General features: G+C 36.0%; 1 protein-coding gene across 7 annotated transcripts; it reads left to right on the top strand.

Moving 5' to 3' along the window:
- The first annotated feature begins 59,942 nt into the window (after window positions 1-59,942).
- LOC105100373 (platelet glycoprotein 4) lies at window positions 59,943-133,341 on the top strand. Of its 7 annotated transcripts, none has more exons than XM_031454775.2 (16): window positions 59,943-60,130; window positions 102,911-103,069; window positions 104,498-104,591; window positions 105,074-105,285; window positions 113,730-113,890; window positions 117,875-118,022; window positions 118,459-118,638; window positions 120,199-120,290; window positions 122,261-122,307; window positions 124,073-124,142; window positions 125,240-125,427; window positions 126,360-126,478; window positions 127,427-127,500; window positions 128,039-128,093; window positions 128,925-129,089; window positions 132,404-133,341. In XM_031454775.2, the coding sequence occupies exons 4-15, from the start codon at window positions 105,166-105,168 to the stop codon at window positions 129,087-129,089; spliced, it is 1,419 nt and encodes a 472-aa protein (XP_031310635.1). In that variant the 5' UTR covers window positions 59,943-60,130; window positions 102,911-103,069; window positions 104,498-104,591; window positions 105,074-105,165; the 3' UTR covers window positions 132,404-133,341. The 7 variants fall into 7 exon arrangements, with proteins under 7 accessions (XP_031310635.1, XP_064343707.1, XP_064343709.1 ...); XM_064487637.1 differs by lacking the exon at window positions 59,943-60,130 and adding an exon at window positions 74,636-74,755; XM_064487639.1 differs by lacking the exon at window positions 59,943-60,130 and adding an exon at window positions 83,215-83,421 and having other exon boundaries at window positions 105,162-105,285.
- Window positions 133,342-144,179: the final 10,838 nt, after the last annotated feature.

Genomic DNA, 144,179 nt, shown 5'->3' with positions numbered 1-144,179 from the left:
CTGGCTCTAGGTTTGTCATATATAGCTTTTATTATGTTAAGATCGGTCCCCTCTATACCCACTTTGGTGAGAGTTTTTATCATAAATGGGTGTTGAATTTTATCAGAAGCTTTTTTGCATCTATTGAGATGATCATGTGGTTTTTGTCCTTTCTCTTGTAGATGTGATGTATTGCATTGATTGATTTGCGTATGTTGAACCATCCTTGTGTCCCTGGGATGAACCCCACTTGATCATGATGTATAATCTTTTTTATGTGCTGTTGGATTCTATTTGGTAGTATTTTGGTAAGAATTTCTGCATCTATATTCATCAGTGATATTGGTCTGTAATTCTCTTTTTTTGGTGGTGTCTTTGCCTGGTTTTGGTATCAGGGTGATGGTGGCTTCATAGAATGAGTTTGGGAGTATTCCCTGTTTTACAATCTTCTGGAAGAGTTTGAGAAGGACTGGTATGAATTCTTCTTTGTATGTTTGGTAGAATTCCCCAGTGAAGCCATCCGGTCCTGGACTTTTATTTGTAGGGAGATTTTTTTATTGCTAATTCTATTTCATTTCTAGTAATCGGTTTGTTCAAGTGGTCAGTTTCTTCTTGATTCAGTCTTGGTGGACTGTATGTTTCCAGAAACTTGCCCATCTCCTCTAGGTTATCCATTTTGGTTCCATACAGTTTTTCATAATATTCTCATATGATATTCTATATTTCTATGTTATTTGTTGTAATTTCTCCATTTTCCTTTCTTATTTTGCTTATTTGTGCTCTCTCTTTTTTCTTCTTGTGAGTTTGGCCAGAGGTTTGTCGATTTTATTTACTTTTTCAAAAAACCATCTTTTGGTTTCATTGATTTTTTTCTATTTTTTTTAAATCTCTATTTGATATATTTCCTCCCTGATCTTTATTATTTCCTTCCTTCTTCTGCCTTTTGGGGATTTTTGTTCTGTTTCTAGTTCATTCAGCTGGTGGGTTAAATTGTTTGAGATTGTTCTTCTATTTTGAGGAAGGCCTTTATCGCTATAAACTTCCCTGTTAGGATTGCCTTTGCTGCATCCCGTAAGTTTTGTGTGGTTGTGTTTTCATGTTCATTTGTCTCGAGATATTTTTTAATTTCAACTTTGATTTCATCATTGACCCATTGGTTTTTTTAATAGCATGTTGTTTAATCTCCATGCTTTCCTTTTTTTCTCCTTTGTTTCTCTGTAGTTGATTTCTAGTTTCATCGCATTGTGGTCAGTAAAGATGCTTGAAATAATTTGTCTTCTTAAAATTGTTGAGACTTCTTTTCTGCCCAAGTACATGATCAATCCTAGAAAATGTTCCATGTGCATTTGAAAAGAATGTATATCCTATGTTTTTCGACTGTAATGCTCTGAAAATATCCACCAAATCTAATTTTTCTATTGTATCATTTAATTTCTCTGTTGCCTTATTTATTTTCTGTCTGGAACATCTGTCTAGTGATGTTAATGTGGTGTTAAAATCTCCCACAATGATTGTATTCCCATCAATTTCCCCCTTTATCTTTGTTAGTAGTTGTTTTATGTAATTAGGTGCTCCTATGTTGGGTACATATATATTAATGATTGTAATATCCTCATCTTGTATTACTCCTTTAATCATTATAAAATGTCCTTATTTATCTTTCTTTATGGCCCTTGATTTAAAGTCTATTTTGTCTGAAATCAGTACTGCTACACCTGCTTTTTTGGCTTTTCCATTTGTATGAAATATTCTTTTCCATCCTTTCACTCTCAATCTATATGTGTCCTTCTCCCTAAAGTGGGTCTCTTGTATGCAGCATATTGAAGGTTCTTACTTTATTATCCAGTCTGCCACTCTACGTCTTTTGACTGGAGCATTTAGTCCATTAACATTTACAGTAGTTAATGATAGATGAGTGTTTATTGCCATTTTGAACTCATTTTTGCAGTTGATTTGGTATTTCCTCTTTGTTCCTTTCTTCTTCCTTTTGTGGTTTGGTAATTTTCTTTGTATTATCTTGTATTTTATTTAGTTTTTGTGACTCACTTGTAAATTTTTGGCTTGTGGGTCTATTAACCTATTAGTATAACTGTTTGTACTAAACAAATAATAATATAATTTCAAACCCATCCTACTGAGAACAAAAATTTTTTTTAAAAAAGAAGAAAGAAAAAAATACTTTGTATTTTCTTGCTTCCCTCTCCCCCTCTTAATGATTTAGATGTCCTCTTTTACAATTTCGTGTTTATTCTATTTGTAATTCATGGTAGTTATCACCTTTCCAGTTATGAGTTTCTCATTTCTATAGCATCCTGCTTCTTTTCTATTTAGAGTAGACCTTTCAATATTTCTTTTAGCATGGCTTTAATGTTGCTAAACTCTTTTAGTTTTTGCTTGTCTGTGAAATTCTTTATGTCTCCTTCTATCCTAAAGGATAGCCTTGCTGGATAAAGTATCCTAGGCTATATCTTTTTTTCATTCAGGACTTATGATATATCTTGCCACTCCCTTCTGGCCTGTAGTGTTTGTGTAGAGAAATCAACTGAGAGCCTTATCGGGGTTCCCTTGTAACTCACTCTTTGTTTTTCTCTTGCTGCCTTTAGGATCATTTCTTTATCCTTGACTTCGGCCATCTTGATTATGATATGTCTTGGTGTTGGGTCTGTTTGGGTTCTTCCTGTTTGGGACCCTCTGAGCCTCCTGTATTTGGATATCTGATTCCTTCTTTAGGTTTGGGAAGTTTTCAGTCATGATTTCTTCCAATACCTTTTCAATCCCCTTTGTTCTTTCTTCCCCTTCTGGAACCTCTATTATGCATAGATTGGCACACTTTATATTATCCCAATGGTCCCTTATATTGTTTTCATTGCTTTTTTATTTGTTTTTCTGTCAGCTGTTCTGATTGGGTGCTTTCTGTTGTCCTGTCTTCTAGGTCACTTATTCGTTCCTCTGCATTATGTAGCCTGCTTTGTACAGCCTTTAGATCAGTTCTCATTTCAGCCAATGAGTTTACGAATTCTACTTGGCTCTTCTTTATAGCTTCATTTTTGACATATTTTATGTCTCTAAACACTATCTCTTTTAGTTCCTTCAGTACTTTGGTCACTCCTTTTTTGAAATCTTGATCTAGTAGGTCATCAATGTCTATTTTATTGATCGTGCTTTCAGATGATTTCTCTTGCTCTTTTAATTGGGAATGTTTTCTCTGCTTCTTCATATTGCTCATATCTCTCTGGCACTATGGCCTAAGGAGTATCAGTTATCTATTGTGGTCCATAAGGAGTTTATTTATCTATCTATCTAAAGCCTATGCAGGAATAAAACTTAAAAAAAAGAGAGAGAGAATTTTAAAAGAATGGAGAAGAAAAAGGTTTGAAAACTGTATAATCAATAATAGAAGAGCAAGTTAAAGCAGAATAGCAATTGAGTTGAGACGTCTTTTAAAAACCTTAATAAAAAGGAGAAAAAAATCAAAAACAATATTTGAAACCTGTGAATAATGAATAACAGGAGATCAAAACTAAGAGAATTAAAAATGAAATGAGGTGGATTTTTAAAAAAATAATGTTTTAAAAGAAAAATTTTAAATGGATTAAAACTGTAAACACATACAACTGTTTAAAAAGTATAAAGATTAAAAAGGTAATAGAAAATAAAACATATAAAAAATTAAAAAAAAAAAAAAAAGATGTGTTCTCCTGGAGACTGTGCGCTCTTAATGATTTTATTGAGAAGTCTTTCTGTGTTCGCCCTGTTTCGTGAACTCAGCTTGCTGTTTCCAGAGGCCCTCCTTTGGCGCCCTCGTCTGTGCTGCTCCCAGTGCCTGTCTGCAAGAAGATGGCGCCCCCTCCCAACACTGGGTCAGGTGCTGTTCTCCTTCGCGGTGGTTGGGCAGGTCATTCTCCCTCTGCGCTGGGGGCTGGTGGGGAGGCAGGTGGGTGGATCACGTCCCCTCCCAGCACCGCAGTCAGGTGCTGCATTCTTGCCAGGAAGGCAGGTTGCCGCCCGTCCTCTCCCAGCATGAGTCGCTCCGCTGTTCTGTGCTGCTGCCCGCTCTGCCTTGGGTAGGTGCTCCTTGCCGGGCTCGGGGAAGACCACGGAACAGCCCCGCCCCTGCTCCATTCCAAAACTCAGCTCCTTGTCTGTCTTACCTGCGCGAGTTCTCTGAGGTACCAGGGCAGAAAGATCCTATATGCCTCAGGCTGTAAACAAGTCTCAGTCCTCCCTAGGAGGTTGCGGAGCCCTCAGGTGCGTAGTCAGGGCTCAGCCCCGCCCCCACCTGAGTGCTGGACACAAGAGGTAATGGCGGCTGTGGCTGTGCCCCGCTGCTCTTCTGGCGAGAAGCACCAGTAATGGCGCTGTGGGTCTGAGGAGACAAAGACTAGGCACCCCTTCCCCTAAGGGCACACCAGCAGTGTTGCTTTGCTTTTTTTCCATAATTTATGGGGGGCCCAGGTTGTTCTGCTCCATATCCCCTCCCAGCCACGGTGCACAGCACCCTGCAGTCCCCCGGGGCTGCCGCAGTGTAGCTTCCCCAGTCCTCTGTCCAGCTCGGGCAGCTTGTCCTGGCCCCCAGCTGCTGGCTGGGTGTCACAGGGACCCTTTGTGCCCATTTAACTTGGTTCTGATGGTCAAGGGGTGCTCTGGGCAGATCTGAGCCTCGCGGGCTCTCCCTCTGTCCCTTTGGCCTCTCCGTTGGAAGGGGAGAACCCAGTGAACGAGTGCTATTCCTCCTTTGCCACTCCCTCCCTGCAGGACCGGTCCCGCACTGTTTTGCTTTTTCTTCTTTCTTTTTTCCTTTTCTCCTACCAGATTTTTGGCGTCTTTGTCTTTCAAAGAGGGCAATGTTCTGTTGGAGTTCAGCAGATTGCCTGAGTGGGTCCATAGATGTGAGTTTTGCTGTATTTATGGGAGAGGGTGAGCTAGGAGTATCCTTCTACTCTGCCATCTTGCTTCTCTGGGACCACTTTTATAATACTAATTGAATTTATTGCAATTTATTTCAATTCTTTATATATCTAGTTTATTACTCATACTAATTGATACACTATAGGTTTTGGAAGAGAAACCTGAAAGAATACTGCATGTTACTTACAGTTCACTCAGAACTCTTCTACAATGAATGGAAATTTTCTGTGTCTGCACTGCCCAAAACAGCATCCACTAGCATCTTGTGACTGTTGAGCACTTGAAGTGTGGCTAGTACAACTAAAGAACTAAATTTTAAATTTTATTTAATTTTTATTATTTTGATTGAGATTTATATAGCTACAAATAACATTTAGATTGTACATGTTTGGCCTGCATATGGACACTGAGCTTTCCTGAGTCACCTTCCTCTGCAAAATCCATTGATCTCTCCAAATGCAGACCCTTGCTCTGAATGCAGCTTTGAGATTCAGACCTCCCCCAACTGTTGCAGAACTTCACTCTATGTGTCAGCTTTGGCACCCTGTCTATGACTCATGCTACGTGAACCCTAGTCTGGCTAGTTCCCTTTCTCCCCATAACCACCAGAACACGTCAGATCCTGAAGGCAGTCATGAAGCCATTACTCTCCTAATGCTAACGCACATTCCTGTAATTTTACTCTTGTTGGTTGTCATTTCTATTTTCTACCCACATATGGATTAAAGAGATATGACTGGCTGCTTGATGGATGCAGGAAGAGAAAGCAGTCTGTTTCAGTGACTCTGTATATTTGGGAACAATGGGAGATACATTTAGAAAAATAGATTGAAACAAAATTGTGGAGGGCATGTTATTCCAAGGTAGGGAGTTTAATATACAGGGTTGGAAGGAGCCAGTAAATATTTTGATTAGAAGTGACATTTTAAGAATAGAAACCTATCAGTACCACGTCAGCTGGCTTGGAAGAAAGGGAAATAGAAATAAAGAATCAAGTCAGGAGTCTGTTACAGAAACTGAAACACTAGAAAATAAGGATGAGATTTAGAGTATTAAATATGGAAAAGTAATTTTAGAATAATATACAAATGCAAGAACTAATAATAGAAAAAGGTAATAGATGCTTGATGAAAAAAGGAACAAAATGAAAAAATGGTGTGGTGAAAGAAACCCCTTTTTTGGAGTCAGAGAGTCAGGCTCAAAAATCCTGCCTTCACTCTTTTTGAGTCTAATCGTATCCCCAAATCTCCCTGAGACTCAGTTAGCTCATCTGTAAAATAAAAATAATGATTCCAATGCATTTGCTGTGCGGTTATAATATGATTAAATATTAACGCATTTAAAAATCTGAATAGAGATAATTATGGAATAAATAAAGAGGATTTGGGGAAAAAACAACATATCTGAAATAGAGAATAATAAGACTAACATTTTATTTGTCTATTTTGACATAAGAGCAGGATCTCCTTCAGGCACCATATAATAGACTTTTCAAAATTCATGACTAGTACTCAAGATGGAGACTTAATATATTTTGAAAATGGAGGTTACAGGATATTTTAGAAGTACAGGAAAGGAATCTAGGCCTGGTATGACACCATCTTGTGAGGTTCCTGAATATACAGCCCTCCATCCTTGGGTTCAGACCATGATGAAATCTTATTTAGTCCATGGTAACAGGTTTCCTAGTCAGCTGCTGTCACCTCTCCCATTCAGTTTCCATAATACGGCCAAATATATTCTCCTAAGCCCTGTTTGAAAATCTCCACTGATTTGGTGAGCCTTGACTTTTTCACCTCTCTGCTCTATGACTCCAATGGACCCATTTAATTTCATATCCCACTACTTTCCTAAAGTTATTTTGCTGTTAAATGTCAAATCTCCCAGAACTTTTCAGTGTTCCTCAGAACAAACACTTTGCTTTATCTCTCTGTGCCCTGAAGTTATTTCTAGGTGAAATATTACCATGAAGCCCATACACATCCAGGATACCAGGGTTACATTCATTCCAAAACTGAAAATATGTTCTATGTAAATTAGAAAGTTTCTTTTAGGTAAGCATAAGTCTATCAGTAAGAGTATTAGATTTAATGCTGTTATGTGTTGATGCAAACAATTTGGGTCAGATGCAAAATAAGCAAGAATCAGGTTGTCCTTCCTCTTTCTTAGCTTTAAAAAAATACTGCAAACCCAAACATTTGCATTAAGGACAGTAATGAACCATTGGCAGAATGTATAAAAGGCTTTATTATCCACCATGATTTTTTCCTAGAATGGGGCAGCTAACACTACTGAATTATCATTGAGTTATTTTTATTTGACCTGAGATGAATCATTTTAAAGAGAGTTATCCTAATTTAAAGTGAGTGAAATAATTATTTGTACCATCCTGTTTCCCTTCTCATACCTCTTGGTAGATTCTTCCTTAAAAGCTCAGAGTCCTCTCAGAACTTCCCATTTTCCAAATGTCACACTTCCCCCAAAGCCTCCCACTAAACAGAATGTTGTGATTCAGACCTTTCTGCCCTCTGAAGATGAAGTTATCAAAACTGTCTTCGTAAGCAGTATCAGGAAACAGAGAGTCAAGTGAATCTCAGTCAGCTTGTCTTCTTATCTAAAAATGAAGATACTAAAATACGTTGCCGTAAGTAAATGAACTAACACATGAGAGAATATCAGAACAGTGCCTTGTATATGGCAGTTTAAAAAAGTGATATTCTTCCTGGTCCTGTGCCAAAAAGAGATGTTCTAATAGCATTCCCCTAGGTAATGAGTAACGATACTCCAGCACGGTTCTTTATCCTGAGGGTGGCCTAATGGACATCTTGTTGTACTAGCCACCCTCACCCTCCTTCGGAGCTGAAGGGCTTACTCCTCTACTTGCTAGAATGTTGCTGCCTGATAGCTGAGAGCTGTCAGTTCTCTCCAGAAATTTCCCTAAGCTGAAAATGTCTACCTCACCTAAGATCACACACTTCAAAGGGGGCCTAGTCTATATGCAATGACTGGGGCCTCAAAACAGGACAACTCTGAAGGGCATTCCCAGTGTCAGAGATCCTGGTGGGTTGTCTGAGGCTTTATTATTACTGCACTGCAGCCCAGCTTCTCCCTCTGCTAATTTCACTTTCCCTACAGATGTTGATCTTGGGAACATTCCCTAATAAGCTTCCTTTACAATAATCTGTTTCAGAGTTGGCTTCCCAGGAAACCATGCAAAGTAACATTCCCCAAGCCAACACAGACTTATCACCACACCAACTTCGAGGTGCACACTGCGTTTGAGTGCTAAACAGCACCATTTTGACTCATCCTTGTCACTCATTCTCACCCTATTCCTGCACTCAAGGAAACACTGTCTATTCACTTTTTACTAGACTTTACTGTTTAAAATAGTTTCAGGTTTACAGCAAAATTATCAGAAGGTACAGAGACTTTCCCCATATCTTCATCTCCACACATGCATAGCCTCCCCTGCTATCAACCGGCCCCACCAGAGTGGTACGTTTGTTAGAACTGATGAATCTACGTTGACGCATCACTGTTACTCAAAGTCCATAGTTTACGTGGGGTTCATTGTTGGTGGTGTACATTCTATAGGTTTGGACAAATGTATGATGACATGTATCCATCATTATAGTATCAGAGTCGTTTTACTCCCCTGAAACTCCTCTGTGTTCTACCTGTACATCCCTCCCTCCCTGGCAACCCTTGGCAACCCCTGAATTTTTTATTGTCTGCGTAGTTTTGCCTTTTCTAAAATGTCATATAGTTGAAATCATTATAATATGTAGCCTTTTCAGATTGGCTTCTTTTACCTAGCAGTATATATTTAAACTTCTTCCATGCCTTTTTATGGCTTGACAGTGCATTGCTTTTTAGCATGGAATAATATTCCATTCTGTGGATATACCATAGTTTATTTTTCCATCACCCACTAAAGGACATCTTGGTTGCTTCCTAATTTTGACAATTTTAACAATAAAGCTGCAATAAATATCTGTGTGTAGGTTTTTCTGTGGACATGTATTTTGAACTCCGTTGGATAAATACCAAGGAGCATAATTATCTCATTTTATTGCTAGGTAAATACACCTCAAAGATTGCTATGTCTTCTTGGAGAGTTGAGCCTTTTATCATTATGTAATGTTCCTCTTTATTATTATTTCTCCTTCAATTTTGAAGGATAATTTCAAAATGCGGAATTCTAGGTTGGCGTGTTTTATTCCCGCAACAGTTTGAACATTTCACTCTATTCTCTTCTTGCTTGCATGGTTTCTGAGGAGAAGTCAGATGTAATTCTTATCCCTGCTCCCCAGTAAGTAAGGTGTTTTGTCCCTGTGGCTTTTTTCAGGATCTATCCTTTATCTCTGATTTTTTTAGTTTGAATATAATATGCTTAGGTTTGGTTTGGTTTGGTTTAATTTTTTATTTACATTTATCCTGCCTGGTATTCTCTGAGCTTTCTGGATCTGTGGTTTGGTGTCAGACATTAATTTGAGGAAACTCTGAGTCATTATTGTTTCAAATATTTCTTCTGTTCCTTTCTTCTCCTTTTGATATTTCCATTACACATATGTTAACGCCTTTTATACTTGTCCCACAGTTCTTGAATATTCTGTTCTGTTTTTTTTTCCTCCATTTTTTTCTCTTTGCTTTTCAGTTTTTGGAACTTTCTATTTAGATATCCTCAAACTTAGAAAATTTTCCTCAGCTGTGTCTCATTTACTAAGTCCATCAAAGACACTCTTCATTTCTGTTACAGTGTTTTTGATCTCTGGCATTTCTTTTTGGTTCTTAAAATTTGTAGTTCTCTTCTTATGTTGCCCATCTGTTATTGCATGCTTTCTACCTTATTCATTAGGTCCCTTAGTATTGTAATCATAGTTATTTTAAATTCCATTGTGGTAATTTTAGCATTCCTGTCATATTTGAATCTGGTTCTGATGCTTGCTCTATCGCTTTGAACTGTGCTTTTTGCCTCTTAATATGCCTTGAAATTGTACTAGGTAAAAAGAACTTCTTGTAAATAGGCTTTTAGTAATGTGTTGGTAAGGTGTGGTGGGGGAAGAGAAGCAGTCTACTGTCCTACGGTCAGGTCTCAGTTAAGTGAGTCTCTGCCTCTGGACTGTGAACTTCACAAGTGCTTTCAGTCTTGCTCACCCACCAGCATGCGACAGTATGTCTAAAGTGAGCTGGAGTTGGATGTTTTCCTTCACCCAGTTCCAGTTAGGCTCTGATAGATTCCCAGCAGGTTAGACTCTGGTTAAATGGCTTCTGCTGAGGACAAACCTTATAAAGAATAGAGTGCTCTGACATGTTTCAAAATGGTTCCCTTTTCCCCTCCCTCTGCTGAAATTTTTTTGTTGATACTCACAGTGAGAACCTGGTCGAGCTCTACGAGGTAAAACTCATCTGAGTATGAGAGCTTTCCTAGGATTGGGCGCACTTGGAATCTCAGACTTGTCCACAGTGAGCCTCCAGCAATTTGTCAATTTCAGTTCAGGTTTTCCCACCCTGGCCCTGATTCCCACAGGGGTTTCTGCTCTGGTAAGTTGTGATTCTCTGAATGTATTTGCCTTTATGTCTCTACAATTGGTGGGGAGGGGAGCAATTTTCCGTGTGATTTGACTTCTCTTAGGGATCTGAAGAGTTGTTGATTTTTCACTTTGTTCAGCTTTTTACTTGTTGTTAGGATGCAGTGGTGACTTCCAAGCTCCTTACATGCGAACCAGAAATTGCAAGTTGAGTCTGCATTTTTAACCCTGAAATCCCTCTCAAACCTATGACTCTTTTCCATTCATATTTCCACTCCTTTTGTTCACTCATTTCTTCTCTGATTTGTTGTAATTGCATACTAATTGGTGCCATGTTTTTCTCATGGGTCCTCTTCAATACATTTTAAATGTATTTGTATAGATTCATGTACGGATTTTTAAATATTCAGTGATTTCCTTAGGTCCCACAAGAGCACACTTGTGATTTATAGTAATTTTGAAGACAGAAGATTCTTAGATGGTTTGTTCAAAGAATCACTACTTCCTCTTCAAAAAACACAGTTTATATCCAGAAACATAAAAATGCTGAGTAACTTTAAGGTAGATTTTTTGAAGGAATATTGTTGTTACCATAAACCAAAGTTAAGTTGTTATTTTTCTCTGCTTTGCAGTGAATGAACAGACAGCTGCTTCCTCAAACTAGATCTTGCTAGGAATTAAGGTAGAAGGTCATGAGGACTTAGAAGTGTGGTAAGGGTGTGGAAAGGATAACACGAAATGGGAGAAATTGGACAGAATAAATGAACTAGAGGCACAAATGGCAACAGTAAATTTCCAGTTTACTTAGGAGTTGACTTCCTGTAGCTCAGGAGCAAAATTTGTTCCTGAACATCATTGACCTTATTAATATTATCACTGTTATCTTCCTTCACCTGTAACACTACGTGTTCTCTGAGAATAGTACACACATAGTTTTGCCTGGGGTAACACTTATTCCAAGAAAATCACTAGTGGGAAGTAAATTAACTGCACATGTTCAATATATATTACTTCTGGGGAAGAAGAACACACCCATTCTTCTAAAAGAGTGATTTTTGAGTTTTTAAAAATTTTTCAATAGTATTCTAGAATAAACACACATGAAATGTTGTCGTCTTTTTAGATACATGAACTAGCAAGAATTAAAACCTTTCTCACAAAAGACTTTAATGACAATTTGTAAATTGTTTCCATATTAATATGTTTTTTCAGGTTTTATGTTTTAGATTAGTTCTAACCAAATTCCAAGACTTAATTATTTTTATGGTTTCTTTGAAATATTTGGTTATTAGCAGTGACTCCAGTTCTTTGGGGAATTGTTTTCCTAGCTGATGCACTAGCATTCTCTAGCTTACTTCCCACAAGTGGAGAGAATGACTTACTTTAAGAATTTTATATTTTAATGTCTTCAGTTACTGACAGTACAGATTATGGCACTTTGTTAGGTGATAATATATATCACCTCCTACTATTGCCCACTTTCTTCTAGCTTACTGCCTCCTTCTGTAGGCTATAGTCACAAGAAAGAACCAACTCTACCCATGAGTAGAATAGGTAGCTTGATAGATGTATGGTGTAAATTGAGTGGTTTCAAATCCCTCACCAACCAGTTCCAGCGTTTTACAGTCCCACACTGGCCAGGCTTTGTGAGAGTAGCTATTTTGGCACATTATAATGTTAACTGAAACAAAAGTGTTAACTCGTCTTTTCTTTACTGTTCCCTGTTTTCATGTTTTATTTCTCAGAGTCCTAAAGAGCAACCTTAAGTTAGTGAGTTCCTTTAGAAATGTAAATTAAAAAGGGGAGAGGTAAGAAAGGCTTCATCCACAGGGTTTGGAAGGTATTAGCATAGCTCAAATCAGTCACTTCCTTTCTTGTCCCATAAGAATTAATCAAGGGAAGATCAGAAAGAGTCAAGGAAAACTATATTTCTTCCATGACTTGGAATACATTATTTCTTCTGTGAAGTAGGTGATATGTGTGTGTGTGTGTGTGTGTGTGTGTGTGTGTATGTATATGTGTATGTGTTTCTTAATCCTCATTTCATTGACTTATTTCAAAATCTTCCAATAATTTCTCTAAGTTGAAAGATAAGTGGTAGGAAGCCACCCAATTCCTTTATCATTATTCTCATCCAGTTTTGCTTAGGTAAGATTACATGTCTCCAGAACTGGCCTGAGGACTTCCTGGGTAGAGTGATTCCATTTTTTCTCACGATTTCAATAGTACCGGAGACATCAAGACCTTTAATAAATCTTATTAGAGTAATGAATGAATAAATGAATTGATGGATATACTTTAAAACATTATTCATTTATTAAAGAGGTTTCTGGAATAAAATCTATTCTTGTGAATAGTTTTAAAACAGATTTAAAATTTACTTTCCAATAAGCAGATGATTCAGTATACTCAGGTGAATTCACAAGATTGATATGAGCAATTAATAATGGTAGGTCAATTATCCTTCCATGAGAAACACAACGTGCTCAGCAAATAAGTTACCTTAAAACAAAAAAGTGTATTTCCCAAGGTGCTTTTAAGAAGTAAGCCATGATGTACCAACCACAAAGAACATATAATCTGCTAACCAATTTTATCAAGGAAACCATATCCATATGAGTCCAAGTAGGCAATGATTGTGGCATCCAATATCTCATTGGGGAGATTAATTGCACTATTTATGGAAATTTCTTTGGTATTAAAGTTAATTTGGGGCTTCTTTTTTGAGAAGGATCTTAGCCTCAGAATCCCATGACCTCTCCACTGAATGCACATGGGATCTCTATGTTACTTAATTTGTGTCTACGCCTCTATTTAATTTCTTCTTCAGCATAACTGTGTAGTATTAATTGTACTGGATTTATCAACATCAACAAAATTATCTTTGTAAGCAAATACAAAGAATATTTATAAGTATGCTTTTCAGCTTTTTTTTAAACAAAGAAAAAAAAAATCCTTTTTATGCCAACAAGTGTGAAAACTAAAAATTCCTTACTGTGCAGACCAGTATCAGGCCTATGTGAGAGAAACACAAAGGAATCGCATGAAAGAGAATGTTAAATAATCAGTCCAGAATTCAGATACAGGAAATCAAAACAATTCAAAGCCTTACACTGTTTTATCATCAAAATCGGTCATTCTCTCATGACTACACAAGTTGTCATGGTCAGGTGAGAATTAAAATGTTTCCATTTTTGCTATCATTTGTGTGTTATGCTAGTCTCTAATAATACAAGTAGTTCTGAAAGTTTGGCAAGGAAATTCTAAGTTGTTCATTTATATCCTTTAGAAAATTCCATGAAATGAGTTTTACTTTCTTAGAGGCAGTGAAGTGCAGAAGAGGATACTGGGTGTCATTGGACTGATAAGAATCTCTAAAAGATTTATTTTTTCCTTGACTACATCTGTAATTTGCCTATAGCCTGATTTTAAGGCTTTCTACCTATTGACTCATCTTGACAACCAGCCAAAAGGAATTCCAAGCAGACATAAAGTGAAAAGGCTTATTCAGTTTTTTCTGCACTTCTGGGAAAGCATTTCTGTGCACAAAGTTATTCTTGTTTTCTTTTAGTTAAAAGTTCCATCTAGAAAAAGATATGGAGTGGAAAATTTGGGGAATGTTTGGGGATTTTGAATTTTTGGAAACATTAAGTTGTCCTGAGGCTTTAATTCTTATTAGAACCTCTCCCTGCCCCTCTTCCTCCTCTCTCCTCACAGACCCCACAAGTTTACTGCTTCCCCTGGAGAACGAACTATGGAAGTCGAGAACTTAACTGAAGATATTTATGAGCAGGGAATATATTTTATCTTTTTTATTTTTGTCTCCCTTAGAGTCCCTAAGGCATAAAAGACCCTTAAGCATATTAATTGATTTCTGACTGCCTTAAAGATTAAATATGTCAACTGAAATAAAATCACACAATGTGAGAGTTGTGGGTTAAGTTTTACTGGGGGCAAAATGAGGACTATAGCCCAGGAGATAGCATCTCAGGTAGCTCTGAGGAACTACTCCAAAGATGCGGGGAGAAACTCAGTATTATACATGATTTTAGTGAAGGGGATACATGCAATCAAGCACACATTTAGGCAGAGGCTTGCTACTAGTCACGAGGAGCAGACGTCACCATTTTAGTGTAATCATTTTAGTGCTTTCCTAGGTATGAGGAGATGTAAGAATTTGAGCACATAAAATCTCCTGAAAATATCTAACTATCTGAAGGCCTGTTCAGCCAGTTTTCCCATAGCACAGTGTGCCTCATTTCTGACCTCCACCCTGAACTCCTTTCAGGGAATGTTGGAGGTCATTGGCTGCAGTGGCTCATGATTTAATCCAATGAGAGGTAGATGGCAAGTGCCAATTTTTAGTTGGCAAATATCTATGGAAATGAGAGATTAAGTGATGAATAATCATACTGATTATTACAGATACTCTCCTACCTTACTCCTCCTCTGTTATTTCCAGTTATTGTAAGAGGATAGGCATTATAATTAGCTTATCTTCATTATATTTTGAATTTTAAAAAATAATTCTTAACATTATTTTGGTTTATAGCCTACTAAACTTGTTCTTTTAAATGCCTTAAATTTAAGATTAAAATAAACATGTAAAACTAGTGTGCCCTTATAAATATTTGAAACCCACATTGTTTTCTTTTTCTTGTTTTCTCTCCTTTTCTTTTTTTTGGGAAACATTAAGCCCAAAGAAAGCTCAATTTGTTCAGGTCAAGGAGGTATTTCTCAGAGGGGATACAGTCTGCTTTCTTGTGGTCTTTATCTTTTCCTATAAAGCTTTCAGGAAGTAATGTTCAGAATCTGTTACCCTTAGGACAATTGGGAAAATGCTTTATTTTGCCTGCTGTCTCCTACCACTTCTATGTCTCTGTGGGTAATAGGAAATTTAAAAAGTGGAAGTATACCTGTCAGAGGTACCAAAAAAAAAAAAAGAAAGTGGTAAGGAAGCAATAAACAAAGTGGAACTCTTACTATAAACAAAGTGAGCAAAATGCAAATAAAGAATATTGTAAAGTAAGATATTAATAAAGTATCGACATGAATATCTGAGAAAAGCATGGGAGCTTATGAAATCTGGGAGAAATCAGAAATTTGGAATTTTATGGCTAAGTGACATGTTGTGATTATATAATAAAAGTTTTTAGGTCATGAATTAGAGACCTGGATATTTTTCTCAAGGTAATTCAGCCAGTTCAGGGCCAAGACAAAATTAGAAGCCACGTTTTTCTACTTGAAGCCTTTAAAAAAATTATTCATGTTATTAATATAAGCTTTCTGAGAACAAAGACTTTTGCCTTCTTCACTGTGGTGTCCCCAGGGTCTGAAACAATGCTGACCATATTAGGCACTCAACTAGTATTTGCAAACTATATGAATTTGCACTGATAAATCGATTCATTGAGAACCTTTTGAAAGGTTTGTGACAAAGCTTCCATGTTAATAATAAAGTCCAAGATATAAAAGCCCTGAAGTATTGGATCTTATTTTCTTTAAATACTCACAGATTTTTAGTAAATAAGTTGAATTATGTAAGTAATTATGTAAGTATGAAGTATGTAAGTACTGATATTTGAACGTTTTTGACCTGTAAAAATGGCAGTTTCACATTTCAGTTGAAAAATCACTGACAGAAATTCAATGATGTGTAATTCTAAGAATATGAAAAAATAATAGTGCTATACAGTGTTGGAGAAATAATTTATCAGCTATGTTAATGATCTCTGATAATGGCAAAAAGGTTATTTTATCTGATTAAGCTGGATGATTTAGCAAGAATCGTCCTGGAAGCTGGTTAAAATGTTCATTTTTGTATTCCTACCAGTAGAGACTCTGGACTAGACAATCAAGTGTAAATTTCTCGGTCTGGCTTTCAAGGCCCTTTGTAGCAGCTCATAGTTTCAGTGGGGTGTCCGTCACTGTCTCTTCACTGGCACCATTCTACCCTCTTCACTGTTAGTTACACATCTTTGCTGTATTCATCTGAAATGCTGCACCAGTTTGTCAAATTAATACATTTCTCAGTCATTTCTTCTCAGATTCACTTAAGTGTTGATTTATTGTCTGTCTCACGTCGTAGTTTATAAAATCCCAGGTGGCAGGACCATTCACTTGCATTTACCAGAACCCTGGTACATTTTTCTGGTAAATTGAATGTGATCACTAAATATTTGTGATATCTGTAACTGAATGGCATGTGTCCACTTTCCTATAGTATAAAGCATAATGACATAAATATGAAATAGAAATGCATATTCCATGCAATGGGACTGTAGGACTGGGTTTATTAGTTCTCCGGGGGTTGAAGGGTAGTGCTAGGAAAGTCTTCATCAAATTGATGGCAAGTGAGGGTTGAGTTTATGACTGAAGGCTAGGGGTTTTCTCCATAGGCAGGGACTGACTAGGAGTCTTAGTTTTAGTTCTCTGTCACTCTCTAGCTCTCTTATTCTTTCTCTGTCTCAAACTGGCACATGGCATAAATAATTTCTCGCCTGTTTATTACTATCTACTCCTTATCATAGTTTGAGAGCTCAGCTTTATCTTAATTAGTGATTGTGCCTTTTGTTGGCTTAATATAACTAGTTTATTTTTATACTATGACTGTTTTTCTCTTTCATAGTGAATTCCTATTACTTCTCTATAATTCTCTTGGTATTTGTGCTCAGTGTAAGAGGGAGTTGGCTTTTGGGAGCATTCCAGAAACTTTGACCTATGATTTACAACATTTAGTTAATGATGCAAAAGAAAACAAAGAGAAGAACATTTTTGAACGTCCCCAGAGACTTTCCCCATTAACATCTAATTTTAGATGGCTTCAGTTCCTGCTATTGGAGGTCTTAGGAACTGACAGTTCACACAGTGCTTTCAAATTTACATAAGAAGGCAATAAGAACATATGGGAACAAAATTCTGTTTTTGACAGTCTCCATTTTAACCTTTCCCTTTAAAATTAAGTCAACGTGAGAGGAAATAAACACTTTTTGTCTCCATTGTACAATGAGTGATATCCTCCTCCATTTCCCTGATGATAATCAGGTTCCAGAACGCTGCCTTAAACTGCAAATTTTAAATCAGGTTGACTCCAAAGAGCAATTTGGCAAGTATTTTTTACCAAGTGGAGGCCAACTGTTTCTAAAGTGGAGCTAAAGGTCCAAATACTAATCCAAAACTATTGGTAGGACTTACAACTCAAACTTGGAGTAAGATAGCTTGTGTTAAACAATTACTTGACATTTCACCTGAGATGTAACCCAGAAGGGAAAATAATTATGAGCAGACGACTTAGATTCATGGAGCACTATGCAGTTGTCAAAAAACTGGGAGTTGTAGTACATAATATTTTCTGAACAATTATCAAAGTGTAAAATTTAAAAGATAAATAAACAGAATTATTAAAAACCCACTGTTTTAATCTGAGCTATTTCTTCAGGAAAAGGAAAGAAAGAAATACTTCTGAAAACCCATATATCTTAAGACTTCTACCCATTTTTGTTTTTATAAAAGGAAAACCAAAAAGCATTAAATACCAGTTTCTCCATCCTGGTCATCTGTGAAATGGAATTCCCTACGTAGATATTTACTCCCTGTAGCGTTCACACTTAATGATTCTGCATTTTATTGACACCAGAATTAAAAACCCAAATTCTCTCTCTTAAACCTTAGAGGAGAAAAATATTCTAAATCTAAAAGAAGAAAATTTTACCTTTCAATGATTATACCATTTTGATGAAAAATTGAGTCTCTGTCTCTGTCTCTCTGTCTCTCTCTTTTAAGGAAGACTTGACAAATTTATATCAACTCCTAGTTCAAGAACTGGCCTGTGAACCCCAATAGACAAATTGAGACTCAGAGGCAGAATTTTGGGAGAATTAGAAAAGAACAGCTCTATTGTTTTGACAGGCAAAGAAAGGCACAGCAGGCTAGTGCCTTAGAGACTGTGAATCTGTCTTGGGGTTGGTGTCCTGAGGTTTTATAGAAAAACTGGACAGAATAGAAAGGTGACAACAGTTAGGGTGTTCTCTGGGGTACTGTATTCTTCTTCATCTTGATGAATCCACCTGGTGTCAAGGAGAAACTCGGGGAGGGTCTGTTCATTCTTCTGAGGCTATCAGCCTGTGACCACCTTTCTGGAATGCAGCTTCTGGGTTAAAGGATAAGCTATTCTGGGTAAAAAAAATGCACAGGGAGTGGAGAGTGTAATGGAAAGGTTAGGGACTGTTTAGCACAAAAGCAGTTGAGCAAGTGAAGTCAGAGAAAAAAGAAAAACAAGTTGCAAGAATTTTAAGTCAGAATGAATCAGCAAGCAGCTTTAGCATCAGGAAAGCCATTTTGTTAGTTTCCTACTCTATCATAACCAAATATTTTTGTTACTGGCTACAGTCTCTAGATAGTTTCACCAATTAGATGACTTCATCATTTAAGAAACTATTTTTTCCCCACAATGTAAAATAAATGGGTGATATTTTAAGTAGCAGTAATTTTTGTTAATTGAGCTCCACTTGTGCACAAGGGATTGTGGCAAGAAGTTTGTACATGTCATCTCTAACTTATCAGAGTTTTTTCATGTATAAAGGGGGATAATAATGCTATTTTCCTCTTTGTGCTGTTGTATGGAATAAAGAGTTGGGAAATGAAAGCACTTAGAACACTGCTGGCCACATGGTAATCTCTATGTGTTAAGTATCATTTAATATAATACTTATAAAATATATGTATATTACAATATACATATAAATGTTTATACTTATATATAATATAAATGTTTATATTTATATATTGCTTAATAGAATTGTCCCATAAGGTTAATATTTGAATGCTGAGAAAATTGAAACTTAGAGAAGTTTAAGTAAGTGGCCTAATTTTATGAGGTAAGTAGAGAAGCCAAAATCTTGAACTCCAAAGCCCAAGTTTGTAAGCTGCCTCTCCTGAAACTGCTCCAGCATTCCCCACCCTATGTATGATACCATATATACTGGATGTATATATAATATAAACGTGACGGAGGACTGAGCCTTAGCACATGTGTGCAGCTATGAACCTGCCTGTTTTGCTTACAGGAGAAGCACTTGTCTGAATTATGCTCTACATATAGGCTCTTTCATTCCATTTAATATTTGCTGGACGCTACTCCTTTTTTCAAGTCCTATTTTTGTCTTAGGTTGGTTGCTTTCTGGATCTCCTACCCATTCTTCCTCTGATTCTGTCTTTACTTTCCATGCAGAGGTGGAGGAAGGTGACTCTAGAGTAAAGCTGTCCAGTCTTTCCTAGTGAAAAGCAGAAGGTTTTCCCCTACAGCGTCTCAGTGATCAGTAGGCACAGCACAACCCTCGCCTCAATTAATCTCTAAAGACTTTACATTTAGTTTGCAATTTGTAAGCATGGTTAAGAATACTTGAAATGACTCTTCAAAGATTAAGGTAGGCTCTCTGAAGTGACTTTGTGAATTTGTGTTGAAGAAATGAAACACCAGTGCATTTTTTTTATTTTTTATTTTTTATTTTTTTGGTGAATATGATGCTCAGAACCAAACAACATGATTGCTGTAAGAAGGAAAGGTTTATCCCTCCATAAAAAAGGCTGACAGAAAAGTGTTTCATTTCACAACTTGGTGCGTCACATGATCTTTGTAAAAGTAAAACCAGACAGAAAAAAAAAAAGATGTTTTAGGCAAGAATCCACAAATCAGGAAGATTTGTGGGAAATTTGGGGGGAAATAACTTTGAGATTTTATTTCATCTTTGATATTATAGATAAACCTGTTTGTCTAGGTCAAGAGACCCTCCTGTCTCTTTAATTAACAACTTAAAAACATGTAGTTACTGGGATGAAAATCAAGAGGAAAAGTCACCCTGCTACTTCCTGCCTCTCAGTATAAGCAGACCTTCCGTTACTGTTTCTGTTTCTCAGTGTTAACCTTCGGTCTAATGACCTAGAGGTAACCTTTCCTGATAATAAGTTTTTCCAGCACAAATAAATCAATTATAATTTCTCCTGTAGAGTTGCTATGGAAATTGGGGCTACTTATACTGAAATTTCTTAAGATACTACTCTAAAATGGTTACTTTGAATAGTTTCATGCTTTAAACCTGCTTAAGTAATTTGTCAGGACATAGAACTTACATCTGTAATTTGTAAGACATTGAAAAATTCACACTGCTCCATTATATAGTAGTTTCTCTTTTTCTGACTTTTACTATCTCTGGGCCACAAATCCTTTAATGAATTGATCAGGTAGCCGATACAGCATTTCTAACTTGGGAGCAAGTGAAGGAGTCAAAATTACTAGTTGAGAATGACTAAATACTTAGTCTGAAGTAAGATATTTGTGGAACTAACTTAGGAGTACTTTCCACACATGCGGAAAAACTATCTGGAAAGTTGCAACTCAACTTCCAGGTGCTCATCTCTCAGTGATAACTTATTTATGAGACCAAATATATTCTTATACATGTAGTAATCCATTCCTTTTTTATGAATCAATATCTCTTCTGTTTAGCTAATTTCCACATCTCTAATAAACATTTTTAAATGTTGCTCAATTTACCAAACGTTATTTCCTTTAATTCTCCTCTTATGACTCAGAATCCTATGACATGCAAACGTTTAAACATGTACTGTGCGGTGTGGCTCTGCAGTCTGGGGATAAACAAGTGATGATTTCACTTGGCTGAAACTTGGATTCAAGTCTTAATAGATACTTTTGGGATGGAAAAAATGATCTGGTATGGAATGATCCTAATCATCAGAATTTTTTCAGTCATCTAGAAAATTGTTAATAATTTATAGGGAATTTTAATTTTCTTTTCCAAATTTTTCGTTAGTTTCTCATGTTGAAAATATTTCTTTATAGTGTTTTATTGTTGTCTTTGCTGTTGTCTATTTTATTTTTTCTTCAGTAATTCTTTATGAAGCCGATTCTACTCACAGAATATGTGTACTAGATAGGTATGTCTCTTTTTTATTCAGCTAAGTATGCAAGATACTAGGTGCTATGGACTGAATGTGTTCTCCTAAAATTGGTATGTTGAAGCATTAATCCCCAAAGTGAAGTTACTTAGAGATGGGACCTTGGGGAAACAATTAGGCTTAGTTGAGGTCATGAAGGCAGGGCCCCCTGATGGGATTAATACAGTTCTAAGAAGATGGAGAGCCCAGAGCTTGCTTTCTCTCTAAGAAGGAAGCTGTCTCTATGCCAGGAGGAGGGGCATCACCAAGAACAAGACCATGCTGGCACCCTGGTATTGACTTTCAGACTCTAAACTGTGAGAAATAACTGATGTTTAAACCACCCAGTCTGTGGTTATTTTTTTGTAGCATTCTGAACTGGCTAAGATGTTAGGGTTGTCTACTGAAAAGAATGCACAAGTGAGAGTTGTGAGTTAAGTTTTACTTGGGGCAAAATGAGACAGCCTCTCAGGTCTAAGGAACTGCTTCGAAGAAATAGGGGGTAAAGTCAGTACATATGTGATTTTGGTGAAGAGGGGATATGGGCAGTCCGGCACACAATTTGGCATGAGGTTGCTGCTAGTCACGAGGGACAGATGTCTCCATTAATGATTTTAGTGCTTTCAGGGTGTGTTGAAGGACAGTGACTGCAGTGGCTAGTGACCTAATCCTTATAGAGGCAGATGGTGACTGGCAATTTTTGGTTGGCAGCATTTATGTCCTTTTTTTGAGCTGTTCATATTGTGTGCACAGATAAGTGAGGCATGCATAAGCCCACATGGAGCTTACAATCTAGAGCCAAAATCAGTATATATACACCAACTGGCTACAATAACAAGCTGAAAATTGAGAGGTAGTATGAGACCCAGATTCTACTTGCCACGTAAAAAAGAAAAGAAAAAGAAAGAATATGTCCAGTTTAGAGAGTTTTTTTTTACCCTTGAGGAACAAGTTGGATATCTTTAAAAAATATTTTAAATATTTATTATCAAAATTTCAAAAATATGGAAATCTGAAAGAACAGTATAGTGAAACCCACACACCCAATCCCTTAGATTCAACTAGTGTTAACATTTTGTCATATTTATTTCAAAAAATTAGATTTTGATGGTTGAAAAGCCAGAGTAGACATTTTAGCTAAAAGAAACTATAAAGAAAGGCACTGAAGCAAAGTGTTTCAGGGATTGCTTAGGAACAAGACATTTAAGAGGGTAAGGGACAAACGGGAAAGCAAGGTTATCATATAACTGGTATCTGGAGCTTATGAACATCAAGCTCAAGGACGTGTACGTAAAGGGGTGGTGGGGACAGAAGGGGACTGACTTCTTTTGTGTAAAGCACCATGCTGCGTGTTCTCCTCTATGTTATTTTGTATAAGATGTTCCGAACTGTCTATTGATAACAGATTTTCTTCTTAGAGTTGCTATTTGGAAAGAATTTCTAGCATGTTGGGTTGCATGGCTTTCAGGGTTGGAAGCATGAAAGCATGGTGGTGAGTTTCGGGGGCTGGATGTGAGAGCTATTTGAGTGCTGATGAAATGAAGCTGAGCACAGGGCGTGGCAAAGGACAATGGGTACATTTACGAGTACATTCTTAGGTCAGCTTTCAAGTATGTGGCAACTAACTTGTGTGGATCATGAAGGGAAGGAAGAGGCACCAACGAAAAAGGAATAATAAAAAGTTAGTATTCGATGAACAATTACTTTGTGTCAAGCACGATGCTAAATATTTAACTTGAATTATTTTATATATTATCTGTGAACTTCCAAGTCAAATGCCGTTGGTTTTTCTATTTTTAAAACGAAGAAATGGAGGCAGAAATAAGTGAGAGCACTTTTACCCATAAAAAGAACTTGGAAGTTGAGGACTATATTCCAAGTCTAGTCCTGTAGTTTGATTCTGCAGCCGCTCATTTTTCTTCATTACTTCCCTAAAATGCATTCAAAAGGGGAGTTTGAGTCTCACTGAAGGAAAAAGGGATGAGGCTATGGATTTAATGATGAAAGGAAAACGAGCCATAGAGAATGATAATGAGTCTGGTTTGGATACTGAAGCAGAAACTGCCTGCCATGCCTATCTTCCTCTTCTTCCAGAATCAGTTTCCTTCTAATTTTTAATAGCTACCTAGCTGGCTGGCTGGAATAAAGGGTACATTTTCCAGCTTCTCTTGCAAACAGGCTTTGACATGTGACAAAATTCGGGTCCATAGGAAGTAGGTGAGATGCTGTGTCCAGGGAATGTCATTAAGGAACAAAGTTATATTCCTCTTCCAACCTTTACCCTGATAAACGGAAGGCGGGGGTCATGGCTGAAGCTTCAGCAGGAATTCTGAGAGATTTATTGTTTGGATCGTGAGACCGGACGCTACAACCAAACAATAATAAGATAGAAGTAGCCTGGATCTGTGCCACTGTGAAATGAGAGGGAGGATAAACTTGTTTCAATTATGATTAATCTAGAATTTTTCCCATAAGAAAAGCATGATCTTGTCCTACCAGATACAAACATAGTGATTCTGATTTCTCTTGTAAATTTCTCTTTTACTTATTGTAAAAGTAATAAGTACCTTCAGTGTATAAATGCCTGTACTTTTATTTACATGTTATTCTTATTCATCATCTTGGACTCACTGAATTACTATTTTAGCAAGATGGTTATTGTTAACATTCCTTTCTTTGGTTAAAGCATTTTGCGTAGCTGGAATGAACTTAGAAGTCAGATATAATTTAGGACTAAATCTCACCTATGTCATATGTTAACTATCTATCCATGGAAAATTCCTCAATCTCCCTGAAAATTATTTTTCTCATCTATAAAATAAAGGTAGGAATATCTGCCTCAAAATTTGCTACGTAGATTAAATGAGCTAATACATAGAAAATGTTAAATAAAACTTTTTTTTGAGGTTCTTTTTGTTTTTCAGTGGAGGTGTTGGGGATTGAACCCAGGACCTTCTGCATATTAAGCATGCACTCTACTATAATGAAAAAGAATATGAAAATGAATATATGTATGTACATGTATGAGTGAAACATTATGCTGTACACCAGAAATTGACACAACATTGTATGTAAACTAGCTATACTTCAATTAAAAAAAAAAAACTTAGTTATCCTCTAGTTCCTGATTAGTGCTTGGCACACAATAGGTGATATCTGTTGAGTGAATTCCAGTTTTACAGAGGATAACCCCAAAATAAATGTAGTTTAGGTATTGAACTCGACCATATTATAAAAACTCTGGTCAAGAAAGGCTAAGTGGCTATTACAATTTTTTTTCCCCTAAGAGTTGACTATAACTTAATGTTTTACGTATTTTTTTATTTAAATTTTTATGAAAGAAAAGACTTCACAGAGAAGTAAGCCCCTGGTTGAAGAAGGAATGTAGATTAAATTTAAATTGTTAAATTTGCATGTAAATTTCTCAAAATTTACTGAGTACTGAGGTAATACAAAAGTAATGCAAACATTTGATTTTCATAATATATAGTATCCCTTAATTCTGATTCTTAGTTGAACTCTGGTAGACTAATTGTATAAATTTATGATAGTGGATCACATTTAAAAGGCCATAGACATTTTGAGCTAAATAAAGATGCTAATATTAGGATTGTTTATATAATTATCATCATCATCATCAAATAAATACTACTACTAACTGCATGAATAAGATAATAGTTGGAAAACCTTCAATGAAGAAGAAAAGCTTCTGAAATCACTAATGAGTTTTATATGCAGTACCTTCTTTGGTTATCAAAATGACCATGTTTGACTTCCAAGAAAATTGTGGGAACTTTAAAAACATACCTGTCTCTTCAGAATGAACTGTTAAGCATCTGTCTAGTCCTTACGGGGCTACATCTTGTTCCAAGTTACTTCCCTCAACAATTAATGAATGTATAATACACAATCAATAATACAAGAAGTGTCTATATGGTCTGGAATTTGGGGAGAATTTTCATATGTGTTCCTCTTGGTGGACTTGGAGGTAGCACTTTGCCTGTTATTTACGTTACATAGTGGTTGTAACATGAAAAGGTTTTTGATTTTTATTTCCTAATAAGGGCTGTTCTAACTATATATAAAGAGATAACAGAGATACTGAGACTAGTGGACTCTTCGGCTCAGATATACATGAGAAACAGCGTGGAGCCGTCGTTCCAGGTGACACACACTGCTGGTGTAGCAGATGCAGGAACTCCGGAGCTAAGCAGAAAGTAATGATTGAATTCTTAATAACTAACCTCACACTAGGGCATCTATGTTTTGTATGCATTTCTAGTATCCTTTGGAAGAGGAAAACTAAAAGTATTTATAATAAGAGATGAAATCATGAGGATGCTCATAGGTATAGATATTGTTCTTCCTTATTCTGAAATAGAAAGCAGGCTCCTTTAGATGGAGACCAGGTCTGGTTTATTCCTAGCCTTAGGACAGAACTTAGAATACACTCAACAATTATTTATTAAGTGGCGAATTTCAATGCCCATCCCACCTCATGCTAAAAGAATATCTCCTTTGTGTGTGTGTGTGTGTGTGTGTGTGTGTGTGTGTGTGTGTGTGTGTACAGAGAGAGACTATGAGTGAGAGTTCGTACATAAATGTATACATTTCATATATACATGAATATAAGATCATACATAAAATATGTGTATTTATGTGTATATATAGGCAATATAATGAGATAAGTAATAGTAATAACTGTAGTTAACATATATTAAATTGTTTTTATGTTCTAGATACAGTGCTTGGCACTACATTTTTCTGTTTAAATAGTAACATAATTCCATAAACTATAAAATTCCTACAAACATTGTACTATTAGGAAATGAATTTTAATCAAATATCACTTAGTGGTAGTACAGAATTTGAACCCATGTATATTTGATTTCAGAGACCATGCTCTTAACCAGTGTGTATACATTTATGAAGATGGCTAAAAGATCAAATGGACAACTATGATTTTACTCGTTTTTCATGAACTAAAGTGTAACTCACTTCTAACAAAATGTATATAAATGTTTTCACTTGTGTACAGAGTCATATACACATGCACAGAGTAAAGAAAATGGGATCCTAGTTACATCATTCTCTTATTTTTAGTATGATAGTCTAAAGGTGCCAGAGTGCCCCAGTGAAGCTAACTATGAGTGTGTTCAGGGTTTTAAACTGTATTATTACTTGCTCTTTTTGACTTAAGCAGGAATCTGATTCCTAGTGCTATTCATTATGTACATCTAACAGAATAATACACAGAAGACAAATGTCTTATTCTACAAATTATGAAATCAGAATTATTTTTATCTCTATTCTTTCTATTGTTTTGGAGTCATAGATTTGACTTCTGGATAAGTCTCTAGTCTGTGAAACTCTTGGCATGTTTCTCAGCTCTTAGTCTGGACATCCTCCAGAGTTCTCTCACGTTCTGGGCTCTCCTCAACACTGGCAGCTTTTGAGTCACCTGCTATATTAGTTGAAGTGGTATTTCTTACATGTCATATATGCTGCTTCCAAAATCCAAATAGACTAACCAAACTGTGTACTTTTTCCTTGGAGGTAGCAAATACAAGGTATAATAACCTGCTCTTTGCCTTAAGGGGCTACCCTAAAAATCAACCTACCACTGGGTTCCTGAGACCCTCTCTGATGAGCTGGCCCATGAATCTTGGTACATTTGTCTTCTACTCTCTAGTTTAAAAGCATCATCCAGAGTACTTGTGCTTTATACTCAACAGTTCTAATTTGCTTATCGTATTCTCTCTCTCTATGGAGCTAGAGTGCCATTCTGCAGAAAACGAAGGTGAACAAGTATCCTGTGCACCATATTATGACAGAGGACAAGCAGTTTCACAAAGCCTTGGACCATGGCTGTAAATGTGTATTGCTGCCATTCCCATGTAAACACAGACAGATTTTTAAAATTCTCTTTATTGACAGAGAAGAAAAAAGTATTTTCCAGATCAATAGGTGCATACTAAGTGCTCTATGTTGGGTTGATGTGTTTGAGTAAAAATAACACATCCACATAGCAGCTATAAATCGAGCCACTAGGTTAACTCTATGGTATTCCATTGTCATCCATATAGTTTTTGCAAGAACCATTCAAAATAATTAAATGGGAATATCATTGAAACCACCACACTTATACCATTAAATCTTTGGGGGTGATACTAATCACTGCAATTCTACCCAGAATATATGGTGGTGTTTCTGAAGTTTCAGTGGTGAGAAATTTCCAGGGGCTTTCACTTGGTTATTATGCTATCATAGTGGCTTTTACTCCACAGATCAAAGAACCAAGAAGATTTTTTCCAGCGGTGAAATGTATCCACCCCAGTTAGGCACATGGGGATCAAGGAAGCAACCACAGAGTGGGTCTTTGATTTGGACCCTAGACTCTTTCTATTACTTGGTCTACTTTAATCCACAGTCTAACTGGCGAGCCATGCTTTTATGTTCCTAAAAGCAATGTTAGATTATGTCTTGAGGCACTGAGAAGGTCTGAATATTCCCATTTCTCTTTGTGGAAGTATTCTGGTAAATGGCTTGATGTCCTCTTGGGGAAAGATTGATGGAGTATTTTATTCTATATGTTGCCTGAGGTGTTACAGTGTTCTCCCAGACACACAGTCACCTCTGCAAACATCACTTAAGTCCAGCCCCCGCACCCGAAGGAAAGGAATTAAGATCTACCTCTATAAGGAAGGAGCGGCAAATAATTTGTGGATAGATTTTAATACTGCTATAATGTCTGAGAGCAGAAAGACCATGTTAAATACAGATTTTTGTTTTGTTTCAGGAAAGATCCCAAAGATACTCTTTAATGTATTCCACTCCTCTTTGGTGCTTTGTTTCTCTTAGAATTGATGAAACAACAAAAAGAAGTGACTTCCTGGCCCTGGTTGTCCTTAACTTTTTTTTTGGCTGGATAATAAACTTTTTCTATGTTTAGGATAAATTATTTCCAGCTGAATCATAAGATTATTTCAAGTGGAAATAATGTATCCAAAATATACAACAGATACTCTTAACTAGTGCAGAGCTTTTAAAATCTGGCTGTGGGCATGTTTTTTGTTTTTCCTAGTATCTCTGCTGCACTTTTACCCGAGTAAACAGAATTTCCAAGCACTGGCTCCAGCCATCTGAACTTTTAACAAACTCTACAGCTGATTCTTGGTCTATTGGGTTGAAAACTGCTAGAGTTGGTTAAGTTTCTCTTTGTCTTAAATCATCACTTTCAAAGTTCTGTTTGGATTATATTTTCCTGTTTCACTAATGAGATAACATTGAAATGATGGCCTAGAGCCTAAGAAAATAATATACATCTCAATTAACCTATTATTATATTATTAAATTGTACTATATATTATATATATTATATCAAATTATATTATGATTATAGTCTCTCTTTCTAGGACTTTGTAGACTTCACACAGATTCCTGGTGTTGGTTATCTTATGTAATGGACTTATTTCTGAATTTTATTCTTAGATCCTAAGTTCACATAGGAAAAGAGAAAAATCTTATTGAGGGTGTGAATTTTGTCAACCTTGTGATTTTAAAGTTATGGCTCTTTAGGCTTTATGTACACTTTTAAATATTACAGAGAGTGGTCATAGAACTAATTGAAGGTTGAAAATGTGAGTTTCTTAATAAGTGAAGTTTTTTGGTTCTTGTTCACCTTTATGATCCTGGCATGGAAACTGAAAAAGAAAACTCTGGGCTCTGCGTTCGGCGGATATGAATATATTCACATTACTCATTACTCAATATTTTTAGCACCCTTGGTTTCACTTCTTTTAGTAAATTTTGTTTATTTAATTTTAAGTAATATTTCCAAATGTTTATAAAATATGGAACCTCTAAAAAGGAAAAGGCTAATCTGTATCCCATTTCTGCCTGTCTGTAGTCCCATCTCTCTGAAATAAGCACTTAACGATTTCTAGTTTCAGTTCTTGCTGTAGTTCCTCTGCAGTTGTATGCACAGTTAGCACAGTCTGGTGGCTAAAAGTGTGGAGTTTGAGTTCAAAGCCTGCCTTCACCACGTATTAACTGGGTGACCTTGGTCTCACTAACTTGCGTCTCTGTTTTCTCATCTGTAAGATAGAGATGAAGTATCAACTTTATAAGTCGTAATACATCAAAGTATTTTAGAATGATGTTTGGCATGTAGAATATTAGCTATTCTTAAAACCTCCAAATGTCCAAATACTATAGTTATATCACTGTTTTTTGAATCATCAATTTAAAATATTTTCTGTTAATGAGATGAAGATCTAACTGACACAAACCAGGTTGTCTATATGCCCCACGGTAACCATTTCTGTGTGTGTTTTAGACCATGACTTTCTTGTTTTTACTTCACCTTTCAGTAATTTTTTTTTATCCCTTTAGCTTTTTCCAGAAATGTGTTGAAATCTCCTCTACACTGAAGGTTCTCCTCTCATTCATTTTAAGAGGTTTATACATTTACTATGTGTTTACTATTATTTGAGTGGAGTTTTGGAGGAAAGGAGGTAAACAATATGACTTTAGTGTCATATTGTAAGGTTTGACAGCTTCTTGAGTTTAAAAACCGTATGTATTTTCTTATAAAATTAAGAGGGAGATAGAAGAAGGATAAAAGAAATGGACTTTCATGTGAATAGGGAAGAAAGAGAAATTTTTGCAAAGTTACTTTAAGAGTGACCTAATATTTCTGATACTTAATTTCCCATCTGGAAAATAAAGTGGTTAAATAAGATGAGTTGTAAGTTTCTTCCACCATGAACATTTTATCCTTATATTAGGTTTATTTTCCCTACAAATCTCTACCTTCCTTTTCACTGAGCTATGCTGGCCTAATCAGTTTCAATAAAACAGTCTGTACATACTGCTTTTTTCTTTCATCCTCCCTGTGTTCATGACTGCACATGAAATTTGAAAGATAGCGTAGAAGTATTCTGCCACCCTTCATTAATGATTACCTTCTTTAAAGGTTAGCAATTAAAGGCAAAGAATTTATAAACTTTTTGATCTTAATTATTATTGAAGACTAGGCTCAGAAATAGCCATTTTTGTTAATGTAGTTGGGGAATACTTAGTTATGTATTTGGGAAATATATGTATATTTTGACCTAATAAAGCTGGCAACATATTGCTCTTTTCAGGAACATGTACTTGTTCCCCAAGGCTGAGTTTGACAGCCCTTCAAAGGCAGATATCTAGGATTCATCATGATTTTTCCTGTGACTCCATATTCAACATCCAATCAACTCATCAGCGACTATGTCTTTACTTCTAATATATATTCATCCAGCCTTTTTTTTTTTAACAGCTACACCAATACTACCCTTTGTTGGGTCACCCCTGTGCCTCTCTGGCCTCCTGCGCTAGTCTCCCAGCTGGTCCTCTTGTTTCCACTCTTTGTCCTACATTCCCTATTTTGAAATGGTTTCCCAACACACATAGATTCAAATCAAACTCCTACCATGACCTACAGACCTTTCCTAATCTGACACCACCTCCTCCCACCTATCTTCTCTTAATCTCTTTTCCTCTCCTTTACTCCAATGCCACAGCACCGGCTCTGGTATTTCTCTAATGTGCCAAACCCTTTCCATTTTTTGCCTTTGTGATTGTAGTATCCTCTGCCTAGAATAGTCTCCCTGATGTTTCTATGGCTGATCTATTTTCCATTTACTTCTTGGCTCCAATACATCCCCTCAGAGAGGACTTTCAAAAGAGCCGTGCTTGTCATTCAGCTCCAGACACTCTGTTCCCTTTGCCCTAGTTTATTTTCTTCAGAGCACTTTTTGTTTTTGAGGCTTCACATGAATTATTTATAGTATGTATTTATTTGTATTTTACTTCTCTTTGTCTCCATCCCTCTGTCTCTCCATCTCTCTCTCTCTTCCTCTTCTTCCCTTCCATAGAAGGGTAGGGCAGAAGTTTTGCCTGCCTCCTTCACTGATGTTCTGCTTTTTCTAGCACCTAGGACAGTGTCTGAAAAATAATAGGAACTTAAAAATATTTTTATGTTGAGAGGGCCAGGGTCAAGATGGCAGACTAGGAAGACCCTGAGCTCACCTCCCCCTATGAACATATCAAAACTACAACTACATATAGAACAGCTCACACTAAGAATGATCTGAAGTAGCAGAATCACTCTTCTGTGAACAAGACTATGAAGAAAGAATCAAATGGAGTTGGGTAGGAGGTGACAAGATATATAGTAAATATATAGCAATATATGTAGCAAATATATAGTAAAGGCAGTAGATCACTTAAATAAGCTACTATGAATGGTAACAAAAACTGTAAAATCAACTATAAGTACTATAAACAGTTAAGGGACAGACATGAAAATGTAAAATATGGCATCAAACACACAAAACATGGAGGATAGGTGAGTAAAAAATGTTCATCTTTTAGAATGTGTAATGTGTTTAAACTTAAATGACTATCCGTTAAAAAGGTATAGTTATAGGTAAACATACATGAACTTAATGGTAACCACAAATCAAAAACCTACAAGAGATACACAAAAATTAAAAAGAAAGGAGTCCAAACATAACACTAAAGAAAATCATCAAACCACAATGGAAGAGAGTAAAAAAAAAGAGTTAAAAAAAAAAAAAAAAAGAAACAGAACTATAAAAAGACCCAGAAAAAATTTAACAAAATGGCAATAAGTACATAACCTTCAATAATCACTTTAAATGTCAGTGGACTAAATGCACTAATCAAAAAACATAGGGTGGCTGATTGGGTAAGAAAATAAGACTAATCTACATACTATTCACAAAAGACTCACTTCAGAGCTAAAGACATAGACTGAAGGTGAGGATGGAAGAAGATACTCCATGGAGGTGAAAACTAAAAGAAATCTGCCATATGTTAGACAAAGCAGAATTTGAAACAAAGTCTATAATAAAAGACAAAGGAAGTCATTATTTAATAATAAAGGGGTCAGTCCAAGAAGAGGATATAACATTGATAAGCACATATATGCCTAATATAAGAGCACCTAAATACATAAAGCAAGTACTAACAGACATAAAGGGAGAAATTGATGGTAATACTGTAAGAGTAGGGGATTTTAACACTCCCCTTAACATCAATGGATAGATCATCCAGACAGAAAATCCATAAGGAAAATGTGGCCTTAACAATGACACGTTAAACCAGATGGGGTTAGTTAAACATCTAGAGGACATTCCATCCAAAATACGGCAGAATACACATTCTTTTCAAGTGCATATGAAATATTCTCCAGGACAGATCTTATGTTAGGCCACAAAACAAGTTTCAGTAAATTTAAGAAGATTAAAATTGTATCAGGCATCTTTTATGACCACAACAGTATAGAACTCAAAACCAATTACAGGAAGAAAATTGGAAAAGTCACGAACATGTGGAGACTAAACATTTGCTACTAAAATACCAATGGGTAAATGAAAAAATCAAAGAGCAGATGAGAAAATACCTTGAGACAAATGAAAATAAAATCACAACCTTCCAAAATCTATGGGATGCAGCAAAAGCAGTTATAATGGGGAAGTTTATAGTGATACAGGCCTACCTCAAAAGACAAGAGAAACCTCAAATAAAAAACGTAACTTTACATGTAAAGGAATTAGGAAAAGAACAAAGTAAAAGTAAGAAAAAGTCAGCAAAAGGAAGAAAATAATGATCAGAGCAGAAATAAATAAGAGGCCAAAAATAGAAACAATGAAACTGAGCTGGTTTTTTTGAAAAGATAAAATTGATAAGCCTTTAGCAAAACTCATTAGGAAAAAGAGACATTATAACCAATATCACAGAAATACAAATATTCATAAGACTACTAAGACATTTACATGCCAACAAATTAAGACAACCTGAAAGAAACGGATAAATTCCTAGAAACATACTATCTTCCAAGACTGAATCAGGAGGAAACAGATAACCCAAACAGATGAATTACTACTATTGAAACTGAATCAGTAATCAAAAAGCTCCTAACAAACAAAAGTCCAGGACTGGATGGCTTCACAGGGGAATTCTACCAGACATATAAAGAAGAACTAACACCTGTCCTTCTCAAACTACTCCAAAAAATTGAAGAGTTGGGATCATTTCTAAACTCATTAACCAGGCCAGCATCACCATGATACCAAAACCAGGCAAAGACATTATGAAAAAAGAAAATGACCAGCTAATATCACTGATGAACATAGATACAAAAATCATCAACAAAATATTAGCAAACCAAGCTCAACAAGCGTAAAAAGGAACTCAGATGATCAAGTGGGATTTATCTCAGCGACGCAAGGATGTTCAGTATACACAAATCAGTCAATATGATACGCTACATTAACAAAACAAAGGATTAAAATCACATCATCATCATCTCAATAGATGCAGAAAAAGTATTGACAGATTTCAACATCTACTTAAGTTAAAAACTCTCAACAAAGCTGGTAAAGAAGATACATACCTCAACATAATAAAGACCACTTGTGACAAAACCACAGCTGAGATCATGATCAACAGTGAAAAGCTGAAAGCTTTTCTTCTAAGATCAGGAAAAAGACAAGGATGCCCATTCACCATTTTTTTACATAGTTTTGGAATTCCTAGCCACAGCAGTTAAACAAGAGAAAGAAAAGGGATCCAAATTGGAAAGTAAGAAATAAAACTGTCACTAATTGTAGATGACATGATATTATATATAAAAACTAATATTGTAAGTCAACTATACTTCACTTAAAGAGGTTTCTTTTTTAATTGACATACAATATTATTATTAATTTCAGGTATACAACGTAATAATTTGATGTTTGTATATACTGCAAAATGATCAATACAATAAGTCTGGTCTAGTAAGATCTAGTTACTTAGCAACTTTCAAATATGCAATACAGTATAATAAAGGAGAGGCATCATGTTACACATCACATCTAATTATTTATTTTATAACTAGAGATTTGTACCTTTTGAACCCTTCACCCATTTTGACCACGCCTGCCCCTTACCTCTGGCAACCATCAATCTGTTCTCTGTATCTAAGAGATTGTTTTCTTTTTTTCGAATTCCGCATGTAAGTGAAATCATATAGTATTTGTCTTCCTCTGTCTGACTTAGTTCAGTTAGCATAATGACCTCAGGATCCATCCAGGTTGTCACAAATATTAAAATTTCTTCTTTATGGCTGAATAATATTCCATTGTATGTATATGCCATATTTTCTTTAGCAGTGCATCCATTCATGGGTGGGTTGTTTGAGTTGTTTCCATATCTCAGCTATTTTAAATAATGCTACAGTGAACATAGGGGTACAGATAGCTTTTTGAGTTAATGTTGTCATTTTCTTCAAAAAATTCCCAGCAGTGGAATCGTTGTATCATATGATAGTTCTATTTTTAATTTTTTGAAGTACCTCCACTGTTTTCCATAGTGGCTGCACCAATTTGCATTCTCACCAACAGTGTACAAGGGTTCCATTTTGTCCACATCCTTGCCAATACTTGTTATTTCTTGATTTTTTGGAAATAAACATTCTAACAGACATAAGGTGATAGCTCATTGTTTTAATATGATTTGCCCTGATAATTAGTGATGTAGAGCATCTTTTTGGTACTTGTTGGCCATCTGCATGTGTCTTCTTTGGAAAAATGTGTATTTAGATCCTCTGCCCATTTTATATACATAAATAAATATATATAAGTATATATGCATTTATTGAAGTATAGTCAGTTTACAGTGTTAATGTCAGTTTCTGGTATACAGCACAATGCTTCAGTCATATATGAATACATATATATTCATTTTCATATTCTTTTTCACTATAAGTTACTGCAAGATATTGCATATAGTTCCCTGTGCTATGCAGTATAAATAAACTTGTTCTTTATTTTACATACAGTGGTTAGTATCTGCAAATCTTGAACTCCCAATTTATCCTTTCCCACCCCCTTCCCCCTGCTGGTAACCATATGTTTGTTTTCTATGACTGTGAGTCTGTTTCTGTTTTGTAAATAAGTTCGTTTGTATCTTTTTTGAGGTTCCACATATGAGTGATATCATACGGTTTTTTTTTTTCTCTTTCTGGCTTACTTCACTTACAATGACAATCTCCAGGTGCATCCATGTTGCTGCAAATAGCATTATTTTATTATTTTTAATAGCAGAGTATTTATTCCATTGTATAAACATACCACAACTTCTTTATCCAGTCATCTTGTCGATGGACATTTAGGTTGTTTCCATGTCTTGGCTCTTGTAAATAGTGCTGCTATGAATATTGGGGTGCATGTATATTTATGAATTAAGATTCCCTCTGGATATATGCCCAGGAGTGGGATTGCTGGATCAAATGGTAAGTCTATTTTTAGTATTTTGAGGAATGTCTATACTGTTTTCCATAATGAGTGCACCAAACTACACTGTTATTAACAATGTAGGAGGGTTCCCTATTCTCCACAGCCTCTCCAGCATTTATCGTTTGTGGACTTTTGAATGATGGCCATTCTGACTAGTGTAAGGTGATACCTCATTGTAGTTTTGATTTACATTTGTCTGATAATGAGCGGTATTGAGCATTTTTTCATGTGCCTGTTGGTCATTTGTATGTCTTCATTGGAGAATTGCTTTTTTAGGTCTTCTGCCCATTTTGGGATTGGGTTGTTTGTTTTTTTCTTATTAAGTTGTATGAGCTGTTTATATATTGTGGAAATTAAGCCTTCATCAGTCTTATCTTTTGCAAAAATTTTCTCCCATTTCTATAGGTTGTCATTTTGTTTTGCTTATGGTTTCCTTTGCTGTACAAAAGCTTATAAATTTTAATTAGGTCCCATTTGTTTAATTTTGCTTTTATTTCTGTTGTTTGGGTAGACTGCCCTAGAACACTGCTGAGCTTTATGTCAGATAATATTTTGCCTGCGTTTTCTTCTAAGAGGCTTATAGTCTCTTGCTTATGTTAAGTCTTAAAGCCATTTTGAATTTATTTTTGTGTATGGTGTGAGGGAGTGTTCTAAGTTCATCCATTTACATGCAGCTTTCCAGTTTTCCCAACACCATTTGCTTAAGAGACTTTCTTTACTCCATTGTATGTTCTTACCTCCTTTGTCAAAGATTAATTGACCAAAAGTTGGTGGGTTTATTTCTGGGCTCTCTATTCTGTTCCATTGATCCATATGTCTGTTTTTGTACGAATACCCTACTATTTTGATTATTGTAGCTATGAAGTATGTCTGAAGTCTGGGAAGTTTATTCTTCCAGCTTCATTCCTTTTTTTTTTTTTTTCCCAGTAATGCTTTGGCAACTCTGGGTCTTTTTGTGGTTCCATATACATTTTAGGATTATTTGTTCTAGTTCGTGAAGAATGTCCTGGGTAATTTGATAGGAATCACATTAGATCTGTAGATTGCATTGGGTAGTATGGTCATTTTAACAATATTAATTCCTCCAATCCAGGAACATGGGATCTCTTTCCATTTTTTTTAGCCATCTTTAATTTCCTTAGTCAGTGTTTTGTAGTTCTCCATGTACAAGTCTTTAACTTCCTGTTCAGATTTATCCTAAGTATTTTATTTTTTGGATTCAATTTTAAAAGATAATGTTTCTTTACTTTCCTTTTCTGATATTTCATTGTTAGTGTAAAGAAATGCCACTGATTTCTGTATGTTTATCTAAAACAAAAAGGTTTTCCCATGGAATTCTAAGGGCTTGTTTAATTGCTTCAAATGCCCACTAGTCTTTAAGCCCACTAAGTCCTTTAAGCTTAAAGGAACCATGACTGCCTTATTTTATCCCCAGTACTGACTAGAGTACTTGGCAAAATAACTCCATTAAAAAAAAAAAAAGACAAACCAGAATATTTTCTGAATTCAATGATGAGTCTTATTTGGAAACTGCTCTCTAAGACATTTATATGAAACATTCTAATAAATTATTGGCTTCATAGCATTTTAGGCTGATGGGCTCTTTGAATAATTAAAAATGACAGTAAATTTAAGAAATTTTTAATGTATTCAAATCTTACTTATGATGGCCATTTTGCAAGTTATTTGTGATTTTCTGTTACACATAGGCTACTTGAATCTATCAGTGTTCTACATAGCAATTGGACAGACTATATTAGAAATGAGGACACCTTCAACTCTATTAAATAACAGTATGCATTTATGCAAGTCACTGAATCCTGGGGTATTCCATTTGCTTTGTTTGTAAGCTGAGAAGAATGGTATACCTGCTCTCCAAAATGCTGTTCTTGTCATAGCACATGTTTTGTTATAGCAATAATATTGGCTTTCCATTAAAGAGTAGATGAGTTATCATTAACCATATAGTCAGACTTCAGTATTACTTGAAGATGGATTCAGTTCTAAATGACTGTTTCAGGAACATTGTTTTTGTGTGCAGGCAATAGTGACCTAGTAGAACATTTTTTAATGAGCTGAGTTCACTAGCATTTGCTGTGCTGTTTGTATGGAAAAATACAGAGCCTCTTCAGTTAGGCACGTTACTGACCCTTGAGATTATTTGCCTATTGGATCATGATGACTTATTAAGGCGGGTGATTTTCTTTGAATTAAAAAAAAAAGCTACTCTAAAAAATTCTAAAAACCATGTTCAAGGCTTCATGCTATTGTTTACCAATATTTAAAGGTAAAACAAATCTATTTTTTAGATTAATAAACTGTATGTTCAGTGGTGGTTTCCACTCAACTATATCCTCTTACATACTATATTCATATCAGTTCTTATCTCAATTTTTTTTTTTTACTTCTCTCTATACCACTATTTGTCTAGTCATTTTTAGGTCTTTCTCATGAGTTACTCTGTTTTTCAAATTTCACTTAATCTAGAACCCAAACTGCAAAGGCAGGACAATGAATATGATTAACAGAGAGCATAAAGGAATTCCTTTACAATACATTCATTTTCTGCTCGCACTGTAGTGTTATTTAATATTGCTTAATTTTTTTAGAAAAAAAGAAAACACTGGTGGTATAAATCAATCTGAGCTCTATCAGGAGCTTATTAGTAGCCAGAGATAGATGTGATAGGCTACGTATAATGATTAGGGGCATGCACTTTGCTTTAAAATAAAACAAAAAATACGAAAAAAGGGGGGAAATCAATGAAAATGAAACCCAGGCCACCATTATTTTTATATCTTTAAACTGTTTTGGTTCTATAGAGCCACCTACTGAGTTGAAAATGTCCTCATGTTACATTGAGTAATAAGCAATATCAGAATGTTGCTATTTAGTTGTAATTTCTTTGTTTTTAATTTTTCTTTTTTCTTTTTAACATTTTTTATTGATTTATAATCATTTTACAATGTTGTGTCAAATTCCAGTGTAGACCACAATTTTTCAGTTATACATGAACATACATACATTCATTGTCACATTCTTTTCTCTGTGAGCTACCAAAAGATCTTGTAAATATTTCCCTGTGCTATACAGTATAATTTTGTTTATCTATTATACTTCTTGAAATCCCAGTCTGTCCCTTCCCACCCCCGCCCCCTTGGCAAACCACAAGTTTGTATTCTATGTCTATAAGTCTGTTTCTGTTTTGTATTTATGGTTTTGTTTTTTGTTTTTTGGTTTTTTTTTAGATTCCACATATGAGCGATCTCATATGGTACTTTTCTTTCTCTTTCTGGCTTACTTCACTTGGAATGACATTCTCCAGGAACATCCATGTTGCTGCAAATGGCATTATTTTATCATTTTTTATGGCTGAGTAGTATTCCATTGTATAAATATACCACAGCTTCTTTATCCAATCATCTGTTGTAATTTCAAAGTTTAGAATACAAAACAGTGTGTGCTGTAGGTCAGTATCAAGGAGATCAGACAGAGTCAAGAGCAAAACACTAGAAAAGACTGGAGAATTTATAGATTAGAATTAGTGTTCTTTATAGGTGTAAATCAAGATAGGCAAGTGAAAATCCTGGCAGCAGATTAGATTGGGTTGTCAAAAATTGTAGAAAGAACAGACAAGGTAGAAACTAAAGAAAATAGTAAAATTCAGGAAAGGATAAAGAAAGAGGGTAGATCCTAGAAACATAAAATTGAGGATCTGGGACCCCCTATCATCAAGACGCAGGGCCAATGACCATACAAAGGGGAGTCTTTATTTTACTGAGGAAAAGAACTGAGTTCACAGGGGTAAGAAAGCAGAAATATCTGAGTTATGAGACTGGTGATGTTTTATTACTCCCTGCCAAGTTCAGTTACTGAACCCTTATCACCTAGTAGGAGTTATCTGAAATAGGGCTCAGGGTAGTCACCTCCAGCATTTGTAGATATGGTTTCTAGTGGATCTGGCTTTATGCCACCAACTGAAGAATGAGAAACATGGCATATGCCTATGCCTTCGTTTTATGCACTCAGATTCAATTGTAAGAATCACATCAACTGGGAGGATTCAGTCGCTGTTATTACGGATGTTTTCTCTCTTCCTATCAAGGTTATGGAAAAATCCTGGAGAGTTAATCTTCACGAAACCCCTGGAGGCTGTTCATGTCTTTTGTTTTCACTGGTGATTACTAAGATGCTCAATGATGAAGTCTTCATGGTGTTATAGTTTGGGTACCAAAAAACCTTTATGGAAGGTAGGAGTCCTGGAGACACCAGGAAATGCTTCCCCAGGCTCAGCTCAACCATTGAAATCCTGTGCCCCTCTCCAGGGTACTGTAATAAAGATGGAGGAAAGTCCTCTTTCTTTGGACTTTGAGTCCTTCCCATCCACCTTCTACCAAAGTCACTTTTCCTCCTTTCCTCTCCCTGATATCAAGCACAGCCTTTTCAATGAGTTTAGACACTTAAAAAGCCCTAACATGGTGTTTATGTTAACAGACTTCAGTTTTCTGCTCTACAAAAATCTTTATGGTAAGAATATTCAAATGGCATAACAGTATGCTTAGAAATATGGGAAGGAAAAATGGAGTTCAGTCACATGTGTATAACCCAATCATTTCTCTAGTCGCTTTCCACCATTAGTAGACCTTTATGTCCTCTCAAAAACACTTCGTTCCTGTTCCTCGCTGACCACGTACCATCACCACAGTCACCATCTCTCCCACCACCAGAAAGCTGAAACATGTACACATTATCCCATGTGATGTGACCCCAGCATACCGTGACACGTACACAAAGCAGTGCCTGTCAACATCTCATGACCTCTTTTAGAAGCTCACTTTTCTTAATCTTTCTTCTCCCGCCATCAGCTCCATCGCACCCACGGTCTCATTCTTAAAGAGGCTCTAGGGCCTGCTTTCCTCAGAGGTGTTTGTTCTAAACATAAGCAAGTCGGACCTAAAGGCAGTTACATAAAGTTTCTGTTTATAACTGGCAATTATAGCACTGAATATTAGTCCCAGCAGAACCATGTCTTCTTCCTGATCATCCCTTTCCTTCCACTGCATCTGTATCAAGATCTCCTGCTGATAGTTTCCTAGATTATGCTAGTTTGGCCTCTCTGTCTCACCCATATGAGGTTCAGGCTTCGAGGGTGAAAGAAGAAAGAATTGATATCCACTGCAGCTGCCCAAGGCTCAGGAGAGCTGCTTTGGATGCATCCCTTTGCATCTTCTGCTATGCTCTTATTTGTTTTTTAATATAGGCAATTATATATATTTATAAATTTATATTGTATATTCTGTATTTTGTTATATATTTATATTCATGTTAGTTACTTTATTTTTACATAAAACTGCCTAATAGCCCATATCATGAGAGAGTAATAAGAAGTATAAGAAAGAAAAGATAAACAATGGGTAAGTCCATCACAAACTGTGTATCTATGAAAGAAAAATATGCAGGACACTGCGTATTTCCAACTTGATTAACGAGGCTGATAATCTGCATTCAGAAGCATGTAGTCCATGTAGCACACTCTACTTAGGGCTCTCAGACTGATGATCAGAATAATAATCATGAGTAATTTTCCTGAATGCTTACCAAGTGCCAGGCACTACATTAAGCATGCTATGCTCTTTTAAAGTCAAATATTCTGAAATTCTACAGTGTGTTTTATGTAATTATGACCAAGTTTATTGAATTGAGGTAGTTTTCCAAGGAGTGACTTATGTCTTGACAGTTTTAATTTGGAACCCTTAAAACATCATCTATGATGGTTTATTGTGCATAATGACCACTGATGAATATTTGTTGTTTGAAAAGATTTGAACTTAGTAATATCGGTATTAAAGAAAAAGGAAGGCATAGATGCTTGCTAGTTTGCTGTTCTCTAAAATAATCTTTTAATGTGTAAAGGAGTCTTTTGTTTCCTGGCTTTAATCCTATTCACCCTTTTATACAAAAATGTTACTTCCTAAAAGAAGCCTTCCTGGGCTCCCTAAAACAGGGGTATTCTGATCCTTACAGCTCCTTGTGCACGTATCTGCCCCTGTACCTGCCATGCTGTCTTGTGTTAATGCTGCTCTATCGCTATGCCTGTCTTCCTGGCCAGACTGTGAGCTTCTTAAGGGCCAGGAATATATGTGTTGCATCTGCTATGCCTGGAGGATAGAATGTACTAAGTAAGTGTCTCTAGAATCAATGTATCCATTTCTTTTTCACACCACTTACTATAGTATTGTTCCCCATTTTTCTCTGTCCTTTCCACTATTTCCCGAGCACCTTTTGCCCTTTGGCCTGGACATTGAATATGTTTCATCATATCTTAAATGGCCTGAGCCAGAGGTTGCCATGATAATCTCTGCTTAAGTGCTGGCCAAGGTGCCAGGGAGGCAGGAGGCGTGCCAGCACATTGCATAAGTGCTGGGATCATGTAATCAGATACTGTGACACAGGACAAAGTGAGCAGCGGGAGCCAGAGGAGTAATACAGAGTGAAAGGGGAAGGAGGAGACCGCAGAACTGCTCCCACAGTGCATTGGAAGCAGGGGAGGCTACCGGGGTCTTCTGCAGTGTGCTGTCATGGAGTTTACGGGCAGAAAAAGGTTTAATAAAATCTAGAATCTAACCAAAGGCGGAGTTATTAGACCACTTGATCGATGATCAAAGACAAGAAGTAGACATTTCCTTTGCGGCACTGAACTTGTGATCTCCCAAGTAAAGCTGGGACACGTGAGCTGTGGTGGAGCCTGGGTTTGCTCACTGTTTGTACTTCATTTTTTTCTGAAATTTGTTACAGATTTTGTTCCAAAGGATTATAGGAGAATGAGGAAAAGTTTTAGAATGTACTTTCATGCAATCTCTGAAATGTCATTTGTTTAAAAAATTTCAAAGGAAAGGGGTTTCACTTCATACTGCATTTCCCTCATTTTCGGCACCATCATTTTCTATTTATCCCCAAATGATTGTTTTCTAGTATTTTTGCATATGTGTCCAAAAAAAAGGTTAACCAATATACTCTAACTTTATATATAGCAAAGGTTAGAAAATGATTATGGTAACGGATGCTTAGAAGACACTAACATCTCTACCTGTCCCTGTGAAAGAGGTTTAAGATGTTATTTTTTCAAACCGTCTTCTTCAGCCTTTGCTGTTAGAGATCTTAATGTCACCAGTTAGCTGTACCCGAGATTTTCTAAATAGCTTTACTATGACAAAAAGAAACATTCTGGGAAGGGGTGTATAAGAAATGTCTGGATGTTGATAGTTTAGGATCTGAGCTCATTCTGTTTATTTACAGCTTGGTTTCTCTAGGGAGGAAATGTATTCCCTTTTTATTTACAGGATCTCCCTGGTGGAATACAATTGTTTTTAAGTCATTCTGCCTGCTTTTTCAATCAAAGTTCTTAGACTCAAAGCTGATATTTTTTTCCCAAGCCTGTATATATCCTAGAGTTGGTAGAGGAGGGTTCAAGATGGAAAAAAGGGTACATAGATTATGAAGGCAGTGATTCGACATAATATTTCTTGTAAATCCTTAATGCATTTTTAATTGCATGATCAACTTCCTAAACAGAATGAATACTAATTTTACACTGAATTAATAACTCATAAAAGAGTTATAAAGGCTCCAGAAAGAATACTGTTTATGAAGCAATGCTGGTTCTATTTCTTACTCTAATGTAAGTAAATAAACATTTATATTTTTAGTTCTTAAACTTTTATGCAAACTAAGAATATAAGTATAATTCTGGCAGGTAGCATAAAGTGATATTTCCTTGGAAAAATATTCAAACTGTAGCTTTCATGTTGTCTTTTCATAATTTTTATTTTTAGAAAAGTAATATTTTTTCTGTATTAAGATGAACATATTCCTCAAGTGTAATTAGGGAAATACTCAGAAATGAAAAACAAATACATTATTTACTCCACTAACTGAAGATGACCACTCTAAAGGTTTTATGTATTTTCTTCCAATGAAACGGGTATTTCTTACTGCTTAAGAGTAGTACTTAATGAAGATCAACTATTGTATAAACAAATTAAGAAATTCAGTGTAATTAATCAGGATTTGAAAGAAATGATAGAAATGAAATAGTCATACTAAATTCATCATGACAACTTAGTCCTCATTCATTTAGGCTTTGCTTCTATTGGATTCATATATATATATAATTTTTTTTTTCTGGCTGGGATATTTTTCTGATGCTCTAAATATCTGTTATTATAGTTCATTTGACCCCTATTCCTAGATATTATGACAGGAGATATCTATAGAGCATGGAAAAAAAACCCCAACTTGATTCTGATTTCAGGCCATTTGTGCATGTCCATTTCAAATTTATATAGTGGTAAGTCCAAGGCCAAGTTTAGAATACATACAACCCACAATCTAACCTTCGAGGGCCCAGGATTCTGAATCCTCTTGTTCATAGCTGAGAAAAAGTGGTCCTTAGTTTTGGCGGGGTGGAGGAGATATTGGGGCAGTTTAGTACTGAGAAATCATCCAAGTGACCGTGTTTAAAAAATATAGATCCATGGGTGACCCATTGAACATTCATTTCCCATTCAGAACTGTAGTTGTAAGGGTAAAAATAGTAAGAACTGACTCCCAGGACAAGGAAGGTTGTTATAATCAAACTAAATTTGACACTAATGGAATGAATAATGCCTGGCTAATAAACAGGATAGCTCCCTCATCTAGTAGCTTATCTGCACTCTAGTGGTCTTCACAAAGAAGACTTAATGAGGCTTAAATGAGATGGTTAATATGTTCATTCCCTGATGGCTAAATAACCATAAGGTGCAGAGCAGCAGGAGTAGGAGTGGTAAAAGCATAGTTATAAACTGTACATCGAGGGACCGTAAGTCCCAAGTTATGCCTTGGAGTCATAAACTCAGTGTCACATAAAGACCAGGAGTTTGCGATGGAGTCATCCACTGGTAGCTTTGGAACCTTAAAAGACATATAACTTTCTTCATCTGCCACATGTGTGATTTCAGTTCACACTCTTAATTTGCACTCAACACAAATACATAGCTTTATGTATATGTGTCTGCAAGTCTGTTTTTTGTGGTCACAAGTCATCAGAAGAGAGTTTCTCTTGTCAATCTTGTTTAGAAAATGAAAACATAGGAAGTCACTAAGAATGGCTTGACATTAGAGAGAATTCTGGGATGCAAGGGGAAAGATGGTTTAACTTGATTTTAAAGCTAAACTTTAAAATTGTTTGATTGTACATAGGAAGTCCTTATATGTGATGAAGACTCATTGTTCATGATTCTGATAGACAATACAGATGACCAGGATTCAATCAAACTATTTATTGATAATTTATTATTCCCTTAAAGTATTAATGAATCCATTCCTCAAAAATACTGTTGGGCTTCCACTGTGTTCTAGATACTGTGGTGACCATAAAGCCACAATCACTTCCCACCAGAGGCTTCTAATTTAGTGGATAATAATAATAACACAAAGTGGCATTTATTAATTTTCAAATGAGTGTCACTGACAGTAAATTCTCCAAGAGTTCGTAAGAAGAACCAATCTGTTTGAACAGCGGGGCTCATTAAGTCTCTGTGCTTCCTGACAGTATTTTGTCTGGCTTCATGGGAAACTAAATGTCCATGAAATGTACTAAGTGTAGTTACTTAAGAATTACTAAGTGTAATTCTTCCCCAAGGAGAAGCAGCTGGTGTTTATATAGAATTCCTTTTGGCTTTATTATTGCCGTAAGTGAGTTGTTCTTTATTTCTGTTTTATAACATGGCTGGGAGCAGCAACAAATAAATGAAGACCTTACTAATATTCTCTAAACATGTTTCATTTATGTCTTTCAAACATATTTTTAAGCCATGTTGCAAAATTACTAGAAGTTTATGTAACATGACTGTAAATGTGAAAATTTTGCTTAAAAAGGAAACTCCCATGTCTCATAAGAAATAAAGAAAAATGTCACTTCTACTGATAAACTAAACCAAGTGAAGGTTTATCTAGGACCCAGGTTCTTGGTGAAGGGAAAAAGAAGTTGCTTTGATAATATGTCTTGATCATTCTCTTGCATTACAGTTGTATAAATACATTTAAACATTGTATTAACCCACCAAAATAGTTAATCTAATTGTTCCTTCCTGAGGGAAACCATGAGAGAAAAGGATGTGTTCCACACAGTTTGTCAAGTAGTTATTCAGAGGTTTGCAAAAGAAAGTTTGTGAATTCATAGAATGATCAATGGAAAAGTTAAGATGATTGCAAAAATTTTCATTAACTCCAAGAAACCACTCAAGGGCATACACTGAGATACCTCAGGTAATGGAGGCATATAAATATCTTCTAATTTTTATGTACCCCATCTAAATGCTGCTTCCTCCAGGTTCTAGAAGGGATCTAAGTGTGCGTCAGTGATTTGAGACAAACGAGACGATTGTTGAGACCCTCCTAGGATATTTTCAAGCTATTTACAGATCAGACTGCTGCACGAGTTACTTATATTCTTCCTGGGAAGGTGGGAATGAAATCCTCAGCATGGGAAAGAGAGGAAGGGGGCCTGGAAATCTGGCTGAATTATACGGTCTGAGAAGATTTTCAAAGATGGGGAAGGGAGGCTGGGTTTAAGTAGAAGAAAGGGAAGATAGAGAGTCACTAGTTACATACACCTTTGGTTCTTGGAGCTTCTGTGAGGCTCAGTGGAGTGTGGGAAGATTTGCTAATGTCTCTGAGTGAGCTCAGCTAATTCTCTCACGTGTCAGAGCTGATATGGCTCGAAAATGGAAGGTGGGTGACTTTTGTCCTCACAGTATGACCAGCCCTCCCTTTAATGACTCTTGTCACCTTGGTAGCACATTAATCTCTCTATTGCCTATTCTGGTACCCAGGAACATGTTTTCTCACATAGCTCATTTGAAATAATTTATCCAGTAAATTTTCATAGAAAGCTTTCAGTGTGCTGGGCCTCGTGCTAAACAAGGGTAAACTTAGTTGCTCACTAACACTGGCAAAACAAAACAAAAAACCAAGCCAAACGTCCAAGGAATTTATATTATAATGGGACAAAGGCCCTATGTGACATAAGGCAATAGAAAAGTAGAGTTGACATTTTTAGACTTAGTGATTTATATTATCTCTTTGATTCAACAGATTTCTTAACACTGTAACTAGCATTCTATAGTGAAATAAATCCAATCAGTTTTTTCTGGCTTGTGAATTGACAGGTATGCAAAACAAAACAGTACTTTCAGGACTGTTTTTTCCTGGTGACTCCGGACCTTGGTCTTTGTGATTTTAAACTAATCTCTGATTTAGCTTCCAGCTCCCAGTATTCCCATATCCACTTATTTTGTATGTGTCCCCCATGTTTCCTCTCTTGTTTGTCAAGGCCTTTGCACTGAAGATCTAAGAGCAATTTGCTGTCCAAATGGCAAAATGTTGATAAAATTGAAGCAGGGGGATGGTCATATAAGGTCATGATACTTTTATTTCCACCTTTGAAAAGTTCCAAAGAAAGTCAAGAGACAAAGAAAACCATAATTAAAGTGATTTTCAGATACTGTGTATATGAACAAGATGAGTAGAAAATCGATGTTTAACTTTACAGGAAGAGAGACATTTAGAGAAAGATTCACAAGCCTAACCTGTACTTCCTTGGTCCATCCAGAAACACAAGTATTTTCTGCTTGAAGAATGTCGTGTGCAATTAAGTCTTGATATGAAAGATTGTCAGTCTCCTATGGCTTCTAAGTTTCCTTGATGGGGAGACGTCACATAAAGCTTGATCCAGAATGAGGCCTTGAAATCTTTACTGCTAAATTCACCCATTCCTATGTTGTGGTCATTGTTGTTAACTCAAATTTAACATTCCTCAGGTCCAAGTTTCTTTTTTAACATGATAACTCTCACCTTAGGGACCAGATGTTTCCTTTAGATCAGGTTAGGGCTTTTCAGTCGCTTCCTTTTTTTCTTTTACAATACACACCTACCGGTATCTTCCATGTGGTTGTTTGTGAGCTGTTACAGTGCAGAGTCCTTGAACTGGAAGCTTGGAACAGTGGCTCGGGGAGGAGGAAGGAAGCTCTAAGCAAAAAATGTGGTAAAAAGAAAAAAAAAAAAAAGAAACAAGCACTGTATGGATATACTAGGTGAGGCTAAGAAAAAAGAGACAACATTGTCACAGCTTGTTTAACTGATCTTAATGTAGAAGGAAAAAATGTCTTATGGGGAAACGTTCAAATTTGCATTCTTAGTTTAATATTTCGATAAGTTTTTAATTTTCTTTTTAGAATATGACTGAGTGTGTAGTTTAATGTTCTCATTGTATTATCACAGTTTCTATTACATATCATTTAATGGGAAAAACAGAAGTACTGACAGTGTTATTCACTATGCTTTTTTTGATGTAACTTTTGCTCCATATGACCAACTAGAAAATGCGCACATTCAGAAGGCACTCAGGAGTGTATTGGCTACTGTAAGAACCAAGTTCCTCAGGCCCTATAATTTATCATCTTTCTGCTGCATTTCACAATTGATAAAATTCAAGTTTAGCAAGGTTGAATGTCCTGTGATCACACATCTTACATACGTGGTAGAATCAGCACTCCCATTGTAATCTTGCCCAGATCTCCTGATTCAGAATGGTTTAATTTTCAAGTGCCCTATTACAGGAAAAGCACTTTTGTTTCCTTTGACAATAAAAGAAAAATAGCATTTAAATATATATATTCTGAGGGGTTTTTTTTCCAGCTTTTCAAAAGTCTACAGAAGACTGTAAATGAATCTCAACCAGGTTGTTAGTTAATTTTCAAATGTGTTGAATTGCTGATTTTATCTAAATCTCATTGCAAGTGGTGACATAATGTTTTTGCCTTAAAAAAAAAAACTACATTATTTCTCAAGAATTCATTAGATTTAGAACCAGGATATTTCCAAAAAAAAAAAAAAAAGTGACAAGACAATCTTTTTAATTTTTTAAAGCAAATGCTGTATTTTAGGGATGAAGGTCAACTTTTTCAAAGTCTTATTAAAATGAGGATGAGAAATCATGTGTCAGTAGGAAAAAGTCACTAAATTTTGTGTTTTGCATACATGCCAATTCACAACCCAGAAGAAACTGGATTTATTCTGCTACCAGGTAACTTTATAGACATAACACACATTATAGAAATAAATTCTTACAATACCTATAAATACTCCAACATCTCTTTTGAAATGCATTTTAATAGGTGATAAATGAATTCAGGAGACCTAATGGCTTTATTTTTAAACCCCAAACTGTTCACAAGCTGGTCATTTGGGCCACCATCTGAGTGTCAAGGATGATGATTGATTTTTCTAAGGTCCTCACTGAAAATATCCCAATAAAAAACTAGGAAACCCTATTTTGATGGAATAAGCCTAATTAAAGACTGTAAGATAAAGCTGAGATCAATATTCCAGGCAAAGAACCTATGAACACCACAACCAGTGATGAAGTTTGAGCTTTACATCAGAGAAGTGTTCAGAGCTGGACGAGAGAGTTAGGAATGTCATGAACATAGACTGGAAATGGGCAAATAGGTCTGAGTTTTGCAGGCTGTTTGAGGTGAGCAACAGAGTCACTTGCCTGTGATGCAGACTAACTTCTTGAATATTCTGAATGGAAACCTAGGTTAGTAATTAGATACAGTGATTGAGGAAAATTCTCTTTCCTTTCTGCTGGGCTTTTTTTCCGTCAGGAATAATAACCTGTGTGTATTTTATTTTTGATTTTTTTTGAAGTATAGTTGGTTTACAATGTTAATTTCTGGAATATAGCATAGTGTTTCAGTTACACACATACATATATTCCTTTTCATCTTTTTCATTACAGGTTATTACAGGATATTGGATATATATAGTTCCCTGTGCTGTATAAAGTAGAACCTTGTTGTTTATCTGTTTTTATATAGTAGTTAGTATCAGCAAATCCTGAACTCCCAATTTATCCCTCCCCATCCCCGACTCCCCCGATAACCATAAGTTTGTTTTCTATATCTGTGAGTCTGTTTCTGTCTTGTAAATAAGTTCATTTGTGTCACTTTTTTTTAGATTCCACATATAAGTGATATCATATGATATTTTTCTTTCTCTTTCTGGCCTGTTTCATTTAGCATGACAATCTCCAGGTCCATTCATGACAATCTCCAGGTCCATTCATGTTGCTGCAAATGGCATTATTTTATTCTTTTTTATGACTTGAGTAGTATTCCATTATATATATGTGTGTGTGTATGTACACCACATCTTCTTTATCTAATCATCTGTCAGTGGACATTTAGGTTGCTTTTGTGTCTTGGCTATTGTAAATAGTGCTGCTATGAACATTGGGGTTCATGTATCTTTTCAAATTAGAGTTCCCTAATCCCTAGGACATATGCCCAGGAGTGGGATTGCTGGATCATAGAGTAAGTCTATTTTCAATTTTTTGAGGAATCTCCCTCCTGTTTTCCATAGTGGCTGCACCAAACTTCATTCCCACCACTAGTGTAGGAGGGTTCCCTTTTCTCTGTACCCCCTCCAGCAGGAAGGCCTCCAACCCCCTAATTGCGTCCCCACCCCACACACACCAGGCTAAACTGAAAGTAAAAGGAAAGAAATTGCATTATTGCATGGTCAACAACTTCTCAGCATCTGCCTCCTTGTTTGTGCCACTTATACAAGGCATAACTTGTATAATTTCTGCTGTATTCCTTCACTGAAAAATGCATGATGGGTCCTCACTGAGTATTTCCCCACTCCCTATGGCAACTATTGAAACAGTGTGGGAACATTAAAGGAAAAATATTCTCAAGTTCGACAGTTATGATGTGTCTCAGAACAAAAAGTCACCCAAGGGCAGGTTGCAGAGATCCAGAGTTACAAACCACACTAGTGATACACGTCAAATGCACAGTTGAATGAGCCATCATACATTAACAAAACTGGTAGAATTGGAAAAAAAAAAAGTTTCCACAGTTGCATGGGGAGGGTGGATCCATACAGTTTTCAGACCTTTGACCTTTGCTCAGCTGATGACCTAGTTAGTCTTCTATGTGTTGGCCTTTATATTTTATCTGACTCTTTGGACTAATTGACATGTAGTCAGTCTACAGGCATTCCTTAATATTTCCCATTTAAATCTGTGCACTTTCAAATAGAATTTGACATGCCCTCCCTTCCGATGGAATGGTTACTGCTTCATTAAACCACTTTAACCCCCGTCAGCAGTTGTGGACAGCAGTGTCCTTTGAGTGCTGTGTATAACTTAGTCAGTCTACTTATTTGTGCTTGAAAAGGCAAAAATAAAACAGCATGTATAACTTTAGAGAAAAAAACAAAATTAAAACTTCATCCAAGATAAAAATTCCAACATGAAATGCAGAACAGAAAGCTGTTATCCTTGTCACCTGCCCTGAAAGGGATCATATCTACAAAAGAAAGGGCAAAAGTTGAAATCGCTGAACTTAGCTCACATTTCTCAGGAATCTATCGCTACAGTGCCTAAACTCGGTAATAAATCAGACAACTATGATCAGCAAACATACTGGCTTTATCATCTAATAAGAGACTATTGTGATATGCTGTGCTATTATTAAACAGTTACTTGCACTTTACCTCACAGAAAAATATAAAAACACCCTGTTATATAATATTATTAAGTCTTTAGGCTTTATGGCAGAACTGTTTCTCCTCTTTGCACCCTTAGAATTATGACTGATTTGTGGCTACATATTGAGTCACCAGCTGAAATCATGGATAGGACCAGTGATTATGACCTGAACTCAGTAATAAGGTACATGGACTGGACATGGCATCCCTTATCTTCCCCTAATAGTAAGTTGTTAAAGACAATTTACTAAAACAGAAATACTCCTTACATGTACCTAGGGTATACTCAGAATATGGAGTGGCAAAGAATATTCAATTTATATGTTTAGAGTTCTAAGATAAAATACAGAGACTTGGTAATTTAATGCCAGTTTGTGAATAGGGAAATGGAAAACCATGGAGAGTAATGGATTGCAAAAGTTTAAGATAGTAAGAGTAATATCAGGGCAAAAGGTAGTAGAGGGATCTTGAATATCATTCTAATGTTCTTTATTACCACCCTGAGATACTTATAATTTTCAAGGAGAATACAGGGAGTTAAAAATAGCAAAGCAAAGGGAAAGTATGAGCCAAGATAATGCAGAGATTAAATCCCACCAACTTCTTTCATAAATCTTCAATATTTCCACAGTCCCTACTGAATGGATACTTTAGCCAAGCATTCAGCTACTTCTGTGATCAGCAAACATACAGGCTTTCTTTTCCTTTTTTTTTTTTATTTCCTACTTTTGAGTTGGAAGAACTTCAGGCAAAGTGATTGACTGTCTATTTTCTATATATATCCCACACCTTTAAGAGCCTCAGAATCTTTCTTTGTGCTCTACTTTAGAAACCCCCATCCCCCCTTTTCCACTTGCTCAAATCCTGATCATTTTCCAAAACTTGACATAATAAGCTGCTATCTCTGAATTTCCTCATCTCTAAGGTCTCAACGCAAATTATTTATGCAAATATTATGGTTTTATAACTAGCTACCTACCTATCACTGTAAAGCAGTTTTCCCAACCAGTAATTTAAAATATTCAGGCATTAACAGTGATAAAGATAGTAAATGTGTGTGTTTTGACTTCAGTTTTAAAATCAATTTGAAATATAACTGCTTAAAATAGAAAGTAACAGTCTGAGATCTTAAAGGCTATTAAATGAATATACATTCAATTTATCAACACTGAACACTGCCAGCTTTAAAAAGTTTTAAACTCTATTTAATTTTAAACTGCCATTATTCTTATTTTAAAAAAAAAAAACTATTATGTAAATGATTGATTAAAGACATAGATAAACCTAAGCGTATTGAAAACCACAGGTAAAAGTAGAAGTAGAAAATTTGTGTATCTGCAGATTTGCACCAGCACCATCTTTATCGGATGTGAAAATTGCATTCAGTTGATTCACATTCCAATAAAGCAGAGAGTCGTGTCTAGCAATTGAAGATCAATAACCAGTGTAAGGTCCAGATGTAGAATCTAGTTTGACATGTTCAAGGAAGGGCAGTATGGTTTGAGCAGAGTGTGTGAAGTGGAACATACTAAGAGTTAAAGATGGAAGAGAAGTCAATGGCCAGCCATGTGAGGTCTTTTAGATTCTGAATCTTTGACGATATTTTTTACTTTTGAACCTTTTGTTAGGATGCTTTGAAGACAGTGTCCATTTTAATGTTTATCTCTCTTAAGGATCTACTTAATGTTTTCTTAGATTTTGGTACATGAAGAAATTTGATGCTTTCTGAAGGACTGCTAAGTTTTCTTTTATGATAAGAACTTTGAAACACATGCCAGTTCCCTGTGGTCCTGGCTGCCAGGAGACACCAACCTTGGGCTTGAGTGAACTAACATTCCTCAGTGATGGTTTGGGGGCACATCCATCTCCACTCCTTTACAGTTTTTTTCTTTATTTGTTACATATCTTTGTTGATTTTCTGTTGTTTATTGTTTTAAATACCTTTTGGAAATAGGTATAATTTTTAAAAAATCAATAAAGCCAGCACATTTGTCAGTCAGATCTTTCTTTCTAAAACTATGATTCATATGAAATTTATTTACTAAATAGTGTTAGTGTCTAGAGACTATGGATTACATTAAATGATTAAGCTCTTAATTCCATCAGATAAATCTGTATGCTAAGTATGATAAAATAAGATTTAAATTTACAGGGAAGTAAAGCCACATAGACAATACTATGGGAGGTCAATTCAGGGAGAGTTTTTGCTGGCTAAGGGGAATTAAAGAAAAATATCACAGAGAGGAGATGCTTTCATTGAATCTCAAGGGAAGACTACTGCAGAATATGGTAATATTTACTGCACACAACAATACTAAAGGGTGTCATTCATATTGTATATGTGATAATATATGTATAATATGTGACAATATATACATATATATGGCAATTTTCTTGTAGAGTGCAGCAAAATATCTTACAGAAGTGGTTCCTTTCACTTACATAAAGTAACCACATAGGCTAATAGTAGAACTAAAGTAATTTTTAAGCATGGATGTATCCATTAATTCCAATTTAATTTGCCTGGGATGCAAAATGAACATGTTATGTTTTTTAAAGCTTTCAATGTACATACCATTTTAAGGATCACTGAATTTGGAGAGTAACATTTAGATGGAGAATTGAAAAGCTAGGTAGAGGAAATATTTGAAGCAGTGAAAGGTCAGAATGCAGAGACCATTTCATTGAAGAGCAGGAACAGAAATAACTGAAAACCTTCAGTACTGGTCTGAAGAGTTTAAACTCCATTCTCTAGGCAGTGGGTGCTATTAATGTTTTATTTAAAATAAATAAATCATAAAATCAAATTTTTGTTTTAGAAAGATTACTCTGAAAGCAGTGGGAAGGATAAATGAGAGGGGATTAATTCTGCATGAAGGAAAATCAATTAGGAGACCATGGCAAAGGTTTAAGGTAGGTAGTGATCGACACCTGATTTTTTGGTAGAGGTGGTAAAAATGAAACACAGGAGACCAAAGGAAAGTATATGGTGAAGTTAAAGTTGTTAGGAATCAGAAGATGAGTGGGTTTATGGGGAACAGCTTCAGGCTGGGTGACAGGAAGTATGGTGATATAATCTTACAGAGATTAAGAACACAGACTGAGAGATAGGGAAGCGGAGACGTGTTTAAGGCAGCATGGTAGAGATGTCCACAGACAGTTGACATGCAGTTGTATCACAGTGAGTCAATTACAACACAGTGTTTACGAATTTACTTAAGACCTGGAGTCATGGAGATCTGAGCCCAAATCTGGATACTTGGGGCACTGTAACAGTGAAGTAAGTTACCTAACCTTACTAAACCTCCATTTAAATTTATAAAATGATAAATATTAGTTTTATATCCAGAACTTAGAAAAATTAAACAAGTTAATACCCATTACTAGTGTATAGAGAATTCTCAAAAATGTTAACTAAATTCACTGTTAGGATGGAATTTAGGGGTAAAAAATAGATTTGGGGATTAACTGTACAAAGGTGCTAAATTGAGTTCATAGAGAGAGTATGAAACATCGCCAAGGAAAAGAAGATATAGGAATAAAAGAGAAAGGACCTAGACCTTAGTAGATACCTATACTTAGAATGCAGAAAGAGCAAAGGGAACCCAAAAATGGATAGGGAAAGGACAATCAAGAATGTGGGTATCTAATCTTTATGTGAAAAATATACGCAGAAACAGAGGAATCATCTCTGAAGTATGTTCTAAGGGCTAGAAGTCTTGATTCTGGAGCTTTGTTAGAATGTTTTGGTTGATCAGGATTATATTTAATTTTCCCCTGTTTCTCTTGAAAAAAAAAAACAGAGCTACATGCACTAGACAGTTTTGTACAAATGCTCACCAAGGAAGTACATATGAATTATTAGCTGATTATCATGTGGTAACATCAAAACCAACTTTTATAAACAGACAGTTGTGTAGCATGTAGGTTATAATTATAACAAACCAACGCTCTGTGTCTGATTTAAAAAACCAGTGGGACATCTGCTTGGCTGCTACTGTAATTGGCTACCAGCCTGTTGTTTTGTTGTGCTGGTAGAAGGACTTTATGTCCTTTGGATATTATTTGCTTTTGGTCCAGAGGGACCTGAGTTTCCATTAGATTACAAGCTCTATACACATAGCCAGATGTATGCAAGACTCTTGCACAATTTCTCCAAGTCACTTTAAAGTCTCCTTTTCTTACTGGATTCATTCAGTTTCCTTTGCTCCTTCCTCTGTGAGAATTAACCCTCTCCCTGGACTTGCAGTCTCCAAGGTGTCACTTGGTGTGTTGTGACCCTCTTAGCCATAGCCTGTGAAAACTTCCTATGAAGCCGAACAAAAAAGATACATTGACGTTGCAGTCTGAGTGTTCACTCCTGTTCACAGTGTACTCAATTCCACCCATGCACTCATTCATTTATGCAACCTTTCATGCCACCCACTCGTTCATTTATACAACCTTTCATTCAACCTTTCAGCAGCAGCTGTGCGCCAGTCAGTGAGTTTGATGCATTCTCATATGTTATGAGAAGAGTCAGTGTTTCTGTTTGAGTACAGCATGATTTCTAGAATAGCTTCAATCTAAAGAGTTCCTCAATTAGGGGCAAATGTAAATGTAAGGGAGACAAGCATTATTTAAGAAATCTTCATGTAGTTGATGAAGAAATCTTCATAAACTGAGATAAATGAGGATAAATTTTGAACGAATATTACAGTGATAAGCTGAGAGGTCAGAGAGGCTTTCCTGAGATAGATAGGTGTCCTTATATAATATGTACATGTATAGACACATATATGAACATTCAATATCCATGTGTATCATATATATACACACCTACACATATATAAATAAATGCATACTGTATATACATATACATACATACACACACATATATAATATATATACATTTAAATATATATGTATATTAGGGAAGCCTCTCTGACCTTTCAGCTTAGTTTATCACAATAAAACTTTTATTTATCCCACTCTATGATAATACACTATGATTTGTTAAATAGTATTATCTCCCTTCACTAAACAATAAAATACTTCAGAGCACAAACGTTAGCCCTTTACTCACCATTTTTCCCCAAAGGAGTAGCACAAGACTGTACACATAAACAGAATCTCAGTATGTTTTGCCGTTGGATGAATAAGTGATTAAATGATCACCCATCCACCTTACAAGGGAAGAATGCCAGTTTGGGGCTGTAATGTTTCATGTAAATTCTGATAAGGCTTTCACAATTAATGAAGATGACCTTGGAAAGGAGGAAAAAATAAGGGTACACAATTTACCAATACTTTTAGATTTTAAAGACTTAAAAGTATGACTCCATCAGATAATTTTTAGTAGTATAGATTTCAGTCAAATCTTCATTACTTCTGAATAACAAACATACAGCCAGCATTCTCCTCTAAAGCCAGCTTTGAGAGGAAAAGCTTTACCTTAAGCTGATGTTTGATAAAAGGGGATTTCACACATGTATAGATTTGAGATCAAGTTAAGCAGGGGTTAATTGTAAGCATCTGTCACAATTTTCCTGCAGGAAGATGTTCCTTATGAAGAATGTCCTTAGGTGAAATTATTTATTCTAGGCTAACATGGGAAAGCAAACAGACAAACAGAAACCCTGGAAAGAAGAGTATGTTAATAAAATCAGTTACAAATTAGCCCCCCAAATGTCTTTGAGATCCTAAATATACAATTTAAGCAAGCATAATAACCCAAGGGCCTTTTCCAAATGTGTTTTTCCTAAAAAGAAGTTAGCAAGGTTAACATGGTGAAGCACCATGAATATTCTCATTGTTTTCAAGTGTGTACAAGGGTTAAAGCCAAAATTTCCCGACAAGGCCACAGACTATTCCTTTCCTGTCAGTGTTCCAGAGCCAGGGACTGAAGAATAGTTTACTGTTAACCCTTGCACAATGGACAGGAATATAAATGAAGGGGCAGATCTTTGATTTAAAGTCTGAATTTTTCTGAAGGGGATTTTTTTTTAAAGCATTGTATTATTGATTTAGAAGGCCTAAACAAAATCAGCACGACGTAGGACTTAAGGATGAAGTCAGTGCTGTTGATGATACTTGATGAAGCACCCTGGATGGTGCTGGTTGGATGAAGAAGAAATATCTGAAAGAAGGCGAGCCCTCCCAGGGCATCAGGGAAATAGGATGTGGGTGAGGGGGTGCGGAGACAGAAAACAGGAGTGTGACTGCTATCACTATGCAGGATGCTTCAGGTGTGGACAGATTAATTTGATTGCTGTTCTGAGAAAAGGTTTTCACATAGAAATGGGACATTTCACAATAATTTCTCATGAGGGACATTCTATTGATAGCTGGCAACAGGATTGTTCGTTCAGCTTTCATGCCTGAAAGTTTATAGTACTCACTGTGCAACAAAAACTGGGTGAGATTTTGATTATGTTTAGTTTTAATACTTTAGATTCACAAACACTTGGAAGACAACCACTTTGGGGTGAAAAAGTCCTAGATTTAATTAATATCCTGTGATGAAAAGTTTAATTTTGAAGACAGTTGTTGAATAAAATCTCTGATGATCCTCTGGTTGAAGGGGGTCAGAGGTCTTGCCCCAGTTAGTTATCCCAGTGCCACAGTCTATTCTTCCCTCTCCCTCACCACCCACCCTTCACAAGTCAGTGCCCCGCAGGGAGTGAACAACTGAATGCTAATGAGTATGTACTTGATAGGCAGGAAATTCCAGATTTCCTATCCTTATTCATAGGACATAATTCACATTTAAAGACAATGGGGCTTAGAGTGTCCCATTTGCTGATGCTTACTGTGATTCCTAGAACATATGTGTGATCCTGAGTTCACTGAATTTGTAGTTTGTCTTTTCACTTCTTAGATAAAACATTTTGTTTAACAAGTTCCAAGTTCAAGGAATGGAAACACTTTTTACACACATGGAATACTTTTGTTCTGTAATTAAAAAGGTCACATTCTATGATAGTCAAGAATAGGGTCTTCCTTCTCATGCAGAAATTTCTCATATTAACCACCTGACCTCAGCAGCTGACTGCCTGCCACCTGGATGTCACTCCTCTCTGACTGCCAAACGTGTTAGTGGCTGAGAAGTGGCCATCGGCACTGGGCCTCCAGGCTCTGGTATGTCAAACTCTGCTTTTGCAAAGAGACAAGGACAAGCTGAAAAAAGTAAATGCAAGAGATGAGAAATAGCTAGCGTTGTGCTAGCCTTGTGCCTTTACAGATCTTCTATCTTCTCCCTGTGTTAGGGACATAATGCTTCTGGGGATTTCCTGGTGTCATAGCAATACTCCATAGGGACCATTTCGGTATTTTCCCTAATTTGGTAGAAAAAAAAATTAAAGAAACCTTGGAATTACTCCTAGGATGGCTAATCTGACACAGATACAGTGTGGATGAAACTCTTTTTAACCTGTAGCTATATTTTAGGATGGGAAAGAGACACGCTTGCTGTCAAAACTGAGTCAGACTCTCATCTGAACTGCTTATTAGCCACGTGTCCATTGCCAGTATTTATCCTCGGGCGTTTCAGTTTCCTTTCCTACACTCATTGGCCCTAAAAATATTAACTTGATTTGAAAGGATATTTTGAGATTAGGAAAAGAGAATGAGATTATATGATACCTACTTAGCAAAGTGCCAAGCATGTAGACAGTGCTCAATATGTGGGACCTTTTACCAAGATATGAAAATACTAGTTTTGGTCATTTGAAAACACAGTCATTCTCCTTTCTGGGATGATAAGTAATACTGGTTACAGATCAGCTTCATTTAGAAAGTGGTTACTCCAAAATCCATCATTCTTCTTTAATACCATTCTGTAAAAAACAATGAAAACAGTACTTGAAGATCTCAGGAAAGCAGCATGACCTTTCCAGTTCCTCTGTTCACTTTGGTTTAATATAGTATTACAGAGTCTTAATATATGAATCCTGGAGAGTGATTTATTGTTAGAAATCTTGCCATTATAGCTTTAGAATAATAACTTTAATCATCAGAGTCTGCTCAGGCTGAGGGTAGAGCCTTATTCATATGCTTACTAACAGTACTAAACAAAATTCAGTTTAAATCAGCTGCATTATACAATTATACCAGAAGATTAACTTCAACCAAAGCACCGTGGCAGTGTATTGACATTTTCTGCCTTATTAATTGAGGCAAACAAAAAAAGGACCAAATTACTACTTATACCATATAGGAGAAAAAAAACACTAGAAAGCTTACCAAAGAAATAGTCAATATTTCAAGGACTCAAGTGCAAAATTAAAAAAAAAAAAGTTTGTTGAATAAATATGTAATATTCACTATTATGTTTCTTTCATACTTAAGGAAAATTTGAACCTGACTCTGTACTATCACAACAAATGCTAACCTTGGAGAGAAACAAACTGATTATTAATGATCGATTATCTTAATTCCCATGTTTCATAAGTCAAGCAGCTATCTGTGAAGGAGCAAAACAGGTTTTAACAGGAAACGGATTAAGGGTTTTATTTTCCTCAACAGAGGCACAAAATGAGCGAGATTTTTCAAGTTAACTTTCATTTCATCTGGCTCAAGTGTCAGGGATCTATATTTATCTGGGTTTAGGCATGCAACCCAAGTGCTGCAAGTTTCAGGGTGTCAGTGGCTTTCAGATGTCAGGACAACGTCAAAGACAGATGACTGATCAAGACCCTGTTCCTCATTTCTGAGTTCTCAGCTGCTGTGCTGTGGAAATCATGTGTTTATTTTCTGCATCTTCTCCTTCTGCACTCTGTGCTGCCAATTTTAAGATCCTGCATCGGGGCAAGCAAGCTCCTCTAGAAGTTGGTGAGCGGAATTATTTTTGTTTAGGGGTGTGGCTATAAATGTCTTTGTAGTTGACGGACTATCAGCTAGTAAATATTCATAATTATTATTTGTAACTCTTGAAGAAGTTAAATACTATCTGGTATAATGATTTTCTGTGATGCTTCTTTTAACAGATTTATAGCTTTCAACTGAATGGACTGAATAGATTTTTAACACTTAAGTTTTCCAGTTCCACTAGTCTCCAAATTCATCCCATGAAATTTCCATTTGCACATGTTTATACCTTTTACTTAGTATTGAAAAACTTAATTATTTTAAAAAGTAAAATTTTAGTGGAAAATGTTATTCCTTCAGACTTTCTAAGTTGATGTGGCATGTCCTAATCGAAACTGATTTCTTACTTAGATTTTTGTTTACCTTCTTTTAAAAATATTACTCTTTGGAAAAGGATACTTGAAAATTCTGACCAATTCGATTTTTCCCTTCCAAATTGAAAAAAAACTTTTTTTTAAATGATAATAGAATTTGACCTTTGATTATGGGACCTGAAAATGTTTTGGGGTGTGTTGTCGGGACTGACAAGTATACTTAAGAAATAATTTAAAAGGCTCAATTCTCAAACTGATCACTAGGAAAAAAAAATCCATGCATAAAATTATTGATCATTAGTGATCATAGAAATTGTATAGACAGTGGGTACCTGATATCTTACTTTGAGGGGAGGGGATTTTGTTCCATAGTTGAATTTTTGTTGCATGGTGTGTTTCATAATATGGCTATATAAGATCAGGAAATACTGCAAAGAGTGACAGAGTAATGACTTATTCAGACAGGAAACTTAAGGACATACTTATTTAGAGATTAGTTGCTGATACTGAAAAAAAAAAAAAAGCAGTTCTCTATGCTATGCTACAAAGTGTAGGAATGAATTGGATAGATTTCTCTACCTTTAAAGAAGATCACTTCCTTTTATTCTTTGCAATGGTTGCTTGGAGCTGTGCTGAATTCAGGGGGAAGCATTTTGGGCTGATACTTAAAGTGTTAACTTCTCCTTCACTTCCTGCACAAGAACTCAGAACTCAGGTGGGATCTGGATCAGATGAAGAAAAACAGGCAACCCGTCTTGTTCTCAGGTATCCTTGAGATAAATAAAAGTGGGATTTGTAGGGCAATATATGAGACTCTTGCCATCCTGACCCAAGGGGAAAGGAGAAATATTTTTGAATGATCACAACATAAGCACTAATTATTTGGAATTAGATCCTTTTGTAAAGGACAATGACTACTTTGCAATGAACTATTCTGAGAGTTTCAGAAAGAAAGCAAACATCTGAGGATAATAAAACAATTTTCACCTGGGAAAAAAGATAAGCTTCTGAACTCAGAAGAATCACTGCTAGGCAAAAAAAAAAAGAAAAAAGAAAAAAAAAAAAGGCTTTAGAGTGCTAACAAATCAGTGGCAAAGGCTAGATAAGACTGTAGAGTGGACCAGTTAAATGGAAGAACATGTTTTTCCTAGAGCAAAGAAATACTCAATAATAGAATGCTGTTGATGTGACTATGGCTGATTTTGCTGTTAGCACAGATTGCTGATTAGGATGACCAATGGATTTAATCTTTGGATTTATAAACTAAGCTTCACAGTTGAATTCTCTGGAAAAAATTTCACAAAATTTTGAAATTACAAGGGAATGTTTTAAAATGAATGAAAAGGAAAAAGTTTTTTGTTGGTCAGTTGTTTATATGTTTCTGATGGCTTTTTGGATGAAAACTGTGAGGTGTGTCACCACTTTACTACAACATAAAGGAGGGATCTGGAGTGAGAGGCGGGGAGGTGCCAGAGGAGAGTGACACCATTTCTGAATCAGTTACTGGAATCTGAACTAGTGCCTAATCCAGAGTGATTCTCTCAATCACAATGAATTGTTTATCAGGAAAAGGAAATAGTCTAAAACTAGCTTAAGTGCACAGAGAATATAAAAAGAAATATAGCTTTACTGTTGTGTATATTTTATGTTGAAGTACAGACACTAGCTAAGCAGCCGACAAGTCAGTGTGCATGCCACTGCTTCCTCACTGAGCTCTCCAGCAGTTTCTTGAGGGAGAAAGGTCAGGTGAATTCTGTTTTGTATCTTCTGACAAATTTAGCTGGGTGGAGAATAAATAACACTTTTAAAATAGGTGCTTGGTGGTACACTGTTAAATAGTTTAAGATGTTTTGAAACATACCGAGAGACCTTTGTCCCACAAACACAATCATGTGAAGGCGGAAATGACAGAAAATTGGCAAATGTTATGGAGGGGACAGAGCAGACTGCTTGGCTACAAACACCAAGGACTCCAGAGTGTGTTCAAATAGAAAAGCGTTGTTCGTGTCCTTCAGTGCTTGTGTAGTTTAAGAGTTTTTAAAATATTAGTTTTATCTCTTAATGTTTTTTTCTTATTAAATCTTCCAAACTTAAATCTCACATTTCTCCCATTTTAATCTATAAGGAATCAAAAGGGATATTAGTGGTCATGAGAACACATTCCAATTGAAAGTCATCTGGAAGCTCCCTCTGGTCCGTGCGGGACGTCCTCATCACTCTGGCTGAAGTGTAACGGGTGCCGCTGTAAGGAGTCTTTCTCATGTGTCACTCTAGAAAGTTTTATAAGTAAAGTAATAAAAGTTAACTCAGCACAGTGGTCCCACAGCATGGACCCTAAGCATGGTATCTTCTCAGAGCAGGCATCTATTTTTGTAAGTGGGATCTTTTCTAATCATCCTCTTACTTTCAGCCTGAACTCTAAAAGAGCAGAAACATATTTTGGTTGAATGTGTGATGGAGTCACTGTCTTTCAGACTCACTTATTCATTGGTACATTTGGTAAATACTTACGGGCACTTACTGTCAGACACTGTTGTATACTCCAGAGAACATGATTAGAAATCATATTGTGCTGGACATTTATAAGAATCCAAGGTCTTTTATTTTTCTTTTTCTGGTGATTGTTCTGAATTTTGTCTATATGGAATGAAACCTTTTTGTAAAAGTTGAAAAACTTAAGTTAGTAAGTGATGAAGACATAGGTTGAATTTTGGGTGTACCATCCCCACCACTGCAGCCAGACAGACTCCTTCATGAGCCATCATTCTCCTGAAGAAAATAGGCCAAACAAGGGAATTAAAAATAATGCTATATTTACAGGAAGAGTAGAAGGAAGATACTGGGCAGAGCTGCTTCCCTCATCCACTCTTAGCTTCTTGCCATTGCCTTTCCAAATGCATACTGGACTCTAAATTCTGCTTAACTAACAAGCAGTATGTGGAAATCCCTCCAGAATAACTACGCTGTGCACTCTAAGCCTATCTAAGTCAGATAGCTTCCTAAATTTATTTCTTGTTGAACTATTTTTGTATGAAATTGTAGCTTAATTTTGGGGCAGGAAGACCTCTAGTTTCCATGGAAACCTCTAGTCTCTATGAGCTGCCTCCTTTTAAGAGCTGCTTGGTCAAAAGTTATATCCAAACAGACACGTAGACAACAGTTACAGGGCAGGAGAACACAAGCTGTGATAAGGGCAATAACCAGTGGTAAGGGCTCTGTTTACAGACCTTTGCTGTTGTGAAGCATCACCACTTCCTGCTGGGCTGTAAACTCCCTGAAGACAGGGGTCACTTGGGGTCATTTGTAACTTAGTGTCAGCAGTACCCAGTTTCTGACACATGGTAAGCACCCAATAGATAGACGGTATCCATGTATTCAAAAATATTATGGCTAAATATTCTCTAACCCCAAATGTTTACCCTCCAGTGAGGTCTATGAGCAAAAATTTAAGAATTTTTAGTCATTTAATACAGTTTAAAATTGATTTTTCCCATCTCTTACACTTAACACTTTTAAAAATATCCAAATAGACATAAACCTCTACCATAAGGTAATACATAGATGTTTATAGCTTTCTGAATAAGAAATTCTCAGGTAGGTATTTTCATGGAAATATTACCACCACCAGCACCACCCCTGCCATTCTTAAAAATTCATTATGAAATTTAATAGAGAAGGATTCTGTATTTCATATTACACTCAGTATTTACATTCAGACATGGACAATTTCTCAGTGAGTCAAGTCCATGAAGCTCATCTGTCTCACCTAATGCCACTGAGTCTACACACAAGGCTTAGAGGTGCTTGCTTCTGTGTTCAGGCTGTTAGATGTCTACACTACGTGTACCCAGTTTTTGGAGAAAGTCATTCCACTCTGGGTCCACTGGTCATCTTTAAGATTGCTAAAAAGCAAAGTAGAGATTTTGATTTCTCCACTTCTTACTTTATGGGAAGCCATGGTATGTATAGTAGTTGTTCTTTGCTAACTTAATCACGCATACTTCCACAACCCTTCCTGGGGCTGGACAGGGTGGCCAGTGTGTGGTAGAGGGGCAGGTGTCATCATCTGTTTTCTTCCTCACTTCACTGGTCAGAGTTCCTTCATGGCCTCAGTGGGAGCCTCTTTGCCTTCAGTTATCCAAACTTCTGTGTTTTGCATTCTTATACTGCCGTCCTATTACAATAGTTCAGTGAAATTCTGCATTTTACCAGATGAAGTCAGGAAAAACAGGATTAGGCAAGGAAAAAAGTAAATTCTAGTATTAAGAGGCAAACAGAAAGGAAGCTTACTCTAATGATTCCCACTTTCTTCTCTACCCCATTAACATTCCTCTTGAGTTTTCAACATGCCATTTTGTTTTCACTCTAAAATCTCCCATGCAGAACTCTGTACATAGTAACAGCAAGAGCATTTCTGAAGCTGAAATCCTGTAGAATAAATAAAAGCAGCTGAATCAATCTGAATAGTCTTTTGTGAAAAGAAAACTTAGTTTATTACTATTTACCATGGTAGGGCAGCAGCTATGAAGCTTGGCTTTTTTTTCCCGAGGTGTAAGGCTGGAAGTCAACTTTCAGTGGGTATCCCAATGTTCACATTTGTTCATAGAAAAAGCTGCAAACAATAGAAATGGGAATAGTTCTTGGCACATTCGTAAACCAAGATTCACTGATTTTTACAAGTGAGGACTCTCAGGCCCATAGAAGTTAAGTGAGCTTTTATGCCCTGGGGTAGCCATTGGATTACCATTTTTCATTTTCCTGTTTTGCAGTTTTTCTAGGCTCCCCCTGATATCATCATCTACCATGTGGTGTTTTCTATTTTTATAGTTTCAGCTATAACCTGCATGTTGAAGACATCCCAAATCTACTTTTCATGACCCCAGTCTCTTCTCTGGGCTTTAGACTCATCTGTCTACATACCTGCTGGTCGAATTCTACATGTGGATGCTCATCGTCTTGAGTTTAAAGTGTCTACCCTCTTTCAACACACAGCCTTATTGCTGTGTTTAATCACCATGTGTGTTTTATGCTCAAAATGAAGTTGTAAACAACCCCAAGAGAGATAGGCCTCTGACTATGCCTGAAGCTATTCTAGTGTTCAGTCAAATGTGTGCACCTATGTGTACTCTGCAAACATTTTTTGTACAGATAAGATGGATTAAATTATCATAGCTAATTATAACCTACTGGTGCCCTCAAGGCACTCTGATAATAATTATGCAAAATGCCTAGTATTTAATGAGAGGTACTATAAATTATTGGTGGAGATACACTCCCTGCAGCTAGACTGAAAAGCTGTGAAACTTGGGATCTGCCACTTTCCAGCTCTGTCACCTTGGGCAAGGTAGTACACATCTTCTTGCCTCTGCTTCTTTGTTAAATAAGGATAATTAAAATACCTTCCTCATGGGTCAGTTGTTCAAAATAAACAAATTACTATATGTAAAACACTTACGCAGGTACCTTGCACACAAGTGCCAGAGGAGGGTTAACTATGATTAATTCTCACAATTATTTTTAAATGGTCAGTGTTACCCTCATGTAAGAATGAGTGAACAGACTCAGAGATTAAGAAACTGGCCCAGGAGTTAGTGAAACGCTAGCGAGAACTATCCTCTCCCAAATCTAGTCCTATTATTTCCTCTCTGTTCTTCCCTTCATCTCGTTAGTCTGAGCCTGAAACCTAGGACTCATTCTTGGCTTCTTCCCCCTCTACTAAGCCAATTATTACTCACCAAGGCTCAGCTGTTCATGCCTTTTAAATAAATTCTCATCTCTATTAAATGTAGCTGAAATCTTTCCCAACTTCATCCCTAACCACTGCATTAGTTCAGACCATATAATTTCCTGCCTAGATTATTTCAACAGACTTTCTCTTGCCTTCCTTCCAGTTTATTTTTCCATGTTACACCAGACCCCTCCTCCTCTAAGTCCTTGCCTACAACCTCTGAGTGCCTGGCTCTCCATTGCTTTCAAGAGAAAGTCCGAGTGAATGATTTCCTAGGTGTTCAGGCATGACCTTCAGTCTGGTATATTATGCATTATATTAGGGCTCTGTGATATCATCTGGTCCTATCATTCCAATGTCCTGTCTTGTCTTTCCAAAACTCATAGATTGGACCAAGCTACTTCCATTTCCCCAGTTGTATGATTTCTTACGCATCTGTACTTTGGGAGAATGCCTTTAATCCCTTTGCTCTCTCCTACTTGTTTACCTGGAACTGTGTTCTATATCAGGTAAGCTATCACTTTCTCCACCAGCTGTCCTTTCACATCCTTCCGGGATCCATCATTTTTCTCCCCACCTGGGTGTACACGTCACGATGTACCTTAACTGTTTACAGATCTGTCTTACTAGCCAAGCTGAAAGCTACTCGAGGGAAAACATCAGGTTTCTGTTTTGCTGATTCTCTCATTTTATCCCAATTAAAAGTCCAAAGAATGCTTAAGGAATTTATTTCATTCTTGGGAGGGCTATAGATTAATGAAACATTTGCCAGGGGCATTGGAGGAATAAAAGCATAAATGAAAAACAAAGTGAATGGTTCAAACTATTATAGGAAAGTACTTTCAAAAGTAACCTGAAATTTTCAAAAAGGTGAGTTTGCTAGGGGAAATGATTCAGTATGAGAACCAGTAAAAATAACTGCAGGAAGACTGGAGCAGGAATTTGCCTGCCTTTTGGGTTGTGATCTGGTTGGTGGTGAAGGGAGCCAGATCAGAACTCGGTTCAGGTTGCAGGCATGACTGCCCAGCAGCTGCCTTCTATGTAGGCAAGAGGTTGAGGGCAAGATAAGATTCGGGGAGGACATGCACTGTGATGAGTGAGCCAAGTTCAGAGTCTGATCTACTTTTAAATTCGTCCTTTCAGAAAACAAGGCCTGGCAAGTGAATGCTGAAAACTAGAGAGTAAGAAGTAATACCTCATAGCACTCAGCTCAGTTTTAACAGCTGTTTAAATCAGACTAGATTTAGCTTAGTAGAGCTCAAAAAATTGGGGTGCATGGGAATAAGCAAGTATGTTTGTGTGATCAGACCATTCAGGATGGCTGCTCTCTTGCTCTCTGTACATCCCCTGTTGGACCAGTCCCTGCTTCACCTACACTTGACACACGTGACTGACCTTCCCTCTTAATCATAGAGCCTAATCAGTGGATGCCTACGTACTTGCCCGGCTCCAGCTTGTGATTGCTCTAATCTTTAGATCAGAATATCTTCGTGAAGACAGCTTATCAGAAGGTCAGTGAGGGCATGCTCCTCTGCTGGTTTCTCTAGTAACCGATGAGCCAACCTGATGTCAGTTCTCCCTATAACTGGTAACCTCTCTGCCCTCCACCTGCTCCATCACCCCGACCCCAGGAGCGAATACTGCGGCCATGTCCTGCCCAGCCGCTGCCGCACTCGGTGGGGAGTCGCTCCAGGACCTTGCTTCAGAGGTGTAAGATCCTCCTGTCCATGGAACCACTGATGTCCCTGTCACTGACTCCGGGCTCTTCCTTCAGTCTTGAGGCTGAGCAAGTACCAGCTTGCAGGCCTGCGGAGTGCAGCCCGACGACGCTTACCTCAGTACTCATGATGCCTGCTTTCAAGAAACTCATTGTTGTCATACTGGTGTAATTATCTTCATCGTGTTCGTTATTACTCTTACAGTTTTCCTCATCTACATTTGTACCCTGTTCTTCCCACCTCACTGATAACTTAAAATTTTAGTCCCACCTAAATTGTGTTTGTCTTAATCCCTTCTAAGACGTAGTTTAAAATTCACCTACAGTTGTCTTGATAGCCCTTTACTGAAAGGATCGTTAGTTCCCAGTTGATGCTATGCTATCCCTTTGTGCTCCTTTATAGATATGAGAGCCGTATAATACCTTCAATGTAGTGGCTGAGACTTGGTGATTTAGACTTAAAATTCTCTTCAAGCCACTTCTGAAATGAGGCTTTAAGCTCCTCAATGTTTCATGGTGATGATCTGTGGCTCCCTGTGCCTGGGCTTGTGTTCCCATCCCCGTAGGAGCGTTCGCTCCGTACTTGAAACAGCTACTCTAACCTCAAAATCTTTGCCCAGTGTCATTTTGCACACCTCCTAACAGTCTCTCTGCTTCCTGGCCACTATGTCATCTTCTTATTTAACTTGTTTGAAGTTCCATCTACTCTTCTCCAAAATTCTGGGAGATTATACTACCAATTACATCAAAGCCTCCTGGTAACACTGGCCCAAGCCAAGCTTTATAGCTGCCTTATACTGTCCATGCCTTTCAGTAAGAGAGCACCGGGACACCTGTAGTTGAAAAAGTTGAGTTCATTGCTTCCTGCAAAGAGGGAGATGTGTACCGTCGGGAACCGAGGGTGACTGGGTCAGAAGGTCTTAAAAAGAATCTTTCAGAGATTTTGAACTCTGGTCGATTTGGGGAAGGGGTTTAAGGAAGTAGAGTGTTGCTCTGAATTGAATGTTGTCAGGAAGCAGAGTAATTTTACAACTTGGTGTCTTATTAAATCTTATCTAAGAAGAGGGAAGATGAGACTGGCTTGGTAATGGAGCAGCGGTGGCTCATATTAGCTGGGAAAGGGGGACATGTGGTGTCTGTGACTGAGACAGTGTTCATAATTGGTCTGTGTTCAGACATGATTACACAGCATCTTGCTTTTATCTTGATTCCTCCTGACTGTAGAGTGCCCTTATCTAGAGCTGATGTTCTGTGAAATTGTTTACGCTCAACAAGAGGAAACCAAGTCGAGGCTGTGAGAGCCAGGCCAGCGTCCAGAAACAACACGACCTGGCAGATAGCACCGGGCCAGGTCCTGGATCTCGGGGGCTGTTTTCTGTTTCTCATATTAAAATGCTTTGCTACTTCAGTGATTAAACCTACTTCCATGAAATCCACTTTGCACTGCTTTGGCGATAAGATTCCAGTGGGGTTTCTTTGTAATTTCCTTGCTAAGCCCTCTGGTAGGGTCAGCACATTGGGTATTTGGATAAACACATTTAGTCTTCTTATGCTAGCAGTTTGATAGTGATTAATAGGAATCATAAGAGGAGATTAATTTATGTATAATAACTATAAAGTGCACAAATTGTTTAGGGAATTGATTAGTTTTGTTGAACTTATACCATAAAAACAAATTTGTTATGTAAACAAAAAATATATGCCATTGGCAGATAGGAGATAAATGGAATAAAATTTTAATTTTATTTAGCAAAATTGACCTGTGAAGAAATTAAGGGGTCTTTCCACTTACTATATAGAAAAAGAGCTTAAAAATCAGAGATGATAGAACCTTGGAATTGGAAATTATCACAAATCAGCATATCTCTGGAAACATATATCTAAGCTAAACTCATATAAATATGGTTAAAACATATATGCCACACTATCTACTTAGACATTATAAGTGCCTCCTAAAGTAAGTGAGATAACACTTCCCTTTTTTACATTAATAAACTATCATTATCATAAGGTTTGCTGAAAGAAATCTAGTAAGTGATTCAAGTTTATGATTGAATAATATTCAACATTTAAGCAATGTATGGATTTTAAGTGAGTAGAAACATTGACAAATGTCCCAGCTTACGGTTTCCTTTATAACTTGTTATAAGTCTGTAGAGAAGGTGTTGGGGTGGAGCCCGTCTAGGGAGAGGAGATAAGGCAAAGCTTGATTCTGTAGTTCACACATGCAAAAAATCTTTTGATAATGTGATATTTAGACTGTTGTTAAATGTACCACTTTCTTTGACTTATATACATGTGCTTTTTAAACATGAGCTGTATACTAAGTTCAAGGATTTAGTCCCATACATAAGGTTGAGTTTCTTCATCTCTGAGTTCTTTTGATTGATCTTAAAGTCAATACAAAAGAAATATTTGTTTTCCAACTCTGCTTTTATTTATCATACCATCTTGTTCATAAAGAGAAGCTGTTTTGATTGGACGTCACAGATTGTGCCCTTTAGTTACCTTTCAAGAGACGATCTAAACAAAGAAAGATGCTCATTTTTTCACTTTCTCCTCGAGGTTTACCCTTTTGCATGAGCCTGTTTTATGTGAGTCAGAAATCGTGATTAACTGAACAGGAAGCTGAGATTGAGAAGTTAAAACTCCAGTTAAACTTTCAATTAAACAATGAAGCTTAAATCTTTTTAAAGATTGCAGACGCCTGTCATGGGCCTCAGTGGGGGTTTATTCAAGCCTCTTGCAGCCAGTGGAAGCAAGAGGGGTCACTGTATCTCAGTGGTTACATAACTAAATTACAGCAGAGTCCAGGTAACTGATTTAGTTCTTTGTTAACAATAATAAAAAGGGAATGATACTAATAAATATCCATTGGTTACTTGGGAAATTAGTATTCTTGGAGTCTGTTCTTCTCTGTTGTATGTAGGGTCAAATTTGTGTAATGTGCTTTTGGATTTGTATATTCTTTAATACTACCGTCAGGAAGTTTTCTACAGATGAACATTTATTACTACTTTTGGGGATGGTCAAAGGCATATTTTGGGTGCCCATTTTAGGTACCTATTTGAAATGAAAACAAAAGAGGATTAGAGTCAATCAGTTTCCTTACCTGAAATATTCCTGCACTTGTGTGTTTCTGCAAAATCTTTACACATCACAGATAGTCTTAAAATATTTGTGGGAATGAGGCCAAAATAAAGTGGTAGCTTTCTCTTTTTTGCTTACATCTAATCCTTGTTTCTCAGAGCATATCAGACTAGGGGGCAAACAGTGGTGTTTGTTTTTAATTGAAAAAACCACCCAGATGATTTTTGGGGGAGTCTCCTTGTTTTCCACTGTCTTTAGGCCTAGATTCTCTTTTTCTCTTTATCCTATATGTCTTCAAACTGTCAATGCATTGACATTTTACACACCTACTGGCCAAACAAGATAATTTATAAAAATGTTCAACAAAAAGCAGGTTCATGTAATCATTTTGTTTATTGCTCCTTCCTGACAAGGTCCAGTTACTGACTCTAGACTGTGTAAATCAGATGACCCATGTTTCTTGCTCATTGTGCTGTGACCTTTCGCAGCAGAGCCCTCCATCTCCTGACCTGTGATGCCCACCCTCACCCACTACATCTCTCACTCAACTCCCATGATGCTGAGCGCCGCCCTGATTGCACAAACCCCAGCCTGGAATGTGAAGTGGGGAAAGTGAGAAATTAGGAAGTTAAGTGCTTCCCAACAGCAACTGAAGGCTGTGGGTGTCCTTGTTATCTGCTCTGCCGTTTGTATAGCAAATACTAGATTGGCCATTTCTACCAGAGCCAGTATGAAAGAAGCATGAGGTCCCTCAGCTCCTTTGGCCTTGAGGGCTTTGTCTCTGCTTGTACAGGGATTGTTACTTCACTTCTTACCCAGTTGTCATTACTTTCCCTCTTTCTACTTCTGCTGTTATGCTCCAGGGCACCATCAAAAAAAAAGCTTAGCAAGAATATTTCTCCCACTCATGATGATGGCTGTCAGGACTTGCTTTTCACTTTTAATTACAGCCCTCTTTGCCTTGACTGCTACCAGCAGCTGTAAGCATTTTCCAGCTAATCCAAACTCTTGTCTAAAGTGAATCCACCTTCTCCTCATTATGCTGAATGCAAGTCCTAGTGCACAGCTGTGTCTCTTTCCATTGTTATTTTATTAGTCTTCTATGCTGACTCTCATCCCAATTTACTGCTTTTAATATGACCCTTTAAAAGTGAAAACTCTTATCCTGTCACTTCCCCTATTTACAAGTACTTAAAGATTCTATTCTGCTTACAGAATAACCTTCAAGCTCCTTAGAATATTTTGCAAGGGGCTTCAGCATCTGGTCTCCACCCATTTTTCTTCTTGGCACTGCCCTAAAAATCAGTCTTTGTGGTTTTCCCAATACATCATTCTGTCCTGCCTCTGAATTTCTGCCTGCTGTTCTTTCTGCTTAAACTGACCTTTCTCCTTCTTGTGTGATTAGGAAAATGTCTGCTATCCTTTGAAGCCCTTCCACTATTTTATAGTCTATCTCCTCTCAACAAAACCACAGCTCATTAAAGACTCTGTGTTATTCATCTTAGTATCCCAGGGCCAAGTTCAAAATCTGGATATAGGTGATGGTCAGTAACTGTTCAAATGAATAAATTAGTTTCTGAACACCTTTCTTCTCTTTTAACCTTAAGCTTGGAATGTCTTTATTTCTACTTTTTATAATTTCTCCCAAAAAGACTTAGTGAGGAAGCTTCTTGAGGAGTTTTTCCTAATAGTAGTTCCCAAATAGAAAAACTAGAGGTTACATGGCATTGGGTAGATTTGAGTTCAAGTGTTAACTACTACATACTGGTTTTGTGACCTTGAATAAATTATGTTAACTTCTTAGTGACTTGGAATACCCAGGTTGTAAAATGGGTGCAGAAGTATCTTAGGGTTAAAATTTTAAAGCCACTCTATATATGAACAATTTGGAACTCTTGTTTCCTCATCTGAAAAATAAATCATTTAGATTAAATGAATTTTAATATCACTTTCAGATTTCAGAATCGGGGGACATGAACTTGGTCCCTGTTCTCTTATTCTCTGTGACATTAAAATAATATCTAACATCACATCTCTGCTTCTTTGCTAAAATGATTTAGCAAAGAATCTTTATAAATCAGATGATTTATAAAGAATCTTCCTGTGCTAGGTTTATTTGATCATCTATTATCCGAATCTATGCTTCTGTTTCCTTCCTTTTTTAATGAATACTGCTAAAGTTTCCCAAGTTGTTTTTTTTTTTTTAACTGACAAATGAACATAATTTCAACAGAAGATAGTATTCTAGATTTATAGGGTGGATGACTGGGAGCTGGCAAGCAACTGGCTGTAATATCTTGGTCAAATTCCAAACAAAGAATGACATTTTTTTTGTTGTTGAATTTCTAATGTGTAGAATTATATAGCAACAGTTTGTAAAGACTTCAATAAAATTTTTAGACTAAACAGGAATGATGTAAGCAAAATGGCAGTTACAGACATTTCAACACCCATCCTCATTTCCTCCCAGAAACATGAATTTAAACAAATATCCATGCACCAAAATACCTTCACAAGAGCTAAGGATTCCAGGTAAGGGATTATAGCGCCTGAAGCAGGCACTGTATCTTGAAGAGATGTTAAAGAGATACACAGTGGATGGCCTCAAACTTTTCAGTGAAGTAGACAATAAAGCTGTCTCCTGAGAAGACAGGTTTCCAGGGAACTTCCTAAGAAAATGAAGAAGGCACAGCCAAACCAAGAGAGTGAAGGTAACAGGCACAAGACAGGGAAAAAAACCTAAAAGTTTGGTAAGCAGTTATTGAGCACAGCTCCATTCAGATATAATCTTGTTTAAAAATGTTTTAGGTTATCAAATAAATGTTTGTTAGTTTAAAAAAAGGTCAGATTATATTTTAAAGCTTAAAGGAAATAAAAAGATAACTGCCCTATTTTCCCCACCCTCTCTCACACCCCATGTTTCTTTCCAGGAGAACACTGAACTACTTCTAGATAACATACTTAAAGTGTTATTCCTTGATTTTTTTTTTTAAATTGTTTTGTTTTACCCAGTGTCCTCTTGTGGAAGAGAAGGATCTAACTTTTATAGTACCACACACAGGACCTCTCCACCTGTCTGCCCCCACATCCACATACATACTTCTGTTCTACAAACCCAATCAATGTAGTTACTTTTTCAACATCATTGACTGTTTCCATTATTACTAGAAATTTTCTGAGCCAAGAAATACACAATGAGTGCTTTCTTCTGGTACAATTTATGTTTTCCTGGTGACAACTGCCTCCTTAAATCCTCTGTCCTTCTGGTCTAATATTAATTATTTTTTCTTTTCTTTTTTTTCTCCTTGACTTGTGACATATTTCTTACACTGAAACTTCCTTTCAGCTCTTCCTGGAAATTCCCTGTGTCTCTCAGTTGTCAGATTAGCTATTTCCTTAATCCTGTGTCTTCTGATTTCTTGGTTTACTTCCTTGTTTTGGTGAAATTTGTATTCTGGGAGTTTGTTAGGCTCTTTAAGAAAGAGCAAAAGAAAAGTAAAACTGAGGCCCTTGCATATGTTGAAATGTCTTTATCCTCATTTTTGAAAATTTGTTTGCATATTGAGTAACAGTTGGAAATCATTTTTGAAGAGATTGCTCATTTGACTTCAAAATTGCCAGTGCTGCTGTCGAAGTGTGTTGTCTTTGCGATTTCTATGTGACATTACTCGCAAGACCACCAGAGGCTTTTAAGATCTTCTGTTTATTCTTGATACCTGTGGCACTGTGAAGACAGGCAGGTAGGCCTGGCCTGTGGCCCTTTTAATCTACTCTCATGTAGCTGGGTTGCTTCCTGTACTCTGGAGACGTAGGTCCCTCAATCTGGAAAATACTCCTGCATTCTGTCCTATTTCCCCATTTAGTTTCTGGTCTTACTTTGTTTTCTCTGGAAATCCCATCATATGGATACTGGATCTTTTCTACAGCTATGCTAATGATGCTCTAATGGCCCCTCTGTACCTGATGCTGCGGGCCCAACTGCTCACTCTGCTGCCTGTGTGATTTCTACAATCACGGTTTAAATTTTGTGGATTGCTGCCTTTTATTTCTCTGCTTTTTGTGATTTCATGGTTTTGTGTTTCACTAGTTTTATGATGCAGTATCATCTTTTAGTTTTCTAAGGCTATTAATCACAAAATATTTAGTGTTTATTATTACCTTTTCTTGTATTCATCCTTAGTGTTTATTTGTTTTTAAATTTTTTCCTGCAAGTCGGAGGTATTCCTCAAATGCCTGGTGATCATCCATTTATATTTAAAATTGAAGCCAAATAAATACAGGTTTTTTTCTAGAGCTGCATTGTCCAGTACAGTAGCCACTAAACACAGGTAGCTATGGAGAACTTGGAATGTAGTCAGTTCAGATTGAGATGTGCTCCAAGAGTAAAATAAAAACAAGACTTCTAAGACTTTGTACCAAAAAAAAAACCCTCATTAATAATTTATATTGATTGGAATGTTAGTATTTATGATACTGACCTAAGTGATATATAATATTAAAATTAATAGCAACTGTTTATTTACACTTGTGTGGCTACTGGACATTTCAGAAGTATATTTAACACGAGGCTCCTATCTACTTCTACTGGATCACTCTGGAAGGATCAGATAAGGTCTTGGCTATTTCATTGGGCTCTCTTAGCTCCCCACTGCCACTGAAAAGTATCAGTAAGGGTTTCCTCCTGGACCAGTCAGTGTCCAGGAAGGAATCTGCAGTCTTCTGCTTGGTAGAGTTGTGGAAGCAGCAGTGGAAAAGCAGGCAGTTATTGTGACTTTGACCTGAACTAACTTCAGTGCGGCGCTCCCTCCCAGCCCTCGTTGGACCTCCTGGTCTTCTGTCCAGAGTTCTCTGACTCCAGGGCTCAAAGAGGAAGCACCCTACTTTCTGACAGGTGAGAAGCGAGAGTGAGCAGGCTGTGCCAGGTGTATGGGGGAAGAGCTCGGGCTTAGGACGTGTACAGATACTCAACTGAGTTTGACTCTGCATTCCATGCACCCCATGCTGCTGGCTCAGGGCCCCACCTGGGACCATAGAGAGATGCTTTTCACTTTTTTTTTTTTGGCTTTCTGCACTTGGCCTAGATGTTTAGAATCTTACACATTAGGGTCTGTTAAGCAGTTACCATTAGCCCATTCACTTTCTCTGTAGGGACTGATTTTCTGTCTTCTCTCATCTAAATCTTTGGGCTGAACACATGTGTTCATAGGTCTTGTAAATTCTAGTACTTTCATTTTAATGAGATTTCAGGTGCAAGGGAAAATATATTCAATCTGCTACGTTTAACCCAAGGTCTTGGTCATAATTTTAAATCTTAAAATCATCTTAGCGCTCCCTTTTCTAGTCTTTTTGGTCAGATAATGCTCAGGCGTTTGTCTCCTATAAGCTGGTCTGCGTGTACTTCCCTGCACCTGGAGGTACAGCCTTCCTGTCAGACGAGGCGTAGCTCGTGCACATGCCTTTTTTCAACCATACCAATCACATTGCTAAATGCTTTATGTAATGACCTAGTTTTATTTGCTGATAATCCCACTTCCTTCTACTTATTTCTATTTAATCTTCTAGGGAAGATTAAGGATCAAAGAGTTCTGTGAACATAGTCTTAGGGAGTTAGTTCCCACTGATCTCTCTCTCAGCTAAACTTCTATCATGTATTTGCTGTCCACATTTTATAGTTCTTATAATATGATAAAATGATACTGTGAGGTATTAAATGCCCATGGTTTTGTCCTCCCCACTCTCTTCACTCTCTTTATGGGCTGCAAGATGGAAGCTGCAAATTGAGGGAGTCAAGGCACTGACATTACGTTACTATTCAGTTTTAATAAAGACTCAAAAAAATAGTTATGATCGAATTGAGACAGTTATTTTCGACGCCATCCTAAAAAACATAAAAGAGCCATAAGCTTGAACAGAAGTGGGAACACAGGAGCTTAGATGTGATTGAATCCCAGAGAGCTCCTGTGATCTGTCCTGCTGTTGACTCATTCCTAAAGGTAGGTTCTTTCTCCCCTTCCAACCCTGAGACAAGTGTGAGGCTCTCAGAGCAGAGGTGTCACTCAGAAGAAGCCTCAGCAAGCAGTCCACCGGTCATGGCTCCCGAGCAGTGGGGTGTCACGGGCTGTGTGTGGTGTGTAGGCAGCTGTGTTTAGAAGCAGATTCGTGGAGCCCCTGGGACTTCAACACTGTGCTCAAGACCCTTGAAGATTGTATATGTCCACTGAGAACCAGAGAGCCACCATCTGCAGAGTGCTCAAGGCCAGGACAAGGGAAAACCATCGCCCCAAGTTTAGAAAGGGCGTGTCCTGTGTTCTGTTCCCCTCTGAATACAGCACCCATTGAGAAAGAGATGTAACTGAGTTTTAAACATAAAACACAAACAATAAAAAAGTTTCTTAAAAGTAATTATTTTAAATATACAGGACCAGATAGAGTAGAGGCTTGGGGTAAAATTAAATTTAGTAAAATAGAATTTTTGCACAGCTGAATCTGTGTCTGGGAAACTCATTCCCATTTCAGTTATATATAGCCACTCCCCAAGTTTCCGACTGTATTGGTTCTTTCTTGCCAAAACAAATGGAAAACCTTTTCCAGGTTACTGTGATGGCTTTTCTTTGTTTTAGAACAGTTTATTTTATATTTCACGTTCTCTTTGTCAGGATAGACAATTCTGTTTCCTGGAGTGATAGAAACTTGGACTTGATTTTTATTTTGAATTTTGATTTGATTTTGAAACCTTAACATGTAATATTTTCTCCCTTTAAAAAACTATACCCTTCGAGATGACAGGAGAACCTGTGGCATTTCTTTGGTCTTTATTTTGAGTTGGTTGTGTATACGTACACACGCATATGCAATTTGAGCAAAGAACTGTATTATCAAGATGGTATGATAGCCCAATTTTTAAAAATTTCTGCTTTTGAGAAAAGCTAGCATTTTGGAAGCTGATAATTACTTCCTAATGTTTATTATTTGACAAGTACATAAATGTTCTCCCATATTCTGATCTACTTTTATTGGAGTATTCTGTTACTTGCAGACAAAAGGATTCCAACTGATATAACCATAGCTCAGCACTCTTTTACCTTGAGCAAGTTACTTAACCTTTCAGTCCTTTTGCTTCTCAGTAATTTGGTACTTTTGCTGTTTGTAATGTTAGGAAAACAACAATTCAAATCAATGTAATGAAGATTATTTTAGCTAATTCACATACAGTTCTTGGAATGATGTCTGGCCTATTGTAAGTGCCCTCAGTGTCAGCTGTTCGTATAACACAATTTGGGTTTTTCAAAAAACCTTGCTTCAGACAAGGTGATCATTTCACACATTAAATACCAAGTGATATTCCAAGGAATAAAAATGGTGATGTGTTTATTTTAAAAATCAGTCAACACCCAAGACAATGTCACGTGCCCTCCAGACAGATTCTGGAGATAGTTCAATGACATTTACAAGCACTCACCAGAAATAGCTTTGGTTATACTTAGCCTAAAGGGGGAAAGGGCACAAGATACCATCTAGGTGGTCTAGGTGGTAACTACAATTAGACTTACATAATTATTTGCCAGGTTATCTCATCCTAGGAGGTTGCCCGTGTACCTGAACATTTATTTGTGAATTTAAATGCTGACACTCAGTGAATTTCACGGCAAGAGGAGTCCAGTCTCTTCCCCCAGGGGCTTGGGAGTTACGTGTTTGATAGCAGAGAGCAAGACTATTTCTTATTGACCTAATCCAGGTGAGCAATAGAGAAAAGAAAGGGACTCCAGGACAAACTGCCCAACAGAGGCCGGAGTGAGGATTTCACATGGCAAGTGTGTGCCGTCCTCACGTTGCCTCTGAGTCTGGTAACGTTAGTTGAGCTTGGAAGTGAATATGATCAGGAAGCATTATAATTGGGTGGCACCTGTAGAGCAGATTTTATAATGAATGATCTGAGATGGTGGAAAAACTTTGAAAGTGAGGGGGAATAAAGGGGACAAGAGGAGAACTGGTACTTCTCCAAAGCCAGCTTTCATGACCTAGTACCTCAGTATAGGCTCTCCATATTTTAAGGCGTTTTATGGTGAGAGATAGAAGAATCAATAAAATTTTATTTAAAAATATTTTTCCTCTGTGCTTTCAAATGTAAATACATATTCCCCACTTTAAAAAAAAAAAAAGAATGCATTACTTAAGTTTCCATCTTATTGTGAATTAGTATTTATATAAGCTCAGGTTTCTTGTTTCTTCAGGCCTGAGTATGAATGTTTGCTTTCTTTAAGCCCTAACATTCCCAGTAGAATGACATGCTTTATCCGTAGTAAGAGATGTACAAATATTCTAAGATCTTTACTACTTAATACAGCAAAGAAATCTGTAAATGTCTTAAATACTTACTTTGGGATATATTTAATTTGGCTGGTTTTCAATAAAAAAATCATTTAAGTGCTTCCAAACTCATATACACCTTTACTTTTAATTGTCATTGTTTTCAAATTAAATCAGTATGTTTTTATAAGTAAACATATTTACCTTCATTTTCTAAATTTAAATGAGCCCTTCTTTATCTGTACAGCTACCAAATAACATGGCAAAGATACTTTAAAAAATGCATCCAGTATATTCTTTTTCCCACATTTGCTTAGAAGAGAATTTTTAGTTCTTTTACTTTTTTTAATGGAAGAAAAGTTACAACTTTTGGCAGTTTAATACAAAGTTCTTTTGAATTCTTAGGTGAAACTACATTTTTTTTCCCTTTCAGTGCCCAAACATAGCAGGCACTCAATTAATTTGAAATGTATTTCCTCTAATCTTACACATTTTGATGTTGTCACAGCAACTTTTTATATTTTCTTCTTTGAAGTCACTGGATTCTGGGAGAAACTGCTATACTCCTCTCAAAATGAAGAAATAATCCTCTGCCTTTGTGTTAGCCGATGTTCTCTGTGTTAGTCAATGCATGGTCACTGGTCTGTGACTCATGCTGGAGGAAGACACTGGAGTATCAGTTCCTCTGTGAGCTTGTCATCTCTCCTTCTAAAACCTCCCACCTCTGTAGGTCTCCCACTATACTGTAAATCTTCCATTATACCATCTATTGTAAGAAGATTTTATATTTTCCTATATATCTATCTGTCATCCCAAGAAGCTAGGGTTTTATTGATTGCATAATTTCTGGACCCAGAAGTATCTGGCACCCAGGAAGAATGGCTTATTAAAATAAATATTTGAAAAAATGAGTTGTTTAACTATAATCTATATATGAAAATAATTCTGAAACATCAAAGTAGAATAGCAAAATGTATCTGCTGAGGGATTCATATTGATGAAAGGTAAGGATTTAGATTTGGGCAAGAAAATGCTTCATATAATCATGCATCCTTATGCCTTCCTACTAATTTTTGATACTACTTGTCATCTGGATGCATAAACTCTGGGTGACCTAGTTCACACAAATGCTGGGAATCTTAGCATTTAATCTCATTTTCCTAATTTTCTCTTTCAGTTCTCTGTAAAAATGTGGCTAACAATACCTAATTACAGAATTTTTTTGTAGACTTAAATAATGACACATGGAAGCCTTTAGCATAGCACCTGACCCTGGCAATATGTTAACAAATATATGTCCTCTCCTTTATGCTTTCTTAGAACTTATCAAGTTGTCCTTATAAGGGGGAAGAAATACACTATATTAATTAAATATAATTCTATTTTTATGTTTAATTTTTAAAACATTTAAAATAAAATGAAAATTTAAAAGTCAAAAGAACACTGGAGTCAGAATAATTCTAAAAAACTAACTTCACTCTAGTAACAGGGTCCCATGTAAGGGGAACCAAACAGGTATAAATTGTTCCAGTTATCCAGGAACTTAATATTAAAATGACTAGCATTGCTGAAAAAGAACAAAGTATAACAATAATACACAAAAAATTAAAGTAATACTTTGGCAAATATCAGTCCAGACCCTTAAGGAAGATATGTGAACAGAGGTAAAAATAGGAGAAAAACATCCAGAGAAGGAGAGCAACACTCTAAGTTCAGGGTTCTTGTTTTTTAACTACCAGTAGGGCAGTGCAGAATGAGCATGTCTAGCTCTCTGGACCTCTGAAACTTCATCTGTTAAATGATCAAGACTAGGTGATTTTTAAGATTCCTTCAAATTTTATAATATAAAGGTCATGAATGAAAGAGAACTGTGTCATACATGGAAGTGGGTGAAAGGTCTTTGAGCTAAGAGTCACAGCTATTTATATCTGAATAAATGTGGATGTCCTGTGAGCCCGGAGACTTGGGGTTGTCTACTCTAGAATCTTTATGTAGCGTTGTCCTCTGTGGGAGCTACGTCTTAACCTTCCTGAAGGTTAAGTTTGCTTAAACTCCCCAAGCCAAATTGGGCACACACTATTATTGGGCTATCTTAGTACATATTGGTAGTCTTCACTCAGTAACAGTAGGGAGAGCTATGTATCTCCTTCCCAAAACAGGTACAGAGAAAGCCCTCTCAGAATTGGCTTCTGAGGGAAGTGGTTAAGTAGCAAGCAGGAGCTCAACCTGTCCCATGTACTCTGTGAAGTCCCTACTCTCTGTCCTCTTTAAGTGTCCCAATAGTCCCTGTATGGAAGGTTCATCACAGGCACACGCTTACCATGCTAACTACAGAATTCAGCTAAGTATCCAGTCAATCAGGCCACTAGGAATATCTTGAAATCAAGAGCTAGACAATAGGCTATTTTTGAACTTGGTGGGTTTTTATAGCCTAGATGTAAGGGTAGAGAGTTAGCCAGTAATATTTCTAGCCAATGCATAACTGTTTGAAACCATTAATTTCATCAGTGAACACCTCATTGTTACACTTATCATGAAAACTTCCAGATTTTAGGAGATAAAGATAATTACATTTCCAGATTTCAGTTACATTCTAAGTAAACAGCTCTAAATTGAGTGTTCACAACTAGGATAGCTATCCACAGACTTCTAGGTACATAGAGGCCACATGACAAACCTTCATTGAGTGTGTGTGTATGATGCGGGGCATCAACATAAATCCCTACAGAATACCGCCTTAAATGATATGGGGAAAATCTCATTTTTTGTCTAATTTAGCGTATACTATAATGGCTTAATTAAAAAAATATATTTTTATTGAAGTATAGTCAGTTTACAGTGTTGAGTCAATTTCTGGTGTACAGCATAATGCTTCAGTCATACATGAACATGCATATATTTGTTTTCATTTTCTTTTTCACCGTAAGTTACTACAAGATATTGAATATAGTTCCCTGTGCTATACAGTAACTTGTTGTTTATCTATTTTATATATAGTAGTTAGTATCTACAAATCTCAAACTCCCAATTTATCCTTTCCCACCTCCTTCCCTCCTGATAAGCCAAAGTTTATTTTCTATGTTTGTGAGTCTGTTTCTGTTATATAAGTAAGTCCGTTGGTCTTTTTCTTTTCTTTTTTTTTTTTTTTTAAAGATTCCACATATAAGTGATATCATATGTTATTTTTGTTTCTCTTTCTGGCTTACTTCACTTAGAGTGACAATCTCCAGGTCTATCCATGTTGCTGCAAATGGCATTATTATTTTTTATGGCTGAGTAGTAGTATTCCATTGTATAAATATAGCACAGCTGCTTTATCCAGTCAGTCTGTCAATGTCAATCTGTCAATGTTTCCATGTCTTGGCTAATTGTAAATAGTGCTGCTAGGAACATTGGGGTGCATGATGATTTGTTTTCAGAATATACTTTTGTCCTTGTTTTTTTATTCTTATGAGTTGCATATATAATAGTATACCCACCAAATATTGCTGATCTTAGTTCTCTTACGTGGCAAAAGAATGTCATAAGTCTCATAAACCTGAACTTTTGCAAGGCCCTACCCAATGTTGTTATCATCTCCAGCTTTCCACAAACTGGAATATTCACTGGTGCTTTGTTTCTTATCCTAAAGACCAGTGTGCATGTTGTTATATGATTCCTAGGAGGACTGTAAAGTCCTAAACAAAGACAAAGGATGAAAAGAGTCAAGGGAATTGCTGTGAGAAAATAAGTAGGGATATCCCTGGAGAGAGAGCTGCTCTGTGTTCTTTTAAATGTCACAGAGTAATTGTTTCTTTTTTTAAGGAAAGAACCAGGGTGAAGAGCAGCTCATTTCCAAGCTGGAGAGCTTGGCAAATAGAGGCAGCAGGGTTTACTTTGGTTTAGGAATCCTACTGCCTCACTGGAGTGTCAATCAAAATTCCACAGCCACTCTTGGATATGTGGAGGTGGGGTTGACTGATGTACAGCCCTGATTTGACCCAGCACTTGAGGCAAACACAACCAGAGTCATCAGTGTTAATTCTGTTGTCTTCCAACCAGCATTTTGAAAGTGCGTTGACACTGGTGGCCTTACACTTTTTCATCGGACTTCTAACTGGTAATTATACTTATGTAATCGCTGTGAAGTTATCTAGCCTAACAACCCAGGACTCAAAACTGGTGCCTGCAATACTAAATTCTCTTTGCTCTGATTTTTGCTTTGTTCTTGTCCAGTTTAAGCTATACTTGCATTTTTCTCTTCTTTCAAGGAGTAGAGTATATGGGATACTATAGGCATTCAGGCACTGTGTCTCAAGCTTTTAGATAAGAAGTTGTGTCTAAAAGAAAATGGAAGGAGTTGGTTAGGGATTACAGTTTTACTGTGACCTTGTAAGTAATCACTTCAATACTAAATGGTGAGAGGACATTTGAAGATACTTGAAATTGCCCAAACCCTCCAACATACATGTGCTTGTATACATGCAACAATGGAGGAATACCTTAATAGAAACACCTATTAAAAGGGCACAATCATGTGCCGCTATCTTTTATTCTTAAGAATATATATGCCCAGGAAGACTGTTAAATTATAGATGGTCACTGTTACTGAAGAGGCAATTACAGTGACTTATTATATAAATTTTAGACTCTTACATTAAGATTGTTAAGGTAGAGTGGTTGTCTTCCCAATCTTGGAGAAAGAAGAATCTATCCTCCCTCGCTTCTTGTAGTCAACAGGAACCAGTAGAGGTCACAGGCAGTTTCCACTGAAGCCTTCCTGGAATGGATCTAGTCAACAAAGGGTTACTGTGGCTTGCTTGAGAGGTGACTTTGCAATTTTATTTTACCCTCAGGTTAGGGAACTCAGTCTTCATACTGTATATCCGACTTGGATTACTGCATCTTTGATGCAGTAGCTAACAGGATATAGGAAATAATGTTTGAAAAATTAGCCATTAAATTAAAGCCAGTTTTCCATTGGCAGATCATTTCTCTGATGTTTTTAGTGGCAAGAACTAGCTTAGTAGAATGATAATGGGAGGCACAGAAAACCAAGTGTATGAATTATGTAAAATTTTATAGATTCCAGACATCATTATTTTACTGATTACATATAACCATTTCTATTAATTGACAACTTATTTCAACCTGTATTGTGATATAGTATTCTGTAGGAACAAACAATATTTGTATACTTTATTTTATTCTGATTATCTTAAATAGTTGGAAATGTAAATAGTTGGAAATTGAATTATAAGAGAGCACTGGAGGCAGTGGTTTGCCTCGGTGAGTGTTGTGTGAAGATAGTGACTAAAAAAAGTGTCAAACAAGGACAGGAAGTGTTAATACAAGCTCATTTAAGAAATAATTCATAACCTTGCTTGCACCTCAGACTTACACAATTCTATTTGACATTTTGGTAGTTAATATTGTTATTTAAGCATTCCAGATAACCCATAAATATTTTGATTCATGACCACAAACAATTACTGATTTACAACTATGTATGTTATCTAAATGTAAATAATTAGAAAACAAAAAAGTTGAAATGACATGCTGTATAGTAATGCTACTAAGCAAATACATATTTTAATATGAAAAGGCAAGGACTTTATAGATATGAGCATTATGTAAATGACTTTGGAAAATTGGATTATGTGTTGAATCTTGTTTACTCATTCAATAAATATTTGCCCATTGCCTACTAGGCACTGACCATTTTCTGTACCTGATCTCATCCATGTAGCACTCTGAGTGATCATTTAATTCCCCAGTACAAATACCAGTATTTAAATTAAATCTATCAATCCAGGGGACACTTTGTAGGGGTCCCTACTCTACTGGGTAATCAAGGAAACCTCTGCTTTGTTTGGCACCACAAGTTTTTGTATTTTCCCCTTAAGGATGATGAAAGATCAGTGGACGCCTAAGTATCTGAAGTCTGTGGCGTCCTGGGTTGCTTAGAAACTCAGTGACTATGGACTTGCTATGGCAACCCAATTTATCAGTGAAAGCACAGCTTGCTTAGCTGGCATTTTGCCAAATCTCCCTATTTTGCTGGTAAGAATATTCATATCAGCTAGCTCATCTATCATGTCAGTATTTATTACTTATACAATCAAACAATACTACAGTTTACCAAATTTAAAAGAATAATTTATAATAGATAGCGACTACATGAAAATTAAGCTTAATTCACTGTGTAATTTTAGTTATTTCAAATTTATTACATCAGCTGGTTATTATCCTATTGCCAAAACTTGCTTACATACATATAAGAGTTGCATTAAATTAGAAGCATGGGAAAGTTAGACTAGCACAGTGTATAACTGATGTGATGATAAAAAGGCTCTGTAAATTTGATGTCTGTTAATTATACAAATCCATAAATTTATCCATACATATGCAGTACCCCTTAATGATATTATTTTACATTATTAACCACATTCACGTATAAATGTAATACATTGCTTTAAAATTATTTACCATATTATTTCTCTTTAAAACCTTAAGTAATATGCCACGTAATGTGTATACACAAATACATTAGAAAATGAATTTATTTGAAAGGCCCATTTCTGCAATAAAAGAAAAGACAAGAGGGGATGTACTCTCACCTTCAGTCTAAGTATTTGCTCCTTGCCGCACATTTTCAACTATTTTGCCCTTTCTGATTTAAGGCATGTTTTTAGATTTTAATAATACCTTCTACTTAACAGTTTTTTACATGCTCATGCTATATATAAGCTGTACTCTTTTCTGTACCTCTTCATATGTAGGCATTGTATTTACCTTATCTCCCTGTTGATTCCACCTCTCATGTTTATCACAGCCCACAGCAGAGGCAGAGCGGCAGCCTCTCCCGAGACTACCCTGCTGCAAGGTTCTAGCTACTGCCCTTTTCTCTTGGGTTTTGGCATTTATGCATTTTGTTTTGATATTTAAGATTTTTTCATATTAAAGACTCTCTTGAGACTGAAAGAATCGGTGTGCCAGGTTTATGGGACAAGGATGCATTTGGTGATATTTTCAGTTTTTCTGTATACCTATTCATTTCTACAGAATTCTGTAATTGATCAATTTTTTTAATCCTCTAGTGTGTCCTTTCAACTGGACAGTGCCTATGTTAATGATCATATATGTCATCTCACAGATGGAAATAAGTCCGAAGACAAAACTTAAGCTGTTTTCCTTGAATTAACTGCCATCAGAACAGAAAAGCCAATCCCCCAGGGTCCTTGTTTAAGGCTCCGATAACCAGGCTGCAGTAACACCCTCAACAGAAGTGAGTTTTGTAGTCAGATAAAGGCGTACTGTTTTTCAACAAAATAAATGAGCAGTCCAGTAAAAATCGACTAAACAACCCAAAGGAATCAGACTATTAGCAAGGGATCACACCTGTTAGTTTGCAAAGAGATAGCAGATTGGCATGTAAAAAATTAGATGATAGAGTATATTATAGAGGCTTGAAAAGCATTTGTAATGGGCAGAAAGAACCAATGCAACCATTTACTAATGATCTACATTTAATATTTAACCATGATTTTTGATGTGTGATTGACTTATTTTCATAAATTTTAGAAATACTCAGTTTAATTGATATTGTCTGTTCTTGGCAATGGAGACCACCACAATTGGTACATTTATAGTTTCAAATGTTTGGGGAAAGCTTCCTGGATAGTAGCAGGTCATCTGTCCTTGTATTGTAGTTACCCAGTAAGTATCTGTGGAATAAAAGAAGTCCTTTATAAGAATATTTGCCAATGTGGAAAAGTCAGGGTGTTTAATACATTCAGATTGTTGCTTAAAGTAGACTACGTCTGTTTTTTTCCATTACCTACCTGGTTTCTACAAATTGTTAAAAAAAAAAAAATCTAGAAAATAATCTGTCCTTTTAAACTTGACAGCAGCTAAGTTGGAAAAGTAAATACACTCTCCTACCAAAGTGTTATACCATACCCATGTCTCTTTAATGCACGCTGTGAGACCTGTAGTGTAGGTTTTTCAGCATCTAGTCTAGCATGAATATTTGAGCACCTACTATGTGTCAGGCACTCTTAAAATCTGGCATAGAATAGCCAACACTACCAACATAGTTCCCAGTGAACATATTATAGGGAGTTTCATTGTGACCTTCTCCCTTGCAACTTGTGAATGAACAAATGATAAAATGACCTTTTTGGTCACACTTTCTACAAGTAGGACACTAAAGTATTCTGGAGATACATACATGAGTAAAATACAGTCTTGTGGTATTTTGTATGTGTTTAATATTAGTATCTGTTGCATATAATACAGAAAATCACATGGCAGGAATTTTTTTTTCCATTGCTTTACTTTCTTTTAGAGACCTATTGATTAAATCTTGACATTTAAAGAGCTAGAAATTTGGTTAAATGTTTAGCTGTTTAAAATGTATGTGATTTTAAGCCCACAGTTTACCCAGAATCTCAGGGAATCAGTTTAGCTGTTTTTCAGCTCAAACTAACTGAATCAATCCAGGGATTAGGGGATGGGGGTGGGTACCTAATTGAAAACTCCAACATTAACATTCCTCAGGCACATTTGGATCAAACTGTTGGCTCTTGTTAACTTTCTTTGCTCTTCTCTTTATTTGGGTGCTATCTTTTAACCCAGGTTGACTTTCCTTGAAGTTCTAAGATAGTTCCCAGCAGTATGATGAGTACTTGTGTCCTTATTCTTAAACACAGAATGTGGGGATGGGGAGACATGATAAAGATTAATTAATTAATTAATTAATTAATTAAAAAGATTAATTCCCACCCATACTGAACAAAAGAGCATAGCTTTTGTGAGTCTTTAGGAGGTGTATGTTCTTGTAACACTAAAGTTCTTAGAACACTTTAACTTACAGCCATTAAATAGGGGTTTATTTATAAAGGAAAATATTACAACACTGACATTTTTAGAGGCAATATCATGTTAGTACCATGTTAATACATGTTTTATAAATCAAAATATGGAGGTAGCTTTTGAATCTTTTCCTCTGTTCTCAATATTAAGGGATATCTCTGAAAGCAAAGTCAGCTGCTCATAACTTCTGGAACACACGTTCCTTCTCACTACATAGTGAGCCCTAAGGATCTAAGGATAAATTCTTGAAGAAACATCACTATCTTCCTTTACTCTGGGAAATTTTTAAGCATATGGAAATAACCCTTAAAGATGACGAGTTAGTGAAAATGGCTAAATATAGTTATATTTATTCATTATGTTTTAGCCTTAAAAGTGGAAGCCAATCCCCTACAACACATCTTAACACTTACGTATTGGAATTTTTCAAAACACAGACATTGCCTATTTTCAGTTTTAATTTTATTCACCTAAGATTGGATGAAGACTGTCTGAAATGATGATACATTCAATGACAGAGTATTTTATCAGAAAGAAAAGGTTTTCCATGCAATTAATTTGCACCCAAAGACTTAAAAAGAAAATCACCACAGTATTTTTTCCCTAGTCTAAACAACATGGCAGATGAGCCAGAGAAAATTTAGTAAATAGCACAAATTTAATCTTCCTTTTTTTTTTAGTTTCATAGCTTTAAGAATTTAAACATTTTCTACTACATAGGATGGTAAATACAAGGTTAAAAGAACAAGTGGCAGTTATGACTCAAAAATTTTTTGGTAATATTTGGAAACCCATGATATTGTATGGAACTGCCCCTGGAGACTACATGTCTTTCAAAACAGAAATCTGTTAAGTGGATAAGGTGAGCATGGCAATAAAAGGAGTGAAGGGCCAAATCCATTCATGGATTCTGCTAATTGAGGAAGAGCTGGGATTTGATAACTGCAATTGCAGTAAGTTAATTTGGATGCAATTCCAACTTTACATACCTAAAACTACATAGCATTTAGAAAAAAAATACTAGATGAAAATGAGATGTCAAATAAAAATCAACTAGGACGGATAAAAGTAAGGTAACCAAGGAAGAAAAGGAAAAATTAAAATAGAACTTCTAGGGGAGAGAAGTCTATACTGAAACTTGACATAAAATAATATTTAGGGACAGGCTTCTTTATAACAGGAAATATGTTGTCATTTTAAATTTTGAGTTGCGTGAAATAGTATGGTTTCCATGTTTTTATGGACTTACTTCACCTCTGAGTATTACTTACTGTAGCCATCTATCCTCTAACCTACTGTGATTCTCCAGTCTTCCCTGAGGACTTGTAGAAAATTAGAGGGAAAATAGATCTGCAACAGTATAGAAAATATTTTTAGTCCTTGGAATAAGTGGCGGACGCTGCTACAAGCCTTGTATATGCAGCTTGGGAAAACAGTAATTGCATCTTCACGCTGAACAGGAAAGCACTGTGTTAACAAAAAGTATTACCGAGTACACTGGACCAGCAGTGCTCAGACAACATGAGCATCTCAACTTACATTTGTGTCTTTACCTGCAAACAGGAGGCATTGTGCAGTAGGACAGTTTGCTTACTAAATACCACAACTGAGAGCCCTGGGCCCAGAAAGCCGAGAAGGCCGCTGTCCTAGCAATCTGTGAGGAGAAAGCTACACTAACCCAGCAGTGCAGAACTAGCAGGACGGGTAGAGTCACTGAAGGGTGACATTCCATAGCAATTCAAATTCTACTACCTGCCACTGTTTGCTTAAATCACAACCTCAGAACAAAAGAGGAGACATTCAGGAATCTGAAAGGGGATAGTTAGAACAAACATCAGTCCTTGGTTGCTTGTTGGAGAACAACGAGGATGACAGACGCTTGCATAAAAACAAGGCTGATGTTACCTAAACCCACTTAAACCTACCTAGTAAACCTACCTAGTACTGTTAGAAAGATGGAAGATTTCTTTTTTCTTAACCACAAGGTAAATTCCTTTCAGGTCCACTTAATGTGAAGCAGACTTTAATGCTGCTACTAAAATGTCAGGGCTAAAATGAAATTTAATAGGTAATTCGAACTCATTTATTATTCAAATTTTAAGTCTGGAGATTCTAAAGGGAAGATTTTACTCTAACCCCTGACTAGTCGTCATTTCTTTCATTCAAACAGATCACCAGCTGTCACAGATAAAGATGCAAGACATTTGCAGGGTTCTCATATTACAGAATTCTGAAGTTTTGTGTTATCTATCTTATGTATTATAGAGTAGTAGTCCGCTACTTTTCATTCTGTTTGGATTCTAATGTTTATGCTTTACAGAATATACTCAGGGGAATAAGATGTATAAAAATACATTTAAATGATTGATAACATTTCCAGGAAAATATTTGTTCTGGAAGTTCTATCATATATATATATATATATATATGTGTGTATATGTACAGATAGACTGATACCCTCACATAGCCTTACACTCTGTATGTGGGTGTATTATACAGTTTTTTTGGGGGGGGGTTGGTTGGTTGTTTTTTTTTTTAACAATTATATGAGGCTTTGTTCAAACTGAAAAATACATTAAGAGCAAAATGTTCCCACTTTTAACCCTTATGGATTCTTGAAAATCTTAAGAATATATTTGAAGTTCTTCCAAGGACTTCATTTGTGAAGTAGCACTCTAAACCAAAACTTTTGGTCTCTTGGGAGATAGAAAACTCAGGCTTGCCCACAAATATATCCTTCCCTTAAGCCCACTGAGAACCAACCTGGAAAATAATGATTTGATTTCACTGTTTTAGACTCTTCTAGATTCCTTTAAAACTTCTAACAGAAGCTGCTGTGCTACTGAAATCGGAAGTTTGTGTCAAGTATTTCTTTGAAATGTCAGGGCAGAAAGATCAGACCTCTCCATTTCAAACAAACAGAAAAAGAAAGGCATCAGAAACGTATTATTTCCTGTGTGGTGATTTCAAAAATAAACTATCGTTACATAACATGCTTCTTAGGAAGTATTTTCTCAGCTTTAAAGGGAATTTAATTAGGTATGCTTCCATGTCCCTGGAAAAGTGTGTTTATGTGTGCATGTGTGTGCATGGATGTGTGTGTTAACTCTTGCAGGAATCTGATACCCAAGTGTCGTATATCTCTAAACTTAACAGATTGTCAGATGGCATAGATGTCAATATAATTGTGTTTAAAAGATACATTAGCCAGTATGGTTAGTATGTCTCTTTATTTACTAACTGGAACAAAATCACTTTGTCTCATCATCCATCTGATTTCTTTATATAACACTTTGTTTTTAATATATATTTATTATGCTCTTCAACTTTTTTTAAGTGGTATTTAAACAGAACTAAAAAAAAAAAATAGCATTTTAAAGCTTACATTTTGATAAAGCCATCAACCAGAGTGAATGTAAGTTGAATTCTCTAACCCTTCTTAAACCAATTTTATTTATTTCATTTTTAAGACCCCACTTCAGAGACTCTTTATAGTCTACCGTACATTTCTCAACATAAAAATTTGTTGTACACTCAATTCAATGAATTTTGTATTTCTCCTCTGAGGATTTCAGAATAAGTGTTCACATCATTTTTTTTCTCAACCTTTCTTTGGCATTTGTTTAACTAAATGCTTATTTATGTTATTGATTATTGCTTTTTTCCTACTGTTTCACAACGGCATGCTTTGAGGCCTAGTTATTTTCTTACCTCAACTCTTCTGTTTTTCCCTCTAATAATTTCCCTTCTAATGTATGAATACAAATTGCCCTAACAACTATGCTGATCTTAAGATTTCATTAAGTTTTTTAGCATCATTTACACGTTGACTTTCTCCCCATCTACTTAGAGAGATATGTCTGTCAGCTTTAAAAACATTTCAGGTGAAGATTCCATCCTCCAACATTTTTAGGCCTATGTAATTTACATATTGATCTGGCCCTGCCCACATGAAACCAACCACATACACAAAGGTGCTCTCTCTTTAATCTTTTACACACAGCTCCTACCAGGGCTTCTATGACCCATATGGGTAAGTTTATTTTACATCTTTAATGCAGTAAGTAGGTTTGCCTTCATCCTGTGCTTTGATTCATTGGACTACATGGTTGAAGGCTAAACCTGGTTAATGACCCTAATATTCTGCATTTTATCTTTAATGCTGTCCTAGAAATTTTCCATTAAAGGGGATATTAGAAACCTCCATTTTAGTCTCTCACGCTTTCACTGGCTTTACTGTATTCTGCTATGTCTTGTGCATTTAATACTCTTTTAAAATTATGTACAAATATATTTACTTTTATTCCTACGTGTGGAGACCCTCCTCACCACATAAAGCAGGAAGAACTTGCCTTTGATTTAATACTTCTATACATAAAAAAGGCAGCTATTGAAAAAATAGATGTTTGTTTATAAAATACACACAATGTGTTATGTGTGAGCATAAATGTGTGTGTATAAATCTCCATGGTTAGTTACCCTAACGATTAAAGTGATAAGACAAATTTTACCTTATGGTTTTTACCCTGGTAACTAATGTTTTGAGATACTTTATAGTGTATACGGGCAGTGTACCTGTTACAGGCCTTTGGAATAAATTTTATTTATTTAATCTCAAAATACGTCTGTTAACTTCCACTTACAGAATATGTTCATTGTTCAGGCCTTGTTTGTTGTATTTAGTTATCATTTTCTTTTCTAATATCAGGTTATTTAAATTTTGTTACTCAGACATTGTGCAAATGTCTTGAAGAGTCTATAAGTTAGGAATTGATCAAGAATTTATTTATATATATTTTTCTTTCTTTCAGAAAAGAGTACAGGCCCTTCAGTCACTCTGTCTTGATTTCTAATCTTGTTTTGGCACATACTGGCTATGTGACCTCAGTCAGTTGTCCAAAGATCATAGTAAGGTGGTGCAATAGGTCAACAAGATAACATATGTGAAACACTTATTTCCAAAACTGTCAGACAGTAAGCCCCCAATACATGTTAACTCTGTTACTGGATCATCATCATTATTTGTAGATCTTTGTTTACCCATACAATTTAGAACTGCAATGCATATGGTACTAAAATTCTTTTCATATAAAACTGAAAAAAAAAACCACAAACAAACCAGAAGTGAATCACTTAAAAAAATTTTATCTAGTACATAAATTTGGATCCAGATGTACATTTTAAAATGTCAGTCTACCATATGACTTGATCTGCAGCTTGAGGCTACAGGTAGACTCTGTAGTTACTCTCTTGGACAAGAAAGGGAATCAGGAGTATCAAGACTGTGTTGCCCAGTTCACAAATCCTACTATTAATAAAGCTGTGATCAGAACTTGGGCCATGTGATTCCTCTTCTAGAACATTATGCATCCATTATCTGCCTCTCAAATATGCTGCAACAGTTATATCACTCAACGGCTTTGCTCTTCCTCTTTTACTGCACAGGTGTTCAATTTCACAAATCAGCTTATCTAGAAATACTGTTACAGAAGACTCCTGAAATCACACAAATGCTAAAAGAAGGCTTGCTTACTGTTTTTCATATTCTTAGAGAAAGCCAGTCAAAGCATGACATAGAACTTAAAAGGAATTACTGTGAAAGTTAATGGCATAAAAATTGAAAACCTGAGTAATTTGAGATTACAATAAGAATAAATTTTAAAATAGTAAAAAATATTTAAAAATTACCAAATGTCAGAACACTGGCTATTTCCTTACTAGTTAATAAGGAAGAAACAAACCCACAGGAAAAACAGAGTTGAACAAAGATATTGTAACATATTTTTAAAAAATGTGCCAATATACTTAAAAAAAACAGTTTAAAGTTCACTCAATTAAATATTTACCAAGAAAATAAGTACTTGTTAACAACTTAAAGTTCAGATAAACCAGTGTGAGTGACGTATGGAGATACAAATTTTCACTGTTGGGTACACCGATCTACAAACAGAAATTAGGCAAAATTACCTACCAAAAAACAAGTAAGTATTTTTAACTCAGAAATTTCACTTTCTGCCATTTACTAGTATCCCAACACAGTAAACAAAACATGTACATGAATTTTTAGAATCGATTTTATAAGATCAAAGAACTAGAAAAAACTTTTAAAGTTCCATTAAATATGAGTCTATTTAAATTTAAAAGACAATGCTACATTTATCATGCAGTATTTTTCAATAATGGAAGAAGAAGAGTTAACACTTTCCATGATATGAGAATATCTCCAAGGCACCTAATATTAAAAGAGGCAAGTTGCAGAAAGTGTAATTTGGTGTACATATTAGTCTGTATGCATACATATGTAAGTTTAACATTTACAAAATTTCGGGGTATGGGGGGAGTGGTCGGGACACACCTAACATCGTTTACTTCTGAGGAACAGAGTTCGTGATCGAAAGAGAATTCACATTTTATACCTTTCTGTAACTTTCAATATTTTTTACTTGTCCATGTTACTTTAATAAATTCTCTAACCTAAAAACTTGCTTAATAGTCACCTGTCACCATAGCAATTATTTATTAAACAAATACTGTATGTCAGGCTCTGCACTAAGTCCTTCATTTTACCACTCCTGATCTTTACAACAACTCTGAGAGGGAGCTATTTCCACTACAACTAAGAGAGGCGAAGCGGTTAGTGACAAGTCACACACTGTAGGAAGGGATGAATCCAAATTCCAACTTAGGTGCACTCACTCCCATTCAGACGCTCTTCATCTCAAAGCACCGCCTACCTGTGGTATGAACATGCAGTGTAATAACCTCTCATTTCGGCTCACTCTCATTCCTTTCCAAATACTATCGTGCATCTCATCATCGTGTGCGTGTCCACTCATTCAGCTGATTACCAGCTATGAGCCTGTTCTGGGGACTCAGCAGTGAACTGAACAGACAAGCGTCTCCCTCCTCACGGGGCCAACATTCTAGCAGATGAAGAGACGCGACAAACGTATGCCAGCTGGCGCTGTGTACCTGCAGTCACCAGATGGAAGGGAGGGAAGGGGCAGAGCCCGATCGAAGGGGAAGCACCTTGAGTGCCTCGTAATCAAGTGTTGCACACAACTCGCCTCACTTAGTTCTTATGATTCTCTTATTTAGTTTTCTCCATCTTTTAACTAAGAAAATGAGAGTAAGTAGTCATTTGACTCCGAATCTGCAGTCAGTATATCTAATGCCTGGTAACATCAGGATTCACTTATGTCTGTCTGACTCCAAATCCATGTGGTCCTTTCAGAAGAAAAGAGTTCCCAAGAACTGAGCCTAAGCTGCCTTTACTGATAATTTTATCTTTCATTCTGCTAAATGGGTCTAGTGCTACAGTGGATTTACACGAGGCCGGTATACCCTCAAATAAAACATATCCCTTCAAAATCCTGCACGCACATAATCTTTTCAAATAGAAAACCCCAACATTATTTAGAAATAGGTATAGCATTTTCCTGCCTTACTGTTCAAGGTTAATATTTTTGCTCAATGTATAAATACATAGTTGCAGATTTTACTTAGTTCTCCATTTTTCTGGGTCCTGTGTGCTAAGAAACGGTTGTCTATGGGATTGAACACTTAACAGCGGCTTCTGGGAATTTGCTTCTCTGGACTGCTCATGAGGGTGGGACATTTTCCTCTTCAGAGACAGAGGATTTGGATGACATTAGGCTACTGATTAAATAGTGATCCAAGTAAGTTCATTGTCAACTTAGACATCTAATTTGCATGTATTTTTTTCTGAAATACATATTTAACAGTGTTCATAATTTCATTATAATTTAACTAACCTTTCAATATATTTAAGATATGCTGTTTAAAATAGGCCCTATCTGAACTCCTGTGTTGATGAGCTATTTCTGGATTGTCACATTGGAGGGTGTATGTATATGTGTTTTTGAGAATTAAGGCTGTGAAGAACAAAGCAGCTTAAATACAATCAATATTGTTAATCAAAATATTTATTAAATTAGCTTTTATCCTACCTTTTCACTGATACAACAAAGATAAAAGTTCAGTTAGAAGAGAATCATCTTTTTAAGTAAATCTGAAATCTGTTATTCTTTTTAAGTGAAAAGCATAAATCATAATGAGGTTACACAAGGCCATTTCTACTTTATCCTAATTATATGGTCTGATGTTTGAAAAAAATCACAATACACCTAAAAAACATTATTACTTATTATTAACCTAAAAGAAATGTGTCAGTATAAGTATCCTGGAAAAAGAGCAATGCTTGAGGAAAAAGAGTGCTTTGAATTCCTTTCCAGTTGTACTGCAGTGCTAGCAAATGAAAGGGTTCAACACATGTCCCCAGGAAGGGACACCACAAGCAATGCAATGAGGGCTGGTTTAAATCTGACCTAATGAACTAAATATATTTCTGCACTGTTATTGTTAGCTTGCTGTATTTCAAGGTTGACTTAGAGGCATTTATTCAGCTGGTCTGTCTCATAGATGGCAGTTTAATCTTCTGAATATTTTGATTTTGCCTGTATGATTCTGGGAACTTCTTTATAAGAATGGATTTTTAATATTGAGGGTCTATTTCCCCCCAAAGTTCAAGGCCTTCTATTTTGATTAGATTTTAAAATAATTAGTTTCTTTGAAATTAACATTATCCTAAATAGTAATTATATTTAAATCTTATGTAATAGTTGTCTTTTTATCTGAAGAAATCTAAGAGAAATGTAATTTTTTTTGGTTTTCATAGAAGAATTTTGCTGTTCATGAAACTTCTATAAAACTAACAGAAAATCATAAATAATGAAGACCTTCCAGTTAGAACAATAGGTTATTTCCCGTCATCTTTGTTGATTGACAGAAGCTCCAATTGTTTTTGCAATTGTTAGGCTCAACACATTTTAATGCTGAACAGAAAGTGTATTTTATTCAAACTTTGTGAGATGAGTTTTGCAATCTGAATCATGCAGGAATGTGAGACTCTGATCATTCTCTTATCGGCACTTTCCACCCCAGAACCCAGTTTATCACCTGGAATAACGACTATATAGTAAAACAGAGTGTATTAGAGGCCACTCAGCAGATCAGTTCCTTTTGTTTCTCTGGCCTCTGACTGACTTGGATGGAAAAATGTCCCCCTCCCCCACTCCTCCCCCCCCCCCCCCCATAGAGTGCTGTTGAGGATCTCTGATATGGGTGATAGGTCCTCACTACCACATACAAACAGACCCTTAAGAGCTAAGTCATAGTGAGATGTGTGTGGGTTTCTTATCTTTTTTTTTTTTTTTTAATTCCTCTTTGGAGTAAACCACTCTCTGGGATGTTGTCTCTCGCTCTTTTTTTTTTTTTTTAAGCGTATTTAAACTCACACACTTTCTGTAATGAGGATTTCAGTGTAGGGTTTTTCTGCAGAATACCATTTGGTCCTACTAAGAACTGTCTCTTCAAATGTTGGAGCATTTGACTGAAAAATCCTTAGCCTTTTTAAAGGTAAGTCATGATGATTTTTTAAAAATAGATTTCTATCTCCTAAATTATAGATGACACTACTATAAACACTCTTAAGATGTTACAGAACAAGAAGCAGGAACTGTTTTCTTAAAGTCATTAGGCTTTATTTAAAAATTAGGTTTGTGTTGTTTTCCAAGTTATCAAGCTTCCTACCCTTTATGTTTCAATATTAAAACCTTGTCCGATAGCGGCATTTTGCTCCTTAATGTTTAAAATCTTATGTTTATATATGTATTTATTAATATTTGAAATGATCTACAATCCAATTTGATTACTGTAGAACTTTTATTGTCTACTTAGGTTATTTATACATGATTTTTAATTTAAATTGTGAAAGGAAATCAACATAGATATAGTGGGATTAGTTCTTATAAATGAATTGCCACTTTTATGCCAACATACTTTCTAATGTGCAGTTATTAATATTTTAGAGAGCATTATTTTTTGTTTAATCTTCTAGATGAACTGCACAATTATAGGTGAACCTGACTTTGTATGGTTAAATGCAATGTGTATTTTGCATATGTTCTTATTAAGCATTTTGTCTAAATAAATGTTCTGTAATCGCCACTGGGAATGGTAAATTACATTAACTCCTAATAATAATTCTGAATTACATAAATTTGTATAAATTATATAAAATTTGGAAGCAGAATAAAAATAAATTAATGGTTTGGGATGTTTCAGAAGTTTATTACAAATACCAGAAATTTTTTTTCTTGACTGATGATACCAAATTTAAATAAAGGACAAATCATTCTGGAGAAACAAAGTTTTAATTTAATTACAGTAAATGAATCCATACATAATTGTAGAATTACTAAATAACATACTGAAAAATGTTTTTAAAATCTTTGCATGTACTTTTCAGTCCTTTACTATATAGTTTTAAATTAGTAAAATGATACTGCCTTTAATATTGGTTCAAAATATAATCAAAAATATATTTTATTTTATTATGTAGAGTCCAGTGGTCTACTTGGATTTTATGACAGAAAAAAATACAGAATTTTTTTCATTTATCAGAATCATTATTAGACCAGAACAATAAATCAAATAGACAATCCTAGAGAGCAGGTTAACCTGGGAGGACTCTCATAATTATAACTATAATTAGAGAGGTACTTGGACAGAGTATACTGAAAATCCTGGAATTTACCTTGGAAGTTATAGTTGCTACACTTTTTTTTAATGTTGGCAAAAAATGTGGATTTTTTGTTCCCAAAGGAACTGATTCTGTAATTATTTTTTGATTTATTCAAAAGGTGTTATAATTCACTGACCTAAGTAATTACTGAAAGTTCAAAGGAACACTATTTAAAGCTAGAAGCTGCCTCTTCATTTGCATGATCTTCCAAATTCCATATACAGAAGAATAAATCATCTTACCAGATTTTATTGTAATCTGTTTTGCAAATAATCATTCCTATTTGTGTAAACTACATACACTTACTAGATTTTCAAATAATACTTGGCCAACTAGCAGTAACATTTTACTGTTATGGTTGTTCAAAATAATATTTCATACTAACATTTCAAATAATACGACATGTGCTGTGACAGGAATTTTTTTAATATCTAATTTTGTTTGACATTTATAACCATATATGATGTATTTATTACACCCATTTGAGAGAATACTAAGCCACAGAGAAACTGTAATATTAGAGCCAGAATTTAACCTAAATTGAATTCAAGCCCAGAATCGTAACTGTTGCACCTCTTAACACTATTTTAGTTTATAGTTAAGCTTGTGATGGGAAATAAAGATAATAGAATTTTTATCTGGGACTAAAAAAATTAAGAATGGCTCTAAATAGGCCTATTTCAACCAATATGACTCCAAGAGAATCATCTCAAACCTACAGTAATCTCTAAAATCAGGTACTCAAAAAGATTAGTTTGTTTCTAGAATATTTACTGTAAGATGTGAAGTCAGTGTGTTTATTGTTTTAATTTTTTAAGACCACCACCAAAACAAATTTTAAATTACAGTATTTGAAAGACAGAATTTGGTAAAGTGTATTACTGTTTTCTATTATAGGTATCTATAATTTTTCCTATTATATGTTTTTACCTCCATATATTGATAGGATGGAAATGTCCATATAAATTTAAAAGATTATGGTAACTTCAAAAAAAAAAAAAAAAAGGGTCTTGGAGAACTCCTAATCTAATTATTTAAACATTTTCCATAGAGCCTTTGGATTCTCTAGAGATAACACACAGCCCAAATGAGATGTGACTGGAAGGGGAAAGGGCCACAGTTCCTGCCCCTTTTGACCAGAATTAGCTATTTCTTTTGTTTTTATATATTGGAATGGCATGTAAAGTAAGTACTAATCTAATGACCTTCTGTTTCCATATGATGAAACACAACCAGATATAAATTACTGATCTGACTAATATGGATTTGAATTTGCATCTTACTCATGTCTACAAAATCACGACTCTGTAAACACACCTAGAGATGGTGTAAGGTAAGAGTGGAAAGGAATTTAATTTGGAAAGCTAAATATCATAATTCATATTCAACCTGTTGTTGAATTAATTACCCTCAAAACTCCAAAACTGGGTTTTGTGGGCAGATGCTGAATTTATTAGGTGAGGAAAACTGTGTATCAAAAGAATAGCAGTATGTGTGGTGGAAAACAGAGGGGTGTGGTCTAGTTTCCTCTTCCAAGGAAAGTGGAAGGAAGGCTGATGGATAGAAGAGGAAATCATGAGTTAGAAAACGTCATGCAGGCTCTGACATTTATTTATGGTACAAGAATGTAATCCTGTCACCTGAAACTGTTGTAAAGTTTCGTACTTCACATCTTAGAAAATTTTACTTCTGGGCTATGCGTTTTCCGGGTGGAGTTTCCCAGGGAACACAGCTTCATCCACACATGGGAATAATTACAGATTCTTTGGGAACTTTCTCTGATTTTCTGACCTACTTATTGGAGATGCGTCTTGTAGCTCAGTCTCAGTTCCTACCCCCAGGTTTCCAAGAGAGTGGAAAGGCATAATGCTCATAAGTTCATTCTAGAAACACTCTGTTGATTTGACAGCAAAAAGAGAAACAGAAAAATTCTATTTCTTCTTTCAAATATAGCCCACATGTAGATATGCTCATGAATTCTACAGAAGGAATAGGATTTAAGATCTATAAACTGACAGGATACAGCTGATCTCCCTGTAGATTCAAGAAAGGTATGTGATTATTGATGTCTTAACACGTACTTTTTTATTGTCTCTTCTTGATATGTCCCAATAATTAGCTTTCGTTCCTATACCTGTGATTATTCTTTCTTTTCTAAATTTAAGTACTTTAAGCAAGCAGTAAATTATTAGAGAAATCAATGTCTTGTCTACTTCTTATGAAGCAGAAATAACAATGAAATTTTATCTAAAATTAGCAAGAAAAACAAATTTTATTATGTAAGGAGCTTCATTTTTAAGCAAACCAAGTGTGCTTGACAAAGTTTTATACGCTCTTTATAGCTAAATCTGAGAAAAGAGTGGAGACAAACTATGCTTGTTTCTGAAGATAAGTGTAAGTGGAGAAGCTCTTGAGTAGAATGTGCTAAGGAATCTGAACTTTCCTTGGATGCACTCAGTGCATGTCCTACATGATATGTTTGCCCCTCCTTTTCTTCAGGGGAATAAAGCTACAGTTGACACTTGAACAAAACAGGTTTGAACTTTGTGAGTTCACTTTTACAAAAGAAAGTTTTCAGTACAGCACTGCCTGATCCACAGTGTGTAGTCGGCTGACTCTACAGACACAGAACCACAGATGAGGAGGGCTGACTGTACAGTTACAGGTGGATTTCCACTATGCAAGGGTCATTGCCCACAACCCCTCTGTGGTGTTTAAGGGTCAATTATATTTGTAATTTTGTAGTATGAAGCAAAGGTTAAAATATGATTATGATTAAGTATTGCTTAATACTTAATTCCTCATGGTGACAAGGCACTGAAGCAGAATGAAGGAACCCAAGTACAGCAAGTCCCCCATATCCACAGGTGTTGGGGGATGCCTTCCACGACCCTCAGCAGATGCCAAATGCCTAAAACCACAAATAGCACCAAACGCTGTCTTCCCCCCATATATCCATGGTTGTGCTTTCTAAGGATTCAGTGACCTACAGTTGACCACTTTTGACCTTAGTTAAGTAAAATCACAGAAAGCAAAGCCGCTGATAAAAGAGGACTACACTGATGTGAAATATTGTGCCTATTCTTAGAGGGGAAAAAAGTGGAAACCTCCATCAAGGTAACAAAAGTGAGTCCGTGAGGTGAAAATTTGGGAAAGTAGATAAACTTGATTTCTCCTCAGAAACATCAGTGCATGTATGAAGTCGTTTGAGTAACTGTATCTTTGCTATACATCATCCAGACCAGTGTTACACTAGTAACTGTCTAACCACCTAATTCAATGAAATAAATTATTGACACTTCTGTTTTCTGGTGAAACTGACTCAATAGCAGTGGGCTGTGTGCACTCTCTCACTTCAGCTTTAAGTTTATAGCAGACAGAGTCTAGGCAGCAGCCAGGTCTGCCCATGACTACATCTCACGGTGAAGGGTCCCTAGCAGTCATAATGAGTTTCCAGGTTTAGTGAGGGAGGCACTGGAGAACGTGCTGCCCTCTGGTCTTCCAGTGGACTTTCTTGAGACTCTGCGCCTTGCACAAACTCTTCCCTGTAGCCTAGGGGGCTGCTTGAATAAAGGAGAATGATTCCGGGAAAAGTCTGACAGATTCACAACTAGGTGATGGCACAGAATCTAGAAAGAGGCAAATATACATATGTATATCCATTTTAGCAACAACATTTTTATAATTTTTAAAAATTTATATTCCATCTGTCAGAACTGCAAAGGATATTAATACTGAATAATTTTTAGTAATGTTTTTACAGAACATACAGCATCTTTCTAAAAGAAATGATGTCATCTTTGAGTTATTTTTTAAACAGATTCATCATGTTATATCAACAAAACTGGAATCTGACCTTGGGGATTTCTTGTCCCAATTTTTAAGTTAATTGCAAATCATAGGTTTCTACAGAGATTCTCCTTGAGCTTCCTAAAGATGGGACCAGTCAGTCGGAGAAGGGAATCGGGAGACCAAGTTAAGAATGAGGGTATTGGGGCTCCCACCACTGGTGTAATCACAATCCCTCAGCCTACTGGACTTCTGTGTAAGAATCTTGAGTGAAGAACCGGTTCTTCTGCTTCAATTAAAACCTGCTGATCTCATCTTAGCATCTTACATTACACAGGAAGAAATTGAGGTGTAGAGCGATTCAGTGGCTTGCCCATGATTGCCTGGCAAGACAGTGGCAAATCAGGCTTTGGTTTAATCTCCAGTCTGCCAGTCTCAATTACACCGCGTTGGACTCTTTCCTGTATTTGATGAATACCTTATGTATAACTTGCAGGTAAGAACTGAGGAATGGGCTATGAAGTGGGAATTCAGTAAAATATTACTTAATAACCTCCCCTGAATGTGATCACTTGTGTACATAACACTTAGATGATACTCTCTACCCAGCAATTACCATGATAGTTTAAAAGATTATGTTTCAAGAAAACTTTAAGGTGCTGTATAAGTTATACTTTGCAAAGGAGATTCTACTTGAAAAATATCTAGTCCTTATTTTCAGGTTTATGTAAGTTGTTGCATTGCATTATGATAGCCCTGGACAAAGCCACAGGAGGTAGGATGTAACATGATTTCAGAGAGCAGGGAAGACTATTCCTCACACTCCACCCCCAAGCAATTAATAAAAAGCCAACTCTGCCTGCTCAGTGAGACATAGAATTCCACGAAGAATAGATCACTTGTTAAGGCTTGTATGTTTTTCATTTACATTGGAAAAAACATGTGACATCAATGACTATTCAAGCTTCTTAGCCATGAGGACCTCAGTGTGAATCAGTCTGCTCATCCTGATTTACACTGGAAGTATCCTAGGCATAAGACGAAAAGGGAAATACTACCAGGTACAAAGAGTGAAAAATAGACTGCCATGAAAAATGTTCATAGCATTTGTCTTTCTACATTTTGGGGAAAATCTATTTTCCCTTATTTTCTTACCATTACTTTCTTAGCTGTGTAATTAATACTCCTGAAAAACTAAATGTTTCCTCAAGTGGAAAGAAATACTAATAAAATCATAAGAGTGGTACTTCTATCACAACAAAGCTATGGAGGGAAAATCAGGGACTATAACAAAATACAATTTGTTTATCAGTGTCAGGTCAACCCCATTTTATAAAATGCTGTTGTAACCAATATAGCTCAAATGAATATGTTTTCAATATTAGAATACTAAATTCTTAATAACTTTGTACATAGGATCTACTCATTTCACTAAGTTTTCTTCCAATCATTATGAAATAATTATATAATTATATAAATATACCAAAGATTAGACTGACTACATGAAATACATATTGATACAATCTAGTTGATTTTAACAGAATTGGCATGAGTCAGCTGCCTGTCACAAAGTGAACATTGCACTCAAATGTTAATAAATATATATTTGAGACTAGTAAGAACCCAAAACCTATCCCAGAAATTAAGCATCCTCTACATTATATATTTTCTTGAAAATCTTTTCACCTTTAGACTATCCAAAAGCCAGTTATTAAAAATAAAATTGAAAATAAAGTACTCTTCTTTAAAATATTTCAATGTTTTCAACATTGTGTAAAAGAAATAATTCAAGCATTAACTAAACATTCACAAAAATGGAATTTTCTTTTAATAGTGATTATAAGTTTGATGATATTAGAGAGTATAGTATTAATTTTCTCACAATGTATTTTCCATGTTTATTCATGCTTTTCTGTTTTAACAGATAGCTTACAAATGATTAGAAGAACTGATTCCTTCTGAGACTCATCAGATCATTACCTGTAAAATCCAGATCTTGCTGTCTGTTTGTGAAAAAGGTATAGTAAACACCTGTCCCCATTCTTGGTCAGCATTTAGAAGGAAAAGACATCAGTCCACCCACATTCAGTTTGCAGACAAACTCCAGGCAGGGTGCAGATGGGTGTGTTTGGGTGCAGAAGCCACATTAAGAGATTCCAGTAAGTGTCCCAAGTGGAGGGAAGGCAGAGAGAGGGCAAGGTGAGAGTGCAGTAAGCATGCTCTTCTTAGATAAGATTTCAGTGTGTTAATCATACATAGGAAGAAAATTTTAAAGAGGAAAATTGTGAGGAAATGCTCTATGTGAGAATATTGACTACTTCTACCACTGATAGACAGTTCAAATCGAGAAAGGAAAACACCTAGAAAATTTTGTTAAACCCATAAAAAAGCATTTGTTTATTTACGGCTGGCAAAATGGTCTGTTTCAGTTGGTGTTTTCCTTGTACTTTGATCTTTTTGTAGTGATATTTAAGCTTCGGTTTTATGATCTCCTTCTAAGGCTAGAAACAGACCTCTTGGAAACCACATTAATTAGACCTGAGAGTGAAAGAAGCAAGTGCTGAATCTTAATTTCTCCCCTGAACAAGAAAAATGGGCTGTGACCGAAACTGTGGGCTCATCGCTGGCGCTGTCATCGGTGCGGTCCTGGCTGTGCTGGGAGGTATTCTAATGCCAGTTGGAGACATGCTCATTGAGAAGACAATTAAAAAGGTACAAGTCGTATCAACAATATTTCTTGTCATTCTGATTTATTCTGTCTTCCATCCCTTTTTGGTTCAGGGTGCCCGTTTTGTATTTCACTCTAATCGGCAATTTTGTGTCTCCAACACAAAGGTGATTATGAACCACAGAACTCTACATGATAGAGAAAGGGTCAAAGTATGATGTACATTCTGTATGAATGCACTGCCATCTTAAGCATAATTATCCAAGTTTTAGTGAAAAAACTATTATAGGTATGCAGATTAGTAGGATTAATTGCTTTTAATTATGTCCATAGAGTATGCTGATATGCTTTTGAATGAGAAATGAGTGTTATTTTGTGAGGGTACATTTATAAAAGTAGTTGCACTTTGGTTAATGTTGAAAAAGTAAAATCATATTTCACATATGTAACTTCAACATAGTTGTTTAATATTGATCAGGAATAGTTGGTAAAACTGTAGAAGTTATTTTTGTTTGGTAAACTGCTCTATATAATATGTGTAATAATTTATGATTGTCTTACAAACATTTCCTATTGATGAAGTTTTACAATTGACTTTGAGAAAATATTTTCAGAAATATGTCACAACATATCCCAGTATGTATGTTACAAGCTGACTGTAGTTATAACTAAAAAATACATAGGCTTTGTACAACAAGCCAGAATTTATCTCCCTTCCTAGTTCCTTCTAATTCAGCTTTCATGCTCAAAACTTTATTAGTAAGGAGTGGGAAGGCTAGAATAAGGAGAAGATGTGCTCAAGTCCTGAACCAGGAATGGTAAATTTAAATGGCTTCAGGGTTTTGGAGACAGAGTTTTTTAAAAAATTCACTATTGTGCATTTAGAAGTGTGTGTCCTGCCCAAAGGCATCTATGTTTTTTTTTTTTTAAACATAATGCTGCCCAAATAAAACATCAGAGTGCTGGCCTCAGCTGTCAGCCTGCTTGGGATGTCGGTGACCGAGATGTTAACATCACAGTGCACAATGAGAACAAGAACGGAATCGTCAACTAGGCTTGACTACTCATTCATCCTGCAGTGTCTGTTCCTGCCAAGACCTTTAACTGTCTCATCCATCTCCTTCCTTGGAATTCCCAGTTTTCTTGACATTATTTTTAACATAGTTCAGTAGAGACAGACAGGCAACGGTGAGGTGAGAGTTACCTAACAGTGTGAGAGGGACTTGCCTTTATTCAATACCCTTTCTGTTCTATAAACTGTGCCTCCCTTCTTCTGTGTGTATCTTCTGTGGAGAGAGAACAGGACCACTTCTGACACAGACACTGTAACTTACCTTTCGGAAAAATCTTCAGAACTGAAAAACCACAATAATCTTTCAGTACACAGCATTTGAAGTTATTTTTTCTGATATATAATTAATGACAGTAGCTGAGTACTGATGATCTATTTTTTCTTATTATTCAACAATATTAGACTCTCTGTTAGATGCCATGAGAGTGCTAGCATCTATTTAAATGTGAAATATTTATCTCATTCATAATGGCTAATCCCAAGGAAGTAAGAGTTTTGAGACATCAGAAATTTGCTTTTGTATACAGGCTAAGAGAGAATAAAATATTTACCCCAAGGAATACAAATTTTAACTGGGGAAAAGCATATTGTAAAAAAAAAAAATCCTGTGAAACTCCAGAATTGAATTTTAAAGTGTATAATATGGGAAATAAGTACTATTTAGAAAGAGAAATTTATCACAGTTTTCAAAAACTTCAGGAAGAAGGTGAGACCTGAGTTTGATTTTGAAGTATAAAACTTTGAATGTATATAGAGGACTGCAATAAAGGTGTCAAAGGACTGATTAATAGTATGGAAAAAGTTGTGGACATGTAACTAAATGTCATAAAGAGGGAAGGAAGAACACAGAAAATGTGCCAAAAATATAGGGTTAACAAGAAAAATAATTAGAAGGACAGCATGGGGTAAGATTTAGGAAGCTTTAAACATCAGGCAGAAGACTATTAACGTAATGATGTGATAGACAATAGTATTTGATGTATGTGTTCTGGTAGGTGTTAGATATAACAAAGTGTGCATTCAGAGATTTTTTTTTTAATGGAATTGCAGTCAGTTACAATGTGGCAATTTCTGGTGTGCAGCATAATGTCCCAGTCATGCATGTATATACATATGTTCATTTTCATATTTTTTTCATTGAAGGTTATTAGATATTGAATATAGTTCCCTGTGCTATACAGAAGAAATTTGGTTTTTTATCTATTTTTATATATAGTAGCTATCATTTGCAAATCTCAAACTCCCAAATTTATCCCTTCCCATCCCCTTTCCTCCAGTAACCACAGATTGTTTACTGTGTCTGCGAGTCAGTTTCTGTTTTGTGGATGAGTTCATCAATGTCCTCTTTTTTATTTTTTTTAAGATTCCTCATATGAGTTGTATCGTATGGCATTTTCCTTTCTCTTTCTGGCTTAGTCCACTTAGAATGACAATCTCCAGGTCCATCCAAGTTGCTGCAAATGGCATTATTTTATTCTTTTTTATATCACTGTGTAGTATTCCATTGTATAAATAAGTATTCCATTGTATAAATATACCACACTTTCTTTATCTAGTCATGTGTAGATGGAGATTTAGAGATTGAAATCAAATATATTATATACTAATATACAATACTAACATACTATACACGAATATACTAAATAATTTATTTAGTCCTACAGAGAGCTTCATATATACCAATTCATTTAATTTCACAAATATCTATGAGTAGGTACTATTACTTATCCCATCTTACAAGCACAAGATCTTAAATCAACTTGCCTACTCATCTAGCCAAAAGGAAGAAGAGTTTCCAAACCTCAGCAATTTGAAGGCAGAGACAGAAGATTTACACACTCTTGTTCTCTTTAATTCTACAACAGAAAGTGCTGGAAACTGAGGAGACCCAAAACAAGAAAACCAGGCAAAGCTATATAGGACATGAGCACTTTCAAGGAGAATTTAAGACTCTTTTAGAAAGATCTTGGCACAATCTGTACATAAAAAGCACTCTGGTGTTGTGTGGTGGAGTACGTAAAACTGCTGGGTGAGTGATGCAGTTGGTTAGAGGGACTAAATAGGGAGAGAGAGGAGTAAAAATAGCAAACTGCAAGATGTCCAGTTGATGTACATTACTCATGGAAATGTATACCTTAGAATAAAAGGACAGGTTTCATAAGCGTTTTGATATGAGCATCAGTGTATATTTCAAAGACCAGAGCTCAGAGATTTGATCATTAATATAGAGATTACAGGTAAAACTGAACAGTAGATTTGCTTCCTAGGGAGTTTGAATGTAGAGACAAAAGAACAGAGGACCTGGCATACAGTAGGAGTCACATCTCTGAATCTGTGTAATTCCAGAGAGCCAACTGTCTAACCCCTGCCTCAGGAGCATTTAGGCTAATGATGTTATTTTACAAATACATACAAGTTTTACTACTGGTCAGTTTTTGTTTACCATTGAAACTCATTACAGATTACTTGCTTCATCTAATGGACTATTACCAAGTTGGGAAAGTTATTACCTGTATATGTGCCATTAAAAAAAAAAAAAAAGGACTGAAAGTGCTTAATTCAAAAAGATGAGAAAATCATCTCATGTTATCATCTAATTTTTAGAGGGCTGGGACACTTGATGCCTTCCAGTTTTAAAAGATGGTGTATCCTGATACCAGCATCTTAAATGGCCTGATATAGTCCATACATTTTACTTTATATATATGTATATTTCTTTATTCTTTATTTCAAAGGAGTGTTTTGTAGGGACTTCATGCTTTTCATAGATTATAGCTGAAAACTTTCTTACCAGTATTTTAGACTATGATTCCTCGTAGATTTGTGTGGAGCCAGCAGGTTTATGTAATATTGCTAGAGAGACTAAAAGTCAATGGTATGAGCTGCCATGAATGTGAAATTTAGAAACGACCAAAGGACTTTAGAAAAAGGTCAAAGTTCTGCCACCATTTACAAAGGACAATTTATCACTTGATATTGTTAATGCCATTCAATAACGTTTAGTGAATATTGTCTAACATAGGCAATTTTACCTATATTTTAATTTAATTTCCCTGTGATATCAATGGTAGAGCACCAACAAGGGGATTAAAGATTCTTTTTTTCCCTGTTAAAAGACTAATGTTCAGTGATACCATCTTTCAATTACACCATCGTTTTCTCCTCCCATTCTTGAATATTTTAGTAGCTTAAAAAATGCTTTCAGATAAAATGAATTGAAACAATAATTATTTGTTTAGTAAAATGATTAAATTTTAAATCAGTAGTCTATATTTACTAAAAATCTATTTGTGTTAATTTCATAATATATGAAAGTGTTTCATTAGAGTATTTCCAGATAATGATAAAATAGTTTGTACATTTTCATAGTGTCTAAACGCAAAAAAATGCCTGACGTATAGGTTGTTAAAGATGGTAGAATTGGTTTTAAATTTAATGACAATATATGAGAACATGAAACAATCTAAAACAAATTATAAATTTAAATAGCAGTATAAAAATGGATTAAACATTCATATATTTGCATATTAACTCCAATACTAAAGTCACTTAAAATGTTTTAAGAAATAGCAGGTCAGCATGTGTAATTTTCTTCCTCCAGCCAGATTTAATATTAATATAGTTAACTATGCCAAATACAAAATCTCCCATTTTAGGTTCTTATGTAAACTCTTGGTGGCTAATTTCCTGAGTTTCAGAAACATTAAATCTAAAGTGTTCCACCAAATTTATTCTGGGTTTTAATTGATGTCTTGATAATCTGATAATAAAACCACTTTCTGAATCTCAGCACATGTCACTAATACTCTAATTCACTCTTTCTCTCAGCATGCACACAAATGTGCAAAATAGTCATGTATGAGAAAAAAAACTTAAACACTGGAAAATTGCTTGTAACTGGTCCTAACAGAACAAATTGTGGCCGTGAGTGGAAAGGATGAAAAGTATTTTCAGCATGTTTCTGCTTTTTAGGGAAGTTTCATGTCACTGGATACAGAATAAATTTAAGAATGATTCAGTAGCAGAAAAAGATGTGTTACAGGATTTTACATGAGGTATTGCCACATGACTGGTTTAGACAGTAATGCTATGAACCAAGTAGTTAAAGCAAACTGGAAAGTAAATGAGATAAGAATTCTCCCTCTGAAGGGTGGGCAGGATTTGTATAATAATAGCCAGTATTTACTAGATGCTTGCTTTGTGCTAATGCTGTTCTAAGTGCTCACATTTATTAATTCTTGTAACAACATATGAGGATAAATATTTAATTACACCATATTCCACTTAGTTTGACATTCAAAAATACTAATTTTATAGTTCAACCTATTATTATTATTATTATTATTCCCATTTTACAGATAAGGAATCTGAGGTCCAAAGAAAGTAAATAATCTTCCCAAGGTTAAATGGTTAGCATTTGGGGATTAAACTTACAGCCTCTAGTTTCATTATTAACCAGTGCACTCTAGGTTTTGAGTGAGAAGCCAGTATACTTTGTCTAATGGAGACCCGGGTAAGGAAATCTACTCATAGATTAAAATCTGCTGTATGTGATGCTGTCTCTTGGCACTCTGTAAGATGCTTGAGAAATGGGATGATATATTTTCTACATATGTGCTCTATATACACTTCACTCATTGGAGATACCAGAGACATTTTAATAGTTACACTAAATTTGCCTGTCATGTTGATGAGTACTGCTTTTCTGTAACAGCAATAATCAAGTGATCATGTGACTAGATAGAAAATATTACCGTCCAAATATCTGCTTTCAAATTAATGTAGCAAAATAGAAGTTTCAAGGTAAATGGAAGTTTTAACCCAGCTGGAGACTCTGCCATGTGAGAGTCACCAGGTTGGAATCCAGCTGTTACCAGATCTGGAGAGTCTGAATGCTTAAAATCAGGGACAGATTTTTGTCCCTGTAAACAAAAACTGACCAGATGTACACATCAGCCAAGTGAGGGGATTTTAAATTATATTACTTTTCTTTGCACATAATTTGTGCTGCAAATTTAGTGAAAGATTTGCAAAATAGGCCAGATAGTCCAAAGTCCATTTGAAATCAAACTTCAATTCACAAAGGACATAAAAACTTTTGCTCCTTTTAAAATTAAAGGAACTTATGACATGTTTAGTCTTGGTTTTGAAGGAGGCCTATACGATTTTCAAGTACACATGATAGTGTTAAGAGAAATGAATTCCTATTCTGCCTGCTTCAGTATTTTTCTCTTTGTCTCTGGATCATGGTGTTATGGAAACTACACAAGGTTAGAGTGAAAGGCCTGATTCTCTGTTATCTACTACTAAACTGTCATACAACATTGAATCAGACATCTTTTCTGTAGGACCCACTTCTACCTCTAAAAAAAGTGGATGGGGTTAGATGACTCTAACAGCTGGTAATTCAGTGTGTTCTGTTCAACTCTTTGTGTTTCAGCTTTCCCATTTAAAAAAGTATCTCCAAAGAAACAAGTAAAGCAAAGTGATTCATGGCTTTTAGAAGAAAAAGGCATGCTACACTTACAGTGTCTTTAGAGTTAGGGAGTTTTCTGTCCTGCCAAGTACATTCTATCACAGTCTCTTTTGAATTCTGTAAGCATTTATTTAAGACGTACATGATAAATAATTGATATAGTATTAGTCTTTAAGATTCTTATACTAAGAGAGTAATCATGTGTATGTGTGTATGGTCCTGTGTCTTTTCCCCTCATAGTCTCTTGAAATGGGTAAATTAACATAGCTTTCAGCTTCCATATGGATTTCAGCTTCTATACCCTGTACAGTGAGGGTAAACCCTTTACACTTAGAAAACAGCCATAATACTTGACCTATATGCACTTTTTCTTAATTTTGGCCTTGCTGTGGAAATAGACTTTTTAGAAGTAAGTTTCTCAAGTACAAGTGTTGGAAAGAGTCAGAAGGTCTCACATCACTAGCAGCACCAGTGGACCCAGTGTGAAAGGTTGCAACAGCACAGGATTTTGCAATGGTGTCTCAGCTGACGTCTGTCCTTCTCTAAGGAATGCCTTTATTCTCTGCATTAAGCAATAAGTATCCTGAAGATACGAAATTTAGTTTGACCTCTACCAAGTAGGTGCAGAGGTGACAGGAAAAAAAGACAGTAAAAACATGATGTAAAGAGGACTCGCCTAAGGGTCAGAGACTAGGATGCTCATCATGACTGTACTTCTACGTGTTTGCCGGGTTGCCCTTGGGCCAGCCACCTGGGTTCTCAGAGCCTCAGCATGCTCCACTAGAAACATGCTAACGCTCACTGTCCTTTCCTGACCCATCATTCCCTGAAGTGATGCTCTCAGGTGAAGGAACAAGCAGGTCGGCCTGTTCCTGTACCATGGGTCTTCGGCTCGCTGTCTGTGGAGGACTCTCCTCCTCTCCCTCTGGCGCACCAGGCTGAGTGGGAGTTTTACACCTGGGCGCCCGCCCACGGTTCTCAGTTGGAAGCACTGCCTGCTGCAGAGTCAACTTGTCTGCCTTAGCTACTGCAGTTTCACAGACTTCCTGCTCAGAGAAAGACTTGGAAGGAAACCACGAGAGCATCTATGATAAAACTCCTCATTTTACAGAAAGCAAAACTGACCTGAGGGATTTGATGACTTTCTACTCGTTCCCACAGCTCCTAAAGCACAGGAGAGATTTCTAATGTCGGGTTTTCTGATTGTGTCACTGGTCTTTTTTCCACTTGTCTATCTTCACTACAGGGGGCATCAATGATCTTTAAGGAGTAAGACAACTTCCTTATTTCATTCTTTTATCTAAAAAGTGGTAACCTAATAGTAATGAGTTAGACGGCTGTAATATTTGGAAACAGGGACTAGCAGGTTTTTGCAAATAGTATATACTGAGACTTAGGAAAGCCACATGGAGCAGGATTTTAAAGGGGAGAAGTCAAATTTGTATTTTTCCTAATTTAACAAATGGTAAGTCATCTTCCCCTGAAGTGTTCAACTTTTAAAGAAAAGGAAAAAGCTTCTAATACCACTAGATTTTTCTGAGTTTTTCTGTTTTGCCTCCTCAGTCCAACTGAGGGCAGAAGAGAATTTAATGTTTGACGTGATAAGAATTTTTTGGAAAAAGCTTTAATAAAATTTGCTTAATAAAATGTGTTCCAAACTGTCGCAATACTGCCACAGGGTCACTCTAAAGCTTGCCAGTGGTTGGCCTTGAAATCAGCAGACATGTCTGCAACATCACACCCCTTGTAAAATGCTGACTGAAAGAATGTATAATAATTTGTTCAAAATAGTTCTGCTGAAAGCGTGTGACAAGGCTGTGAAGGTTCTCACTGACAAGGCACTTGAGCTTGGTCCCTACATTGACTAACTACAGGTTTTAACCTCCCACAAGTGCCCATATTTACTACAAATATGTAACCCAAACTTTTTCCCCCCATAGGAAGTTGTCCTGGAAGAAGGTACAATTGCTTTTAAAAACTGGGTTAAAACAGGAACAGAAGTTTACAGACAGTTCTGGATCTTTGATGTGCAGAATCCAGAGGAAGTGAGAGTTAACAGCAGCAAAATTAAAGTTAAGCAAAGAGGTCCTTACACATACAGGTGAGTCCCCACAACAAAGTGGCACTCTTTCCTTGACTTCATGTATTTCTGAAAAAGCTTCCATTTGACAAATGTCATAGTATCAAAACGTACTTTGTATTTTCTTGTCATTAATATATATTGAAATACTTTGTTTCTGCCTATATAAAATCCTAACCTAAGGATTTAACTAGTAAAAGAGATACAATTTCAGGAAGAAAATTATAGTTTTACCTTTGTGGCTTATATTCACAAGAATTTTAAATATACATGCTAAATAGAAAAAAAATCTATCAAAATTTTAAAAATCAAAGTATTTTAGAAGTCCTAAAGTTGAATGTGTTGGTTATAGGAGTGGATCCCACTGTGTGGCTCCTGGACCAGCAATATCCACATCACCTGGAAACTGAGCAGAAATCCAAATTCTCAGGCCCCTCTTAGATCACATGAATCCAAGTACTCTTGGTGTGGAGCCCAACAAGGAGTTTTACAAATACTCGCGATGATTTCAGTACATACTCAAGTTTGAGAACCATAGCATTAAGCTGACTTTACATAACTACAATACCTGAAAAGGATTTATGTTCAATCTTATTTCTGGGTCATATGAGTGTTTGTCTATTCAGTAGTTTCATTCTTACATTTTCTCCAGTACTGAGACTGAATTAATAGTTTAACACACTTTTGAATAGAATCATAGAATATCAGAACTAGGGGGAAAATAATGAGGCAGAAGTTTTCATTTCATAGATTAAAAAAAAAAAAAAAAAAAAAAAAACCTGACCAGGGGACTTGAAATGACTTGTCCACTTTAACACAAACCTAGGACCTGATAACTCTGACTTTTGTGTACATTTTCTCCTAATTAAATTATAAACTATGCTTTGATAGGAGAAATGATTTAATTCAGGGGACTATACATATGTCTTTTCCAACTATCAAAGTAAGAAAAGGGGAGACTGAGGTGCTAAAATTACTAACCTTATCCAAGTATTAGGAATATATTTATGATATCCATATGAGAACAGAGTTAAGTCTTACTGGATCATTTGTTATTACAAATGTAGATTTTCCCCTCAAGAATAATTACAACTAGTTGTACACTGTGATCAAGTATTACCACAAAATTTCACATCTGGAATGATTTCTTACAGTTCACAGTATTACTTTCTCATCTGTTTTGTAATCCATAATTACATACTTTCTTTGCTTTCCGTGCATTAATATGTTCCTAGAGTGACAACTCACACTCAAACACAGCACATGAGACATAAGCCTCAGAGAGGCCTTGGTGGCTGTTCTGTCCTGGTAATTATCCCCAAGTCTCCTGTCTCCATGCAGTTGTCTGGGACAAGTCACAACTCTGTGAAAGATAATTTGGTTTTCATTGTTTTTAAAGAAAAAAAAAATCTCTGGAAAATATTTTTATTTTTTCATGGTCATATAGTTACATTATGATCAAAGCCCTGTATGACTATCTTGTTCCAAAAAATGTTGTAGCTATGTTGTATATACCTATGAATATCTAAGACTCACATATGACTTAATAAGAATCTAAGCATAATTGTTTAAAATAATACCCTGAAAGATCTGAATGCCTATGAGAAAAGAAAATAGTTGTTAGAATTTGAAAACTCATTGTGGTTTTTTGTTTAATATTTATTTTCTGTGGAGGGCCATGTTTTTACTTTAAAGGATAAATTGGGGAATGGGAAAACATACAACAATCAATCCGGTTCTAGTCCTGCTCTGGCAGGTGCCAGCTACTATCCATTTTATTCTTTAACCTCTCTCTCTAAGAGATGGAAGTGGGGGTGGGTGAGATGTGATTCACTTACTTACAGGGGCAGTGAGGGAGGGCTGGGGAACAGAAGGAGGATTTACAACTAAACTATAGAAACAATAAACTCCTATTTACATAACAACGTTAAAGGGATTTATGATCACTTATAAGTCATCTTGTCTCATGGTGTCACCAAAATGGAGATAGTGTCTGCTTGGATGCCTTAAATAATGGGAAAATACCTTTCAGCAATAGTTAATAGTTTCAGAGTCGTCCATGTGTGGAACTGAGTCTGCCTCCCCATAAAATTATACCCTGAATTCATTTGAAATTGGAAGTGGAGGAGGATGTCTCTCCTCAGTGAGAACCACAGGCTTATTTGGCTGCTGAAGTGAGCCTGATGGAAATTTGACTGACAAGCTGTAAAATGGGTCAAAACATGAAACTGCCCAGATTAAGATCTGAATTATATACATTCCAGCCTACACCAGCTCTCTGAATAGCCAGTAATTCCTTCACAGTATTCTAAATCCAACATAAATCTTTTTTTTTTTTTAAGTTACTTTGGCAGTAGTACAAAGAAAGCAATCTTGGGCTAAATCTGAGGCAAATTCCTGCCTTTAACCATATTAATCAACACTTTCTAAAACTTGCATATATTCTAATTTTTAAACAAAAAATTGAGTGATTATATTCTCTTTTTTAAGAGTACATTCTAAACGCAGCCGTCAGTTTAAAGATTATTCTGTTAGTACCATCTACTGGTATAATGTTGTAAGTACAACTAAGTAAAGGAATTTGGGTCACGATTCTTTTGCTATTTCAATCCATATATAGATAAATATTCCTGAAAATAAAAGGGTTGTAATTTTAAGTGTTAATAATATGTAATCTAATTTTAAAATACAGTTATCTAAGAGAAAATAGTAATTGAATAGTAATAGACTGTCCTGGCTCTTCGTATGTCTCCAGTACTCCAAGAAGAGGAAATAATAAAGTTTTGATGAAATTATATTAGAAATAAAATTTAATTCTATCTTTTTGAGAATTCCCTTTTTAAAGAATATGAACAATTAATTTATTCATTCAAAAATATTTATCGAAAACTTAACATGTACCAGACGCTGCTTGGGTGTACAAAATACTTATTTACCTTATCGGCAGGGATTTACATTTTTATTATACCTAGTCAAAATCAGGTGTGGTTTTTCTTGGTTTGTTTTGTTTTTACATTTCAGTCCTATGTTTTTTTACATTCTTAAGTTAGGTAACAAAAGACTATTAGAAACTCACACCATAGACACTGAGATATATGACAGCAATGAATAATGCATGTATCTTATGTCATCTCAGTAAATATCTTGTTCTTGCAAAAGATTTTTTTACCTAAACATCACCCTTCACCATATTCCTATAAAGTAGTTGGTACTTTGCCTAGAGATTTTAGAGTCAGGAGCTTAGAACTAATGAGGATACAACACATGGCAAGGGATGGAGGGGAAATGATCTGTAAAATGGAAATTATATTCCATTAGTTCTCTTTAATTCTCGTTAAAATACTAGAAATGATGGACAAGCCAGTGCTAGGAAGGCTGTGCACTTTGAACACTCTTTCTAATATAAGAAAACATGCTGTTACCATTCTGCTACTTAAACCTCTCTCCCATCCCCTGCTGACCCTCCAGATAAAAGCTGAACATTTGAGTATGGGACACAACACTTTAATATTTGAGATCTTGTTTATTTCAGTGGCTTTATTTCCTATGACTCTCCTTACTTGGGCTCTGTAAACCAACCTTACTGAAACGTGCATTTCTAAAAGTACACCATGTTCTTTTTATCTTATACTTTGTACCCTACTTTACCTAACTAAACTTCGATTTGTCATTCAGACACTTAATGTGGAACTGTATCTTGTCCATTATCCCCACCATGACTATCTCAAGCCAGGGTTTGAACCTGTTCTGTTTTTTCCCACAGACTGTGTAAACTCTAATAATAACACATATTCCTTCTCCCCTGCTATGCAAACCTAAGAACCCCCTTCTTGTTAATTTGCTAGACTCAGGATTGGCTTGTTTATCATTTTAATCTACTTGTTTAGCATAATTTCTGACATAGGCTAGGTACTCAAAAATTATTTGCTGCATGCATGAATGGCATTTGAGAATCAATGTTCACTTGAAACAATTTTTAAAATTTTATTTACTTCTGTTTTTCAGAGTTCGTTATCTAGCCAAGGAAAATATAACCCAGGACCCTGAGACCCACACGGTCTCTTTCAGTCAGCCCAACAGTGCCATCTTTGAACCCTCACTATCAGTTGGAACAGAGAATGACACTTTCACCATTCTCAATCTGGCTGTAGCAGTAAGTATACAAACAGCAAAATTACTTGTTTTGAAATATTCTATAATCCAAAATAATCTCATGATTACAACTCTTATTAGATATTATTTAGTCATTTTTATGAAAGTGTGTTCTTATGTCATTAATTTGAATTAAGATCATTTGGAAACATGACAAGATCATATAATCAACTGAATTACATGACCACTTAAAGTGCACCATTAAAAAGGTAGGACTTACCTTTTTAAAGTCTCTTCCCGTGGCTCACACTAGGCAGATAAATGTAATCATTCAGAGATTAGGAAACATTACACTCTTAGTCGTGGCAAGATTTTGTAGTAATTTAAAGAATACAGTTAAAATTGTTCTATCAAACTTATTTCTAGTATTTATCCATTTATTTGTTAAACACCTGACGCTGCAATTGATCACTTAAACAGTGATTGTGTTTTTGTAGGCTGCAGCCCACCTCTATCCAAGTACACTTATTCAAGGATTGCTCAATTCATATATCAAGAAGTCCAAATCTTCTATGTTTCAAAGAAGAACTGTGAAAGAACTATTGTGGGGCTATACAGATCCATTCTTGAAATTGGTTCCATACCCTATTGCTACCACAGTTGGTGTGTTTTATCCTGTGAGTACCAAAACTGAATGTTGCTATTGTTACTTTAATTGGATAAATATAATGGCATTGGCAATTTCATAATTCTATAGTTTAATGTACTAACCCTATTTGTGATCTGGGAATACATACTCTGCTTTTTAGAAAGTCTCTATATCTCCATGGATTTAGCTTTTCTTGGCAAAATTCACTTACCCAAATCTAACAATTAAATTTAAAATTCGGAAACTGAGATTTAATAAGATTTCTACTCATCAATAAATATCCACTTGTTTAAAGTTAGTTTGTAAATTGGTAAGGTTTTGAACATTGTTTTCAGTTTTCTTTTCCTGTCAAAAAAAATCCAAGTTTAATACCATATTTTTATTTGCATTATATATATTCACGTCATCTTCCTTCTCTAGACCTCTTACAAATTCGTTTTAATGTAAATTTAAGTTAGCCAAAATTGCACATGAGACTGATACATCAGCAATGTCATATTTTCATAGAATTAGTTGATAAGAACATTTGTTAATCTACAAATATCATGAAATGGCAGTATGAAGATGAAAGAAAATGTGAACTTGGTGATGGTATGTAGTTACAGCTTAATGTTTTGAATTATAAATAGGACAAGATGACTCCTCAGTTGATATTTTGAATTCATTTGGCACTATATGTGATATTACTTATATTCTGCAGTTCATTGTTGTATTTTACATTTAGATGGATTTCAGGGTTGCAGGGTTATATATCAATTAAATATGAATGTACAGTAATTTCAGAGATCAGAGATTCAGTAACTTTTTTTTTAATTGAAGTGTAGTCAGTTTACAATGTGTCAGTTTCTGGTGTACAGCATAATGTTTCAGTCATACATATACATACATATATTCCTATTCCTTTTCATATTCTTTTTCATTAGAAGTTACTACAAGATATTGAATATATAGTTCCCTGTGCTACACAGAATAAACTTACTATCTATTTTATATATATTAGTTAGTATCTGCAAATCTCGAACTCCCAATTTTTCCCTGCCCATCTCCTTCCCTCTGTGGTAACTGTAAGTTTGTTTTCTGTGTGTGTGTGAGTCTGTTCTATTGTAAATAATATTTTTTAACTCAAATACTCTTAACTCTTTCCTGGGCTAATTCTGTTTTTAATTTTGTGTACCTAATCTTCAGTAAGCACTTACTAGAGATCATGACATTTAGAATACTTCTAGAAATCTGTCATTGTTCTCATAGGTTTTGTTCACTATCCCCTCACCTCAGTGTGATAACAGCAGTGATCAAAATGGCATTTCTGGCTTAAGGATGACAGAGTGCTGGAGCTGGGTCATGTCAGCTTCTGATTGTTGTTTTCTTCCTTTGTCTCAGCATCTAGCACTTATTTCTAGGCACCTGTTAGAGTCTACCTTTTTAAAATGTAAAGACCAATCATTTAAAAACTTTATTGCATATATATTTCATATCATGTAAGTTAATTATGAATAAGTAGTGTTTGACAAATGTTAATTATATATTTTATAACACAGAAAATATGGCTTGTTCTAGAGGTAGTGTTTTTTTGTGCATTTCTTTCCAGTACAATAATACTGCAGATGGAGTTTATAAAGTTTTCACCGGAAAAGACAACATAAGCAAAGTTGCCATAATTGACACATATAAAGGCAAAAAGTAAGTATCCAGGTAAACTCTGTGTGTGTGTGTGTGTGTGTGTGTGTGTGTGTGTGTGTGTGACACTAGGGGACTGTAAGGCAGGTAAGTGGTTTAGTAACAACTGCTAAGGCACAGGCACCCACCTGTGGAACACAGCGGCCTGTATCTCAGCCCTAGGAACGAACTCCTGTTGTGCCAGGCGTTATCCCTTTAGTTGTGACGACTGGCCACACCAGTACAGAGCTGCCGAGTACCAGCCCCACTTGAGGGTTGACCTCTATGCACAAGTTCTCTTACCTAAAGAAATCTAAGGGGACTATTTCCATCTCTGCGGCATAACCAGCACTATCACGTACCCATACAATTATGTAACCACAAATGGAAAGGAAGACAATCAACACATCAACTCTTTGTCTAGCAGGTAGGAAAATATATCTTACTGTTTTTTTGTTTTTGTTTTTTTTACTGAGCATGTCAAATAAAAATTGTTTCTTCCAGTGACATGATGTAATGTGTCTATAAAGATGGAAGCTCAGTGAATCCATGCCAGTGCTTTCATGATCTTCTTCAAAATCTTCTCGTAATAGTTTTCTATATTGCTAACACAGCTTTTTAAAGACTTTATCAATGCAAAAATGGAATTAGTATTTTATGTTCTAAAATTTACATACTAAATTTGAAAATAAAGAGCCTGCCTCCTATGAAGTAGTAACAGAATGAGATATATTCATAGAGCCAGGATTTCCTTTCATTCCCCAGCTCCTGCCTGTTCATCTGTCTAAAATAGGAAGAACCCCAATATATATCAAGAAAATCTTTTTTTTCTCAGAGTTAAAATGTGTTTTAGAGCAGTTATTTCCTGACAAGAAGAAAGTAATGAAAGTCAAAATATATGAAATCTTTTTATTAATTAACCTCACGCTAAGTCCCTATCTCAAAATTGTATACAACAGTTAAATACTTCTGTATTCCTTTATCTTGTATTCCTTTGTCTTCTGCAGAGACCATAGTCACATATATTTTATAGAAAAGTCTAATGGAGGAAAGCAAACACTTGTAAATACTCATTTCAGGGGAAATCATATCACTGTCTGGTGAAAAACATGAGTATTTCCTCCATTTAAATATTACAGAGAGGTTTTGAGAAGAGTTAGTAGGTGCTCCAAACTTGGGTAAGAATTTCACAATAAGATTATGCTAAGGTTAATTTAACTGATGGCGAGACTGAGCATGATTAACAGCTTATGTTGTTTAAAAAAGCAACAGCGTGCCTTGACATCTTACTAGATGGGTTTTTCACCATCCTAACATACCATTTTTCCGTCATCAAAAACTGGCTAAGAGTACAGAGAAACTATCACTACTGTTGTTTTTATTGTTTCCAGATATTTTAACATATATCTTATGTAGATACCAGAGTATAAATGAGTAAACTCTGTCCTGCTTTAATGCCAGCTCATACAAGAGTTAAAAGGGGGGAGAGTATAAATCCATCTACTACACGTTTCCAGTCTCTATTGATCAAACATCTGCTTCTCTTTCTTTCCTCCTCCACACTCCCCTCTTGTCCCCAGTTACCCACTTAATATTTTCCTCCAGTTCAGTTTGAACACTCAACGTATGACACAATCCAGTTTTCCCACTGGGGAAAAAAACTTTCCCCTAAAAGATCTAAATTTCTGAAATGTATTTCTCAATGCTCTTTTCTGCAGAATTCTGTCAGTTCCAAGTTGTTTCTAACATTTGGCAGTTTTTATTTTGTAATCTGGTCACTTAGTGGTATCAGACATTTCATTCATCTCAACAAGATGAAAACTTCAAACAAAACATAGACCAAATGATCTAGAACATTTCTTAAACTTAGTTTGTCATGTCTAATCAATATTTATTATTTTAGTAGACGTAATGAATCCTAATAGACAAAGAAAGTAATGTGAGAAAGTGTTCTGGAAATGAGAATGTTAATTTTCTTTTCTTTAATCCCTAAGGAATCTCTCCTATTGGCCAAGTTATTGTGACATGGTTAATGGTACAGGTAAGGGAAATGTTTTGTGGTAATAATCACAATGGAACCACCTCCTTTCTCCCCACATAATCCACCACCATACCTACACTGTTCTGGAGGCTGAGGGTAAGCAGTTACCTCTCTTTATATCCCTCCACCATAATGCAGAGTGTCTATTCTGGTACAGGCCTAGTAAATGTCTGTCTAACATGATGGGATTTCTGAAGATTAACCACTGAGGATTAGCCTTTACTGTACTACTGGGGAAATGTTCACTTTGTAAAAACTTGACTTAATCAACTGCTTTCCTGGCCACAAAATTAAGGGGTTAGAAAAACTTAGAGTAGTAGTTACTGTTTACATCTTTTGTAAATACTCTAGGGATGATAAGTTTTAAAACTGAAAGTTTTTAAAAATGAAGATATTACAGAAGGTAAAACGTATGTCCAAGTGGAGCTTTCATATGAGGTAGAATCAGTGAAGTTGCAAGACAGGGCCACACAGTTGGAATAAGATGGTCAGAATGAGAGAGTGAACAGCAGGAACAAAAACAAGGTGAAGTACTAACCAGAAAAATGTATGCAAAAATGTACATTCTGAATTAGACTTGGGAAGAAAGAAGGTACAGTGAGTCCATTTACAGATCCAGCTTATTTTTTTTCTTGAAGAAAAGCAAAGCATACATATGCCTATTAGTTTAAGAATTAATGTTTTAAAAAGCAGTGGAAATTGAATACCATGAGGTAATTAAAATCAAAAGTGAGCTGTCAACTATTAAGAAGCCAAAGCAGAGCATAATGTTTACAAACTTGGTGAAGCAATACTTATAGGAAAGTATAATATATTGTTATACTGTTAAATTTCATTTATCACAAGATTATCACAAGAGTGTAAATGAAATGTAGTAAGATTCCAAGGTTGGCGCACTTACCAGAAAAAGAACATGGTATTCATAACTGAAGGGTGGGTCTTACCGTTTTCATCAAATGAATTCAGTGGTGGGTCATTTTGGTGATACTCATTTGTGGAGCAAAGGGAGGAATTATCTAGTTATTTCTTCTCCTATCCAGTGTGTGCCATGGATCTTAACCATAGTAGAGATTCAGTAAACTCAACAAATGCCCTTCTATTTTGATGTATACATTTTCAAACTATTTGCATGGAATTCTGTTTAGTGAGAGAACTTTAATAAGTGATTTAAAAAATATTAAACAGCCATTAGGCAGATGAATGACTATCAAAAGTAAAAAACAACATTTACCAAAACAGGAGTTGTAACTGACCCTGAAGGTAATAAAAGTGCACTCTACTGATAGGGTGGGGGCGTTCTAAAACCAAACACAATCCTTGTTTTAACAACATGTGGTTTTGCTATTGTTTTTTTAAACTCTTGTTTAAGGAGTGGGAACATTTAATATGAAATTGAGTACCAGTGAATGTGTACAGTACACAGTTGTTGAATATCTGGTAGCTGTTAGCCATACATCACAGTTAAGCACTGGAACTCTGCTAGAGCAAACAAATATTCCGTAAGTATCAAGCACACTGACTGGATTTTGAGACTTGTTAACTTTTATATTGATTACATGTTAAAATGATACTTTGGATGTATTGGGTTAAAGAAAATAGAACTGATGCTTTTATCATTTTAAAATGTGGCTTCTGGAGAATTTTTAAATTGCATATACAGTTTGCATTATATTTCTATTAACTATGCTGGAATCAAGATTTCTAGATTTGTCTGGGACATACACACTACATCTAATCCTTTGCCCCTGGCCTGATTTTTAAACAGATGCAGCCTCCTTTCCACCTTTCGTTGAGAAGACCCGGGTATTGCAGTTCTTTTCCGCTGACATTTGCAGGTAAGACAAAGACACCCAGCTATTTCTCCAGCTCAGAATCCTTCCCCCAACTGACAAAACACAGACCACCAAGATCACACTCAAAAATCAAGTTATTTGAGAAAAATAAATTTACGGAAGTTTTTCTTGATAGATTAAGAATACACACAGTATGAAAATCATAGTGTGTTTATTAAGTCTTTAAAAAATTAACAAATGTAGAAGTAGTGCAAATCACTCTCTTGTCATCTTTAAGCAAGAACTATTTTTTCTGTCTTCTATTAAACTAGTAGTATGTTTAATAACAGTCAAGTCTAGAAGGGCGTGCCCAAACTTTCTAAAGATGTCCAGAGATGATATACCATTGTCACTATGTTAATGTGCTCTACTGACACTACAGCACCTGTTCAAGTTTATGGGTCAAAGCTACCACATAAGGATTGGCACCCACACCGCTGTGTTGAATCCTAGCCCTGTTTCTAAACTCTGCATGGTGTGGGCAAGCCTTTAATATCTCTGAAACATTTCCCTATCTGTAAAACTGAAGACAGGAGCATTTCTTCAAATAGGGATATCTGAGGATTAGAAAAAAAACATGTATTGAGCCCCAGTACGTTGCTGAGATTATGGTGAACACTTGGGAAATGATGGAGGCGTAGGAGACATTTATCAAACACTCACATGCACATACCCCACCAGGTGAGCAGCCTTTCTCTCCAGGGTTAAGTTTTAGAAGACTAAAATTTTATTTTTATTTCACTTAAAGTGGACATAAATGAAGGATTTGATGGAGTCATATAAATATTGAATCTACAGAGGAAAACTATGAGAAATGTCTTCTGTATAAATATTCCAGGGTAGTTCAAAAGCAGGTAGTATTCTCAGCTTTTCAAAACAAAGGTCAGGACACCTCATACTCAGGTATTGAGTTCTGGTATGCTTTAAAATTTCACAAGATCTTTCTTTTCCTAAGAATTAAGCAAGAATTCTAAGATTATATCCAATTTTCATAAGTTAAGGCAATAATATAAATTTAAAAATAGGAAAAAAACACCACCACCACTCTCCAGAGTGAAGTTCTGGTTCCCAGAATGAAGCTTTCTCTTCCCTGTCTTTAGGTCAATCTATGCTGTGTTTGGAGCCGAAATTAATCTGAAAGGAATCCCTGTGTATAGATTTATTGTTCCATCCATGGCTTTTGCATCTCCACTTCAAAACCCAGACAACCATTGTTTCTGCACAGAAAACGTTATCTCAAAAAATTGTACATTATATGGTGTGCTAGATATTAGCAAATGTAAAGAAGGTAAGTAACAGTTCTTAACTTCACAATCCATGGCATAATTTACAGTCTTGTTTAAAATGTAAATTTACCCTGGATTCCTTACCATCAGAAATTTAAACTGAAAAAGCAGTAAGGGGCAGATAATAAGGCTGGTAGTAGGGTAATTTTGTTTTAATTTTTGTACTGCTTTGGCAAATGTCTCTTTAGGTCCATTGCCCACTTTTTGGTTGGGTTATTCTTTTTTTTTTTTTTTTTTTTGAGTTGTATGAATTCCTTGTATATATTAGATATTAAGCACTTATGGCATACGTGGTTTGCAAATATTTTCTCCCATTCCATAGGTAGCCTTTTCATTTTTTGATGGTTTCCTTTGCTGTGCAGAATCCCTGGGCCCCATTTACACACAGGGTAAAATGAAAACAGTTCCTAAAATACACTTGAACATCTCAACTTACCCATCTGATATTGTGGTGACTTTTTCTACCTTAGAAAATGATAAATAAAAGTATATTTTCAGTATGTCTCTGAAATAAGAACTGACTCAAACATGAAATCTGGAACGTATCTTGTTTTGCTCACTTTCTTCATACTAGAGTGTATAAGAATAAAGAAAGAAAAACCTCTTAAATAAATTCTCAGTCCACAGACATATTACTGCCTGAATCATGAAGGTATATACTTGTAACTTTGTGATCAGCAGCTAAACTTTGTTCATTCCCATATATAACAGACATTAACGGACTGGACGATGCAGAATTTTCTATTTTTTTTTTCGTTCAGTAACGACCAGATGTCAGAATATACCCTGACTTTCATCCCTTAGTTAGTATTCAAAGCCAACTCTGCTTTTTTTTTTTTAACTAAAAAACTTTATTTTCAAGGGAATCTTTTCTACGAGGTATGTGAAATGAGGTAAATGATTTATTTCAGTTGTCCTTAAAACTTGTTTTCAGGAAAACCTGTGTACATTTCACTTCCTCATTTTCTACATGGAAGTCCTGAACTTGCAATACCTATTGAAGGCTTGAATTCAAATGAAGAAGAACACAGGACCTATTTAGATGTTGAACCTGTAAGCAAATACATTATTGATCTGATTTAATATTGCTTTTTAAAAATGAAGGAAAAATTAAATTTTCTTTTTGTCAGTCACATTTATTGATCATATTTACTGTATCAAAATTTTGATAAATTACCTACTTTTATTTGAAGGAAATTTACATTGATTTCTTTTATTGTTGCTTATGAAGTGCCAACGCAATTCAATTTTAGTTTCTCAGCATATGCAACTTTATAAGCCTTCCTGAATTTCTCAAAGGTCAGAAATAGCAATGATGGGAATGATTCTAATTGGCTTAAAAGAATTTGGTATAAATTAAAATTTCATGCTTATTTTACATCTAATTTCTGTGTAAACAAAGAGACACTGGATAGGAGGGATTAAAAAAAGATTTTATGGGTATATGTGCATTTCATGCAAGATCTATTATACTTAGTGCCAAGAAAAACCTATTAGATTTCCTACAGTGAAAGTTTCAACTTTTCATTTATTTGAATATTCTCCTTTTCAGCAGTCAAGGGAAATGCCAGTATTTTAGTAGTCATATTTGACCTGAAATAATGATAGAAGTAGGATTCTAATTATATGGATGATAACACGGATTCTGACTGAATATATATTTGACCATGCATAGTTCAGGATGTAAATTATCTATATGACTAGTTTTCAGTATTATTATTGACTCCCCAAAACAAACTTAATTAAATACCACAAAACTATCTTAATCCTTGAATTAGGCTTGTAAAAAAAACTGTGTGCATGTCTATACATTTGTATACACATAAAATGTAATTTTGGAGTTATATATGTAGTATTTAATATGCCAATTACTTTTTAATACATTGCACAAGTTTTGAGTAGTAGTTTCACCTTAGGTTCTACGTAACAGTAAAACTTAATTTCAGATACATGAAATAATGTTTTTAAAACAAATCAATAATTAGTTTGTTCTCTTTCTAGATAACTGGATTCACTCTACGATTTGCAAAACGACTGCAGGTCAACATGTTGGTCAAACCATCAAAAAAAATTGAGTGAGTCTCTTGGACAGGTTCATTATGATTTTTAATATTTTCTTGTAAGAATGTGACTATATTCATGAAAGTAAGTGGAAATAATACAAAATTTAAAACAACTTGGTTTAATGTCATTAATTATTAAATGCTTATAACTTTTGAATTGTAACTAGTGTGTATTGAAATGGTATCAGCACATACTTTGGAATGAGTATTTTTGGCACTTCTCATTTTGCTCTTTGCCCAAATATTTCCATAACAATTGTTTCTACAATTCATATTTTAATTTCCTGAGTATAATTTGTTGAAAGGAAAATACATGCTTAGAAAAAGTTAAATATTTAGAAAGCTGTATTAGAAAGATTTGAGTGAAAGATGTCTGAGAAAGATCTCTATTAAAACTTAGTCAGTGACTTTTTTTCCCCCTGTAATGAATCATTTAAGTTGTAACAGCCAATGATTTCTGAACATATATTTACAATGGTAAATTACTAGCATTTGTCATACATGTGTTATTAGTATATATTTTCATAATTATTTTCAATGTATATTACAGAGCATTAAACGGTCTGAAGCATAACTATATCGTGCCTATTCTTTGGCTTAATGAGGTTAGTATTTTTATCTATTAGTCACCAAAAACATTAACCTTCTTTATATAGAGAGAAAGCTTTTGATATTTGAAAACTGAGTCTATATGTCTAGTATTGGAAGTTGTATGTGTTTCCCTTGCCCCTATGGGTGAGTTTATATATTGTCAATTATATGATTATTTGGGGAGAGCCAAATCACACAGAAATATCACCTTTCTTTGATTTCAGTGATTTTATTTTAGAAATATAAAAATAATCTAATATGATAGGACATATTTTGTAACGTATTAAACACTTTTTTCTTGTCATAGTGCTCATGTAAGGAAAAGAGCCATGCAAATGTGTAACTCCAGATTACTCAATGTGGATACTGCCGTGCTAATAAAAATCAACCAAGCTTATAAAGACCAGGTTAGAGTAGGTGTAGACAGTTTACGGTATTGCCTGACAAGATATTTTTAGTGTAAATCGTGCAACTGATTAGCCATAGAATTAGAAAATGCACTGCATAAGCCTTTAGAGGATGGAATATGTTGATCCTCTGCCATTTCCCTCTGTCACTAGGTAACAAACATCCTTCGGGAAATATTTCAGTGAGACCACCGTACAGATCACCGAAACCAGTGTATTGAAGAGTGCTACATAACATGTCTGTAGGGAGGGGGACTATGTTTTAGTCGCTAAATATTCTACCTTGGCATTTGTTGCCTTCTTTTGACATGCAAAAGGAATTCCACTGGCTTCTCTTATAGATACAGATGAATAACACCTATATACATCAATGGAGGGTTTTGAGTATTTTGCTGCACTAACCTACCAAATTAATGCTAATTATTAACTTGATTACAGACTGGCACCATTGGTGATGAGAAGGCAGAAATGTTCAGAAATCAAGTGACTGGAAAAATAAACCTCCTTGGCCTGGTAGAAATGATCTTACTATGTGTTGGTGTGGTGATGTTTGTTGCTTTTATGATTTCATACTGTGCGTGCAGATCAAAGGGAGTAAACTAAGTAAGTTTATAATTTAAAAAAAAACTTGTTTTAATTTTATCAAAAAGGGGTTATAAATTAGGCTGTTGATATTTCTGGAAAAGTCCAGGCAACTATGGTTTTTAATGTATCCTTGCAGTTTTGAGCTGCTAAATGTAAATTAGAGCATAAATGAAGACTGAATGAGTAATAAAGCCTATTGGTATTAAGCAGGTCACTGAAGTTTACCTTTATTCTGGAAAGGATAGGCTAAAAGATGAAGTTGTCATTTTTGATAAGTTAAAATGTTGCACAAAAGATATATATGTATTGACACAACTTTTGATTCATCTATCTAGGAACATACCTCCCTATCTTTTAGCCTACCTATCCACCCACTCACCCTCCTATCTATCTGTTTCTTTACCTACATATCCTTTTGTCCAGGTACACACCCTTTGATCCATCCATCTAGGAACCTACCTCCCTATCCACCCACCTACCATTCTTCCTGTCTTTCTCCCTCCATATCTATCTCTTTACCTATCTATCCATTCGTTCAGCCACACACCTTTTGATCCATCCATTGAGGGACCTACCTCCCCACGCACCCACCCACCTTTCTTTTTCTTTCTTTTTCCTTCCTCCCTCCCTATCTATCTTTTTATCCTACCTATCCACCCACCCACCTTCCTATCTATTTGTTTACCTACCTGTCCATTCCTCCAACAACAGACCCTTTGATCCATCCATCCAGGAACCTACCTCCCTATTCACCCACCTATCTATCTTTCTGTCTTTCTCTCTGTCCCAATCATCGGTCTCTCTGTGTGTCTGTCTGTTTGTCTGTCTTTTAGCCTACCTATCCACGTACTCACCCTCCTATCTTTTTACCTACATATCCATTCGTCCAGTCACAGACCTTTTGATCCATCCATCTAGAAACCTACCTCCCTATCCACCCACCCATCTTTCTCTTTCTTTCTTCCTCTCTTTTAGCCTACCTATCCACCCAACCACCCTATCTTATCTCTTTACCTACCTACCCATTCGTCCAGTGACAGACCCTTTCATCCATCAATCTAGGAATGTATCTCCCTATCCACTGACCTTTCTTTCTTTCTCTCTTCCTCCCTTTGTATATCTATGTTTTAGCCTACCTGTCCACCCACTCACCCTCCTAACTGTCTCTTTACCTACATATCCATCCATCCAGCCACAGACCTTTTGATCCATCCATCTAGGAACCTATCTCCCTATCCACCCACTCTCCTCTCTTTCTCCCTCCCTATCTATCAAAAATATATATATGTATTAACTTTTCTTGATATTTTTGGCTAGTTAATTATAAAGTCACAAATAGTTAATTTAATATATTACTGACTAGGAAATTTTTTGTAGAATTAAAAAAAAGTAGATATTTGGGGAGACTGAAATTTAGAAGAAAAAAATGAAAAGGGAAATTCAATAAGCTAGAAATTAATGAAAACTAAAAACTTAATAAATGATAGCGACAAAGTAAGTTTAAGATATGCTATTTTAAAATTAAGGTAACCTTTAAAAATAAAAACAGGATTGCTGAATATACATAATCTGTCCAAAATCAGGATGTGCACACTAGATGTTTAATGTGGAAGTCCTGATGAATGATTACAACTCACAAGCTAAAACAATGTATCAGTCCAAGTAAGTAAGAGAAAAACAATGTTCAACACAGTAAAACCAAATCAGAGTTAACAGAAAAAATCAGGTAAATGTGGACAGATAATGGGCTTTGGAAAAATTGTGGAAGTGGCTCAGGCCTCTGCGATTTAGATATTAGTGCTCGTGACCCCTTGCGCATAAAGAGGAATGAATGTCTGACTCTACCAGCCCTAAGTTGAAGCCTTTCTTTAATACTCACATGTGGCACTGGTATAGCCTGTGGGGGAAATTTTTTACTTCCCCCATACTTTCCATCTGCCCTCCCTTACCAGGAACCTCAAATATATGTATACAATCTAAATCAAGGCCATATTATTGCTATGAAAAATCACCAAAACGTCTTTCTACTCTACTTCCAGTCAGATTATTGACTATCAACTGTCTTACGTAGAAATTCTAGAACAGCCACTGGTAATTACAGAGCTTGTATTATGCAACAGAATTGTGCTAAATATTTCACATGAATTATCACAGCTAATCCCTAATACAATTTTATGACTTTCCAACAGCCAGGAATTCATCAACATCCATTCTGTCTTTTGCAAACATTCCAGAACACAATTTTAAACATGCAAAATTGCCTATATTCCAAGTGTTAATCAGTCAAATTGAAGCTTTAAAAAAATAAGTGGAATATTTGGGCCAGTATTTTTACATAATATAAGATTGAGAGCTTGGGCCTAGAAAGGCAACTCAATCTTTGGTTCTGATCGTTTCTGCCACCATTTACTCACTACAAAGAAGATGGACCCAATTCTGCCTACATACAGTTTGGACAGACTGTATTCAACATGCTAATCTAACGTATTAACATTATAATAAAGGAACTATTGGGTCTCCTTTATGACCTGTCATTAGTCTAGTAACAAGTAAGTTATGATTAAACAAAATAATTCATACGACCATTCATATGATAGATAGAAAAGATTATTCACTGAAAAGCCAAATTACAAAAACTGTTCTAGTGGGAAAATAGGCTTTTCAGAATGAAGTACAGTAGTTACAAATATTTTACTACATTATTCTCTATTAAAATTACATGATCAGTTTCATAGTGCTTAATAAGGCCTGCATGCCAATTATTTTGGGTCTATACATGTCTAGAGTATCTTTGTCAATAGGTAAATTGATTTGGCTTAAACTATGTATTTTTCTTTATAAACAGAGAAAAACATTTTTCTCTGGAGATTTCTTGATATACTAGATTTAGAATCACAGACATAGATTTCCTTAAACAAGCCTCAGTTTTGAGTATTACAATAATTACACCTATGAACAGATTCATAGATAACCGAAAAAATGAGAACATGGATGTACAATAGGGAATAAAGCATAAAATTGTGGAGCTTAGTGGTTTTATTCAATAGGTCATAAAGAGAATAAGCCAACCGTCCTTTCAAAAGTAGTCATATGTACACCTCCAAATGGATGTTGGTCCTAAGAGACAGCACAGAGTGCAAATGCTCATCCGGAGCAGATTTAATTCACTGCCCCACCTTACCTGGCTATGAGCAGCTCTGGAGAGTTGGGAAGCAGCCTTCCATGCATCCTTGAGTGGGAAAACAATGTTATCGTTGATGTACAAATCTGAGTATTACCTGTTTTTCTTCCACCGCTTTCTGATAAGTATTTACCTGTGTTCTACTTTCCAGGAAGCAAATGAGTCTGTACACTTATGCACCAGCTACGTCAGGACTTTCTTCATATCGACCTACAAAATGAAGATTTAATATGCTTTATTTTTTGCAAAACACATCTTATTTTATAGGTGAAGAACTGGCATCTTTTTTTTTTTTTTTTGGCACTGAGCAGCAGCACATTTTTAAAGGATTATTAAAGTGTCATTAAAATCTATACTTTGAACAACAACAAAAAAAGCACCTTTTAAAATTCAACATGGACACACAATTGAATTGATTTCAGTTTCTACCAACCTCACATGAGCATAATCCAATTATTTCTAATTGGTGCTGATTCACTAATTGGTTCCCCGGTGGCAAACTGGGCAGAGGAGTGGACGTGGTAAACATATTCTGGACCATGAACTCTTGTCTTCATCATCAAGGGGAAGTATCACTACCCTCATCAGTGTCCCTGCATACACAGACCCCAGGACTCTCACTACTCTGCATTTCCTGAGCATCACCTATTTTGAAAGACATTTAAGAATGGAAACTCAATGACTGGCCTATGAACCATCTATTATACTATAAATTTCTTTCTCTACGGACTCCTTTGTGCAGTAACAGCAGGCATTGTAACCATGCTCTGTATAACAATATGGGCTTATATTTTTGTCAGTGATTGTGCAAATGGACATGTTTGAGGACTGTGTCATTTTCCACGTTCGTCAGCTCTTCTGGAAATCTGCCCAGATTCTGATCTTTCTACTCAGTTGCATACAACTTATGCTTGGCAACTTCAGCATGCTGTGCTAGTGTTAAGAGATGTAAATGATAATAAAGAAATCATTATGTGGAAGGTGACAAAGAATAGAATGTGCATTAATAGCTATTTGTTGTAATATTTCTTCTTTCATAGTCACCTCAGAAAGATTGGTTTCAATCATTAAAAGATGTTTTTCCTTAAATTCCTCCTGTATTTTGCCTAGTTCCTGTTGTGTCACAAAACATTTACTCTAATTTTCTGTCTGAAGTAGTCTATCTAAATTTTTAGTTCTTTATGAATCTATATTTCCCCTCTGAAACATTTCCTTTTGAAACTTTCTAAATGCAATCTTGACTCCCTTTTCCTAAGCTAATTTTTAAAGCAAGTTGGGAGAAAAGGTAAAAAAGATACTTGGTTTCATCCTTTACAGCAGCCAGACTTAAGTTCTAAATTGTGAAAGATCGTTCCTTTTGATTAGAAAACTTAGTGTTGGGTATCCTGCTTTCTTTAGCAGGGGTTCACTTATTACAGACAGCACTAGTCCTCCTGGAAAGGCTCCCATAGAAAAGGAAGACAGATCACATTCTGTCATGTTTTACACACAGATGTTTACAGGGCAAAGTATTAGTAACTGGTTTATCTGGATATTCAAGTCAAGAATAATTTAGTCTCTTCATGTTAGCTGCTGGGTAAACAAACAAAAGCCCAAACGAAAGTACTACCAGTTTGGAAGGATCTTTAGAAAACCTGAACATACTCGAAACATACTGATGTACTTTCCTTTTATTTAATAGGGGAATACTTTTTCTCTCCCCCAATGACATGGACATGTGAGGTAAGGTCCTAGACATCCTCTTCTGATACTTCAGAATTTATTTTCTTTGCACTAGGATATTTGTGGACAAGTTTTTCTAAGAGAAATATAAAAGAAGTTTCTTTCATTCTTAAACTAAGTAGGCCTGAATGTTGTAAAGTAGAAACTGTTCAAAAGAATTAGATGAGAAATTACATATCCACCTCATGGTAGAACTGTATAACCAATCAGAGTCAAGTTTTTAAGTCTTCATACAGAAATGCATCTCCTAGTATTTAGGTATAAGGAAACAGATTTTGACTTAAGAGTCTTTAGTACTGTTCAGCTAAATACATGTATAGTCTAATCTTTATCATTCCTCAGCATATTTTCTCTAAATTCTATAAATTATGTACAAGAAGAAAGATAATCCATAGACAGAGATAAGTGAAATACATTAAAAAATACCCAGCAGAAAATATCATGCTTTCTTTAAAAAATGAGAGAGATTTTCTACATTAAAATGATTTTCAATGTATGTGAATGTCCGTGTGCATGTGTGTCTGCTGAGGGAGGAATGGGGCACTTTCGGGAATATATTCAATGTGTGGTTTACTGTTTGCCCTAGAAGAGTGTAATTGTACACATGGATGAATTTGTATACTGTATTCCGTAGGAAAAAAAAAAAGGCACTATTTTGTAAAGAGGGACATTTTCATTCCAAACTGTTTAAACACCAGAAAAAAAATAGTTGTTCAAAACTTGAGTTTGGACATCTATAGCATCCACAAATGGGATAATATAAGCAGAGGGTCTACACAATCTTAAAATGGGCTAAGGCTTATTGCTGCTGACAAGTGCATGAAGAAGAGAACCGTCTATACAGCTTTTAGTTCTCAAAAAAAAAAAAAAAAGACAAAAAGAGGTAAAGGGAGTAACATTCCAGGAAAAATGTAGCTATAGGCAAACTGGTAATCCCCGAAAATTTGCTCTTGTGAAAGTGCTATTTGTGTTTCGATTTTTATATGTGCCATTAATCTGTCAACTGTAGGCCATTATCAATGTCTGAGCTACAAAATAACCTTTCTAGCTGGAGTTTGTTTCAGGGGTGCTCCAACTGTCAGCTCACGCTTTCTGGATGAAGTTCAATATATTAGCTACACTGTGGCTGCTCTCTCTTCGCCTGCCTCTTCCGGCCCTTCCACCACTTTAATAACCACTTTACTCAAATTTTCATTGTCCATTACATTTTGCTGCCTATACCACCAGAATTACCTATGATAGCTTTTTCTGCGTTATTTGCAGTAAACTCAGCTAATGAACTACAAATGAGCTACTGTTTAGTATTTGTATCAAACACATACAGGCTTTTTCCTTTTATGGCTCAGAAGTAGCTGCATTTTTAAACTGTTGTGAAAATTAAAACTTCCTTTATTAGAAAAATGATTTTACTTTTCATTTAAAATTTCTGAACGTGTCTTATGTCAGTGTTATTTGATACGATTACTCTAACTGTATATTAGATGTTTGTGTCCATGCATCAGTTACTGACATATTAACTCCTATTTCCTTTCCCTGGCTGTTCTCAGATGCCAGTAAGCTTATGTGTACACACTCCAGAAATGTTCCATTCTGCACACTCATGAAGGGGAATTGAGACATACCTAGGACAAACCAAAATGTTTCAAATTTTAATTGTCTGAAATCCAAGTCAGCGAGCCTCAACATCACCTGCAAACCTGTTAAAAATGCAGAAGCTCAGGTTCTATCCCAGAACTACTAAACCAGAATCTGCAGTTTTATGGGATTCTCCAAGTGATTTACTTACTCAAGAAAATGGGAAAAGCCCAGATTTAAGTCACACAGAATTTCCAGTACCCGTGGAACAGTTTTATTTGATCTGTTGCTGACATTAGTTTGATTTATCAACAGTATGACTTACAAGAGCAAAGCTACATAAGCATCCTGAGATGAAAGCTCCCAGATTTGGAAATTTGCCGTAACTATTCCAACTAATTGTCATTTGGCTGTTGAGCTTGTAAATGCTGCTTTCACATGGTAATAGAGCTAATCTATATGGCAGGGCAGAGGATGAAGTGGTACTAACTTGATACTCTGAATTTTCTGGACTGTGTTACTTGAGCTGCTTGACAATATTCATGACAAATATTTACTGCATGTAAAGTGGGAGATAGTCTGGGGCGGGTAAAAGATACTAACGCTGGAGATATTCCCCAGAATTTATCTGAGATGGAAATTATCCGCTTGGATAAAGGGACTCTTCAGGATCCAACAGTTCTATATATTACATAAATTATAAGAAATATATTAACCAGCTGTAGAGCTTTACTCTGGGCAGAATAAAAAATAAGGGGCTAGATTGCTTGCTTGCAGAATGTCTAGACTGGAATAAGGAGCTGGTGGAAGAGAGGAGAAAATAAAGATGAGGGCTGATTTCCAGAGGAGAATGAGTGTCTCTGCACTTGTATAAGATTAAATAAGGCCAGTGCGGAAGTGAGAACTGAGCTGGGAACTATGTAGGCCCAAAGAGCCAAGCTGACAGCTGCTGTTCTGCTCTAATGCCACCCTGAGTCAGCACAGCTGAGGAAACATGGACCCACAGGAAAGAGAAGGGTAGGTAACTACTGGTGGCTAGTTTTATAAACTCCACCTCCTATGCATTAAAGAAAAGAATTTACTGAGTAGAAAGTTCTGAGGAACCAGCTTAAAATGGAAACATATACTGTCATAAAGTCTTCATCATCTTCAGCTTTTGTGATAGACCAGTGAGCGGGAGTCTAAAAATTTTCTTTCTCTGGAACCTCTTTGAAATATTAACATATGTTAGTGTTGTATATTTCCAAACAGATAATCCGAATAATCATTTAATATTAAAGATCCTGTAAATTGTGAAAACTGTATCTATATTGACTATTTAGTCAGCAACTTCTTTTTGCCCACCCCCCAGTCCCTTCCCACCCCAGTCCTGCCACCAGCATACATGTAGCATGATTAGTAGATGTTTAAGTAGGTGTAACGGGAGGAACCAACTGAACGGAGAGTTGAATCACTAGGATTCAGAAATTTCCCTACAAATAAGTTCTTTCTGACATGGGTTATTTTCTGGATTATGTGTATTTGCTGTGTTATTAATGAATATCTAGCTCTGTTTCCAGTTCAAGACGACAACATAGGAAGATTTTGAACTCACCTTCTCCTTGTCCCACAGACACTCCAAGTCTACAGCTACATATGGAACAATTTTCTCTGAAGAAAACTAGAAACTAAGTGAACAAATGAGGAAAACCTCACTTCAGAGTGGGTAGGAGAGGGTGAGCCACAATCGTGCCATAAGCCCCACCCCCAGCATGGCAACCAACATCAGGAGGAAACTTGAATCACAGATTTACTCCCTAAGGAGTGAAGGGTTTGAACCCTACACTGGGCACCCAAACTTTTTTAAGATTTGCACATGAGAGAAGAGCCCCCAAAATATCTAGCTGTGAAAGCCAGTGGGGGTCTTGCATCCAGGACGCCCCCAAGTACAGCAAACTGAGAAAGGACTCTGAAAGGGCTCAAATGCTCACTCACCTGCCCCAGGGATGGGTGCAGAAGCAGCAGAACAAGAGGCACCCAGACTGTGTATGAAAGAGGCTCATTTTCAATCTTAAAATATAAGACCGAGGGGCAGGCATCTAGTTTAGCATTCGTCTAGGGGCGTGCTGGGATACTTTCTGGGGACAAACACTGGTGGGCACCATCTTCAGACTCTTCCTCTGCCTTGTTCTGGCAGGTGGTGCCACGTCTACCTCCCACCCCGACCGCACATGGACACCATGCTTGTGCTTCCCCTCTGCCTCACTCCAGCCAGCAGATGCCAAGTTCACACTCTCCCTCTGCAGTGCAACAGAGAACGAGTATCTCTCCGAGGGCAGTTTTTCCATGAATTTGGTGATTCAGATTTTGTATCAGGTGCCCTGATTTTGGAGGCTGCTTCTCAGGGGATACATACCCCTTGATTGCCTGGCTCTAGAGGTCATGGGGCTTGTGTTCCTGAGTCTGCTGGGACTGAAACTTAAGACTGACAGCTCTTAGTAGACTACCACCCCCAGGACACTGAATGGACAAAAGACTGAAACACCCCCAATCTTTATATGAAAGAGGCCTATTTTCTTTTGCTGGAGTTTTGGCCTGAGTGGCAGACACCAGGATTGGTGCACATCTAGAGGCCTACACAGATACTCTCAGGTTGGTGAACGTCAGTTCATTTTCCTCCCTCTGCCTGGCTACAGCTCACTTGTCTCTTCAGTAAAGCACTTTTTAACTTGTCCAGAGCCCTGATCTTTCCAAGTGGGGCACCTCCAGAGCACCTGGTTTGGTGACCAAAAGAGATTACCAGTGTGGTCCCAGCACAGTATACATTTGTATACTTTCAAAGCTGTAGCCTGAGGTCTGGCTTCCAATCAGCCTGAATCTAGGTGCTCAATGAACTCCTCTTATTTGGTACACTGACAGGTCTTGCAAACTCACAACTACTTTGAGCTATTAAAAATAAAGTAGGCTGCTTGGACAATCACAGAAGTGTGAGAGAAAACCAAGAGCTGAGGCACAGATGAGCGATACGCTTCGTCTCCTATACTGCACCAGCCCTTTCAGAGCGGGAAAGGTGGCTCTTTCATCTGCTGCATATAAACCAACACAGAGAGCTAGGAAAAATCAAGAAATAAAAGAGTACAAACCAAAGAACACGACTAAGTATCAGAAAAAAATTAGTGAAGAGAAGATAAGTAATTTACCTGATAAAGAGTTCAAAGTATGGTCATAAGGATGATCACCAAACTCAGAAAAGTTAATGAACACACTGAGAACTTGAACACAGATAGAAAATGTATGGAAGTATTAAAGTCACAGTGCTGAAGAATACAACAACTGAACTGAAAAATACACTAGAGGCGTTCAACATCAGAGTAGATGAAGCAGAAGAAAGGATCAATGAAGTCAAAGACAGAGCAGTGGGTCTCACCCAATTAGAATACCAAAAAGAAAAAAAGAACGAAAAAATTGAAGATAGTTTAAGGGACTTATGGACAACATCAAGTGGACTAACATTTGCATTACAGTGGTCCCTGAAGTAGAAGAGAGAGAGAAAGGGGCAGAGAAATTATCTGAAGGAACAGTGTCTGAAAACTTCCCTAACTCGAGAAGGGAAACAGACATCCAGACCCAGAAGCACAGAAACTTCCAAATAAAATGATCCCAAAGAGACCTACTCCAAGATACACTATAATTAAAATATCAAAAGACAAGGAGAGAATTTTAAAAGCAGCAAGAGAGAAAAAAAATTGTTACATAAAACCGAACTCCCATAAGACCATCAGCAGAATTTTCAGCAGAAACTTCCCAGGCTTGAAGACAGAGGCATTATATATTCAAAGTGCTAAATGGAAAACAAAGAAAAAAAAGTCTACACAACAATACTCTATCTTGCAAAGTCTGCATTCAGAATTGAAAGAGAGGGAAAAGTTTCTAGAAGACCTGAAGCTAAAGTAATAAAATACCGATAAACTGGCCATACAAGTTAAAAGGACTTATTAAGATGAAAAAAGTGTTCTAATTAGTAACAAGAAACATATGAGAATATAAACTTGACTGGTAAAGCTAAATATTTAGTAAAGCTAGTATGAAGGTTAAATGTCAAAGGTAGTAAAAATAAACGTAACTACAATAATTACTTAAGAGATATACAAAATAGAACCATGTAAATTTGACATCAAAAACATAAAACCTGAGGGGGAGATTAAAAATGTAGAGCTTTAGAATGTGCTCAAACTTGGCAGTTATTGACATAAAATAGATGTTGTTGTTTGTGTTACTCATTAGCTTTTATATGTATGTGATACTATTCTTTTATGAAAAGATCATAGGAACCACACACAAAAAAAACCTGTAATAGATGCACAAAAGATATAAGGGTATCTAAGCATATCACAAAAAAAATGCTATGAAACCTAAAAGGGAGAGAATCAGAATTAGGTTTATTTATTTATTTATTCATTCATTATTCACGTTTTCTTTTATTGAATTATTTATTTTTTATTTAATGGAGGTACTGGGGATTGAACCCAGGACCTCATGCATGCTAAGTATGCGCTCTACCACTGAGCTATACCCTTCTCCCAAGTAAGAGAATGAGAACAGAAGCAAAGAGAGGAACTACAAAACTTGCTGCATGACAACTTACAATATGGTATTAAGTACATATCTATCAACAATTATTTTAAATATAAATGGACTAGATTCTCCAATCAAAAGACAGAGACTGGCAGAATTGATTTTCTTTAAGATGCATCTACCTGCTGCCAACAAAAGACTTCACTTCAGATGTAAGAAGGTATACAGATTGAAAGTTAAAGGATACAAAAATATATTTCATGCAAATTAAAACCTAAAGAAAGCTGGGGTAGCTATACTTGTATCAGACAAAATAGACTTTAAAAAAGGCTGTAATAAGAGACAAATGAGAGCATTGCATAATGATAAAGTGGCCAATCTAATAAAAAGATGTAACATTTGTAAATATTTGTGCACCCAACACAGGAGCACCTCAATATAGAAAGCAAATATTAACAGAGAAATAGTCAGATATACAATACCTGTAGGAGACTTTAATACCCCAGTGACATCAATAAATAGATCATCCAGACTGAAAATTAGTAATAAAACTTTGGCCTTAAGTTAGGCCAGATGGACTTTAAAAAGAGATATGTATGTATGTATGTATATATGTACACACACACACACACACACAGAACACGTCATTTAAAAGGAACAGAATACACATTCTTCTCAAATGTAGCACATAGATCCCCAGGAGAGATCATATGTTAAACAACAAAACAGATTTAATCAGTTTACAAAGACTAAAATCATGTCAAGTATCTTTTCTGACCACAATGGTATGAAACTAGAAATCAGTTTCAAGAAGAAAACTGGAAAATTCACAAATATGTGCAGATTCAAGAACATGCTACTGAACAACTAATGGGTCAGAAAGGAAATCAAAAGAGAAATCAAAGAAATATCTTGAGACAAATGAGAATGTAAATACAAAACACCAAAACTTATTGGATGCATCCAAAGCACTTTTAAGAGAGTGCACAGTGATAAATTCCCACCTCAAGAAAGAAGAAAACTCTCAAATGACTTATATTCACACTTCAACATTCAAAGAATGGATATACCGATCCTTCTCAAATTCTTTCAAAAAGCAGAAAAGGGGAACACCCCCAAACTCATTTTATGAGGCCAGGATTACCACTAAACAAGGAAGCCACAAGAAAAGAAAATCACAGGCCAATATCCCTGATGAACACAGATGCAAAAATCCTCAACAAAATATTAGCAAACCAAATTCCACAAGAAACTAAAAGAATGATACATCATGATCAAGTGGAATTAAGAGCCTTGTAAAAAGTACTCAAATTAATTTCCTTGTGGAAAAAGCTGAAAGTCTTTTATTACCACACTGTAGTGTTATAACCTGCATTTGAATTATTTACCATATGTACAAGCTAATAAGTTAGCCTAAACTGTTCCTGGATGTTGGCAGACGAGACATACTCCTGAGACAGAGACAACAGACTGTGTTACAGCACGGTAAAATGCATGTGTATTAGCCGAATAGCTGTTGGCCTCCATGGACCTCAAGTCTCACAGGGGAAGACGCAGCAAGGCCAAAAGGATGCTGTTAATTTAGTAGGTCTGTACTGCAACTCAGGTAGACAAGGTTTCAGGAATTCACCACTTTGAGAACAAGCAGTGAGCTAGGCCTTTTCCTGTTTGTGGGCAGGACTCAGACACTACATCATTCCTCCAGGTTAACCACTGCAAACATAAGCCCAAGAAGTGGCCCATGTAAGGAGCAGCCAGGTCTTCCTTCTTGGCAAACCAAGCAAGATATAGAGGAAAACAGACGCCCAACGACAACTGTTTCTTTCAGGTGTACACCACGCTGAGCAGCAAGTGATAGGTTGTTTTTCTTCATTCTTTTTGGCTACATGATAAAAAGTTTGGAAAACTTGCATTTAACGACATTGAACAGACTTCTGGCAAGGCTTTTCAGAGATCTTAATGTGCAATGAATCTCCAAGAAGAAAAAAATTACGGCTCAGTGTTTCTCAAAGTTTTATGACCACGAATTCTTCTTTCTTAAGTACTTATGAATACAAACTGCATTTTCCAAAAGTACTGTTAGCTTTTGCTATTTTGCTTGCTTCTCATAAGTTATCTCCTGGTCTTTTAAGAAAAATCACCATAATACACTTAATCTGTGCATGAATATAAAGTGTCAGGCCAGAAAGAGGTACATAAAATATGCTCAATATTTGAAATAGTTGTTTTCCCTATTCTGTGGCTTTCCATGACATGCTAACCTTAAATCATCTGATCATGGCAGTAACTGCACTATTTTAATAACTTTTTGAACCATGTGACACATTGCTGGACTACATAGCTACCATTTTTAAATGAATGCTAAACATTTATTTAATTCCCTGATGTGACTTTCTGAATTTTGTCTCTAACATGAGAATTCTTATTAGTAACTTTATCTTCCTTTATATTCAGTATATCCTTATTCTGTGGCAAACTCTATTCACCATCTTATAATATTTAATCAATCAAGACATTCAGGAGACATCAATCTGTTAATGCCATGGAAATTTTGCTCACAAAAAGAAATTAAGGAGTGTTGTTAGCTGTGGCAGACAGTGGGGGCCCCAAATATTTTGTCCACTCCCCTGCATCTCTCAGGCCTCTATAATTAGGAGGAGTTATGCAATAAACCCTCCCTGATTGTCCATGGATGGAAGTCCCAGGCAATACTTCCTCAGAAGCATTGAAGAGCTTTCAGGTTATCACCCGCTGCTACACCTGACAACATGCAGATGAGACGGTGGGCTCCCATCAGCCTGACACCCGGGGTGTCCCTGTGGAGCACAGCCCCACCAGCTAACAAGTCTGAGGCAGGTGGTATGAGAGATAAATCAACTGTGATTATGTTAAGCTATACTATAATCTTAAAACCAAAACCAATTTTGAATAATGAAAGATCCTCCCAAAGCCAGAAGTTCTGAAAATTGGCTTTGAAGCCACCAACAGCCTATATACTACCTGTGTTAATAAATTTGGAAACCTTGAAGATCCTTGTATTTGAGAATTAAGATATCCTGAAGCAATGTTTACTAAATCGTGTGCCTTAAAATACTAATTCTGGGATATAATAATAGATACTTTATGGGTAAAGCTGATCGTTTAGGGCAATACTTGGGAAATAATGCGAACTAAATAGTCCTGTTGGAGAGTGACTAAATATAAAGGTGATGTATGTTCCAAGACACCAATATTCCTTTAATCCAATTTTCTAAACATAACCACGGACTATGGTTTCTTCCATTAAATACTAGGCAAAGTAACTTACAGAATTCTAATTTGGGAAAGCCAACATGGAGAAATGTTTAGTACTTCTTTTCAACAGGGCTGCTAAGTGACAGAAAGGGCACAATCTAAGGAAGATAAAAAAGATATACGTTGCCTCAAAAAAGAGGCCTCTTTACTCCTAAAAAAAGAGTCTGGATGGAAGTAAGTGAGGACAACACTGAATGTCAGCTGACAGCAGTCAGATGCTCCAAATGCAGACAGATTATTCGGGTGGGTGCCTAAAGCAGCTGAACCTTAACTTCTCAGTCATGACGAAAACCTCCCTTTACATAGAAAATTTTGAAGCAGATGAACAAAGGCATGTACAAGGAGCACATATGTGCACACGCATACACATCTGTGTGTGCGCACATATATGTATGTGTATATAGATAAGGACATAAAAATGACTTTCTCCCCCTCTCCTTAGAGAGTTCAGTCAGCTTTGCAAACAGTTCATGTAAACATTAGCTCTGCCAACACTTTCAGAAGGCCAATGAAATTTACATGTTGATCTGGCCCAGCCCACATGAGAACTATCCACAGATAAAGCTCTCTCTTCAATCTGTCTTTTACACACAGCTCCTACCAGGGCTTCTATAAAAATAAGGGTAAGTTTATTTTACTTCTTTACTGCAGTAGGTTTACTTTCATCCTGAGCTTTGATTTATTAGACTACATGGCTAAAGTCTAACCTTTAAGGACCCTGATATTCTGCACTTTATCTTTAATGATGTTCTTTAAACTTTTTTTTAAAGATGGTATTGGAA

This window comes from Camelus dromedarius, chromosome 7 (assembly GCF_036321535.1).
Source record: "Camelus dromedarius isolate mCamDro1 chromosome 7, mCamDro1.pat, whole genome shotgun sequence".
Taxonomy (NCBI): Eukaryota; Metazoa; Chordata; class Mammalia; order Artiodactyla; family Camelidae; genus Camelus; species Camelus dromedarius.
The sequence above is the reverse complement of the archived record's forward strand: the minus strand, read 5'-3'. Positions and strand labels throughout refer to the sequence as shown.

Coding starts and splice junctions, on each gene's coding strand:
- LOC105100373 (XM_031454775.2), top strand. CDS start 105,166: ATGGGCTGTGACCGAAACTGTGGGCTCATCGCTGGCGCTGTCATCGGT. Junction 113,891..117,874: donor AGAGGTCCTTACACATACAG/GTGAGTCCCCAC, acceptor TCTGTTTTTCAG/AGTTCGTTATCTAGCCAAGG. Junction 126,479..127,426: donor CCTATTTAGATGTTGAACCT/GTAAGCAAATAC, acceptor TTCTCTTTCTAG/ATAACTGGATTCACTCTACG.